This window comes from Tasmannia lanceolata, unplaced genomic scaffold (genome assembly GCF_043159265.1).
Source record: "Tasmannia lanceolata isolate RefF3 unplaced genomic scaffold, GAP_Taslan_0.1 ptg000020l, whole genome shotgun sequence".
In the NCBI taxonomy this organism is placed as follows: domain Eukaryota; kingdom Viridiplantae; phylum Streptophyta; class Magnoliopsida; order Canellales; family Winteraceae; genus Tasmannia; species Tasmannia lanceolata.
In genome coordinates, this window is record NW_027518697.1 from 7,388,032 (window position 1) to 7,509,927 (window position 121,896).

General features: G+C 39.0%; 3 protein-coding genes and 1 long non-coding RNA gene across 11 annotated transcripts; all 4 read left to right on the plus strand.

Moving 5' to 3' along the window:
* The first annotated feature begins 51,779 nt into the window (after positions 1-51,779).
* Positions 51,780-69,567, plus strand: RAN1 (copper-exporting ATPase / responsive-to-antagonist 1 / copper-transporting ATPase (RAN1)). The gene is made up of 9 exons (XM_077363752.1): positions 51,780-52,182; positions 58,389-59,003; positions 59,126-59,555; positions 60,451-60,776; positions 66,715-66,773; positions 66,866-67,208; positions 67,305-67,505; positions 67,604-67,861; positions 68,915-69,567. Exons 1-9 carry the CDS (start codon positions 51,871-51,873, stop codon positions 69,389-69,391), a joined length of 3,021 nt encoding a protein of 1,006 aa, XP_077219867.1. The 5' UTR covers positions 51,780-51,870; the 3' UTR covers positions 69,392-69,567.
* Positions 69,568-72,852: 3,285 nt separating this feature from the next.
* Positions 72,853-75,058, plus strand: LOC143854349 (uncharacterized). The gene is made up of 2 exons (XR_013237486.1): positions 72,853-73,083; positions 74,767-75,058. It is a non-coding gene; the product is annotated as an uncharacterized LOC143854349 (long non-coding RNA).
* A 5,213-nt stretch (positions 75,059-80,271) lies between these two features.
* On the plus strand, positions 80,272-90,222 carry LOC143854354 (glyceraldehyde-3-phosphate dehydrogenase GAPCP1, chloroplastic-like). Its single transcript, XM_077364251.1, has 14 exons — positions 80,272-80,527; positions 81,225-81,319; positions 81,427-81,494; positions 81,590-81,628; positions 82,796-82,896; positions 83,727-83,839; positions 84,833-84,932; positions 85,079-85,225; positions 85,549-85,609; positions 85,818-85,915; positions 85,995-86,137; positions 89,592-89,675; positions 89,766-89,855; positions 89,954-90,222. The coding sequence occupies exons 1-14, from the start codon at positions 80,423-80,425 to the stop codon at positions 90,012-90,014; spliced, it is 1,305 nt and encodes a 434-aa protein (XP_077220366.1). The 5' UTR covers positions 80,272-80,422; the 3' UTR covers positions 90,015-90,222.
* Positions 90,223-93,403: 3,181 nt separating this feature from the next.
* Positions 93,404-118,393, plus strand: LOC143854661 (transglycosylase). 8 transcript variants are annotated; one of them, XM_077364732.1, is made up of 14 exons: positions 93,404-93,538; positions 96,743-96,832; positions 96,966-97,220; positions 98,448-98,498; positions 101,539-101,669; positions 101,964-102,092; positions 102,267-102,386; positions 107,082-107,158; positions 110,596-110,765; positions 113,484-113,537; positions 117,022-117,131; positions 117,342-117,455; positions 117,558-117,687; positions 118,047-118,393. In XM_077364732.1, exons 3-14 carry the CDS (start codon positions 97,044-97,046, stop codon positions 118,098-118,100), a joined length of 1,317 nt encoding a protein of 438 aa, XP_077220847.1. In that variant the 5' UTR covers positions 93,404-93,538; positions 96,743-96,832; positions 96,966-97,043; the 3' UTR covers positions 118,101-118,393. The 8 variants fall into 8 exon arrangements, with proteins under 8 accessions (XP_077220847.1, XP_077220848.1, XP_077220852.1 ...); XM_077364733.1 differs by having other exon boundaries at positions 97,043-97,220; XM_077364730.1 differs by lacking the exon at positions 96,743-96,832 and having other exon boundaries at positions 93,520-93,538; positions 97,043-97,220; positions 118,047-118,108; positions 118,219-118,393.
* The last annotated feature ends 3,503 nt before the right edge of the window (positions 118,394-121,896 follow it).

The window sequence follows — 121,896 nt, forward strand, 5'->3', positions numbered from 1 at the left end:
CTCTTAGAAGACTCACCTATAAATACATGAATCCATTAATGATCACCTTTAATGGGTGTCTTTTGGGTTGCTACTTGAACTTTATAAATAGAGCCATCATTCTAGCATCCAGAGACACCAAGAAATGAAACTACTCTAGAGCCTCTAAAGATAATAGAAAGTGTGATTCATTAGAGAGCTTGCCTGATCGGATTGTTGAGCGGTGCATTACAACAATTTATTCTTCTGCTGTTTCTGGAGGTGGTTCGATCGTGTGATTCTTGCACTGGAGTTGGGCCGAATAACACTTTAAGGTGGGTATTCGAGGACGTACGGTAGTATCGCAATCCATATTGCTTATCATCCTTCATTCAAGTCAGTAAAATTTTATATTTCTGCATTGCTTTTCTTAGTTAGATCCATTGTTTTCAACTGCTTGCTCCAACAGAAAATAAGATCCGGAAAAAAAATGCTGTTTGTGATTTTTATTAGGTTTTTAAATATGATGAAAATACCCCTAAAAATAGACATATATGAACGAAATATGGAGAGTATTTTCATACATTGTGCCCTCCATTCGGATCGAGGATGTTCCATCAGATTTTGTGACACTATGTTTGGGCAACGATCCCTACTGGCCTCATAGGATCCCAAAATTGTCTTTTATTAAAAGTGACTTCCTGTACAGTCATTTTAGACACCGTTAAAATTACTCATGGCACCCACTTAGGTTTGTCCTATTGGTTAGAAGAAAGACCCAACCAACTACGACAAAGCCTGAATTTATGGGTGTAAGTGTTTATCAAAAGAACATCTCTCTCTCTCTCTCTAAATTTACTAGAAAGAACATCCTTGCTAATTTCTTAATGATGTTTATGCTTACTCACTTACTACACATGTTAAAGTTATTTTTAAGCAAAATTCTTGACCAAATATGGCAAACCTCATTATCCATAATGGTTGGACCAAGAAACAAGAAAGAAAGAAAAGAAGTCAGGCATAATGACGAATAGGGGTGCAAGTTTGGCCCTGTCAGCCCTGGTTAGATTTTCCAACCCTGAGAGCGGGTCAGGGTTCATTTTTTTAGACCTTGACCCAGGTCGGGTCGGGTTCTAGGTTAATGCCTCGGGTACCCTTACCCGGCCCGACCGTAAGTTTTCTATTATAGAATTGAACCATATGTGCATGTTTCTTTTGCTAATGTTTTCTATTATCTTGGATTGATGTTTTTTTAGATTATTATTATTAATTGTCTCTGTTGCCTGTCATGTTGTTGAATTCATATTGTCTTATTTTGTCCCCTTTCTTTGTTTATTGATCATTTTGTTCTATATGATACGTGGTTGCTCTATTTTTGGCACTCTTGACCATGGTTTTAAATTTCGACTGAAATCCGAAATTTTGGACCGAAGTGACTGACACCGAAACGGTCATTTATTTCGGCCGAAATTTCAGAATTTCCGAAATTTGCCCCAAAATATCTGTTTTTTTAATATTAATTTAATATTTCACCGAAATTTCGGTTGAATAAAATATTAGTTTAGGGTTTTGTACCAGATTTTGACCAAAATTTCAAGGTCCGAAACCGGTACCGAAACCAAAAATTTAAACCTTGCTCTTAACAGGTATTTACACTAGGGTCAATTAGGGCCGGGCCGGCCCTGCCCAATCAGGGCCAATCAGGGCGGGCCAGGGTCAGCACTGAGCCCTGTAGGGTGGGCAATGAGTTGAGGTTTTTCGGCCCTGACTCAAGGTCAGGGTGGGTCAGGGCCGAGATAATGGGATCCAGGGTTGGGCTAGGGTTTTGAAAAACCCGACCCTGTTGCAACTCTAATGACGAATATAAAAAGAAGAGCAATGATAGATACGAGGGAGCCCTTGCATAAAGAGCCGCAGAAGCACACTTCATTGGATCCACGTCATTTTCAGTTACATTTTAAAAGCAGTTGAAAATGCAAAATCAGTTACGTTTCATGACGTGGATCCAATCAAGAGCCTTTCTGCGGCTCTTTATGCAAGGGCTCCCTTGTATCTATCATTCCTCTAAAAAGAATGAATAGAAAGGGTGATGATATTTTCACTCCCCCTGCAGTACATGCACGCTCCCCTTTTTAAGAAGGGCCCTGTTTGGCAACCATAACTGTGAGTTAGGAGCTAAGGAGTGGGAAGAATTGAATATTAGGAGTAGAGATGGCATAAAAAAAAAAAACTAGGATAGCTTAGGGGCTCGGTTGTAAAGCAAGCTGTTTGATTCCGCCTTTGAAAAAGAACCTCCGCCTTTTTATTAGTTGAAAACCTTTTATGAAGTCGCCCTTTTTCCTTTCGTTTGTGCGTCCCTCTCGCTCTTCTTCGGCCGTGAGTAGTGGTGCAAATAGTCAACAAGAGACAAGCATTGGATTCATATATGATGGGCGGAAGTGTGCGAAAAGAAGGCGAAGGTCATCGTCAACTAAATTAGTTTATTCAACGAAAGATCTCTCCACAGATATCGGCGCCTCGTTATAGATTCTCATTGTTCCTTCTCCCTAATCTACTCAAACTAATATGCTACTCATAATACAACTTCTATGAGCGATATGATTTTCTAAGGAAACTCTCAACTTCTAAACAAAAAACAAGGCTCCTAAACAAATAATAATAATTCCCAAGTATTAGAAATACTAAGAAATTGTGGTACATCAACCAAGAGCTCAACTCTTAGAATAGTGGTAAGTAGTGTTTGGTTGTGAACCTCAAAGAGTAGTGGTAGGAGTCTCATTGAAGAGAGAAAGAAAGAAAGAAAAGACATTATTCCCAAGAAATCCAAGCAAAAAACATTTTTTTTTGTAATTGTTGGCTTGGATGTAATAGGGAATAGACAAGTGTGACACATCAGCAGCTATATTAGTAATGATTAACCAGAAGTCATCCCAAGGTTAGTCTCCAAGGATCTCAATGCTATATTAGTAACAAAACAAGGAATTTTGCTGATGTGGCACATAAATGCCAAGCAGAAGCCCCAAGCCATCCCTGCCCATTTAAAATTGGTTTTCGGTTCTCTGGATTTTTATTAGCTTTTCATGCTCCCTCACTCTCACGCTCTCATGTCTCTCCCTCTCCCACCCATCTCTCACAACCATGGTATTAAATTTCGATTTTGGTACCGGCATGAACCGAAATTTTGGCCAAAATTCGGTAGAAAGTCCCGAAATTTCAATTTTTTGAGCCGAAATTACTGAAATTTCACCTGTAATTGAATTTCAGTTTCGGTACTTTTCAGTTTCGGATTTGACTGAAATCCAAAATTTTAGATTTTGGCCGAAATTTAAAACCATGCTCACAACTAGCCACACTGATATTCCGAAATTTCGGATTTCGGGTGAAATTTAAAACCATGCTCACAACTAGCCCCACTAATATTCCATGGAATTTTTTTTTTGCTGTGGCCAAACATGACCTTAGTAGTTTCTCCTTACCCATATACAACTTGAAAATTCAGGAGGTGGGGGCCATAACTTAGTTTTTGTAAGTTCCCCAATGATTGATATATGCCCTTAAATTCAAAGCATATAAGAACCAGAATCTGACGTGGAAGTACCATCCATCCCTATCAACCCATGTCAGCTTTTCCACTTCACATGACATATCTCATTTACATTTGGCGGCTTCTTGTTTGCTCCCCTACTTTTTGACCGTTGTGTTTGAAAATGAAAGCTCTTTTGAAATTACTATTATTACTGAGTTATTGATGTACGTCGGCGTGTCTGCCTTTCTACATGCATTTATTTATGTGAGTATGATGAAAAGACAGTGTTTTTTTCTTTTTCTTTTGCTATTTCTTTGCAATTGGGTTTGGAAAAACAGAGGGAAATCTCGGTCTGTTTTCAATGGATCTTCATAAATTGACGTTTCTATCACTCCTTGTGTCCTCTTCTTGCATAAGGACACAAGATTGGCTAATTCAAGTCTCTTTCACAGGGATTTGCTTTGACCAGTGAATAGTGAATAGTGATCCTCTCTCTCTCTCTCTCTCTCTGATAATGACACTCCCCCTCACCTTATTGAAGATTATTATAGACTTTTTATAACTAAATTGAAAGAGTGCAAGTGTGGTTGTGAGTTGTGAGTGACATCATAAAATCCACGAGTAAGGATATCCCTTTACCATTCTTTCTTTTCTGGAATTCTACAATAACTATAAGATAAGGCTACTGATGTTGACACTACCATGTTCTGATCATTGCACAAATTCATCTTGTTTTGTGATTTTTAATTGGCTTGTGAGAGCTTTTTGGGAAATGCAAGGTATGCTAAAATGAAGGGCGCGCCCTTTTTTTAAAGGGTGCCCCTGAGTTTAGCATTCTTCTAACTTTTGATATCTGTTTAAATAATAAAAAAACAAGATGAGTAAGTGCAATTATCAAAACATGTAATGGATATGTAAACTATGCACGCCATTAGCTTAATCTAAACCGGTATAACTGCTCTCAATCGATTTTTTTTTTATTTTTCTTGAATTAAATATCCTTGTTTTTTTTTTTTTAATGAAATCTACCAACGCCTTTTCAGAATTGATTTTAAGTCCTAAACTGATGACTCGACATTAAACATGATTTTGAGATCAATAATCAGTTGTGGACTAAAAATCAGTTCTCAAAACCCAAAACGAACAGGGCCTAATTTTTCCAATTCAATTGTTCAATCTACGATTAACTTATTTTTCATGGACGGGGACACATTCCTTCGTACAGTTAATATAGCACTCCCACTATTTAAATAGTAGGCGACTTAGATTGTTCACCATGTATCTCTAGTCACCCAAAATTTACGCTAATCAAATAACTTAGCCGACCCCAACTAGTTTGGGACAAAGGCTTAGTTGAGTTGAGTTGAGTTGAGTTGCCAATGTGGAATTTCGCCTTTTGCGCAATTTCTTATAATTTCTTACCGGGTCTCTTATATATGATGGATATGTAAGATCTTATGTAGGCAACCATTGATATAAGATCGACAATCTGGATTGAAGAGTAAGATTGTGTGAAATTGCTGAATTTACCTATTGACAATGTAATCAATAACAGGTATAAGGGTAATTAGTGCATCTTATCGTAATTAGACATGAATATTTTAGTGTTGTCCTAAATTAACTATTTGAAGATTTGCAGTAAATTAAATAGATAGAGTTCTTTCGTGAGCAGAACACAGACAATTATTTTACTGTAAATAAAGAGATCAAATCATCCACAGAAGCAATAGAAGATCCTACCCAAATCGATCATCATCGGCCATGGCCAATCAAAGTATGTTCTTAGTCCTCCTTGAATTCTATATTGATTGCATGGTTTAGACTAGAAATTTTTTTAAATATACTGTACATGTTATCGTGACATTCTAAATTAATAAAACAATGAATTTGGAAGTTGATTGAATGGCATGATCTTTGACATACAGGATGCACATATTTTTTCCAAGGAAAAATATGAGCCAACAGAAGTACAAGTAGGGGCAACTTGCTCGATGATCCAAACTATTTATTTTGGGCAGTGAAAAATCGACCCCCTGTGTCTCTCTCTCCTCTTTCTGGAGAGAGAGATAGACATGCAGGGGTCGATTTAAGATATATGGGGGTCGATTTATCACTCCCCTATGTAGAAGGTCCATGGAGACTTAATTATATAGAAAAATCTGTTTTAAATCTCTGTCTTAAGAATAACAGGTTGTAAAATACATGGTTTTAAATTTCGACTGAAATTCAGATTTCGGCCGGCACAGAAACTGAAATTGGCAATAACCAAAATGGTACCGGATTTGAGCCGAAATTTTGACCAAAATTTAAGGAAATTCAACCCAAAAATCTCGATTTTTTTAATTATATAATTTTTCCCAAAATTCTGGCCGAAATTTGGTATTAAATAAAGGGAAATGTTATCAGCACCACTGTATTTTGATGAGGGCACTCCTCACTTTATTAAAAGTATGGTATGGCCCTCACCACAGGATGATCCAAACCGTCCATTAGATGGGCCACAGCCTAAATAGGTTGTGCCCTAAAAATCATTTCCATAGGTTGATCCTAACCCTCCGATCTGAATGTTAGAGTGTTGATCCTAACCCTTTATAGATCGGAGGGTTGCGATTAACCTATGGAAATAATTTTCGGGGCACAACCTATTTAGGCTGTGGCCCATCTAATGGACGGTTTGGATCATCCTATGGTGCAGGCCGTACCGTACTTTTAATAAAGTGAGAAGTGCCCTCATCAAAATACAGTAGTGCTGATAACATTTTCCTAAATAAATATTATTTTTTAATAGTGTACCGGATTTCGGCTGAAACTTCAGTTTCGGTAAGGGCCGAAACGCATACCGAAACCGAAATTTAAAACCACGGTCAAGTAACAAATTTACTGATATCCACACTGCCGTATTTTGATAATGGCAGACCCAGGTTCTTTATTTACCAAATGCCGAGTTACAATATTTCCATCCAAAGGAAAAAATGAGGAAGAAAGGATTTGCAGTAAGCTGGTAATAGCAGTCAGCATCCAAATATCAATTCTGGCAGAAGCTCTCCACCCCTCAATTAGGATTTCGAGAATCTAAACTTCCAGTCTGCCAAACAGGAACACCCACCACAGAGCAGAAAAAGAAGAGAATCACATGCTAACCAGGGGGTTCACATGTACAACTTTCCCTCCTTCAACAGAGAGGCCTTTTCAAATAGCCCACAAATTTCACAAGGCCATTCTGAAATCTGAATTGACTCCTCTTCCTTTTAGAGGCCCCATGGCACATGCTGCATATATTTCCTTTCTGGCATGTTCAAATTCTCTACATAATGAAATTGTTACATTAACATTAGACCTAAATGACTTCCCTTGATTTCTCTGCTTCCTCTGAAAAGACTTGGGCCCTGTTTGTTTTGGATTTTGAGAACCAATTGTGAGACCAAACTGATTATTGGACCCAAATTTATGTTTATTTTGTAGCCCACTAATCAATTTTGTACCCAAATTTACGTTTAATTTTGAGTCCACTAATCAGTGTTTGACTAAATCGGTTCTCAGAATCCAAAACTAACAGGACCCAAATTTATGTTTAATTTTGAGTCCAATAATCAGTTTTTTAACCCAAATTTACGTTTAATTTTGAGTCCACTAATTAGTTTCGGTTCTCAGAATCCAAAACGAACAGGGCAAATAAAATCAATCAGATAAATGTTGGCTTTGTTTATTAACGACAGAATGTTAACATGAATAAGAACATGGTAGAAGAAATACAAAGTAGTTTCAAAAAAGCCCTGACTGCATCTGACCTCTATAAATTATTGAACGCATTGCCAAGTTGAGATTGTATTGACTGAACTTTGAAAAGATACCTAACAAAAAAAAAAGTTTGAAAAGATCATTGAGTCAACCAAAGACATAATGACCAAGATGGAGGACAGAAAGGGTACCCTAAAGGGGCTGAAAATTTTGTTAAGGCTGCACCTGGTCAGTTGGGCCCAGAGGAACACACTACCTGTCCTCAACTGCTGTCCCACAATAATTGTCCTTTGCCTTCATTACAATATAGAAAATTAAACATGCCAATCAGCTTTCTTCCCCCAAACTCCTTGGTTTAGTCCTGCCTGCAAAATAGAAACAGACCCAGATTTTAGTCCTACAGTTTATGTCGCATAGGTACTTCAGAATTGTGTAATGTATATGTTTCTGGAAATAAAACAGTTATATCTTGCAGGTGAATTGATTAAGTTTTTAGAGACATTGTTAGAAACATGTTAAAACTGACTGATTTACAACTAGTAAAGATTTTCCATGGTGTCCCTCAGGCGTGCAAGGTTAGCACTGAACACTTCAGAATCCTATTTTGGAAGAAGTGGAGTGTTGGCTGCGAAAAGACCCACATCAGACCAGACTGGGAAAATAAACTACGTTACATTGTACTCCATAATTAACTGTTGTATAAACATTAAAGTAGAAGGGAATGGAAATAAACTAGTTGAATAACAGAACCACTACACAAATCATTTCGACAAGATCATCTATAGAATTGTGGGGCAAGTATTAGGATATAAGAGAGATTTAGATCATCTATAAAACTGTAGGGCAAGTATTAGGATATAAGAGAGGGACTCTATGTAAGTCAGTGTGAAGAAAGGAAGGCCACAACATTGAATAGTTTCACTGTAACATGAGACAAATACTGAAATCATTGTTTAAGTGATGGTTCTGTAACATCTTAGGTGAGTCAGAATCTTCTAACCATGGTTTCAAATTTTGACCGAAATTTAAACATTTTAGCCGAAATTATATGTTTTTTACCGAATTTTCCGTTTTCAGCTGGGGCTGCAACCGAAACCGAAATTTCAAACCTTGCTTCTAACCACAGCCAAAATTTATAACAAACACACTAAATGTGGCTAGCAATGATAACCGAGATGCTGAAAATTTGATGTATCTACAACAAAATAATTGAAAAAGTCATAAGGAGATTCGTAGTGTTATAAATATACTTGGGAAATGATCGCCCCCCCAATGGTTTCTGTGAGAATGGTTCACTGCTTGAGGATAAATTCACCCCTTTAAAACTTAACGAATAACATTTTGGGGGGGGGATTGATTTTATCCATCAGAGGGGGGGAAATATCATTTCCCTAATTCAATTCATCTCAAAAGATGAATGAGTGGAGTTAATCAGACAGGTCCAGTTGCCTCTAGGAGCAACAACAGTGTCTCCAAAGGTAATAACAACCCTAGTCAGGCAGTTAGCACCAGTAAGAATAGGGTACCCGTGCCTACTAATTCACATCAATCCCAATCAGGTCCAAAGTGCTTAAACTTCCATGGTAAGGGTCATATACTGTCTCGTTGCCCACACCTTACCTTGGCCATCGATGAGGAACAAGTTGATCAATTTGAAGGGCAAGATAACAACCAATACATCGAGCCGTTTGATCCCGTAGATTTAGCAAAAGAAGATGATGTCGAGGGTACATGGAATCCTTATACGATTGAAGGCTTCTATGACTTAATAGTTTGTTGAATCTCACTTGGATTTCTGATATATTCATGGCTGAATTCTAGTAAAGTTCCTGGGTATCTTGAAATCTAAAAATTGGTCATCAGGTAAGTATTTCGGCTCTAGTCTTTGATCTTAATTGTTCTATGAGCTTAGAAGTCTTCAGGATTCCGAAATACTATGGTCAAGGCAATCTAGAAATTTTCCAATTCTTTAGAAATTGCTATAATGTCTAGAAATTATTATGATTTTCAAGATTTGATGTGCCTTTCTATAGATGTTGCTTCCATTTCGAAAAAAGATTACTTAATGAAGAAAAGGAAAAGTTTATGATATATGGTACCCGCGCCTACTAATTCACATCAATCCCAATCAGGTCCAAAGTGCTTAAACTTCCATGGTAAGGGTCATATACTGTCTCGTTGCCCACACCTTACCTTGGCCATCGATGAGGAACAAGTTGATCAATTTGAAGGGCAAGATAACAACCAATACATCGAGCCGTTTGATCCCGTAGATTTAGCAAAAGAAGATGATGTCGAGGGTACATGGAATCCTTATACGATTGAAAGCTTCTATGACTTAATAGTTTGTTGAATCTCACTTGGATTTCTGATAAATTCATGGCTGAATTCTAGTAAAGTACCTGGGTATCTTGAAATCTAAAAATTGGTCATCAGGTAAGTATTTTGGCTCTAGTCTTTGATCTTAATTGTTCTATGAGCTTAGAAGTCTTCAGGATTCCGAAATACTATGGTCAAGGCAATCTAGAAATTTTCCAATTCTATAGAAATTGCTATAATGTCTAGAAATTATTATGATTTTCAAGATTTGATGTGCCTTTCTATAGATGTTGCTTCCATTTCGAAAAAAGATTACTTAATGAAGAAAAGGAAAAGTTTATGATATATGGTCAGGCGGGCTCGGTGCCTAACACCTTCCGTCCCCATAACCAATCTGCTTACCTAGATCCAGTGAGCAGATCATTCTAATTAAGAGTTCAGAGCCATTGACGAGTCCTAGATCCCAAAACTCTAGGTGGTGACTCTTTTATATGATAGAATGTGGATCGTCCATTCAGCGGACAGTCCATGTGCTTAAATCTTTCGGAGGGACCATTCCCTCACCTTGAAGATGGATCACAGTCACCATCGGACGGATGCGGGTCCACACCTGTATAATAGTAAATTATTGTGATGACTAATTTTGAAAGTTATTGAGAATTTTCAAAGAATTATCCTAAAATTGAGAATTTAAACTACTTTGCATCCTTTTATTATATCTTATATTATTAATGTAATTTGAAGCACATCAATACCAAAACTTCGCACCTGGCATCCTTTTATTAGATCTTATAACATTTATGTAATTTGAAGCACATAAATACCAAATACTTCGCACCGTGTTCAAAGTATACTCGGGAGATTCTCAGGTCTTCCCTTCCCTTTCCCTTAGTTTGAACAAAATCACCAAATCTTTCATTCAGAAATCCTCAATTGATTAGCAATCAATGCTAACTAAAGAAAAGGGGCAAGGGGGGTGCCCGGGGCACCTCATCTTATCATTTCGTTGTTGCTCATTCCCATCAGGCCGAAGTGTTTGGCTTTCCTTCTTCGCTGGCCTATCGCGAGGTAAAGAGGAGAGTACGCACGGTAAGATTTTGGTGTGAGGGTTGGTGTTCCTCGTTACCTCTAAAAGAAATCTTCCCTAGCTTATTTGAAGTGGCGGCGCATAAGGAGGCTCTAGTGAAAGACTGTTTCCAGAGAAGTGAGGAAAGAATGGTTTGGAAGCCGGGCTTTAGAAGGAATTTCTTTGATAGGGAATTGAAATTGGTGTCTAGGTCCCTCGAGATGTTAGAAGGGCGCTATATCAAATTGACTGGGGTGGACAAGAGGGTATGGATCTGAGATTCTTCTAGGGTGTTTTCTGTCAAGTCATTCTATAACCAGCTTTTCCCTTGTTCTGTGTCTTCCATTGCGGCTAAAGTGTGGAGGATCCAAGCTCCTCCTAAAGTTTGTTGTTTCGGATAGGTAGCTTGCCATGGTCAAATTCATACAATTAATTTCCTTCGGAAGCAGGGGATGTGGCTAGTGGACCACTACTCTTTGTGCTAGAAGCTGGGGAATCGATACACCATATTTTTCTTCCTTGCATAGTAGACAGAGAGGCTTGGAGTAGCATCTTATCCAAGTTTGGTATATCTTGGGTTTTTCCTTCCAATCTATCTGATCTTCTGATAGGTTGATCAGTAGCCCCTTGGAAGAAAAAAGGTAAGGTGATTTGGAATGTGTACCTTTTAGCCACTGTAGGTGCTTTGGAAGAAAAGAAATTGTAAAGGTTTTTATGGTAGTGCTAAATCTCCTCATTTATTATTTATCAAAGTGATAGTATTGACTATAGCCTGGGTGAGAATTCTTCTCTGCTTTCGATTTGTTTCGGCCTTTGATCTTTGGGAGGGCTGGAAGGAGATGTGCTTCAGTGTTGAAAGGCACCCTCAAATCATTCAAGAACGGAAGGCTCTCCAGTGTCTCTTGCTCAAGTTAAACTTTGATGGATCAAGTTTGGGTAATCCCGGCCCTGCAGGTGTTGGAGGTGTTCTTAGAGACTACAACTAAAATGTCATCAAAATAAACTACAACAAACTTCCCAATATAAGGTCTAAAGATATTATTCATAAGATGCATAAAGGTACTAGGAGCATTAGAGAGCCCAAAAGGCATAACCAACCATTCATAGAGGCCATCCTTTTGAGCGCGGTTTTCCATTCATCTCCAGGTCTCATTCGGATTTGATGGTGTTGAGAGGAGGAGAAAGAAAGAAAATGAGAGAGTTTGGGCAGTGCTCCCCTCAATTATGTATTTATATATAAAAAGAAAAGGGTACAATGACTATAGTGCCCTTAGGCACATATACACTTGTAAACACCCCATTTTGACCGAACCTCAAATAAACCTGTTTGAACAAATCTCCTTAAAACAATTGAATCTGTGTCCCAAAATCAGTTATAGGGTAGTTCCAGATCCTATGTAGGCCTCAGCAAGGTTTCAAGTGGATCGGGCGAAGCATGGTAATCAAAAGGACAAGCCGAGGTTGTGCCATTAGTATTAGCTTCATATTACGGAAAAGAAGGGTGCCATTACCATCTAATCACCTATCCGGCAAGAGAGTAGTCACCATGCAATAGGGGGGCTGTCCTGGAAAAGGAGGGGTCGAATACTTTTTTAGTTTTGCTTAGATTCATCTTACCCGAGGCCCCCCATGGAGCAAAGGATTAGCCTCAAATACACTGCATGGGGTGGTCCAGTAAGCAATTGGGGGGGGTCGAATTTACATTTTTTTCTTCACTTTATAAAGCCCCAAACGAATTAGGGTTAGAGAGAGGATCTCGATTTTTTTTTTTCGTGAAGCAGAAAGCAGAGAGGGAGAGAAAAGGGGAGGAGCCGCCATCTTCACAGCCTCGTCCCCATCTTCATCATCATCTCCCCATCCTCCCTAGCAACCACCACCTTCTCCTCACAGCCACCTTCTCCGGCAAGCCACCCACCGGCCATTGCTGCCTCTTTCACCCACCACAATCTTCTCCTAAACCCTCCCCCATTAATTCCGGCAACCTCCATCATCCACCTCTCATCTCCATCCTTGCCTCTCATCTCCAAAACCAACCCCCATTTTCATCTCTGCAACTCCGGCCGGCCGGCCACCGCCTCCATCAACCCCCCTCTCTCAGCCATCTCCCTCCGACCGCCATTAAATCCGACCCAAACCCACTCCTTCCATCTCCACCACCACCGCTACCCTCCACCACTACCACAGCCACTTCCAAAACCATCTCCAAAACCCATTCTTATCTCTGCCATTCCTTCTCCACCGAACCCCCTTTTTCTAAGAGCCACCTCCATCATCTTCTCCGACCGTTCGAGACTCCACCCCCAATTGGAAATCCGAAACCCCAAAAAACCCATTTCACCGCCACCATCAAACCCAAAACCCATTTCTGGAAAAAAACAGAGAGAAGGGTTTACCAGATCCGCCAGAACTCCGATCGGCCGCGACCACGTTCTTCCTTTTCTTCATATATATTTTCGCCATCTTCCAAGCCACCATCATCATCGTCTTCATTCTCCTCTACCCCACATCCACCATCGTCAAATCCATCTCCATTTTGCCCAAACCCACATCAGCCGCCACTAATCCCATTCAATTTCAACCTCCATTTTCACCCTCACCCCCAATTGCCACCACATCACCACCCCAGCCATCACCAATTTCAGCCGCACCCCAAACCCACTTCATTTCCTCTAACCCCATTTCCGGCCGGAATCCGATCTGCGGTCTCCCCATTGCCGCCGGCTAGTACCGCCATCTTCCTTGATCTTTGTCGGGAATCCCGCCATTGCTCGCGAATTTTCTAAGGGATCAGGGATTTGCTGTCCAATAGTTTAATTCACTGTAAGTGTGGATACTTCTCTTAAATCCTTGTGCCTTATTCATTATCTATGATGTTTGAGTATGCAAGTTGTTGCTTCTATGATGATGCCATAATTTTCACTGTTTTGTGCTGAATTGAAGGATTCTCGATCAGAAAGAAATTGCTGAATCTCTTTACTATCATTTTCTCTTGATAAATAACAATTTTTCTTTGATCAAGTTGATTGTGTAGGTATCTTTGAGGTCTGTTGTTAGCATTGTCATATTCTCTGAAATTCTAAAAAAAATAAAAATGAATGCTAGCATCTGAAAAATGTTTTGGACAATTTTGTTCTTTTGATTTTTATTCTTAGCATTCCGAATTTAGAAAAAATCAGAGGATTACAATCTGTTCCTCAAATTCTATATTTGGTTTTGTGCTCTTTGATCATTGGAATGCATAAGATTTTAGTTCCTTGGTTGCTAAAGCAGGTGCCCATCATCTTAGTGAGAGCATGTTTAATGGTAGGTCATTGGAAAATCAGGAAATTCTGTTTGTGTAGGGGCTATACAAAAATTCATTGGTCGCATTTGATTAACAGGTGCATGTATGGGCTCGGATCATCTTTTCATCCTACTCTAGCAGAATTCATTCCTTGTAGAACAGGCCGATCGGGATAGTTGATCCCTCTTAGTCGAGTTGAATTCGTTTCCTATGGAACGAGTCAATCAAGGCGGCAAGCCCCTCGCCTTTTCCTCTTCGACTCTCTTTCAGGCCTTGCCTCGGTGTTTGGGGTTATTATAAGGTTCTTGTAATCTCCTCGGATTCATGGTTTCTTAGGATCTTTAGGATCATCCTTGTCTTTTTCAATCTACCTCAGTTCTTTAGGATCATTCTTTGTGCGTTTTCAGGTTTCATTGATCAAGGGATTCCATCGATTTCTTAGAACGTTTCTCTCGAGTTTAGGCGATGACGGAATGTTTCTTGAGCCAGCCCCTTGCCCTTCCTATCATTTTCCCCATCTTAGAGTCTTCACAGGGTTTGAGGGGTTTTCTTTCTTTTTCGGGACTATTCTTTGCGCGTTCATCGGGATCCTTTTCGAGTTTCGGGATTTCATCGATTTTGGGAACACCTCTCTTAGGTTTGGCAACGATGGAACGTTTCTTGAGCCAGCCTCTTCCCTTCCTGCCTTAGAGTTTTCGCAGGTTAAGGGATTCTCTCCTCTTGGAGTGTTTAGCCAGTTAGAACCCTTCTCAGGGCAATGATAAGGTTACTTGGAGCCCGTCTTTATGTTTTGTGGCTCACCGCTTTGCACTTGGATCTGCACAAGTTGACGTCCACTGTATGCACTGAAATTTTTACTAATTGGGATTATCATAATCTTTTGATATTTCTAATACTCTTCTTATCTTAAGCATTGAGTTAGGTTGTGAAGACAATAATGAATGGACTGTTCAGGTGAGATTATCTTGAAGCTTATCATATTTGTTTAATTTTATTTAAATAAATTGTTTTAGGAAAGAAGGAGATCAGATGACTACTCTATTCGATATTATCGACATGAGTACTGTCTGATTTCAAGGCGGGATTAGAAATATTATCTTGTGTATTATGATATCAGATGATTACTTTAGTATCATCTGATTTCATCCCCATATTGGGGTGGTGTTTGTGGTTGGGCATAGAAGTGTTTGATATTGTTTTTGCTTTATTAGGCTATCCAGCGGGTGGTCTGGACTAATTTATGTTGTTTATCATTTTATGATTGCTATAGGTTGTGCATTTTTTAATTGAAAATTCTTCTTTGCTTACCACTTGATTTATTTTTATAATAACTGAATGGAAATCTGAGTTTACTTGATAACCTTTTTCTTCACTTTGATTCAAGACTAACTCAGTCTTATTGGAGCCTTCCCTGCTTGGGATCTTAGATCATTTTCTCTGTTCTTGGGACGCTATCTTTCTTGTTGTGGTCTGTCTCTTTGAGACGCTAGTTGCTTATTTGGGGTTTCCCCTTTAGATCTAGGGCTTTGCCCTTGTTTGTGGTTGTTCTTCCGTGTTCCCTTTAAGATTGAAAACATTTAAAGGTTTAGAGCATTGGAAAAGCTTTAAAATCTAAAAAAAAATCAGAAATTCGAAACTAAAAAAAACATTTGAAAACTTTAAAAATATCAAAAATATTTGAAAAACATAAAAAACCTTTAAAAAAATCTAAAGTGTTGAGTGTTTCTTTTAGAAGCGTAGTTTGAGAGTTCGTTTCGAACTACGTTGGCTTGATCCTCTTCTACGAGGTACGTAGTGCAGCTTGGGATCTTCATCCCAAGTGCAGCCAAACTTTGTAAATAAAAATGCTTTAACCCTTCAACTTTAAAACCTTGTTTTTAACAAAAATCTTTCTCTAGAGTTAGGAGTTTGTCCTAGATAGAGAGTTTTAGAGTTAGGAGTTCGTCTTTGATTTGTTGTGTGCTTGTTTGTGTTTGTTTTAGAGTTAGGGGTTTGTCCTAGCTAGGAGTGCCTCCGTCCGGTTAGTTGGCGATTCACATCGCCGACTGATGACTAGGTCTTGGATACGTTAGCAATCATATTGTTTTCCTTAGGGCACACAGCCTAGTTACACATAGGTTGTAGGAACCACCTGCATTAGCTTAGGGCTAACCTGCATTTAGTTAGGGCATATAGGGTGTCCTAAAATCTACAATCCACTGGAATTTAAATAATCGTTCAAGAAGCTTTAATAATTAGTCCGGTCTTTTAGATCGAGTCTAAGATAGAGGTCTAGGTGTCTTAGGCATCCTAGCTTAGAATAGGTGTGAAGAACTACGTTGCCTTGATTCTCGTGGAAGCGGGGATACGTAGGCTTCTTTGGATGAATATCAGACCATCCGAGGACTCGGGCTAAATCGTTTTAGAGTCTTAGGATTTGTGGTGTTGTTATATTGTATATTTTGTTGTGTTTTCTTACTTTCTTGTACTGACCTTATACCTTTAGTTATAGCTTCCATGTGTTTGCACATCAGAACTTAGACACCAGTTAAGTATGTCACTCATAATCTAGTTATCATTAGGTGGCATTTATTTCGGTTCTCTTGTGTGTGCTTATTTTCATCTCCGAGACATGCATGATTAGATAGACGTTTTCTCGGAGATGCGTGTTCCCATTTTACATGATTTTCGCTTGAAACTCTTCGAGGTTAATAATAAATGGCATAAAAGACCAAGTGTTCGCACTCGGGCGAATTGGGGGCGCTCTTCGGACCTTCTCCATTCGTCATCAGGCACGGACCTTCTGTATCTCTGGTTATCCATTGCAAACAGAGCATTTGTTTTGGTTCCATGGCGTGTCCATGGATGGCGACTCTGAGTTATTTTTAGGTACATCTTGGTTTCGAGCCCTGGCTCCTGATCAGGATGTATCTCATTCGTTTTGTATCGCCACTCATGCTATGCTGTGAGGGTGGCATCCGTTTCGAGAGTTCCTTGGCAGAGCTCTCCTTCACTTTGTGGAGATCTTAGAGGATTGCAGGAGGGATCTCGCGTCCCTCGGCACTCGTCCTCGGATCGGTGTCCACAGGCTGGCGACTCTGCTGGGGAGTTCTTAAAACATTGCCTAACTCTATAAAAATGCCATTTTTACTAATTTCGGAGAAATTTGAGCTAAAATCATTTTAAATGGGAATTCTATCGTTAGAATCCAGGGGCACCAGACAGGTGCGTAATTAAAACAAGGGATTCACACACTACACATCATGCATTATCATATTTGTTATTTCTTTCATTATTTTTCATTATTTTTTATTATTGGCTCCACGGGATAGATTTAATGCGTGCCCGACTGGGATGTCATTACACCCTGATGGTACTGTTGAATCTATTTCCAAGCTATGCGCCAGCGCTGTAGCCGTAAACACTCGGTGCACTTGTGTTTACAGCAGCCGATGAGCAATGAAGCATACTATGTATAACACTCGGTGCACTTGAGTTATACATATTAAGTATGGTTCATACGCATAGTACCCATTAGATTGAGTCCGGAGCCCTACTTTGTTTTATATATTATGTATGTACGTACTGACTTAGTGAAATCCAACTAGGAAGTACCCGTGTTTATATATGTATATTTTGCATTCATATGGGGTCGAACATGTGTTGCTCACACATGTGGAGCCTAGAGTTAGGAGCCTTGTCCCATTTGTAGACTAGGGTAGCTCATTTTATATGGCTACAACACGGTCCTAGTACACTCATCAGTCTGTCTTGAGGCGAGATTTTCTTGACTCCGTTAGATTAGATTTGAGCTGGTGCCCCTGGTTAGGATTTGTGTGTATGTGTGTGTGTGTGTATATATATATTTATATATATATATATACTGATTATGTGTAATAGGGTTCTCCTCTTAGTTAGAGTTCCTTATTCATTTCAATTGGTTATATCCATTCTCTGTTCAGATCTAGATCTAGTCAGTGGCTTTTGCTTGCCATTACCTTGGCCATGATCTGTCCTTCGATCTGTTGTTCATAGGATCTAACCCGTTGTTACATGTTCCCATCTATGGTTAGTCCTTCTTTTGATTAACTCTTTTCGGTAGTCAGGAGTTGTTTATTGGTCGTGAGCTTTTCCTGCCACTGTTATTTGAGCATCAATATTTTTGCTAGGAGTCCTGTTCTATTTTTTTTTATTCATATACCCTTTTGTTGAGCCGTGGGGATCCCCTGTATAGCCGTTATGCTGCCGGATTTTATCCAGAGCATTTGTTTTTAGCATGACCGCTATTTCATAGAGTTAGGAGAACCATGAGTTTACCTTACCTCGACTTTCTTGTCTAGTCGTTATGCTGCCGATTTTTTCGCAGAATATTTTGAGCATGACGGCTATCCTTTAGAGTTAGTTAAACCATGAGTTTACCTTACGTCGACCTTCTTGTATAGCTGTTATGCTGCCGGATTTTACCTGGAACATTTTGAACATGACTACTATTCTTCAAAGTCAGGGATAGACCATGAGTTTGTTGTATCGTGATCTTTTTGTTTATTCCTATTTATCCATTTGTGGATTATCATCAGATTCTTGACTTTGGTCATAATCTTTTTTTTGATCTTTTGTGCATATAATTGATTCATATTTTCCATCATGGATTTACCTTTATTATATCATGATCATTGATGGATTAGCTAAATCTCGCCTATCTGTCACGAGTGCATGATTGTTGCTGAGGTCTAAACTCATTTAGATGAGGGGTGTTATCATTCTTAACTTTTTCATACCCCAAAAGAGAGCAGTCATATCCCAAAAAGACTTAAAGAGATAAATTGAAGATTCCTTGAGATCCTGTTGGTGTAGGTCATGTTGTCAATGCATACCTTTCTTTGACCTTCGTAGGTTGACTTCCCTATTTTGTAATTCAAACATGTTCAGGACTGTTTTTGTCTCTATTTGTACAAGATATTTTATCTCCGTTATCATCTATTTAACTTAGTGTTTTAACCTCAATTTTAGGATTCTTAAGGTGAGCAATTGTCGCTATCACCCTCAAAAGAGATAACTAAGCAAAACCTGCTTGGTCTAGACCATCTTTGGTATCTAGACTTAGTTAATCCTCCCATTACATCAAGAATACCTTTGCTCTCTTTGTCTGAGTTGTCTGAATTACCAGAGGTTCATCCAATGGCTGACCCAGTTGATCCTATGATAGCCATTCAGGAGATGCTGAAAAATCTCACTCGCGACATGGCGAGCATGAAGGAAGAGATGACCCATATGAAAATTCAGAATACTGACAAGGCCCCCAATTCTAGAGAGCCAATACCCCAATCTCCTCGAGTTGCGTCTCCAAATTCGAACAGACCAACTGTTTCGCCATTTGAAGTCAATTTAGAAGATGAGCAATATGCTGAGGAATATGGTGTACCTGTGGTCAGTAAAGAGAAGGAGATGTATGACAAGTTAGAGAAGGAGATGTACGATAAGTTCAGAAGGTTGGCTCAAGATGTAGAGAATATGAAAGTTCAGGGGCCAAAGAAGTTTGACATTTCTGAGTTTATGATACCTCCTGAGGCTATTCTGCCACCCAAATTCAAAACCCCTAACTATGATAAATATGATGGAACTGGGTGTCCTCAGGGTCATGTAGGATGGTTCATAAAGCTTTCCCAACAACATGGACTCAACCCCGAGCAGATGGCACAGCTATTCCCTGTGTCCCTTGTGGGAATCGCAAAACAGTGGTTCTTACGCCTGAAACCAGAAGAAGTCAGAACTATGGAGGCCATAGCAAACAAACTGGTCGAACAATTTTCGATGGAGGACGGGATAGAGGTTATGAAGAGGGACTTGAAGCAGTTGAAACAAGGGCCGCAGGAGACCTTTACCTCTTTTATCCGGCGATGGAAAAGAAAGTTAGCGCAATTGAGTCAAGCACTCTCAGAGGCAGATCAAATCAAGCTGGTAGTAAAGAGCCTATCCTCCGAATATTTTCATTTCATGGCACCTCAGCACTACCCAAGTTTTGATCATCTGATAAAGACGGGAACTCAAATTGAAGATGCTTTGGTAAAAGGCCTGAGGTCCAAGACTTTATCTGATATCAAAGAGGGGAAAAGACCTATGGTCGAGCCAAATGAGGTGCATAATGTCAATTCTGTTAGGACTCTAGTCAAAACAGTATTGGAAGGGGAAGAATCAGCAGAAAAGAAAACAAGAAAATTTACTCCGCTTCCTTGCTCGTTATCCTACATTCTCAGGAGATTGATCAAGGACAACAAGATTGAATTGCCTGAACAAAGGGTCCTACCTAATCCTCTGCCTAAGAATTGGAGAAAGGATTTATTTTGTGCATATCATCGTGGCTCGGGTCATACGACTGATAAATGTTATACTCTGAAGCATAAAGTGCAATATATGATCGATGGAGACAAGCTCACTATTGAAGAGCCTTTCGATGCTCATGATGTCTCGCCGCTAGCTTCGATAAATGTCATTTCTACTGAAGGAGCAATCTTGGATCCTGCATCTCTCATTCACCCTATTTCTGAGACCCAACTTGTCCCATCAAACACCCGATCTGTAAAAAAATCTGTTGAGAAGACTACACTTGTCAGAATGGAAAACTGGATGGTCAAGCTCTTTGGTCAGATGGCTATGCTAACTGAAGAGGTGAGGGAGATGAAAATTCAGATGCAGCACTTGTCCATTAGATGTGACTCTGTTCCGAAGCAGCTTGTTGATATGGGTACTATGACAGAAGAGGCCTCTGTTCAGAGTTTAATCCTTGATAGATATGTTGATTTGCATAATGGGGAAAAGCCTTACATTGCTCCAAAGGAAGTTAAAAGCGTTGGACCTTCTCGCCAACCTCTTAAGAAGCCTCTCATTGCTCCTAGAGAGGTTAAGAATGTTGAACCTTCTCGCCAACCTTTAAAGAAGCCAGTGGTAGAGGAAGAAAAGATGGGTCAGAAATGGGAAAGAGAATTCACTCAAATGCCTTGTTCTCTTATAGCCATCATGAAGAAATGGGTCAGTGAAGGTTGTTTGAGACTTCCAGATATTAAACCTGTGCCTGAACCATTCCCCAACAATTGGAGGATGGATCAATACTGTGAGTATCATAGAGGCCCAGGTCACCTGACAGAGAATTGTTTAGCTTTGAAGCATGCAATCCAGAACCGGATAGAGAAAGACTTTTCTGCTCTTGCTGAAATCTATGCTTTTGCGAATCAGACACTTGAAAGAACAATTCAACCTCGCAGAGATCCCGTCACTTATGTCACTCCAGAGCCAGAGAATAAGTTGAAGGGAAAAGAAAAAATGTCAGAGTTTGAATATCTTGAGAATGTTCAGGCAGAGAAGGTGATGTCATCAGCCGGTTTTCAAAGACAATTTGGGCCAAGTCAACAGGACTTCAGAGGACCACCCTTTCTAAGGTTTCTGAACCAGGGTCGAACTCCTTAGCCAGCATTATCATGGAGGAAGGCGTGCTACTTGTGATCTTCAGTGCCAATTCCTTGCCTATGTTCAACTGTTATGTTTCAAGAGTCATATGTCAAGTATCTTGTTTCAAGATTTGTATTTTGTTAAGTTTTTGAAAGTTGGTGAGTCGTGTAGTGTCAATGTCAAAGAAAAAAAAAGAATTGTCATGTGTGTCAGTCTTTCTTATATAGAGTCAGTGTTTTGTTTTTTATCAGAACCGATGAAGAGCTCATAGAGGCATGTCTGTGAGTCATCTATGTACTTCAAAGTTTTCAATTCAATATAGCATTTGGTTCTGCATCTTCAATGTTTTGATTCACTCTTGGATTTAATGTTTAAAACAACTAAAGATGCTCCCTTCTCGGATGAGAATGCAGACGAAATTCACCTCGAGATCTGAAAGATAGTCAAACGAGAGGAAGAGCGTCGAGCGTAGCCACTTGAAGAAGAAATCGAAGCCATTGATAGTGGTATCGAAATTCGAAACTCGAGAAAGATGGAATGGCAAACTTTATCTCCCGAGGAACGCAAAGAATTGATAAACCTGTTTAGAGGGGTTTGAGGTAGTCTTGCTTGATCCTATAAGGATAAACCAAGGGAATGCCCTGTCGTTGAGCAAAGCAAGACTTCATCGGCTTTAGACATCCAGTTGAAGAATAAAATTTTAAGGAGATGAGCATCAGGCATCCTGTGGAGCTGATGAGATATTGAGAGAAGACTTTCAGGCAAGGAAGTTGTATGATAAATTTAAGTCTTCCTAAAAAAAAAAAAAAAGAGAGACAAGGAGTTGTGGAACCTTAAAGCATAAATTCAAGATCTTCGAGATGGGAGTGGAGCACAATGGTTGCAGTTTTGCCTGACATGCCGTCAGACTCCTAGAAAAAAATTTTAAGTCTTTGAATCTTAAGCAAAAGAGCTTGTACATCAAATACATCAGGAGGCCATCCTTGGACGTCTGAACTTTTATGGCCAAAATCCCAACGTTTAAAAATTCTTCTATAAACCCTTTGGGCTAACAGCAAAATTAAACAATTTCTTTTCAAACACATTATAAACCCGGGGCATTTATGCGCCCGAACTACGTCGGACCTGATCCCCAACTCTTCAGGGGTACGTAGGCAACTTGATTAATTCAGGTTCGGTCAAACCTTGGAATAAAATTCCTTTCAAAATTTGAAGCTAAATGCTAAACCATTCTTTGAAAAATCCCAAAGCGAACTACGCGGATCTGATCCTCCATTTTTGGGGTACGTAGGTAGTCTGGCTAGACCAGATTCGGTCCAAATCGTTTGAACTTTAAATATCCCACCCTTTTGATCCCAAGCCTTCCTAGAAAGTTTTTCTGGTGAAACAAGCAAAAGTTGAGACAAGTGGTCTTTTAGACCGAAAATTGGAAGGCATAAGTTGTGACTTCTTTTGAAGAGAGAAATCAGGGAGACGGAGAAACAACCTCTGCACAGGGCAGGATCCCGGAATCCGAGTAGTGTCGATAAGATTTACTTTGATACCTTTCTAAACTAGGGGCATTAAAACCGAGCAACCCAAAGGGGGTAATAACTATGACGGATGTCCCGATGGAGGAAACTAGAGCCTCATGACATGATTTTCGAGAGCACTCTAAGAGTGGCTAGCCTTACCATAATAAGATAACACATTTTATCTAAGGGTGAATCAAAAGTAAGTCAAGTCCCTTGAGTAATTTGAGTCTTCTTCGTTTGAGTCTTTAGAAGTCTTTTTCTTATTTTTATCATTTTCTCTCTCAATGTCCGAAGTGTTTGGCACTGGAAGAGCGAGAGTACACCTTCTGAAATGCGAAAAAAAAAAATTCAGAGTAGATCCTGGTTTAGAAATCAAGGAAAGGGCAAGAGACATTTTGTTCAAACTTGCCAGAGACATCAAAGCCTCAAGTAGTGAGCAATGAAAGAAAAAAATTCTCAGACTCATCCATTGTGGATATCCTTTTACCCATATACCAAAGAAAGAGCACATGCAAGCTTAAACTTTTCTTACCTATCCTGGTTTTACTCTCTTATGAATCCTGTCATGGAAGTACATCATACTAGGGGCATCTTTTATGACTCGCGTCATAAAAGATATCAAATACAAGATAATTTAGATAAATATTTTCAGCAAATAGAAGCAAGAGAAGCTTGAACGCTCTTTTGAATCAAATTCAGAAATTGAACTCATTCTTTGAAAGAGTCAATGTTTCAGAAAATCTAGTACTCAACGGAGTCTAGAATTCACTTTTGCAATCTTCAAATCTTAGCAGAATGCGTTTCCTCTCTTTAAAAGTGTCAATACTCAAAAATTCCATCAAGTTTTTCGAGTCTGGTCTTCAGCAATGATCATGCACTCCCATTTATTCTCGGCAGGAGATAGCTATGCTATCATTGAACTCGATATAATATCGATAAACCCATCAATCATGTTTGCAAGCCCTTTGGGCCTAAAAAAATCTTTTTCTTTGTTAAACCCAAACAAGGGGCATTTTTTTTTCAGAAAAAAAATGAAATCTTTTGATGTTTGGTGAGGTGCCAAGTAGTGGCATGTTTATTTTTTGTTTGGTGAGGTGCCAAGTAGTGGCCTGTTTTTTTTTTGTTTGGGCGAGAAGTAGTTTCCCCATGATTTGAAAGTTTGGGCAAAAAGTAGTTTCCCCGTTGATTGAAAGTTTGGGCGAGAAGTAGTTTCCCCGTTGTTTGGAAGATTGGGCGAAAAGTAGTTTCCCCGTTGATTGAAGTTCGGGCGAGAAGTAGTTTCCCCGTTATTTGGAAGATCGGGCGAGAAGTAGTTTCCCCGTGGATTTGAAAATCGGGCGAGAAGTAGTTTCCCCGTTGTTTGGAAGATCGGGCGAGAAGTAGTTTCCCCGTGGATTTGAAGTTCGGGCGAGAAGTAGTTTCCCCGTTATTTGGAAGATCGGGCGAGAAGTAGTTTCCCCGTGGATTTGAAGATCGGGCGAGAAGTAGTTTCCCCGTTGTTTGGAAGATCGGGCGAGAAGTAGTTTCCCCGTGGATTTTAAGATCGGGCGAGAAGTAGTTTCCCCGTTGTTTGGAAGATTGGGTGAAAAGTAGTTTCACCGTTCATTTTGAGATTGGGCGAGAAGTAGTTTCCCCTTTGATTGGAAGGTTTTGAAGAGAAAAGTAGTTTCTCGATTATTTGAAGATTTTTAGAAGAGAAAGGTAGTTTCTCAATTATTTGAGGTTTTTGAAGAGAAAAGTAGTTTCTCGAAAATAGAGTTTTGAGGAGAAAAGTAGTTTCTCAGTTATTTGAAGTTTTTGGAGAGAAAAGTAGTTTCTCAATTATTTGAAGATTTTGGAAGAGAAAAGTAGTTTCTCAAAGGCAGAGTTTTGGAGAGAAAAGTAGTTTCTCATTGGATAGAGTTTTTGGAGAAAAGTAGTTTCTCGTGTTTTTTATGTTTGTCGGAAAAGTAGTTTCCTTTTGATTTTGTTTGTTCGAGAGAAAGGTAGTTTCTTTTCATTTAGAATGCTTGTTTGAAAGCAGTTTCCCCATTGTTTTGATTGCTTGAGGTGAAAAGTAGTTTCACCAATATGATGTGTATTGTCGAGTTAAGAGTTTCAAGAGAGGCCATCTCATTGAGATGTAATGTTTGCCGAGTCAAGAGTCGGAGAGATGTTATCTCCCCTTTGCTTTCAGTCTTTGAGACTCGTAGTGTTAGTTTGTTATTTTACCTTTGTGAATATCTTTTTAGTCAAAACTTAAAAATTTGCTTTGTTTTCGGGCCGGCCAAAATGTGTTGTCTGTTCAGCTTTGCCATTCGTGTGACAAGCACACTCTGCCAAAGAGGGGCATCTGTAGACACCCCATTTTGACCGAACCTCAAATAAACCTGTTTGAACAAATCTCCTTAAAACAATTGAATCTGTGTCCCAAAATCAGTTATAGGGTAGTTCCAGATCCTATGTAGGCCTCAGCAAGGTTTCAAGTGGATCGGGCGAAGCATGGTAATCAAAAGGACAAGCCGAGGTTGTGCCATTAGTATTAGCTTCATATTACGGAAAAGAAGGGTGCCATTACCATCTAATCACCTATCCGGCAAGAGAGTAGTCACCATGCAATAGGGGGGCTGTCCTGGAAAAGGAGGGGTCGAATACTTTTTTAGTTTTGCTTAGATTCATCTTACCCGAGGCCCCCCCATGGAGCAAAGGATTAGCCTCAAATACACTGCATGGGGTGGTCCAGTAAGCAATTGGGGGGGGGGTCGAATTTACATTTTTTTCTTCACTTTATAAAGCCCCAAACGAATTAGGGTTAGAGAGAGGATCTCGATTTTTTTTTTCGTGAAGCAGAAAGCAGAGAGGGAGAGAAAAGGGGAGGAGCCGCCATCTTCACAGCCTCGTCCCCATCTTCATCATCATCTCCCCATCCTCCCTAGCAACCACCACCTTCTCCTCACAGCCACCTTCTCCGGCAAGCCACCCACCGGCCATTGCTGCCTCTTTCACCCACCACAATCTTCTCCTAAACCCTCCCCCATTAATTCCGGCAACCTCCATCATCCACCTCTCATCTCCATCCTTGCCTCTCATCTCCAAAACCAACCCCCATTTTCATCTCTGCAACTCCGGCCGGCCGGCCACCGCCTCCATCAACCCCCCTCTCTCAGCCATCTCCCTCCGACCGCCATTAAATCCGACCCAAACCCACTCCTTCCATCTCCACCACCACCGCTACCCTCCACCACTACCACAGCCACTTCCAAAACCATCTCCAAAACCCATTCTCATCTCTGCCATTCCTTCTCCACCGAACCCCCTTTTTCTAAGAGCCACCTCCATCATCTTCTCCGACCGTTCGAGACTCCACCCCCAATTGGAAATCCGAAACCCCAAAAAACCCATTTCACCGCCACCATCAAACCCAAAACCCATTTCTGGAAAAAAACAGAGAGAAGGGTTTACCAGATCTGCCAGAACTCCGATCGGCCGCGACCACGTTCTTCCTTTTCTTCATATATATTTTCGCCATCATCCAAGCCACCATCATCATCGTCTTCATTCTCCTCTACCCCACATCCACCATCGTCAAACACATCTCCATTTTGCCCAAACCCACATCAGCCGCCACTAATCCCATTCAATTTCAACCTCCATTTTCACCCTCACCCCCAATTGCCACCACATCACCACCCCAGCCATCACCAATTTCAGCCGCACCCCAAACCCACTTCATTTCCTCTAACCCCATTTCCGGCCGGAATCCGATCTGCGGTCTCCCCATTGCCGCCGGCTAGTACCGCCATCTTCCTTGATCTTTGTCGGGAATCCCGCCATTGCTCGCGAATTTTCTAAGGGATCGGGGATTTGCTGTCCAATAGTTTAATTCACTGTAAGTGTGGATACTTCTCTTAAATCCTTGTGCCTTATTCATTATCTATGATGTTTGAGTATGCAAGTTGTTGCTTCTATGATGATGCCATAATTTTCACTGTTTTGTGCTGAATTGAAGGATTCTCGATCAGAAAGAAATTGCTGAATCTCTTTACTATCATTTTCTCTTGATAAATAACATTTTTTCTTTGATCAAGTTGATTGTGTAGGTATCTTTGAGGTCTGTTGTTAGCATTGTCATATTCTCTGAAATTCTAAAAAAAATAAAAATGAATGCTAGCATCTGAAAAATGTTTTGGACAATTTTGTTCTTTTGATATTTATTCTTAGCATTCCGAATTTAGAAAAAATCAGAGGATTACAATCTGTTCCTCAAATTCTATATTTGGTTTTGTGCTCTTTGATCATTGGAATGCATAAGATTTTAGTTCCTTGGTTGCTAAAGCAGGTGCCCATCATCTTAGTGAGAGCATGTTTAATGGTAGGTCATTGGAAAATCAGGAAATTCTGTTTGTGTAGGGGCTATACAAAAATTCATTGGTCGCATTTGATTAACAGGTGCATGTATGGGCTCGGATCATCTTTTCATCCTACTCTAGCAGAATTCATTCCTTGTAGAACAGGCCGATCGGGATAGTTGATCCCTCTTAGTCGAGTTGAATTCATTTCCTATGGAACGAGTCAATCAAGGCGGCAAGCCCCTCGCCTTTTCCTCTTCGACTCTCTTTCAGGCCTTGCCTCGGTGTTTGGGGTTATTATAAGGTTCTTGTAATCTCCTCGGATTCATGGTTTCTTAGGATCTTTAGGATCATCCTTGTCTTTTTCAATCTACCTCAGTTCTTTAGGATCATTCTTTGTGCGTTTTCAGGTTTCATTGATCAAGGGATTCCATCGATTTCTTAGAACGTTTCTCTCGAGTTTAGGCGATGACGGAATGTTTCTTGAGCCAGCCCCTTGCCCTTCCTATCATTTTCCCCATCTTAGAGTCTTCACAGGGTTTGAGGGGTTTTCTTTCTTTTTCGGGACTATTCTTTGCGCGTTCATCGGGATCCTTTTCGAGTTTCGGGATTTCATCGATTTTGGGAACACCTCTCTTAGGTTTGGCAACGATGGAACGTTTCTTGAGCCAGCCTCTTCCCTTCCTGCCTTAGAGTTTTTGCAGGTTAAGGGATTCTCTCCTCTTGGAGTGTTTAGCCAGTTAGAACCCTTCTCAGGGCAATGATAAGGTTACTTGGAGCCCGTCTTTATGTTTTGTGGCTCACCGCTTTGCACTTGGATCTGCACAAGTTGACGTCCACTGTATGCACTGAAATTTTTACTAATTGGGATTATCATAATCTTTTGATATTTCTAATACTCTTCTTATCTTAAGCATTGAGTTAGGTTGTGAAGACAATAATGAATGGACTGTTCAGGTGAGATTATCTTGAAGCTTATCATATTTGTTTAATTTTATTTAAATAAATTGTTTTAGGAAAGAAGGAGATCAGATGACTACTCTATTCGATATTATCGACGTGAGTACTGTCTGATTTCAAGGTGGGATTAGAAATATTATCTTGTGTATTATGATATCAGATGATTACTTTAGCATCATCTGATTTCATCCCCATATTGGGGTGGTGTTTGTGGTTGGGCATAGAAGTGTTTGATATTGTTTTTGCTTTATTAGGCTATCCAGCGGCTGGTCTGGACTAATTTATGTTGTTTATCATTTTATGATTGCTATAGGTTGTGCATTTTTTAATTGAAAATTCTTCTTTGCTTACCACTTGATTTATTTTTATAATAACTGAATGGAAATCTGAGTTTACTTGATAACCTTTTTCTTCACTTTGATTCAAGACTAACTCAGTCTTATTGGAGCCTTTCCTGCTTGGGATCTTAGATCGTTTTCTCTGTTCTTGGGACGCTATCTTTCTTGTTGTGGTCTATCTCTTTGAGACGCTAGTTGCTTATTTGGGGTTTCCCCTTTAGATCTAGGGCTTTGCCCTAGTTTGTGGTTGTTCTTGCGTGTTCCCTTTAAGATTGAAAACATTTAAAGGTTTAGAGCATTGGAAAAGCTTTAAAATCCAAAAAAAATCAGAAATTCGAAACTAAAAAAAACATTTGAAAACTTTAAAAATATCAAAAATATTTGAAAAACATAAAAAACCTTTAAAAAAATCTAAAGTGTTGAGTGTTTCTTTTAGAAGCGTAGTTTGAGAGTTCGTTTCGAACTACGTTGGCTTGATCCTCTTCCACGAGGTACGTAGTGCAGCTTGGGATCTTCATCCCAAGTCCAGCCAAACTTTGTAAATAAAAATGCTTTAACCCTTCAACTTTAAAACCTTGTTTTTAACAAAAATCTTTCTCTAGAGTTAGGAGTTTGTCCTAGATAGAGAGTTTTAGAGTTAGGAGTTCGTCTTTGATTTGTTGTGTGCTTGTTTGTGTTTGTTTTAGAGTTAGGGGTTTGTCCTAGCTAGGAGTGCCTCCGTCCGGTTAGTTGGCGATTCACATCGCCGACTGATGACTAGGTCTTGGATACGTTAGCAATCCTATTGTTTTCCTTAGGGCACACAGCCTAGTTACACATAGGTTGTAGGAACCACCTGCATTAGCTTAGGGCTAACCTACATTTAGTTATGGCATATAGGGTGTCCTAAAATCTACAATCCACTGGAATTTAAATAATCGTTCAAGAAGCTTTAATAATTAGTCCGGTCTTTTAGATCGAGTCTAAGATAGAGGTCTAGGTGTCTTAGGCATCCTAGCTTAGAATAGGTGCGAAGAACTACGTTGCCTTGATTCTCGTGGAGGCGGGGATACGTAGGCTTCTTTGGATGAATATCAGACCATCCGAGGACTCGGGCTAAATCGTTTTAGAGTCTTAGGATTTGTGGTGTTGTTATATTGTATATTTTGTTGTGTTTTCTTACTTTCTTGTACTGACCTTATACCTTTAGTTATAGCTTGCATGTGTTTGCACATCAGAACTTAGACACCAGTTAAGTATGTCACTCATAATCTAGTTATCATTAGGTGGCATTTATTTCGGTTATCTTGTGTGTGCTTATTTTCATCTCCGAGACATGCATGATTAGATAGACGTTTTCTCGGAGATGCGTGTTCCCATTTCACATGATTTTCGCTTGAAACTCTTCGAGGTTAATAATAAATGGCATAAGAGACCAAGTGTTCGCACTCAGGCGAATTTGGGGCGCTCTTCGGACCTTCTCCATTCGTCATCAGGCACGGACCTTCTGTATCTCTGGTTATCCATTGCAAACAGAGCATTTGTTTTGGTTCCATGGCGTGTCCATGGATGGCGACTCTGAGTTATTTTTAGGTACATCTTGGTTTCGAGCCCTGGCTCCTGATCAGGATGTATCTCATTCGTTTTGTATCGCCACTCATGCTATGCTGTGAGGGTGGCATCCGTTTCGAGAGTTCCTTGGCAGAGCTCTCCTTCACTTTGTGGAGATCTTAGAGGATTGCAGGAGGGATCTCGCGTCCCTCGGCACTCGTCCTCGATCGGTGTCCACAACACTTCTAACACCCACCCACCCCTCAAGCTGGAATGTATATATCATACATTCCTAGCTTGTTACAAATATCGTTTAGCTTTGCTTTACTCAATGACTTAGTAAACGCATCAGCTAGCTAATCCACAGATCGAGTGAAGGTAAGGGATATCTCGCCCTTTTGTAGTCTCTGACGTATGAAATGGCAGTCCACCTCTATGTGGTTGATTCTCTCATGAAAGACAAGATTGGTAGCAATGTGAATAGCAGCCTTATTGTCACAAAAGCTGAGCTGGGGATGATGAAAAGAAACCAATCTCATATAGGAGGGAGCGAAACCAGATAAACTCTCCACTCGTATGTGACATGGCTCGATATTCTGCTTCTGCACTTAACTTGGATGCTATGTCATATTTCTTACTTCGCCATGACACTAAGTTACCCCCAACAAAAGTACAATATCCAATAGTGGATCTCTTATCTGCTGGTGACCCTGCCTAATCTACATCACAAAATCCTTCCAGCTTCTCATGCCCATGTCTCTTGAATAGCAAGCCTTTCCCTGGAGCACCTTTAAATACCTGATAATTTGAAGTAATAGTGAGAGGTACGTGGTGAGCTCATAAATTGGCTGACTACCCCTATAACAAATGAGATGGCTAGGTGAGTGACTGTGAGATATATAAGTTTGCCAACCAACCACTTGTACCTGCGAGGATCATTGTTCGGAACAAATTTCGCATGCATGGAAAAGAGGATCACACACATTAAATAAATTGAGATCAAATTTCCCTCATGCAAGAAGAGGTTTTATTAATTTTGGTAGGGATCGTACACTTCCGGCTTTCTTGGCCGTTAATTACATTGCTTGAAGAAGAAAACGCCTCTGATTATCCATCAAGATGTTCCCCATCTAAATACAACTTTTGAGTATCATCCCAAAAAAAAGGTCCTGGAGAGAGAGAATTTGACTATGATGATTTGTATCATTGAGTTATTTTACTCTTTTGTAACAGATTCTTCTGGAAGAGAGAAACATTTGAGTCATCTCAGATGATTTAATTTAGACTCTTTTGTAAGAGAGTCCTCCTAGCAAGGAACTCCCTTGGGTCATTTCATCTTTCTCCCAGATCCCGGAAGAGAAAGGTCTTCTGTCATCTTTTTTCCGGATCCCGGCAAAGAAAAGTCTTCTGTCATCTTTCTCCCGGATCCCGGTAGAGAAAGGTCTTCTGTCATCTTTTCATCTAACCTTCTAGAAGAGACTTAAAAGATTTTCTTTCTTTTCATCTTTCTCCCCGGACCCCGATAAAGAAAGGTCTTCAAATTTCTTTATCATCTTTCTCCCCAGACCCCTGTAGAGAAAGATCTTCAAGTTTCTTTATCATCTTTCTCCCCGGACCCCTGTAGAGAAAGATCTTTGAGTTTCTTCATCATCTTTCTCCCATGGTTTTAAATTTTGGCCGAAAAATTTTGGTTTCGGCCGCGACCGAAACGAAATTTACATGAAGTCGTTTCTTTACAAGATTTCGACGAAATTTCGGTTGAAATTTCTTTTCTAGCCTTTTTTACAATTAAAAAAGTCCACCGAAATGTTATAATTCCCACCGAAATTTATGAAATATTCACCGAAATAGCCAAAATTTCCACTGAAATCACCGAAATTTTAGACATTTCGGTCAAAAAAAAAACGAAATCATAATCATATTTTTACATGATTTCGGCCAAAATTTTGGCACGAAACCGAAACCCAAACCGAAATTTAAAACCTTACTTTCTCCCTGAACCCCGGTAGAGAAAGCCTTCGAGTTTTTTTTATCATCTTCTTCCCCGGACCCCGATAAAGAAAGGTCTTCGAGTTTCTTTATCATCTTCCTCTCCGGTCCCTGGTAGAGAAAGGTCTCCGAGTTTCTTTATCATCTTTATCCCTGGACCCCGGTAGAGAAATGTCTTCTTCGCCTTTTGAGTCTCCTAGAAGAGACACAAAAGGACTTCTCTACTTTTTAGAAGAAGTCTGCAAAATGGAAAAAGAACTGTTAGTTCTGCAAATCTTTATATTTCCTTTATTTCTCTGCTTCCTTCTTTTGCTCTTACTTTGCGTAACCTCTTTTCTCTAAAGGATGCGATCCCTTTTCTCAAAGATCGAATATCTATTTATAAACTCTCTTGAAGTGGTTGGCAACTGCCACCTCACCCCTTATCCCTCAACTTCACGATCTCCACTTCCCCTTTTGTGGGGAGTTACGTAACTTCTTTTTTTTTTGAACAGTGAACGACTTACTTCTTCCTTCGCGAAAGTTGCTTTATTCCCTATAGTTTGGGGATACCCTTAGTCGTAGGCTCCCCTTTTTCACTTTATTAAAGTAATTTGACTTTATACTTATCATTTTTCACTTTAGGGAATAAATTAACTTGTAGTCACCCCTTTCTCTCTCTTCTTGATTTACTAAGGGATTTTATTATATTTCATATTTTATAAAATTTCAAATCCAACAATCATCTAACAATTCTCCCTCTTCTGGAAGAAGTTTGATATTCGGGTCCATAAGCATGGTAGCAGATTTTACGCCAAGAGAACCTGTCTCATCTAATAAGTCCAATACATACTTTCTCTATGAAAGAAAAAGACCACTGAGAGAATAGGCTACCTCAATTCCAAGAAAGTATCTCATGCGACCTAGATCCTTGGTGGATAACTTTCTGCAGAAAAGTCTTCAACTTTTGTATGCCCACTGAATCACTCCCAGTAATGATAATATCATCCACGAAAACTATGAGAAGAATATAGTCGGCATTAGACTAATGGCTAAAGAAGAAGTGATCAATCGCACATTACTTCATGCCAAAGTGGATAATAGCATCACTGAATCTCCCAAACCATGCTCAAACCATGCTCCAGGTGATTACTTTAGGCCATAAAGAGATTTTCGCAATTGGCAAACTGAGGAGGACATCTCCCCCTAAGCAACATACCCAGAGGTTGCTCCATATAAACCTCCTCAGGTAGGTCTCCATGCATAAAGGCATTCTTGACATCAAGCTGATGTAAGGGCCACCCTCGGTTGACAGCTAGAGAGATCAACACTCGAACGGAGGGAATTTTAGCGTCCGGGGAGAATTTCTCAATGTAGTCAACCCCAAAGGTCTGTGTAGCCCTTGGCAACCAAGCACGCCTTAAGGCGCTCATCTATGCCGTCGGGTAAGTATTTGATGGCATAGACCCAACGACAGCCCACTGGCCGAGCATCATGACATAGAGGGACCAAATCTCAAGTCTGATTGACTTGAAAAGCGGCCATCTCAAAATCCATAGCAACGCGCCAACCAGGATGAGCAAGGGCCTCGAGCATCTCTCAAGAGTGCAATCATATCTTTGATGCCTACAATTTTGTTGTACCAAGGCTAAAGAAATCAAGACCTTTAGAAGCAAAAGCAGCATGCATTCAGATTGCTCATTTTTACTCAACAGACTTGCATTGGGATCCTCTTGGAACAGAGCAAACGTAATTGCATGTAAAAATTCATGATCCCAAAAATGTGTCAAAAGACAATGCTTGGACTACAAGTGTCCAAATAACAGTACCAGAAATTTCATTAGTGACTATTCCTCAATGTAAATGTCCTAACCATGGTTTAAAATTTCGGTTTCGGTACCGGTTTCGGACCCTTGGAATTTCAAAATTTCGGCCGAAATTTCAAATCCGGTACCACAAAGAAAAGGGTATTTTATTTAATATTAAATTTTGGTAATTTCGGCAGAAATTTCGGTAATTTCGGTAAAATATTAAAATAATAATATAAAAAAAGTTTTTTGGTTTAAATTTCGGGCAAAAACAAAATTTCGACCAAAATAAATGACCCTTTCGGGGAAAGGCCATTTAGGTGTCGGTCTCCACCGGATTTCGGTTGAAATTTAAAAGATATCCCCAATTATAAATTAACCATAAAAGATACTTCAATCGTTATAAAGAATTCGCAGGAATACTAAAGTTGAAAAATAGTACATAATTCACAGAGATTCTACAATTGTTCATATTGAATACAAATTACCCAACTTAATAGACGTGAATTCAACAAAATTCTATGAAATTCAAAACTTGTGAGGTTGTTGGCATCAAAATCTACCTAAAAATACAGATTTCAAATCAATGCAATAAATTTAATAAAGAAAAAGGAGGGGATTTGGAAAAGGAGAATACCTGACGAAAAGGTCGAAATCGTCCGGAGAGCGGAGACGAGAAGCGAGGAGAGTAAAATGGGAGGGAATTTGGGGGTTTGGGGTTTTGAGGGGGCTTTGAGTAACCTTTGGCAAGAGAGTAGCCACCACTTGATATGTTCAAGTCGCTGAGAGCCCAAGCAAAAAAGGCCATAGTGAGCGTCTCTAAGTAAGTAGGTATGGAATAAGTTTAACTCGCCTAGCCTAACACATTCCATCAACTCTAGCTTTTAGCTTATTGGCTGGTCACCACCAGCCAAAGGACCCTTAATGACTTATGGAGAGGACTATCTAGAAAGGCTACATGGTAAAAAGCCTGAGAGCATGGTTTAAAATTTTGGTTTCGGTAACCGTTTCGGACCCCACCGAAAACCGAAATTTCGGTCCGAAATTTTGTAACACTTTTTTTTTTAATAATAATGGTATTTAATTGAAATTTTGAATGGCGAAAAATGGAATTTCGGGAAATTTCGATTTCGGTCTCCACCGAAATCCGAAATTTCGATCGAAATTTAAAACCATGCCTGAGAGTTGCAAGAGTGGAGATATGTTACGTGGTTAGATGATGGGTCTCATTTACGTAGAATAAATCATTTTATATTTTGTGGAATTTTATCTCACAGTTTGTTGGTATGGATATGAGTCTTAGAGACTAGAGTTATCTAGATTTGCTTCGGTAGGAGTTTTAGAAGAACTAGAAAGTCAGCTATTTTTTTATAAATAACATGTAAGCCCTTTGTTGGGAAGTTGCCTTGTTTCCCAAGTTAAGTGGGAAACGGTAATTAGAAAGTTTCTTTCTTGGACAACACTTGCGTGGGAAGGTAGAACCCAAAACGGAAGTGTTTCTTTATTTTGGGTTTTGGAATAACATAAGTAAAAGAAGGGGAAACGGCAAGAGAGGAGTAGCGAAAGGCTTGGGGTGTGACGGCTATCCTAAGAGAGAAAGAGAAAAAAGAGAGATAAGAAGAAGGAAGAAAAGGGTTTTTCTTGGGTTTCTTCTTGGGTTCCTCTTGGGTTTTTCTTTCGAGTTTTCTTGGGTTTCTCTCGGTGTACGGTCTTGGGTTTGAGAAGCAAGAAAAGGGTTGCGGGTTTGTGATTAATCCATTGTAATCCTTGAATTTTGTTTTTCTCATAGTGGAATATCGTGTTTCTTGCCCGTGGAGTAGGCTTTGCGGAACCACGTAAAATCTTGGTGTTCATCTTGTGGCTTGCTTGTTTATTTTATTTTCCGTTTAATCTGTGCACGATCGGATTGGATTTGCCTTGCGGATTTTCTCAACAAGTGGTATCAAAGCTCAGGCAGAGCGATCGTCGAAGGCGGGCAAAGTGATCGTGGGTGTTGTGGCTGGATAGCAGTTAGATTGATCTTTGGTGTAGAATGATTGTCCTAGAAAGATTCTTGTCCAAGGTGGAGCGCTACACTGTGAAGTACAGTGTAATCTCAGATGGCAGTAAAATCAAGTTCTACTCAGTTCAACATCGACAGATTTGACGGAAAGGGTAGTTTCAGCCTATGGCAGATGAGGGTCAAGGATACCCTAGTTCAACAGGGATTAGCTAAGGCGTTGAAGGGAAAATGATGGGAAGCCAGAGAAGATGATGGGTGCCGAGTGGGAAGACATAGAGTCGAAGGCGGTCAGCACGATTCGACTATGTCTTGCAGATAACGTTATGTTTAACATTATGGAAGAAGAAGATGCGCCTAAATTATGGGAGAAGTTGGAAAAGCTTTATATGTCAAAAAGCTTGGCCAACAGGTTGTATCTGAAGCGGCAATTGGACGGGCTGAAGATCCATGAAGGTGGGGATCTTTTGGAACACATTACAGTGTTCAACGGGCTTGTGGATCAACTCCACATGGTTGACGAAAAGTTGAAGGAAGAAGACAAGCCCTTTGCTTCTTACTTCTCTTCCTGATTCGTATGACAACCTGGTGACAACTTTATTGTATGGTAAAGATACAATAAAGTTAGAGGAAGTCACGGCGTCACTCTTATAGAATGAGATGTGGAAGAACCTGTTATTGGTATAAGTGAAGAACAAGGGTTTGTTGTTCATGGTGGAAATCAAAGAGGAAGGTCGTTTGACAGAGGATCAGGAAAAGGAAGGTCAAAATCCAGGGTCAGTGGAAAGGGTGTGCAATGTTACCTTTGCAAGGAATATTGCCACATCAAGCGGGATTGTCCAAAGCGAGCTGACCAGGTGGACAATGGTACTACGAATGCTGTGGTGGTGGATGAACAGAGCGAAGGGTTTGGAGACGTTCTCACAGTCTCCACAGGTAATCACACTTCTCCTCATGATGAGTGGATTTTAGATTTAGGGTGCTATGTTCATGTATGCTCTAGGAGGGAATATTTTGATGTGTTCCAGGAGACAAGGGCGAGTGTAGTATCCTTGGGTGACGGGTCTACTTGTGACGTCACGGGAGTTGGAACAGTGAAGATCAAAATGTTTGATGGAGTGGTTCGTACTTTGGGTGGTGTGGCGTATGTCCCAAAGCTATAGGAGAATCCAGTATCTCTTAGTCGGTTGGACTCCAGGGGTTGCAGGTTTTCAGCTGTAGGTGGAGCCATGAAAATCACACGCGGCTGTATGGTTCTGATGAAAGGAGAGAAGCGTGGCAGATTGTATCGTCTGGTCGGGGACACGGTGACTAGTGTTCCTAAAATCTTGATGACTAGTTGGAGACAGAGTGGTAGTGCGTGCACGGGTAGGATCTCTTTCGCAGTTGGTGCAGAGACAAGTTTCCAAGTTGCAGATGATTGTGAGAGGATGACAGTACCTGCGTTGAGGATGATGGATCGAGATCCCTCTCAAAGGTTGACTGGGTGAGTCAAAACCAAGGTGATTCGAAGGTGTGTAGCTGGTACTTCGGAAGGCTAATAGTGGTTTGCGGTGATAGCGGACTGGTAATAACATCAACAAAAAATCTTCAGGTGGCTGGGAAACAAGCCAAGGTGGAGATTGTTGGGAAGTTGCCTTGTTTTTCAAGATAAGTGGGAAACGATAATTATAAAATTTCTTTCTTGGACAACACTTGCGTGGTAAGGTAGAACCCAAAACGGAAGTGTTTCTTTATTTTGGGTTTTGGAATAACGTAACTAAAAGAAGGGGAAACAGTAAGAGAGAAGTAGCGAGAGGCTTGGGGTGTGACGGCTACCCTCAGGGAGAAAGAGAAAAATGAGAGATAAGAAGAAGGAAGAAAAGGGTTTTTCTTGGGTTTCTTCTTGGGTTCCTCTTGGGTTTTCTTTCGGGTTTTCTTGGGTTTCTCTCGGTGTATGGTCTTGGGTTTGAGAAGCAAGGAAAGGGTTGCAGGTTTGTGGGTTTGTGATTAATCCATTGTAATCCTTGTAATTTGTTTTTCTCATAGTGGAAGATCGTGTTTCTTGCCCGTGGAGTAGGCTTTGCCGAACCACGTAAAATCTTGGTGTTCATCTTGTGACTTGTTTGTTTATTTTATTTTCTGTTTAATTTGTGCACGATTGGATTGGATTTGCCTGGCGGATTTTCTCAACACCCTTTTTAGAAATTAATGATGAATTTTATCCTGAAGATTATGGGAGCGCAAAGGAGGACTGATCCTTCCCTCGAAGTGGACCAAGAGGTCAATCTTCCCTCTAGGAAGATCAATTCCGTTACAAAGCAGATCAAGTTTGTAACAGGATACCATAGAGTGAGGCACCAAGGACGAAGAATGCGAAAGTGTGGTGGAATGTTACGGTCCTAAGTGGGGCGTGCCCAAATATGGGGAGTAGGTGTGACCCAACCTAGTATGGGACACATTTAAAGGGCCTAACCTAATGCATTCCATCAGCTGGACCCCTCTAGCGTACCTCTTCCTTCGCACATATCGCGAAGTCTAAGATACAACCACTCCATGCCTTCCAATGCATCTGAAGCTTTTTGGCGACGAACTTTACGATGACTTTCACTCATGCCTTTTTTTCTAATTAGCCCTTTCCACATGCCGTCCCTTCATGGTTGTCCACTACGGCGTACCTCTTCTTTCGCACATATCGCCAAGTCTAAGATACAATCACTGCCTTCTCGTGTGCCGCCCATGCCTTCCAATGCATCTGAAGCTTTTTGGCGATGAACTTGACGATGACTTTCACTCTGGCCTTTTTTCTAGTTAGCCCTTTCCACATGATGTCCCTTCGTGGTTGTCCACTTTGGCGTACCTCTTCTTTCGCACATATCGCGAAGTCTAAGATCCAACATGCCTTCCAATGCATCTGAAGCTTTTTGGCGACGAACTTTACGATGACTTTCACTCTGGCCTTTTTCTAGTTAGCCCTTTCCACATGCCATCCCTTCGTGGTTGTCCACTTTGGCGTACCTCTTTTTTCGCACATATCGTGAAGTCTAAGATACAATCACTACCTTCTTGTGTGCCGCCTATGCCTTCCAGTGCATCTGAAGCTTTTTCGTGACCAACTTTACGATGACTTTCACTCTGGCCTTTTTTTTCTAGTTAACCCTTTTCACATGGCGTCCCTTTGTGGTTGTCCACTCTGGTAACTCCACTTTATCTTTTTCCCTAGTAGCTCTTTTCAATTAGTCATCTCCACAAGTTGCCCCTTCCGTGACTCAAACATATACCGTGGCGGCTTCTCTGATGCTAAATGTTAAGTAACTAGACCAAGAACTCCAAGCTAATGGAACACGTAAGGTTAGGCTCGTTAAACATGTCGCCAGGCGAGGTTCCGTCTAGTCTCATACCTGGACAAGCCCACACTTAAGACAGTAACAGAAATATGGCTAAAACATTGAAAATCCTTTTGAGTTGAAGGAGGCAAAAGTTGATTATTAGATTTTAATGTTAAACTAGTTGCAGGCCCGTGCGATGCACAGGGCGAGAAAAAAAATGCTTTAAAACTGTTTTAAATAAAGATGCATTTTAAAAGAGATCCATGAGGATAAATGTTGATAACCCTATAAAAAAAAAAAAAAAAAGCTAAATGTACAAACAAATTAGGAATTAATGGGCGAGAAAAATTATAAATCAATTTTTATAAAGTCGTAGAAGCATAAACCAATATATAAATTAATTGCAAAAAAATGCCTTTTCTTTAAGGAATAAGACATAGCACAATAAAAAAGAGTACCTGGTGTCTGATATAATGGTGGATTTTGAGTAGAAGATATAGGGAAAATTGCATAAATTGGATGGATGAAGGGTAGAGGCAAGGAAACTATATTTAAATAGGTGGAGTTTAGGAGGCATTTCTGAAAAGACATAACGTATGGGTGGGTATTTAGAAATTATGGATGGAAGGGTTGTGGTCCTTCATAGGGTTTTTATTAGAGAGAGAGAGAGTAAGAGAGAGAGTGAATAAAACTGTTAGAAAAGCTTTGCGAATAGACGCGTTAAAAAAAGGGCTGAAATTATGGATTGAAGGGTTGTGATCCTTCATAGGGTTTGATTGGAGAGAGAGAGAGAGAGAGAGAGAGAGGGAGAGAGAGAGAGAGAATAAAACGGTTAGAAATGCCTTGTGAATAGATGCGTTAAAAAAAAGGGCTGAAGTTATAAAAAAAAAGGTTGAATGCGGTATGCAGAGGGGGTGCCACGTGGCACACCCTCAGCGTACCACATCCAGCTTTATATATATATATATATAGAGAGAGAGAGAGAGAGAGAAAAAACGGTTCCTACACATATGTGTAGATAAGTTATCTACACACTACCTTAAAATACAGTGGGGGCCACATTATTTGGGTGATCCAAACCATTCATTTTTAAGGCCCTCACATAGATAGGGTGTCCACAAAAAATCAGATCCATAGGATCATCCTAACCATTCGAACTGTGGAGGCAAAAAATGGACTAATTTGTGAAGGTTTAAAGACATCCATTTTACCTCCACAAATCGTAGGGTTGGGATGATCCTATGGATCTGATTTTTTGTAGACACCCTATCTATGTGAGGGCCTTTAAAATGGATGGCTTGGATCACCCAAACAATGTGGGCCCCCACTGTATTTTAAGGTAGTGTGTAGAGAACTCTCTACACATATGTGTAGGAACCGTTTTCTACACACTACCTTAAAATACAGTGGGGGCCCACATTGTTTGGGTGATCCAAGCCATCCATTTTAAAGGCCCTCACATAGATAGGGTGTCTACAAAAAATCAGATCCATAGGATCATCCCAACCCTACGATTTGTGGAGGTAAAATGGATGTCTTTAAACCTTCACAAATTAGTCCATTTTTTGCCTCCACAGTTCGAATGGTTAGGATGATCCTATGGATCTGATTTTTTGTGGACACCCTATCTATATGAGGGCCTTAAAAATGAATGGTTTGGATCACCCAAATAATGTGGCCCCCACTGTATTTAAGCTAGTGTGTAGATAACTTATCTACACATATGTGTAGGAACCGTTCTATATATATATATATATATTGAGAGAGAGAGAGAGAGAGAGTTCCTGAGGGTGCCCCCATATAAGCTTATATGAGGTGGCTCTCACAAAACATAAGGGGCCCACATTATTAGGATGATCCGAAGCATTCATTTGAAAGGCCCCATCATAGATAGGGTGTGTACAAAAAATCAGCTCCATTGGATCATCCTAACCCCTCCAAAAGTGGGGGCAAGAATGGGCAGATTCGTAGACAAAACGTGTCTATCCATTTTTGCCCCCACTTTTGGAGGGGTTAGGATGATCCAATGGAGCTGATTTTTTGTACACACCCTATCTATGATGGAGCCTTTCAAATGAATGCTTCGGATCATCCTAACAATGTGGGCCCCTTATGTTTTGTGAGAGCCACCTCATATAAGCTATATGAGGGCACCCTCAGGAACTCTATATATATATATATATATATATATATATATATATATATATATAATAGATAATTGAAAGTAAAATGACACCTTTTGAATCAAGTAAGCATGATTAAACTGTGATTGCCCGGTGGAAATCCACTGAAGCTATGTGAAAATCAAACGATTGATTTGGGAGTACGTCAAGAGGTCCAAACAAGATTTAAGTGAACTTTCAAAGCCATGTATCAAATTGATTTTGCTTTTCTCCCCTCAAGTGGCAGACATGTAAGAAAAGCTACTGGCTTTTTGCGTCCTATTCTCTTTTGCGTCAAGGGACTTTCCCATATAGGGTTTACACCGATGATTCCATATAATATCTTGGTGCACTCTGATATGGCTTTGGTGGGGTGTTGCATCACCGGGGAAGATGAAAAATCATGGAATAGCTTGTGTAGTGGAACTTCTTACGCATGGCCTCAATGTTTTTTGCTTGGAAGTACAGCTAAATGGTATCTATGCTAATGGCACTCCTTTCTTTATTCTGAGAGTTTATCTTATGTGGACACGTAGAGTCCAGTACTTTCCAGAAAAAAACAGTGGAGCCCACTTCTTATAATGATCCAAACCATCTCCATAGGATGACCATAACCATCTGTAATGGGACTGAACATTATAGAAATCTCAATAGATTGGAGGGTTAGGACATCCTATCGAGATGTGATATAGGAGGTAGAGCCTATTTACATTGTGACCCACCAAATGAACGGTTTGGATCTTCGTTAAAAGTGGACCCCGCTTTACTTTCTTAAAAAGACTTGACTTCACATGCACACATCCTATAAAATCTCATTCATTTTATGAAATCTCCTTTATTTTATACCTTTATATAGAGAGTTGTTTAAGGTTTTTAAAGTTTTCCAAAAAGCTACAAACAACCGATTAGAAGTGTTTAATAAAATAGGAAGTGTCATCGTCAAAACAAGAGAGTTTATATATCATTTCCGGGGGCACTTCTCTTCTTTGTAACTTATTTCTCATATGCGAGGCCCTACCAGATGAATGGCTCGGATCTCGAACAGACACATATGAATAGCAGGTCTATACAAGGATAAAATGTAAACCTACTTTGGTATTGTTTAAGAAGAAACACACTATTAGAATTAACAAGAGAGAGAAATATGCTATGGGAATATGTGAGATACACAAGAAATTTTTGGAACGTCAATTCACAGTGCAAAACGTGAAAGCAACACTCTAAATTTATTCATGTTTCCATCTCTTTATATACATAAACTTGTTGCTCGCGCGGTTGGATAAACACAACCAATTTCTAGGTAAAAATAACTCCCTATTTTAATGCTTCCCAACTCTATCTCTACTAACCATCTAGAATCCAAATAGATAGAAACTCTATCTATTACATATCCAACATATCTTTTAAAAAGACTAAAACAGCCATATAAAAATCAAACACTTAAAATAAAGGACTCTATTAGAGTCGGTGTTGAAAGACATGTTCACAATTCTCCCCCTTGACACCGACTCGCCAAACTACTCAAACCCGTTATGAATCAATCCCGTCGGTCTGACCCCTCCGATGCCGTGCATGAATCAGTGATGACTCTAGCACTTCACTTCAGCGTTAACTCTCCACTAGCAATGCTAAGTTCCTTCCGAGCACTGACTAATGCTCATCAAACCAAGCTCTTCACGAAACTTTCTGAATTTGTCGATCGATAGCCCCTTCGTGAAAATATCTGCAACCTGCTCATTGGTTTCAATCGGTGTTAGTGAAATTTCGCCACACAAAACCTTTTCTCAAATGTAATGATGATGAACTTCGATGTGTTTGGTTCTTGTGTGGAACACCGGATTCTCCGCAAGTCGAATTGCACTTTCATTATCACAATACAATCCAACCCCATAATCAGTATCTTGCCCAACATCCCACAACAGCTAAAGTAACCATGTACATTCTTGAGCTGCCATCGTTGCTGCTCGATATTCCGCTTCAGTTGTTGACAACACAACCGTTGATTGTCGCTTGCTACACCAAGATACTGCTCCAGATCTGCCACTGAATATGTATCAAGTTGTTGATCTGCGTGTAGAATGGTCATCTGCATAACTAGCATCACAACAACTATAAATCTCAAATGGAACCCCTTTTTCATAAACGATACCATAATCAATCGTGCCTGCAAGATATCGCAATATCCAACGAACTGCATCCAGATGTTGCTTTCTTGGTTTCTCCATGAATCGGCTTACAACACTGACTGCATGAGTTATGTCAGGCCGTGTAAGTGATAAATATATAAGACTCCCAACTAGCCGTCTATACATTGTAGTATCCTTCAAAATCTCCCCATCTTCTTTCCGTAGCCGTTCATTCACCGCAATCAGAGTTGAGATCGACTTGCAGTTTGTCATACCAAACTTCTCTAAGATGTCAGATGTGTATTTCTTCTAACACAAAAATAGACCCTGAGATCTATAGATTACCTCCAAACCAAGGAGGTGGTTGAGCTCCCCAAGCTCCTTCATCTCAAATCTTACGGTAAGATATTTATGGATGGCCTTTACTTCTTCTATGGCATCTCCTGTGATGACAAGATCATCAACATAAACAAGAACAATAGCCACATGTCTTCCTATCTTCTTCACAAACAAGCCGGAATCCGCTGGTGCTACGGTATACCCACTGAATACCAAGAACTCTGCAATTTTCCCATACCAAGCACGTGGTGCTTGCTTTAAGCCATACAACGCCTTCCTTAGCTTACACACATAACTAAGATTTTTTCAACATTCAAATCCTTGTGGTTGGACCATATAGATCTCCTTATCAAGTTCCCTAGAGGAACGCATATTTCACGTCCATCTGCAACAACCGCCATCCTTTACTTGCTGCCAATGCAATCAACATACGAACTGTTGTAATCTTCGCTACCGGACTAAATGTCTCATCAAAGTCAATCCCATATTGTTGGGAAAAACCTCGTGCCACTAGCCTCACCTTGTATCGATCAATCGAACCATCCGCCTTTTGCTTCACCTTAAATACCCATCTACAAGAAATAGGCTTTATGTTTGGTGGAGGTGGGACAAGATCCCACCTTTCATTCTTCCTCAAGGCATTGATCTCCTCGCCCATAGCAATTTGCCACTCCTTGATGTCTTTGCCTCTTCAAAAGAAGTCGGCTCTGCCACCTAACGATTTTCTGAGACATTACAATCTACCGTAAGTGGCTCCTCCACCTCATGATCTTCTGAGACATTACACTCTTCCGTAAGTGTCTCTTGATCGCCAACCAAATTTGTTTCACAATCATGACTATTCACAATAGGAGATTCCGCAACATTCAGTGCAAAACAAACCTCCCCCTCAAAGTCATATTCCGTAGCTGTCTCTTTCATTGCCACATCACATGCAAAAGAAGCTTGCATATCCCATTTACCATCGTCATCATCCTCCTTGTCTTTGGATTCGACGATAAAATTTCCATCATCGGTCTCAATCCTAACCTAACAATTTCTTCTAATATGATCAGGCTTCCCACATCCATAACAATAAAAAACATGTTTTTCTTGTGAATTTTCATTGTTATTAGCCCGATCATCTCTCTTATAGCCATCCTTTGGCTTCTTATTTTTCTTCCACTTCCACTTACTATTCACCGCAAGCGCTTCCTCACTTTCTTTCACAGACAATCCGGCCATCTGCCTTGCCAACATCTCTTGATTAATCAAGAGATTCTCCAACTCCAGGAGAGACGGTTGGGGTGGCCAACCACAAACAGCAGTGATAAAACCACTAAAGTCAGGCCTCAAACTGCGGATAATCATTCTCCGCATCCGGCTTTCACTAATCTTAGACTCTTCGTCTGATTGAGATATCTCATTATACAAGTTTTTAGCTTTCATAAAATAATCAGAAACAGATAAATTACCTTGTGTTAATGAGCCGATCTCGTTCTCCAAGAACTACAACCGTGCATCGTTCGCCCGTGAAAAGAGAGATGAGAGTGCCTCCCACGCTTCTTTCGGAGTTTTTGCATCTCTAATATGCTCAATCAACTCCTTCTGTATTGACGCCTTCAATATGTACAATGCTTTTCCGACACAGATCTTCCACTTCCGTAGAGTATCCGCTCCCTCTTCTGGTACCTCGGTGTCGTTGCCATTTACTATCTCCCATAGATCCTGTCCTTGAAGATACGACTCCAAGCACGACTTCCAATAGATGTAATTGATATTGTTGAGCTTTTCGATCCCCGCCAACATACCAACACTTTCCACCATCTCTTCTTCCAACCTCGATATCACCTCGAAGCAACCAAAGAACAAACCGGTATTCCCACTTCGATATCTCTACTAACCGATAAAAATAACTCCCTATCTTAATGCTTCCCAACTGTATCTCTACTAACCATCCAGAATCCAAATAGATAGAAACTCTATCTATTACCTATCCAAGAGATCTTTTAGAAAGACTAAAACAGCCATATAAAAATCAAACACTTGAAATAAAGGAGTCTATTCGGTGTTGAAAGACACATTCACATAAAATAAACCCGGTCTTGCTATACCCATGATCTTTCTATCCCCATTGGAGTGCCAGGCAGGATAGCAAGTCAATTATTTTTCCCATTTCTTTTTCCTCTGCTCAGATCATCGAATCCTACCTAATATTTACTCAAAGCATCAATCATTATATCCTAGACATGAAAGTACCTCTTCAACGTGCCTTTAATTTATTTCTACTTTTGTACTAAACAAGCATAAACAAGCCATTTGTTTTTATAAGGTGAATGGCCTAGCATGTAATTTCAGCAAAAAAAAAAAGGAAAAAAAAGAAAAAGCAGGGCCCACATTATTTTGTGATCTAAACCATTCATTTTCCGGGTCCAATATAAATACGCTGCACCCAGAAAAATCTTCTCCCTAGGAAGAACTTAACCCTCGGGTTTCTATAATGTGCATTCCATTTTAAACTTCAGAATATAGGACGGTCAGGATCATCCTATGAAGAAGATTTTTAGGGCACCACCTATCTATGTTGGGGCCCAACAAATGAATGTTTAGATCGCGGGATAATAAGCCCCCACTTTATTTCTTTTCGCTGCACTTACCATATAAAAACTCCAAATTATAATCTATAGAACATACACCATTATTCGGTGTATCTGAGCATTTATGCAAACATTCAGTCTCAGATGATAGATACAAGGGAGCCCTTGCATAAAGAGCCACAAAAGGGCTTTTCATTGGATCAACGTCATTTTCAGTTACATTTTAAAATCGGTTGAAAAAGTAAAATCAGTTACATAGTTACATTTGATGATGTGGATCCAATGAAGAGCCCTTTTCAGGCTCTTTATGCAAGGGCTCCCTTGTATCTATCATTCCTCATTACCTTTGATTTGAGTGTAATGGTTCCGATTTGTTTAATGACGTTAGTGGCGTTGCCTCTACGAAATTTCAATATAGAAAACTTTGTGCTATATTATAAAGTCACGTGGCTATGGTTGAAGGACTATTGTTGGATGACCAACTCTAAAAAAATGAAACATTTTTCTTCATTTCTTGGTTTGTAATAACTGTTTAGTTGTTGACGTTGTACCCAACTCCTCTGTTTTCCACGCAACTGCGATCAAAGACCAAATTACGTAGCTAACCTCATGAGTAACGTGGTTCGGCTTTATAAAGATTTTAAATGGAGTGTGGTCGTATAGTCCAGTATTTTTCAAAAAATAGTGTCCGGCCCATTCCATTGGATGATCTAAACTGTCCATTTTTGGGCAACAACGTAAATATGTTCTGCCCCATAAATCATTTCCATCTAGAGAGAGAAAAGTACGGAATGCGTGGGGAAATTACGGATTGTGGGCACCTTTTTAAAACAAGAACAAAACATGGGCTAATCTTCAAAATCGGGTGGTCAAAAACCTTGATACCCTTCTGACATTGACAGAGTCCTTTTTCATTATTGCCTATTAAATTGGCAAGCTTCACGAGGATTCTTTTGATTTGTTTGAATAGGTATTTGAACCGAAAGAACCTTGGGTTCGTTTCTATCTTGGTCGTCGGAAATAACTAGATATGGATGGATGCTTGACACGTGTTGGAAAACTTAAACTTCTTGAAACGCTAGCATTATTGAATACTTTAGTGAGCAGCGCTATCTTTTCTCACTTCTCTTTTGAACACATCTCTTTTGGCTTATAATCTTTTTCCTTCTCTATTGGTCTCCATTATTTATGCTGGCGTACCGCATTATTTCTGCCGATGTGCCCATTATTTCTCTTTTGGCTTAGAATTTTTTCCTTCTCTGTTGGTCTCCATTATTTACGCCAGCATACCCCATTATTTACTCTGGCATACCCATAAATTCCACCGGCGTACCCATTATTTCTCTTTTGGTTTAGAATCTTGTCCCTTCTCTTTTGGTTCTCATTATTTGGTTCTCATTATTTACACCGGCTTACCCCATTATTTACGCTTTTCGCAGGCGTTCCCCATTATTTCTCCAGCGTACCAATTATTTCTCTCTTTTGGTTTAGAATATTTTCCCTTCTCTGCTGGTCTTAATTATTTACGCGAGCGTACCTCATGAATTCCGCCGGTGTACCATTGAATTCTACCAGCGTACCCCTTATTTTTGCCGGCGTACCCATTATTTCTCTTTTGGCTTAGAATCTTTTTCTTTCTCTTTTGGTCCTCATTATTTACGCCGGCTTATCCCATTATTTACGCTTTCCGCCGGCGTACCCATTATTTCTCTTTTGGCTTAGAATTTTTTCCCTTCTATGTTGGTCCCCATTATTTCTGCCGGCGTGCACCTTATTTCCGCCGGCGTACCCCATTATTTATACCGACGTACCCATTATTTCTCTTTTGGCTTAGAATCTTTTTCCTTCTCTTTTGGTCCTCATTATTTACGCCGGCTTACCCCATTATTTACTCTTTCCACCGGCGTACACCCTATTTCCGCTTACACCTTATTTTCGTCGGCGTACCCCTTAATATTCCGGCGGCATTCTCAGCCAAAAGAGACGTGAGAAATAATAAAATATTCAATAACGTTGCCGTTCTAAGCCAAAAGAGGCGTATTCACTAACGTTATCATTATAAACCAAAACAGAAGTGGGGACTAAAAGAGAAGTGAAAAGATAGAAACGAACCCAAAGCCAAAAGAGACGTATTCAATAACGTTACCGTTCTAAGCCAAATGAGAAGTGAGAAAAGATAGTGATTGACTTTGGGTTGTCAGCGTTCCAAAAAGTTTTCAACACGTGTCAAGCATCCATCCGTCTCTAGTTATTTCCGACGGACAAGATAGAAACGAACCCAAGGTTCTTTCAGTTCAAATACGCATTCAAACGAACCAAAAGAAGCATCGTGAAGCGCGCCAATTTAATAAGCAGTAATGAAAAAAGAAGTTGAATGACGTTTATGTCGATGTCAGAAGGGTATCAGGGTCTTTTTCCAACCCGATTTTGATGATTAGCCCGTTTTTTGTTCTTGTTTTAAAAGGTGCCCGCAATCCGTAATTACTCCAAACATCAGCCCCTATTCCATACTTTTCTCCTCTAGAGATTTCCATGTCTTCTTCCTCAATCTTGACATGAATTTTGCTAAGTTGATCCAAGATCTTGTTGATCATGTTCTCATATTCAAAAGATTTCTTATCTTTTTGCATCTTTGTCAATCTCTTCGCTATGTATAGATTCTTCAATCCCCATATACACCGGTTGAATCTTCTTGCACAATGTTAAAAATAACATTACCCACCCGATACAGTTTAATTACGTTGAGAGATCTCGACTTGATGTCCTTCCATTTCGTATCTTTCATCTTCTCCAGCATCCCATCCTTTTCTTTTTCAACGCCTAAATCATGCCATGTTAAACCCAACCATCCCTGTTACAAACTAAAATTCTTCTTTCCATCAAACCTTTCAACATTAAACATCGAGTTTGATTCCTTTGATGTATTATAGTTCACCTGCACCTATAAATGACTCTTTGTAAATTTTGTGGCCCTATATAGAAGGTGGTCGTCGTATTGAGTGGTCGGTACTGACATAAACCAAAAAAGCCCAAGAAAGACTAGAAAAATGCAGAATGATTCATTATTAGACCTGTAGGGAATTAACCGGGAAGAACTCACCCCTAAAAGCTAACTGTTAGAGGGAGGGTGCCCATTCCCTTATAACCCATCCCCATCCATTCCACTTATCCGATGTGGGATTATTTTGCTTTTGCGTGGAACCCCAACAATCTCTCCCTCCACGCAGAAGCAACGTGGACAATCTCCCCCTCCATGCAGTGGCAACGTGGACAATCTCACCCCTCCATGAGGTGGCAACGTGGGAACCACGAGACACTACACTGGAGTTTCCGATATCTTCTCCGAGGGACATTCCCGCCCTCGGAGGCAAACCGAGTTTCCGAGATCTTCCTCGAGGGACATTCCCACCCTCAGAGGCAAACCGGGTTTACCACGCCCTATCTTTGATACCAATTGTAGGGAATTAACCAGGTAGAACTCACCCCTAAAAGCTAGTTGTTAGAGGGAGGGTGCCCATTCCCATATAACCCATCCCCATCCATTCCACTTATCCGATGTGGGACTATTTTGCTTTTGTGTGGAACCTCAACAAGACCATGATATGTTTTGATTCGAAACCAATGGTTGGACAAGTAATTCACCCAATCTTTGTTTTGTTACTTTCTCGAGCTAATCAATCTACACCACTGTACATCGATTAGAAAACCTCTCAAGATCATAGTATGGGGTTTGCTAGGGACCCTCGCAGAAGGCATTTTGGCTGTTGCATACTTCCACGAGAAAGAAGCCACATGTGCTCAGATTCTGTCTCATTCATTTAATTCATCTGAGGTGGCTGCTTTCTCATGCAACAACCGGTCTGTGAAATGCTTTCTGCGATGGTCCCTACCAAATACCTCATAGTATATATACATTTAATTAGTATTTACCTCATTGAGAAATCCCACCTCCGATGAGAATCTTCAAACCAATTCCGTCATTCCTACAACTCTGATACGACTTTGTAAAGATCAAAGGACCAAAATCAAAGGACACACAAAAATTTTGCTAATTCAAAGTAAAAGCCTACTTATAGGACGAGATCACAATCTTTCACTATGTGTGAAAATCAACACAAAGAATACAAGAGCTTAATAGACGCCATCAATTTCAGGTGGCTACAAGAGGGGTGTATGGCTTGGTGATGGCTTTCTTCTTAAAAAAGAAAGAAAAGAAAAGAAAAGAAGGTGGCAGGTCAAATTTCAATCAGAAGGGCCCACATAACCAACCCTACTAATGGGAAGGCTGACCATTGAACCGTGTTCTTATGACCAACACCGTGTCTCCCACTAAGTGAGAACACGCATCTTACTCAGGAAGCACTCCATCGCCCATCAAGCTCCCTAACAGTAACAAATTTCACTATTAATTGAGGAGTTTTTATATGGAGGCTCGTGCAGCCCAAAAAAGGACAGTGGGTCACACATGAAACAATCTTAACCGTCCAATTGGATATTTAAAATAAAATGATTAACTATTCACATTAAATGCGGAAATATCAATTGTTTAACGGTTTGGATCGTTTGGTGCGTGTCTATATCATAACTTTTTTTTGGTAGGTAAGTTGGGATTTATCTTCAGACCTCAAGGTTGAAGGACAAAGCCTTGAACAATTGAGCTCGAGGCTCAAATATCATAGTTTTTAATACGAACTCAAGAATATAACCCAACTTGATATAGATCCAAGTCTTTCAAGAATTGGGTCCTGTTCGTTTTGGATTTTGGACTCATAATCGGATGCAATTTTAAGTCTAATAATCATGGCCCACACAGGGACATGTTAGTACAATCAAGACCGTTGAACCTGTAATACATCGTGATCTTCAAATCCCACATGTAAGATAAAGGACTACAATCTTTTGGCGGAGCCCAAAATTTGGCTTGAGGGATCAAGGGCGTAGGATTGTCCGATCCAGATCATCACAATGGAATTTGGATAGAATTTTGGTCTAAGGTTGGATTAACAGACCCGATTAAGTACAAGTGGACCCAGAAAATGTATCTTAGAAAGGAGCCTAAGCCTAACAAGTAACAACCACCATCATTTTAGCATTTGTTTTTTCCTTCCTGTAGAACTTATTCAATTCACCGAGTCAAACATTAGGTAATTTCCACCGCCCGAGCCCACAACAAAGCCAAACTCAAATAGGAAACTACCTGATAAACTCAGGCCTGTTCGTTCTAGATTTTGAACATTTTGACAATCGATTGTGGGGCCTGTAGCTTATTTTTTCACACCCCCTGTAGGATTATGCACCCCCCTTTTCAACGTGAATTGTGAACTTGTTAACTCCTTTTGACGTCAAATCACGTTATTAGGGGAGCGCTAATCGTACAGAGGGGGTGAAAAATTCGTCTCCCAAAAGAAAAAACTAGAAAGAAAGAATCGAGGACTAATGAGTCATTTAAATAGTTTCCAAGGATAAAATTGACCAGAGGGTGGAAAGTCTCCCCCACCTGCAGCCACCAACTCCAACAGGTCTTTCTTAGAAAAATGCCCTCCTCACCATTCCTCTTGCAAAACATTTCTCCCTTCCCTTTCTCTCTCTCTTGGCTCCTTCCATGGCGCCAAATCTCAGAGACCTCCAACTCACCACGATCTCCGGCCGGCGGCCGGAACCGATCGCGGCGAGGGACGATTCCGATGACCTAGAAGACGTTCGTCTTTTAGATTCCTACAAAGATGAAGGAGGAGAAGAGAGGGAAATTCATAACGAGATGAGGAGAATTCAGGTCAAGATCACCGGAATGACTTGCGCCGCGTGCTCTAATTCCGTGGAATCGGCACTTCTTGGAATCGATGGCGTGGTTAGGGCATCGGTGGCTTTGTTGCAGAACAAAGCTGATGTGGTTTTTGATCCGAGGCGGGTTAAGGTCAGTTGCTAATTTAATGTTTTAATTTTAGTGCCTTCATTGAGGGGGTTTATGTTTTAGATTGTTTGGATAATTATTGTTGGTGTTGGATCATGTGAATTTTGATAATTATTTCTTGTTTTGTGGGTATTTGACTTTTTGATCTTTGGCATTTCTGATTTTGATTTTGATTTTTTTTTTGTTTGGATTTAGGGATTGCAGGTTAATTTAGTCTATTTCACCCATATATAATGTTTTTAGTTTTTGAGTTGGGATTTGAATTGTGTTTGGTTCTTGTTTTGAAAAATTCAGTGGTTTACCTAGGTCTATTGTTAAAGTCCTGAGTGGGTGCCTGCTTAGGTATGGGATTGGGTGGGACTTAGCCTGGTATGGGACAGGTTTAAAGGGTGTAGCCTTACTCCTTCCATCAGCTCTGGAGCTTTTGGTATATCGGTTAGGTACCTAACATTTGGTATTAGAGCAGATACCACGTCCGTGTTCAAGTCACGGAAGGGGCAACCTGTGGAGAGGACTACCCAAAAAGGGCTACCTGGTAAAAAGCCAAAGTGAAAGCCACCAGAGTGAAGTTTCCACAGAGTGGGCCTCCACGGAAGGTTGTGGAATGTTACGATAGGAGTGAAAACCGTCACAGAGTGGGCCACCAAGGATGGCGGATGCGGAAGCGTGGTGGAATGTCACGGTCCTAAGTGGGCGTCTGCATAGGTATGTGATTAGATGGGACCCCGCTTGGTATGAAACATGTGTTTAAAGGGCCTACCCGAACGTGTTCCATCAGCTCTGGAGCTTTTGGCATATTTGGTTAGGTACCTAAAAATTTTCTTTAGGAATTGGGACCATGGGAAGTTGATTTATGTAGTACTGAGTACTTTCTCTTTTATTTTTCTTCTTTTACGTGTGGAATCTGTACCTTTTCTTTCTTTCTCTGCATTGTGTCTCTGAATTAGGTAGTTTGTTGTTGGGTCTTTGCAATCTATAGTAGTATGTCACAAATGAATGCTAGACTATGTCGTCATGGAGAAAAAAAAGAAGTTTCTAGTCATTATTTATAGACTTGTGATTGTGAAAAGCTTTGGGCTCTCATTTTGATTGGTTGAATGTTTTTTGTTTTTTGAATTACACATGGTTGGATAGTTTTGAGAAGATTAAAAGAAATACAATCAGTATAAAGCAGATAGCATCCTAGACTGGCAAACAATGCATGCATATATTTCTTTGGTTGGTTTTCTCCACTAACTCTATATCTGACGTGTCCATTTTTTAAACTTTTACTCATACAAACCCTCAAGTTAGTGGTTGTTTCATCTTTACTTTGATTTGCTTTTCTCAACTCTGTGAAGGAGGTTACTGGCCGGACCATCTCTCATAATCATTTTTGTCCCTAGATTTCTGATGATAGCAGTCCTACATCCTTTGCTGATATTCGGAACTATTAACCTTTGCCAAGGGTGTTGGGTTTCAAGTGGTTGGCCATGAGAGAAAAGGTAGCCTGGTTTAAGATCTTGTAGAAATCGAACTGAAACTACCATGCAAGTCAAAAAGGGGGTTCAACTTGCAATATCTTTTTTTTTGAATCTTTCAACTTGCAATATCTAGTTGGTGTTGGATGGAGCACCACTACTTTGTTTAGTTGAAATAACACATATTTTGTGTTACTCATTTGAAATAATAGAGGATTGTCCATGCTAGATGGAGGATGAAATTCGTTTAATTAGGTAGCAAGCAGTGAGGACAAACTATGATAACGCTAATTTGAAAACACCCAAACTTCAACAAGCAAATGGTTGACCGTTTCCACTAATGAATTCCAAACTAAAGCAAGAAATCTGTGAATGGGACATAAAAAGCTTAAATAGATTGCAATGTTACGGTAAATGAGACAAAATGCAGATTCAAAAATACTTGGAACAACTCTCCCATAATAAACAGTTCAAATATGCAAAACCTGATGCACTCTGTGGAAATTGCAAAACCTGATGCACGCTGGAAATGCTCAATGGATCATCCCTTGAAAGAACCCCATCAAGAGCAAGGATCAGCATTGTCTCTTGAGTGTGGGGGGTGGTCGAAGGAGAAGGGACCAACTCTCACTCACACTCGTGCCCAATTGAGAGAAAACCCAATTTTTTCTTATATGATATTCCCTTCAAACCTTATAAAAACATAAGTAGGTCCCACCTTCCTCACTTAAAGCTCTTTTGAACATATAAAAATCCTCCCATATTTTTCTAAAAGACATGAGCGCAAAGACCCACTACGTGTCTCACCTGTGACTATACTTTACAAAAAGGGACATGACAACTACTACACTTGCAAGGTTGCTTGTCCTTGAGCAATTCAGTCAAACTGACGGATGGAGGCAAATTCTGCTGCTGCTCCAAAATGCTCAAAATGGGATCTAAATGTCTTCCGTACTCATCCCCTTTGAGTATCCCTTTCAATCTCTTGGACGTCACCTCTTGGGTCCCACCTTTGATCCCACACAAGATAACTCCATGCCCCGTAGACTTGAATTTCAGCTCCAATGTCTGATGGTTTGTGGTGTTTACTCCAAGCACCATATGATGAACCATCTCATGGAAAACACGACGAAGTCATCCACTACCGATTAGTTTTCAACCTTTATCCTCACGTGCATCATAAGTTTGTTTCATGCTATAATACTTCCATTTCCCTTGGCAACACTGAAAACTTTTCATATTTCACTCCGCCACCCCCCCCCCCCCCCCCCCCCCCTCTCCAACTCTCTTCTCTCCCCCCTTTAATAGTGGTATATTACTATATTTGTTTGCATTGTTCAAAATGTAGCTAACGTCCTTAAGTTTGGGATTCCTTGAGTTTCTTGTGGTTGTTCCCCCTCATCATGCTCTTCCCCACGCTCATACTCATTGTCGGAGTCTTCTTTACATTGTAATGAATTTGGCTCTTGCTTTGACATCGGTGGCCTACGTCCTATGGCATATTACAGTGGAAACATAATTTCTTTCGTCTCAACTCATTACGTTCCTTGTTGTTGCTATTTCCCGATGATGTAATTCTTAACGATCTTTGTGAAGATAATGTTGGTTTGGGGGACCGATTTCTCTTTGGTGGGGATGGTTCCTTTCTCTGAATAGGAGCTTCTCCATGAAGTGGCTTTGCTTGGCTAGATTTTGATGGTGGCGAAGTTCAAAATCTTGTCCTGGGTTTGCCGAGGTTCCAAGTTCAAAGCCCTTCTAATGGCATCTTGAAAACTTGGGAGGCTCGAAAGCTTTTACTAAACCTCTCGAGGGTTCTATCAAACCTTCAATAAAGAGGAATGTGATTCTCCTCTTTGAAATTTTGAACGCCATAACTTTTTTTTTTGATATTCCTCTACATATGCTCCCACCATTGTCCCTTGCTTGAGAGTGGCCATATCTTTGAAGAATTCTTCATAACTTCTCCTCTCGAATCTGTTTAAGACTATTTCAGTGAATCCATCGAAGGTGCAAATCTTTCCATGACCTTGTGTGATTAACTCATGGAACCACCAATCATATGCAAAACCCTCCAAATACAAGGTTGCAAACTGAACTGTATCCCTCTTCTTCTATGGGGCTAAGAGTGAAATAGGTCTGCAATTTATATGGGAATGCTCTCCGACATGTCATCTCTTCGTCGAACATCGGCACATTCATTATCTTCAGCAAATTTCCTTTTTCATCATACTCAGTACCCCTTCCAACCTTTTTTCCCAAGAATATCCAAGTGGCTGTAGAAGTTAACCGCATTTCTTTTCTTCAAAAAAAAAGTTAACTATATTTCTGAAGTCTTTGGACTTGCCTTGGTATTCTGTGATTAAGGTATCTAATTCCTCAGACACCTGGTGTTTACTAGAGGTCTGACTTTGCAGGAACATGGGCTTTGCAGGTCTAGGCAATGGAGAATGGTTGTTCCTGACTGGCCTTTCACTCTTTTGCGGAAGCTGACTTATTCGAAGGTTCCCCTTGGTTGTGTGGTGGCTGTGGATTTCCCCCTGATCAAGCTTTTCTGCAATCTTAGCAAATAACTCAAGCATGGCGTCAAACTTTTCTTTACCAAAATTTCTGTTGCATTTTTGCCAATAACTGGGTCAAAATTTCTCCCAATTGTGCCTCAGAACTAGGGTTGGATTTATTCCTCGTGCTGTACATGTGATTCAAATGTGGCATCAAAGTTCCTCACATGATGATAGGAACAAAGCCCTGACACCACTGTAATAACTAATAACACTGATCTAAAACACCCAAACTTCATCAAGCAAATGGTGGACTGTTTCCACTAATGAATTCCAAACCAAAGCAAGAACTCTGTGAATGGGACATAAAAAGCTTAAATAGATTGCAATGAAACTATAAGGCCAAGTTTGGATACCCACAAGATTAAGATTTGGATTTAGTTCATATTTTGAACTAGATAAGATCCTTTAGATTTCCAAATCAGCTACAACAGTGCAAAAAATTCCGATTTTGAAATCTGTTCTGCGAGACATTATTTGGAAATCAATATTTGGGGCAACTTCCTTGACCTTCGCTGCTCCTCGACGTTGCTCCGGCAGCAGCGAGACATCCCTCCCTCCCTCCCTCCCCCCCCCTCTCTCTCTCTCTCTCTCTTTCTCTCTCTCCTAAAACATGATCATGAAGATGATTGATGTAGTTTGTATTCAAAACTCAAATCCAAATCAAAATACAAATGCATGAGGTATCCAAACGGGCCCTAAATGAAACAAAAGTACAAATTCGGAATACTTGGAACAACTCTCTAATAAACAATTCATATATGCAAAACCTGATGCACTTTGTGGTGATTCCCAAAATGGAAGATGAGAGATGAATCCAGAATTGGTCCACATTTGAAATGCTCAATGGATCATCCCTTGAAAGAACCCCAGCAAGAGCAAGGATCAGCCTTGTCTCTCAGGCAAGGGGTGGGTGGGTGGGGTGGACGAAGTAGAAGGGAGCAACCCTCACTTGCATTCGTGTGCAAGCCAAAGAGGAAACCCGATTTTTTTCATCTTTGGCATTCCCTTCTTCAAAACCTTATAAAATATAAGTGGAGCCCACCTCTCTCACCTAAAGCTCTTTTGAACACATAAAAATCCTCCCATATACTTCTATAGGGCATGACGGCAACAACCCACAATCCTGGCCCACTTGTGGCCTTCACAAAAATAGGGGCATTACAACATCTCCCCAATATGGTTTCTTTCTCAGAATATTCATATTGGTTTAACAAGGTGAGATCTGCTTCCATGAGATATTGATTTTTATGTCCAGCCACACCTTTTTTCTGTGGAGCATGTGCATAAGAGTTTTGCTGTCTCCTACAATGCATCCGTATGTTGCACTCCTTAATCCAATAGGTTTCACAGAAATTGAAATGTGTGACCCTTTTCTTTTCGTTTTTGAGTGATAACAACTTTATTGAACATTTGAATTGGTGGATCAACCTTTCGTTGCAGATAAGTCAAAATCTACCATTGTTTGTTCCTATAGTGATGTTCAATTAATAATGTTCTGCATGAATTTGCCAAATCTACAAGCTATATCTCCTAAAAACGAATTATGAAGGACTCCCTCTCTGTTGAAATCTACCACTCTTCAGAGTGCAAGTGTTAATCTTGGTTTTTTTATGACTGCACCATGTCTGAATTTGCCCATCACAGAAAGGAAATTCTAGTCTAATAGTTTATTTTTAGGATTTTTTTTTCTTACAAACTATGTATCTGAAGCTCTATAACCAACAATTTTTGTTTGATTATTAAGGTGTTAATGATTTCAAACTGAGTTATTTCAGTTAAAGAGGTTATCTTGGATTTTTTTCTTCTTCCCCACAATGAAGCTTTGCTAAATGCAGTTATGTTCAAGGATTTAAATTTCAGTTTCGGTTTCGGTTTTGGACATAGCTGAAACCAAAATTTCGGCCGAAATACCGAAGTTTTGGCTGAAATTCGGTAAAAAAAAAAGCAAATTTCATGAATGTACCGAAATTTCGGTAATTTCGGTTGAAATTTAAAAAAAAAAAAACCTTAAAAAATCACATTTTCGAAAAATACCAAAATTTCGGACCCTGGTCGAAATTTCGGTATTTCGGCCGAAATTTAAAACCATGGTTATGTTATGAATTTCTTTGCAGCTGGAGATATGTAAGGTGAAACAATTCTTTTTACCTCGATGAAAGCTTATTGCAATTGCATTGGTTTGCTGCAGGATGAAGACATTAAGGTTGCTATTGAAGATGCAGGTTTTGATGCAGAAATTCTCCCAGAATCAAATGTTAGTCAATCAAAATCACAAGGGTTCATGTCAGGGCAATTCAGAATAGGAGGTATGACATGTGCAGCCTGTGTAAACTCTGTCGAGGGTATTTTGATAAAGCTACCTGGTGTCAAACGGGCAGTTGTTGCCTTGGCAACCTCATTAGGGGAAGTTGAGTATGACTCCTCACTCATTACTAAGGATGAAATAGTTCAAGCAATTGAAGATGCTGGCTTTGATGCCGCATTTCTACAAAGTAGTGAGCAAGATAAAATTTTGTTAGGGGTGTCTGGGATGTCCACTGAAATGGATTTACAGCTTTTAGAGGGCATAATTAGAAATTTGAAAGGTGTGAAGCAGTTTATTTTCAACAGAACACTCACAGAATTAGAAATTATTTTTGACCCAGAAGTCGTGGGTTTGAGATTTATAGTTGATGGTATTGAGAGAGGAAGTAATGGAAAGTTTAAGGCACATATCCGGAATCCATACATGACAATGACATCAAATAATGTTGAAGAATCCTCAAACATGTTTCGTCTTTTCACATCGAGTTTTTTTCTCAGTGTGAGTATGATTCTACCTTGCTTTAAAATAAGATTTTGGCTCATATTTGTTTTATTGCTACTTAGTTTATAAATTTATGCTGTTTCTTTTTTAAACTGGTGATACTCATTAATATGTTACAGGTCCCTGTCTTTCTCATACGGGTAGTCTGTCCCCGCATACCTCTTGTTTATTCTTTACTGCTATGGCGCTGTGGGCCCTTTCAAATGGGTGATTGGTTGAAGTGGGCATTGGTGACACTTGTTCAATTTGTTGTTGGGAAGCGCTTCTATGTGGCAGCCTATAGGGCACTGAGAAATGGGTCAACCAACATGGATGTTTTGGTTGCATTAGGGACTTCAGCCTCATATTTCTACTCTATTGGTGCACTTTTATATGGTGCAGTCACTGGATTCTGGTCTCCAACGTACTTTGAGACAAGTGCCATGCTCATAACTTTTGTGTTGCTTGGAAAGTATCTGGAAGTTCTTGCTAAAGGGAAGACGTCAGATGCTATCAAGAAGCTGATAGAGCTTGCACCAGCGACGGCTCTTTTGCTTGTCAAAGATGAAGGTTCTTTTTTTTACCATTGCAGGAAAATGCATTAATTTGTTCAGAATTTCATATGTAGTCATGATTTCCCGTAAAGAAGTCCATTCTTATATGTGATGCTAAATTTCTTGAAAAGCTACAAATAAAGTACAAAAGGCTGACTGAGGTGGTCATAGAAAGATACAAGACTAACTACCTTCATCGTTTGCTCTTTCACAATGAACATATTTTTTTTAACAATATTGGAAGAGCTTTTAATTATTGAATTTAATCTATATTCATAATTCCCAATCAAGAATTCATCTTCTTTTTTTTGTGATGCTGAATTCGTTAGAAATAAAGTACAAAAGGATGACTAAAGTGGTCACAGAAAGAAATGAACATGTCATTACCCCATCTACAATAGGAATTCTAGTATTAACTAGTAGCTCCAATCTACCAGTTCCATCTTTATCTAAAGTGTCTACATATGGATTTGCCTCCTGTTGAATATGATGAAATGTAATATGCTTCTCCAAGACAGTGTCCAAATCTCAGTCTATAGAGTCAAATAATTGTTGAGGTAACTCCAGCCAATTGTTCATCCACTTGATTATGTTGATGAGTTCCCATCCACCATGAAAGTGTTTTGGAAATTTTCAATGAATAGCCTTATTTCTTATCTTAGAGGTAAACCTTTTCTGCCCCATTTGAGTCGTTAACCTCTAGCCTTGGATATCACCAGTATAGCCTCACCTCTGTGGTCTCTAATAACGCCACCAATCTTTCTCAAAATCTCTTTTGCCTATTTAGTTATTAACTTATGTAGGCATGGCGAATTTTAAATGCAAATATGCCTGATTAACATGACTATATTCTTATCCTTTTCTGCTATCTTTTGCTACCAAATTGATGGTTTATTTATGTTCGATTCCAGGGGAAAGTTACATTCGAGAAAGAGAGATAGATGCATTGCTAATTCAGCCAGGGGACTTATTAAAAGTTCTCCCTGGTTCAAAGGTTCCTGCTGATGGTGTGGTAGTATGGGGTTCAAGTTATGTTGACGAGAGTATGGTAACTGGTGAATCTGTACCTGTTTTAAAGGAGGTTTCTTCTTCAGTTATAGGAGGTACCATCAATTTACATGGTGCTCTTCACATTCAAGCCACCAAAGTGGGGTCCAATACTGTTTTGAGCCAGATAATTTGCCTGGTTGAGACAGCCCAGATGTCCAAAGCTCCAATTCAAAAGTTTGCTGATTATGTAAGTATCACCAGTGATATTTATTTGGAGCATATTCTATGCTGGCCTCCAATTTATTGCCAACTCAACTCTATGGGATGATAATTGACCTGGGTGCCTTTTAACGTTATATAATTACTGTAGCCAATAGCCATCTCAACCTCCACATTTTGTTTCTCCTTCTTTCGTATGTACTTTTGCTATTGGGTTTCATATTCATACCTGGATGAGCTTTCTTATCTCTTTAGTATATCACTCCCTCAATTAGACCCTTCCTGACACTATTTTGGTTTTTTTATCGAATCCTCAGCGTGTGAATGCCAGATGGTATTTGTAAACTGATTCAGTGACATTCATTTAGATTTAGTTAATTTAAAAAGACCAATGTCTGAGGACTTCCGTAATTTTTTTATGGGCCCTTCCGTAAGTTTATACTATACTAATACAATATTATTGCTGCTCGTTGCAATGTGAAAACGCCTATACATTTCATGTCAGAATCAAATAAGTCCAATTGATAATTTCTGTTCTTTCTTCTTGGACCAGATGGAGTTGTTTACATGTAAAATCCGTACTAGCATGCCATAAGTGCATGAATTATATGCCTATTATCTTTCTAAACATCCATCTGATATACTCAGGAATATTTTCATTTACAATACAAGCCCGCCCTTCCTGAAATGCATAATTTAGAGAATTTCCATGCTTTAATTACCTTTTGATCCCTTATTAGAGTTTCTTCGGTGACAAGCTTTTACATTTTCACTTTATAGTTACCATTTTTTTCTTTTGAAAAATTCAAAAAATATTCACTTATTTTCAAATTGATGAAATATTCCTGAATTTTTTCAATGAATTGGGTAAAGTTTTTTCAATGAATTTTTTCAAATTATTGAAATATTCACTTAGTTTCTTAAGGTTTATTAAAATATCAAAATAAATTTGTAGAACCCTTTAAACTGGGTAGAGTGGGAATTGAAAACACAAACTTTAGAAGCCAAAGTGTCTCGACCAACTTCCATGGCCTTAACTAATGTTTTTTCTAACCATTCAAAAAAAAAAACTAATGTTTTTTCTTAAGAAATATGTGTATATATTTGTTGTTTGGGAATTTCTAGGGTCCATCGCAAAAGGCATTTCGCGGCTGGTCTGTCGCACGTCAGACCAGCCACCTTGTGAATGAAGACAACAGCTTTTGTCTCCGTTCAAGAGGTGGCTGGTCTAACGTGCGACAGACCAGCCGCGAAATGCCTTTTGCAATGGACCCTAGCAAATCCCTTATTCTTTACATACAATATATGTAATTTAAGTAAAAGCCCAAATTTCCAGATGGTTTCCCTAACTTTTTTGAGCAATTGAAGCCCCAAATTATACTCAGGTCCAAACTTTGTAACTATGTTTCCATTGTTGCTTTTAACCTGGGCAATATTAAATTTATGTACCTAATAGATCCGAGCCCAATAAAATTCATACTTTGAATTTGCACTTGGTTCACCCCAGTTCTTTATATTTGCTATTTTTCCTATTTCATACTTTGGTCAAATATATAATTGCCCGCAAAAGCGTTGGATACCATTCTTGTCTTTCCTTAAACGGTTTCAACTTTCAAGTAAGTTTATGTTTCTTAAACACCAAATGTATATACTAAAACTGTCAAATCCATGCATGGGGAAACCACACGAACTGTTTTGACTATACACAAATTACTCAGCATAAATTTTAGTCAAAACGTTTCTTTTCGGTCAAAATATTTTGGTTTCAGCACAAACCGAAACGAAATTCACATGAAGTCGTTTCTTTACAAGATTTCGCCGAAATTGACCCCGAAATTTTAGACTTTTCGGTTTAAATTAAAAAAAAATAAACGAAATTATAATCATATTTTTACATGATTTCGGCTGAAATTTCGGCCCGAAACCGAAACATTTCAATTTCGGTCCGAAACCAAACGGCTAAACCGACACCGAAACCGAAATTTAAAACCTTGCTTAGGTACTCATACACATGTATACAGGTCATATAACATATAAAATGATTTCTAATATTAATAAAAGTCTCTGACTGATGGACACCATACAATGGCGTATACAAGTCATATACACGAGCTACTCTTCACATTCCTCTCAAATTGATGCACTACATCATAAAACATCAATATGTGAATCAAAAAATCATCCTGTGATCGAGTCATCAACGAAGTGAATATTTCCGCTAAGGCAACCTTCAAATAGATCAAGCTTCCCACTAGGTGACCTTAAAATGTTCAATTGATGCACTACATCATAAAGTGTCATCTTCAAATAGATCAAGCTTCCCACTAGGTGACCTTAAAATGTTCAATTGATGCACTACATCATAAAGTGTCATCTTCAAATAGATCAAGCTTCCCACTAGGTGACCTTAAATATTGGGATTCGGATATGGAATACCAATAGTCTGGCGATACTTTAGATTAAGCTCAAGAGTGTCAATTGTCTTGTATCTGTGAGATTTGCAAGAGAGATCACATCCTTGATATATTTATTATGACTCACTAATATACCTAGTTTGGACAGGATACCTCCAATTCAAGAAAGTATGTCAATGACCTCAATCCTTGTTCCTAATCATGCACTGAACAAAGGAGTCCACCTGTTGATGCCTGTCAAATCATCCCCTAAAATGATGATATCATCAATATAGATAAAAAGGATAGTTATCCCTGTTTGACTATGTCTGAAAAAGAGATAATAACCGAAGGCAATTTGCTGAAAGCATATGCTCACTATAGCTCTCATGAACTTATGAAACTAAGCTCGAGGGTTTGTTTCAGTTCATTAAGAGAATTCTGAAGCCGACACACTAATGATGAGCACGAAGGAAAAGGAAGACCAAGAGGAGTCGTATTATACGCCTGAATTGATCGATAATATCAGAATCTAATCTGATGAATCATCTCGGACCTACTTACTAATGGGATGCTTTGATGAGTTATAATATTTTGTTTTAGCCTATGATCCAATTAGGCGAATACATTAACAAGTATTCCCTCACCCGAAACCCTTTCCCTTATACCCTCTCTCCACCCTTCTCCCTTAATGCCACGACTTCTCCTCCTTCCCACTTCATCCGCAACCCTCCACGCTCCAACCACACCACTTCTAACCAAGGTTTTAAATTTTGGTTTCGGTACCGATTTCAGACCCCACCGAAATCCGAAATTTCGGCCGAAATTTTGTAACACTTTTTTTTTTTTTTTTAATGGCATTTTCTCGAAATTTTGGACCGAAACTACCAAAATTTGAAATTTCGCCAAATTTCGGTTTCGGTCGAAATTTAAAACCATGCTTCTAACCCTTCTCCCTCAACTAACGACCACCACTCCCTTCTTGAGATAAAGCGCACATCTCTGGATTCTACAGGATAATGATTTCATCAAATACTTACTTGAGTATGCACGTCTCTTTTCCATATGGTGAGGTTGCTTTATTTTTGTTGAGTATATCCGACGAACAGTAACATGCAACACGTCTCTATTGCATGTTTAGCAAACCCAAAAAGAAGACAACTCCTCACGTTTCCGTTTTAGGCTTAACTACGAATGGGATAAGTCGTAGATGAAGTAGCTATTAGTTAGATGACTAGTATTAGTAGTTAGTTTAAATCAAAGGTCTAGATTGAGTCCTAGTTAGAGAAGAGAGTTAAGTTGTTAATATATACCTATGTGCAAGGGATGTTTGCACGTCTTTGACAATTTGTTTTCTTAAATAAAATTTCCAGACTTTTCCAAGAGAGAGTGCTGGTTTTATCACTTTCTACGTGGATTCGTTGAACACCCTTCTTGGATTCGAAGGTTTATTCGATCGGAGGTCGACGGTAATCAACTCCCGACTCGTTCTTCCCGCTTCCGGCTACGCCACTTCTCTCCACCAACACCTTTCTTTCTTCTCCTAACCGCACAACCCCTGCCCTCTCCTAATCCTTCCCTCACCGAAACTGCTTTCATCTCTCCACCAACATCTTTCTTTCAAGCTTCCACATAACGTAAGGTTGATATAAAAAAAATTTTCTCCCAATCAATGCATTTGAAGGAAACTGAACCAATCCCATGAATCATTCTCATGTAGAGCTTGAAGCTCTTCATACATTTCCCTTTAATCATCTTTTTTGTCGTTTATGGGTAGAAGAAAATAAATAGAGCTTGAAGAGGAAAAACAAATTGATTGGGAGGATTAGGAAGATGGCTAAAACGATGTAAGGTGCACGATTCAGATGAAGCATAACCTAAATTAGAGAAAGAGGAAGCAGTACCTTGCAATAATAAGGATCGGAAGTAGTACCTAGTAGTGATAAATGATCAAAAGTAGTACCTTGCTGTGATAAAGGATCTGGTGTAGAAGTTGACATGACTTCTCCCTTTCTATAATGGCGTTCATTTCAGAGTGGCTAAGGGAGTTAGAGTCAAGTTCTGGCAAGACAATTGGTGCTGATCTAATCCTTTGTGCACCGATTTTCCTTCTCCTTTTTGTGTCGCCTCCACATAAGAGATTAGTTTCGATCCTCATTTATTTTTCAAGATGGAAGAGTGTGTTGTAAGGTTCACTTAGGAGAGCTTTCCGACTGGGAGATCAACTTAGTTGCTTCATTTTTTATCAGATTTGTTTCTGCCTTTATCTGTAGAGAGGAGGAAGATCTTAGGATTTGGACGGGGACTTCTGATGGTGTTGTTTATGAGTTCTTTCTATGTTCAGCTTGCCTCATATTTTGCGTGCTCAGGAGGGTTTGGGGAGTGCTTCCTCCGCAAAGGGTGATTGATTTTTGTTGGACCATGTGTTTGGATACAATCTTGATGGTTGATCATCTTTGTAGTCACGAGAAGATCATTGTCAGCCACTGTGCCATCTATCTCGCTTTGGAGGAGAATGTTCATTTGTTATCCTATTGTCACTTTGCCCATTAAAGTTGGGACTGCATTAGGGTTTTCAAGGGTCTATCAATCTAAGTCCGAGCCATTAGGCATCATATTTTCTCAGAAGTGGTGCATTGGACAATGGTTCTTCCCATTTTTAGAGGACTCGTCGTGTCTGCATTTCGCCAATCCTAAGAGATTAGACTAAAGTCAATTTCGTGCGGAGCATCCCGCTCCCAGATGGGCGCGTCCTCCCGTAGGATTTCTTAAAATGAACTTAGATGGATTCGAGTTTAGAAAATTGTGGACTAACATGTGTGGCGGTCTTCGTCGTGGTTCGAAGGCTGAGATTGTTCGGGCCTTTGAGGGTTGCTCTAAGTTACTAATTCTACTAAAGCAGAGGCCCATACTCTGTTCAATGGGATCAAGATCGTGGAAAATTAATTTAGACTTGCTTATTGTGGAAGGGGACTCCCTCAATGTGATATGTTGGGTTGGAGATGGCGCTACTTATCCCTAGAGGTTTTGCTAATGCTATTAAGGAGATTTTGGACATGGTTTAAAACCACGCCACAGTTTTTCAGCATTTGTTTCGATCAGTCAATTGAGAGGTGGATCATCTTGTTCGCTCCTGAGTGTCTAACACGGTGTTTAATAACTCCTTGACTCGACGAGGAACTCGCCAGAGTCGACTCCTTTTTGCCTTGGCCGTATTCCATGCTGCACCACATCCGCATTCCGCGTTTTGCCCTACATAGTCAATAAACTCCTTTGACTCTCCCGAGTTATGACCACGTCAACAACGTTATTGGCCGAGTCGAAAAAGGATTTTTCTTGGCCGCATTCCGCAGCCGCATTTTTAAACCACTGCTAACACGTCTTTGGGGATGTTTGACATCTTCCTCCTTTATATGAAAATACCTTACAAGTTATTTGTTTACAGGTTGCATGTGTCTGTATATCAACACCAACCATAAGTTTCAGCTTTATAAGTTATCTTTATTATTTATGGTTTTCCAGCACCTTTGTATGAACTGTAACAATAAACTCTTCTATCTATATCATTTACAGGTTGCGAGCATTTTTGTTCCCACAGTTGTTGCCATGGCAACATTGACATTGTTAGGATGGTGAGTATACTGTTAGTCTGTTACCTATTTGACCTAGGTAGTGGTTATATTATTTGGACTCAATTTTTATAGTGTGTTCTGATTCTCTCTAGGTACATTTGTGGTGCATTAGGTGCATACCCTGAGGAATGGCTACCTGAAAATAGCAATTATTTTGTTTTTGCCCTTATGTTTTCAATATCGGTTGTGGTGATTGCATGCCCTTGTGCCCTTGGGTTAGCAACACCAACTGCAATAATGGTAGCGACAGGTGTAGGGGCTAAGCATGGAGTCCTAATAAAAGGAGGAGATGCTTTGGAAAGGGCTCAGAAAATTCAGTATGTTGTTTTTGACAAAACGGGTACCCTTACTCAGGGGAAAGCGAAAGTAACAGCCGCTAAACTTTTCACAGGAATGGATTTGGGAGACTTCCTCACTATAGTAGCTTCTGCAGAGGTGATTTGAGACTGTCACTACTTTCTGAGATAAGTATTTGTCTTCAGTTAATGCGATTTTTAACAATGACCCTTTTGTTTTTTCCTCGTCTTTTAGGCCAGCAGTGAACATCCTGTGGCGCAAGCAATTATAGACTATGCATACCACTTTCATTTTTTTGGTGAGCTGCCTAAAGCGAAGGATGGCCAGAACCACACCAAAGATGCTAAATTCTCTGGATGGCTTTTAGATGTCTTGGATTTTTCTGCTTTGCCTGGGAAGGGAGTGCAGTGCTTGATACAAGGGAAAAGGGTTTTGGTGGGTTTTAAGCGAAGACTTTGGCAGATGTTTTATCCTTTGAAAAGAAGGCACTTTAACAATTTATCTTTCTCATTTAAGTTATTGTGTCCTGACAGGTTGGTAACCGCAGACTAATGGCCGAAAGTGGAGTTACTATTCCTTCAGAGGTTGAAATTTTTTTAGTAGAGTTGGAAGAAAATGCTAAGACAGGGATACTTGTGGCAAGTAATGACATCCTTATTGGGGTTTTGGGAGTCGCGGATCCTTTAAAGCGAGAGGCAGCTGTTGTTATAGAAGGCCTGAAGAAAATGGGCATCCAGCCAGTCATGGTAACAGGGGATAATTGGCGGACAGCACGGGCTGTGGCTAAGGAGGTTAGTCAATCTTTTGTTTACTTTTTCTGTAGTTTTTCAAATATCTGGGCAGAAAAGATAGATAATTACTCTTTCTTTGCGTTCAAATATAGTTAACTTTGGCCATTTGGCCATCTTCATAGTATCATTTGTAGCAATTACTGGTATGTCCAGGAAAGATACCAAATTTAACAGACCCCAGCACCTTGGAAGAAGCATGGAAAAAAAATTCCTGGACCAATGGAAACCTATACACTTCACTGGAAACCCATATTTAGGACCACTGTCAAAAAAATGCAAAACCGAAATCACCTGTGAAAGAATCCTCAACTTGTGGTGCAACAGGGCTGATATTTTGAGTATGAAATCCGAAGCTTCACTTGTAACATTTACATAACAGTGAAAGCAGCGCATGCACAGTAACTGGATAGTTTATTTCTTATTGAAGTATGCTAACTTATGTTTATCCTCCCAAGTGTAATGTTAATTACAAATAAAACACTCCATTTAAATGGATTATGATGTTATATGGCTTTGAAACTATTTAAAATTTTAAACATTTCCATGAAACAAGAAACTTGAAGATAGACTATTGCATGCCAATCGGCAATTTTCCTTGACCAAGTTGTTTTGATGAATATAATTCTATGTATGCTTAAGCTTATCCTCATTTTGGCTTGCTTGCTAGAGAGGATGTTTGCAAACGGGAGATATGTAATAGACAATCTCTGCCCCATATTTAAGGCGGGTTCTTTGTTTCGACTCCGAAGTCCTGACTACCAAAATGTTCTATATTAAAACATAGAAAAAAACTAAGTATATTCTAAGCTTCCATCAAACGTTATTCAGTTATTATACTTAATTTTCAGTCACAGGCCAGTTTATTTACATTGATGTGATGTGATTGACACCATGTATCTTAGCTACTAGAATGGGTGTTTGTTCTTATTCAAGCTATTGGTTTCATAAAGACCCAGCCTAATCTACTTTTTTTTTTCTTTTGAATGGCAACCCTATTCTGCTATTTTACTTATCAAAAGTGACTAATCCGTGTCTTCTATCTATTACGTACAGGTTGACATTCAAGATGTGAGAGCAGAAGTGATGCCAGCAGGAAAAGCCGATGTCATACATTCACTTCAAAAAGAAGGAATCGTGGTCGCAATGGTTGGTGATGGTATCAATGATTCTCCTGCTCTTGCAGCTGCCGACATTGGGATGGCGATTGGAGCAGGAACAGACATTGCCATAGAAGCTGCAGATTATGTATTGATGAGAAATAGCCTTGAAGATGTCATAACAGCCATTGATCTTTCGAGGAAAACCGTCTCTCGTATACGTTGGAATTACGTTTTTGCCATGGCTTATAACATTATCGCCATTCCAGTTGCCGCCGGCGTGTTTTTCCCCTTCACAGGAATCAGATTGCCACCTTGGGTTGCTGGGGCCTGCATGGCCTTCTCATCTGTAAGTGTTGTATGCTCTTCTTTGCTTTTAAGAAGATACAAAAAACCCAGATTGACAACCATACTGGAGATCACTGTAGAATAGTTTATTACTTCACAGGAAGGAAACAGAATAGGTGCAGTATTTCATATGCCATTTGTGGCTTCCCCTAGTTGTTGGCATGTTTGATGGGGAGATATCTGCATCTATTCAATGTAAATTTATGTGCTTTATTTTTGTTTTCTTGAGTGAAATAAATTTATAAGTTGTCTCTTTTTATATATTCTTTTGTTCTAAGGCCCTGTTTTGTTTGGTTGGCTGGGAGAGTAGTGGAAGAAGCAGTCAAAAGGGTAGTGACAAGCATGGAAGATGTGTAGAGTTGTCTAGGGAGAATAGAGGAAGAGTGGTAGAGTAGTGTTTGGTTGTTCGTAGAAGGCGTGTGGAAAATGTAGGGGTGCCATTATCAAAATATAGAGTGGAAGAGAGAGAGGAGAGAAAGAGAATAAGACATGACCATTGTACTTTCCTTCCACCCAAAAACCTACTTTTTGGAGAAATTTGCTTGGGAGATGAGAGGAGGGAACAATTGAAAAAGTAGGGTGCCACTGCCACCTAGGAAAAAAGCTCATGACTATGGAGCTTCCACTAAAATTTGGCAACCAAACAGCATCCCGCATTTCATATTCCACAAATTTCCCAGCCGTCTTCCGCGGTTTTGGCAACCAAACCTGTGCGTCATCAGCTCGCCAAAGTGGACTAGGGTTTACCATAAGGTCCGTGTTACATGGATTCTTCTGAATGGGTGAAGTACGTGTGTTGTGTCAAACATGTGTCAGATTCTAATAATGATTCGTGATGACACTTTTAGATCTCTTTTTATCATTTTTTAATACTAATACCACAAATACAACATGTGTTTGAGTTTTTATGAGTCCGTCATTTTTCAAAAAAAAAAAAAAAAAAATTTTTTTGAGTCCTGAATCCGATACTTAGCTTTTTACATAAAATAGGGAAATGATATCAGCACAGCCATGTTTTTATAGTCGCACGGTACTAGCTTTTTGGGAACTGTAACAACCTTTTGACCGCCCTTTAAATACTATAAGACAAGAAGCTTTAGCGGAGATATCAAAACATGGTAGTGAAGATATCATTTCCCGATATTTATTTAACCTATTAAAAGTTTCCATATATATTACTTGTTATTACTGTATTATTACGAAAAAATTAAATTTTGAGAATTGATTAAAATATTTTAGCAAATCTACTGTGTGTGAAGACTTATGTTGAGATCAAGTAGAAACTATCAAACTACTTGTGTTATCAGAGAAATTACATGGTTTCTTTACCCTGAAGTCCAGTACGATATAAGTATCGCCGTTGATATTTGATCCAACAGCACTCTTAAAAAATGGTCTGCCCTTAATCAAATATCAAGGGTGGTGCCGCCCACACTAGACTTTAATGCCGGCCACCATATAAAATCTCATTTTAAGCCCTTATAGTTCCTTATTTTTCAAAAAGTACTGTACGAACCACACTATAGGATGATCCAAACCGTCCCTATGATGGGCCATAACGTAAATAGGCTGTGCCCCAAAAATCATTTCCATAGGATGATCCCAACCCTCCGATCTATAGATGAACTGCATATTGTGGAGACCTCTATAGATGGATCATCCTGTGGAACAGAGTTTTTGGGCACAACCTATTTATGTTATGGCGCGTCATATAGACGGTTTGGATCATCTGATAGTTTGGTCCGTACGGTGCGTTTTGAAAAATAAGGGACTATAAGGGCTTACACCGTATAAAATCTCAGCAAACCACATGATCTTAGTTTTGTACTTATTGGAAATGCCACTTGCAAGCTAATAAATACAAAAATCAATGGTTTATTTTTTGTTCTGCGAAACCCTAAAAGAGATTTGATGGCTCAAGTAGGGGTGCAACTCGGGTCGGGTTGAACCTGAACCCGACGGGTTCAACCCGAATTTGGGTTGGGTCGGGTTAAGCTTTTCGCAAATCGGGTTGGGTTAGGGTTGGGAAAAATCAACCCAAATTGAAAATCGGGTTGGGGTGTCGGGCAACCCGACCCGACCCGACCCGAATTGGAAATTTCAAAATCCCATTTAGTAGTGATGTTAATTCCAACATATACATATGATCCTAGTTTATTGTTTTTCTTTTTCAACATTGAAATAGTCTCCAGACTCCACAATGGACAGTTTGGATAATCCTATGGTGCGGGCGAGACCTTACTTTAGTAAAGTGAGGAGTGTGATCATCAAAATATAGTAGTGCGGATAACATTTTTCTTTGTTAATTGGATTTTGAAAACCGATTGTGAGTCAAAACTGATTATTGGTGACTCACTATTGGCTCTCAAAATCCAAAACAACCTGGCTTGAGTTGAGGTGGTCAACTGTTGGTACCGTATCAAATCGAGTCAACCCGACCCAACCCAACCCGAATTGGAAATCGGGTTGGGTCGGGTTGGGTTGGAAAAATGGGCTCCTCGGGTTGGGTTGGGTCAGGGCCTCAACCGACCCGAGTTGCACCCCTAGGCTCAAGGAACTAAAAACATCCCATCAAGGTATTCTCAATGCCATTTTTCCGGACTTTGGTTGCCCTAATCGGTTTGGGCCTCACAATTGGTTGTCACAATCTAGCAAGATTTTTCCATGCTTCCTGTGTTTGAAGTCCATTATTTTTTAAAAATTACATTAGGGCCCACTTCATAGGATGATCCAAACCGTTCATTTGTTGTGCCACAAAGCAAATAGGCAGCTATACCCTGAAAATCATTTATAGGGAATGATCCTAACCCTCCAATCTGTAGAGGTTTATATAATCTGCCCTTCATTTTCAGATCGGAGGGTTAGGATCATCCTATGGAGAAAATTTAAGTTTATGGCTTATATACATTGTGGCCAAGCAAATAAACCGTTTGGATCATCCTAAGAAGTACTGGACTTCAAGCGCACACATCATATAAAATCTCATATTGAGGGTCAATGATCCAAAGTTCCAAACCCTCCATTTGATTACATGATAGGATGATCCAAACCGTCCACTTGATGGGCCACCACGTAAGTAGGTGGTGCCCTAAAAATCATATCCATAGGATGATCCTAGCCCTCCTATCTATAGAGGAACTACATATTATGGAAACCTCTATAGATCGGAGGGTTGGAATCATCCTAAGGAAATGATTTTGAAGGTCCATCAAATGGACGGTTTGGATCATCCAATGTTGTAAGCCATACAGTACTTTGAAAAAACACTAGACTGTACGCCAAGAACTGAAATAGTGAAATCCCTACATCTCTGGATCACGAACCAAGTCATACTTCAACCCAAAGTTTCCTACGTGGCACCGGTCAAAATTCTATCCATCCAACGTGGCATCATACACGTGTAAGTCCAAACCCAAGCTAGCCCTACACGTAACTCTCAATCTCCCCAAGTCGCAAATCCAACCTCCATCCATCGTACACGTGTAAGATTATCATAAGAAATATATACCCCCGATAAGACCCCCTTCATCTTATCTTATCCAAACCTCTCTCTCTCTCTCTCTCTCTCTAATGGCTCTTCGAATCGTATACTCTCTCGTATTTCTCTCCTTCTCTTGTGCCTGCTTTAAATTCTTGGGTTTTGTTCTCCATCCCGTTTTACGTCTCACCAAGTAAAGAGAAAAGCGGGGGGGAAAAATCCGATTTTCCGGCGAAAAGAAGCGGGAAATCAGGTCGAAGCTTATCTGGGTTTTTCTCGGATATCATATCCAGAACATGGTATTTCTTTTCTTCCTCTTGTGATTCTGAAAATAGAATGCGAAATGTTATTGCGGCTGCGATTTGTTTTTAGGTTTTGGACCTTTTGGTAATTATGTGAACTCGGCCAGTCAACCTTGTGAACTTGGCCGAGTTGTAGACTGGGTTTTCCTATCCCATTTTTAAGGCAGGAAAATTGTATTTGGCATTTTGTGGTGGTATTACTTATTTAAGAACGCTAATATCATGTTTTTTTAAGGGTAATGTTGTGCTGATATCATTTCCCTTTTTCTTTTTCTTTTTTCTAAATAATCGGGAAGTAGGCGTTGTTTGGATCTCAAGACCGAGTGGTGTGCAATTATGAAAATATGGTTGTGCTGGTATCATTTCCCCTTTTTTTACTGAACTTCTACTTCTTTCTTTTGTTCTATTTATAGTTGTTGTAAAATTAGATAATGGATCTAGTCTATGGTTTATTCGAACCCAAAAAATCTTCAACTTGAAATGAAAAAACTCTTTCTGTTTGGAAATAAGAAATAAAATAGAACTTATCTGTTTGGTTGAAAACCCTTTGGAAATTGGAATGAAAAGAATAAGGCTGGGTCGTGCCACTGGTCACTCTCCTTAAGAATTGTATCCGCCCCTACCGATGCAACCGGGATTTGCGAACCGACGCTCCAAGATAAAACAGCCGAAATTGGCCCCAGTCCACGTGCACTCTCGCTGACCGGTCCACCCAGAATCACCAACGGAACTGTGCTCAGAATGAACGGAACGAAGGAGGACGAGGAACAGAACAGAAAGCCTTGAGTTATAAATTTCAGAATGTGCAAAAACGTCTGTGTGATTTCTGTTTTTAAAACAATCTGTCTCGTCCCCTTTTATAGACATGAAAGTGTCTGTTGGGGAGAGCCACCATTAAAACACACCCTTAAAGGCCAGTAACGTTTTTTCTCCCAACAGTCATTTTTGTGACCGTTGAGATTTTAAACGGTTCTTTGCAATTAAGGTGGTGTGTCCATATCAAAATCAAAGGGTAAAAATCAAAACGGTTTTTTACAATAAAAATAACCTTTTCATCCAAACTCAAACCCGAACCACGGGCCGGCCCGGTGAGGTGAGGCGCGCACGTGTATGTTTTTTACACATGGGCTTGTGCTCTTCTAAAAGCCCAAGATCCAACAAATTCTAAAGCCCCTTGAAGGCTCAAGCCTTTCTTCAACTCTCCATCTTATATGGATGAAAAAAAATTTCTCAAGCTCCTATGTGGGATTATTTATTTTGCCTTGGTTTAGATAGCACAACGTCTACACACACATCAAGGTCTTGGGTTCAAATCCCCATTCATGCAATTGATTCTAGCTTTCAAAGAAAGGGGGAGAACTTTAATTTGAATCTTCCCTCCAAATTTTAAACACAAAGCAAAAGCATCTTTGACTTTTATATTTTAAATATTTGAAATTGTCCAACAATAGTATTTTGCTAAACTGGTAAACTGCACCACTAATGTGACGGGAGCTTAACCTGCCCCATTACACCTTGATTTGCGGGTCTTCCGTTTCTGCGCGCGCTTCTCGCTGTTTTTCAATGTGACGTTGATAAATTGAGCTGATATATGGCGGTAAATAAAAGTATATATGCTTTTGCCTGTGTTGATAATGACACTCTTCTCTCTGTTTTACACTCTTTTTTCACCGGCTTTAGGTGGCTTTTTGGGGAATCTCACAAACAACTTAACCAAGGAGAGGAGTCGGCTGCGATCCTTAAAATAAGGGAGTGCACATATCATTTCCCCGGGTAAAAAGCCGAAGCTAATTTAGTAGATAGCATGATCCACATGTTATGTCTTTTGGTCGTTAATTTGTAGATCATTGATCGGACGGTTAGGATCATGTGCAATAATAAAATCTAAAGATGAATTATGTACAACATAAGTGAGGACAATCTGATGAATGGTTCGATTTAAAACGGCATATTGATTGCTTGCTCGCTCCTACTATTTGATAGCTGGCGGAGACGGAAAATGATATGCACACACCTCTGTTTTAATCATGGCACTACTCTGTATTTTATTATTTTTTGTTTCATAGATAGAGAAGATGGTTACAAGAAAATAATACGGTTTATGGAAATGGAACGGTTAATGAGAAAACATAAAATTAAGTGAAGTGATAGATTCGCTCAATTTTCTTCACTGTCTACCCCCTCGAGTGTATTTATGAATTACGACCATGGTTTCAAATTTCGGTTTTGGAATGCGTTTTGCCTCACCGGAACTGAAATTTCGGCTTAAATCCGCCAAATTCAATTAAAATAACCGTTTTCGGTCTCGTTGATTTTCGGTCTCGTTGATTTTCGGTCTCAAAAGCTGAAATTTCGGATTTGGGTCGAAATTTAAAACCATGAGTTTATCATTTCCCCATAATAAAGGGGTGGCAGTACCAAAAGAAGAGTGAAGCTACACCGCAGACAAGATGCCTAGAGAGATGGAGAAATAATTGACTAAGCTTCTCAATTCTCTTTGTATAAATCGAAGGATAATGACAACACAAGGCGGGGTTCCCATGTTATGTCAACCAAGTCCCATCCGAAGTGACTAAAATAATTAGAAGGGAATGACATTTCCACCTTCTCCGGTTTGGTTTTTTTCTTATATTATATTTTCACTTGTTTGCTCCCCTTTTTCTTCGTTTTCAAGAACAAGACAACCAAAAGGGGTGTAAACACTGAGGAAATGTCACTTTCCACGGAAAATTTGTAAAATAAAAATTATGAAAGAAAGTCAAAGGTCAAAATAAAAATAGACACCCAGTTATACACGAGACTTTGTCCACCTTCAAAAAAAATATAATAGTGATGTCTTAGCCCTTAGGTGTGGTGGGTGTGGGACTCATTGATGGTCACCTCTTTTATACGTTTATTAGAACTAATAAATGGTTTTTATATGGTGTCCTCGCATATGTGCATGTATTTTTCAAAAAAACAAAATACAACCTGCTCCATAGGTTGATCCAAACTGTTCATTTATTGGGCCCCAGGGAAGATATATGGGGCACCGTCTATTTAAGTTGGGGCCAACAAATGAATAGTTTGGATCATCATTAGAGCGGACCCTATTATAACTTTTTTTAAAATGTACATATATATATATATATATATATATATATATATATATATATATGTGCAAATACCATGTAAGAACTCCAAAGTACTAATATAGTAAAAGGAAAGTGCTAAGAAGAAATTTGGGGTGTCAATGGACCATCCAAATCCCAACATAAACACACCAGATTTAGACACATTGCTAGGGTCTATCCAGAGACACATTCTGGATCACTGTCATAAGATCCGAAATTATCTCAAATTGGATACAAATAACTAAACAAATATATGGGACAGTACTAAATTCGATTTTATTATACCATTTTACCAAACACCCTCAAATTTTATATATTTATACATTATTTTATGGGTATTTTCTTTAAAAAAAAGCTATATGCATCTTTTTTTAAACGATTCTGTTAAACTATAAAAGATAAATAACGTCTTTTCTCCAACGACTTAAGCTTTTGGAGAAGTTGGTAAGTTAACATGGTATCAGAGCCAAAGGTCTCTAGTTCAAACCTCCCGGATAGCAAAAATCCACATGCGATCGGCCCAAAGTGGGACCACATGTGCCACGTGTTTGCCAAGTGGGCCACACATGCAGAGGAGTGTTAAAGTATAAAAGATAAATAACGCCTTTCTCCAACAACTTAAGCTTTTGGAGAAGTTGGTAAGTTAACATGGTATCATCTCTATAACTATTAACCCTCTCTTGAGTCACCCTCTTTTTTTCCTCTGATGATTAACCCCAAGTCCCTAACCCATTGCACCTTCGCTGTCATCGTCCTGCTCTGCTCTTGCTAGGTTTCTTGTATTTAATTTAGATTAGTTTTAGGGTAGTGATAAATCAACACCCTAATATCTTAAATCGACCCCCATATCTCTCTCCCTCTCTCTAAGCACTGCCCTATATGGGCTTGATTTATCACTGCCCTAGTTTTATTGTTTACAAGTATTAGTTTACTTAAGTTTAGATCAGTGATAATGTGAACACCTGAAATTTTGATGTCCAAAATACCCTTACTCCAAATTTTGTTTACCCTTGAAAGGGGAGGGCGTTTTTGTCCTTGGAAACCTATTAGGGTTAGGACTCTTAATTGAAAACTATAAATATATCATTTAGGGATTCTGCAGAACATAAGTCAACCCTAATTGTTTTTGCAGCCTTAGAAGAGAGAGATACGTACGATCGGCCACAGATGATCGATTTCGTCGCCTTCGTCTGCGAATTCGGGTAAGGACCTTTAATATTATTTGTTTATGTGATTAGAAAGAACTAAAACAAGATTGATGGATTTTGATAGAGTTTAAATCGAATAGAACTTGGTGTATGATTGATCTAAGGGATGAATTCATGGATCCATAAGAGAACTTTGATTTTTAGAACTATGATTAGGGTTTAGATCGATCCCTAAAAAGATTTGATTAATTTTTGATAATTAGATCTGATGATTTTCGAGCGTGAAATTGGATTAGATGAATTCCTCTCATCGATACAAATCAAACCACGCTTGATTTGGATGTCAAACGAATTAGTTATGGGCGTTTTAGTGTAAAAAACGGTGAAAATCACATTTCGGAAAAAAACTGGGCCTGCGCGGGGACGAATGACCGTCACAAATGGAGGACGTTTGACTAAAAGTAGTCGGGCAAACTAAAAGTTTCTCGGACGTCCGGTGCAACAGTTTTTCACCCGACAGCTTAAACTTCGAGAATTCATAACTTATTCGTTTCTCATTCGTTTTCGACACTCTCGTACTCTACGAATATGCCATAAAAGTGTTCTTTCTATTAAAAATAGTTTCAAGAAGTTTTGAAAACTTTATAACAATGATAATTCCAAAATACTAAAAAGAACCATGTGACGGTTTACCGATTATTTTCCGATCGAGCACCAAAAGGTGTCTTGTGTCGGTGGAATGATATATATATGCTTTATATGACTGATATTAATACTAGAACTTATGGGGAATGTTGATAATATTGATTGTGGGTGACCAAGGTGTACTATGAAAATAATTTCAAACTTCAATTGAGGTGAGTAATAAGGGACTATACTGATGGGTTATCCCAAACCCTTTTTGATAATATTCTTATTATTCACATGCTTTACTATGTGAAAACCAGTTCAAATTATTGATTACTGCATTCTATTGAATATTAAAAACCAAGATACCTTATAGATTAAGACTGTACACCCATTATGAACCTTTTTTAACCACATACTATTGAATACCTAACTCTTCTGAACATCGCATCGGTTTTTCTTGAGATACTAGTTTATTTCTGGACTCTTAGCCAATGGGGGAATGCATAATACTTTTGGCACTTAGATATCACTAGCCAGTGTAATTACTGTCATATAGTAGACAGATATCGAATCAATAAACATAGCACTATCGATGTCTCAAGAAAATCTGACCTATCAAATTTGACACCCATATCGAATATTGAAATTGAATGATGCCTTATTTCTGAAATTGATGCCCATCGAACTACCAATTACTGTTATCATTGAATGCCTTACCGTATTTTGATTGCTTTTGCTTCTGATGGCATATCTGTTAGTGTAGTTTCTCATTACATCACATGAGCGCATTTTGCTCACTCTTATTTAACAATTTCAGATCATGAGGTATGATTCCAGCTTGACGTTGGAGCAACGAGGGAGGATTATATGAAGATTTCGTTATTTGCTTTCTTAGGTTACTAGTGAATATTAGAGAGCTTTAGACTCATTTACTTTTTTTTCTTTAGCAAGGGGATGAGAGAAATTCAATATAGATTGTAATGGAATAAACCATTCTTAATTGAATAAGAATTATTTGGATTTGGATTTAGTTATTTTGAACATGGTTCTGTATAGTGCTTGCTTTGTATGCTTGTGAAGGTAACTTTACAGGTATGTGACCCTGTTATGTTCTAAGCCATGGCAGGTGGTTTGGGGTGTGACAGATAGATACAACACCCCCATTTTATCTACAGTGCTTGGTGTCCCAAGTATTGAAAAGGTGCGCATTTATCATTTTCCATTTGAAACTGAAATACTTTTCGAGGGAAGAGACAAACGGAAGGGTTGCCGGGCGATAAATTCCGAAGAAGGGCGTTCGATACAACTTTTTATGTTGTTTTTTGACCCCGTATGAAGCACGCCAAAGCAAAAGAGAGGGCCACAAAAATCTTAAAAAGTGGAAATGCCGGCGTGGGTCCGGCCGAATCAGATGCAGTTAGAAAGCTCCACTTCCGACGTGTCTACCAAGACTCTTTTGCCAAACTTCTTCCAGCTCAGCAACATGCCAACATAAAGACACGTTTCCTTACCAGTGCTACCTAACCTCAAATATTACCTACTCGGAGTATACGAGTTTTAATTTTGGACAAAAGACTACAGCGGGGCCCACATGAATGAATAATCTAAACCCTTCATCTTATAGTTCCCACCAGGGATGCACAAATGAACGGTTAGGATCATCCTATAGCTCCCATTTTTTGGGCACGACCTGGCCTATCTATGGTGGGGAACAAAATTTGAATGGCTTAGATCATCCATTAGTGTAGGGCCCAGTGTACTTTTGGGCAGCACCCATGTCCAACGTATAAATATTTACTCGAGATTTTATACGATGTAAGCCCGTGTAGTCCAGTATTTTTCAAAAATATTCTACGAGCTTACACCATATGATGACTGTACAGCTTACCCCATCCAAACCGTCTATTTAATGGGCCACAACATAAATAGGCTGTGTCGAAAAAATCATTTCCATAGGATGATCCTAGCCCTACAATCTATTGAGGAACTGCATATTATGAAAACCTCTATAGATCTAACGGTGGGGATCATCCTATGAAAATGATTCTTGGGCTCAATGTATTTACTAAAACGGGCTTACACCATATGAAAACTCATAAATACTCATCAAAGTAATAAGCAGGTTATTAATCCTGAAAGTGGTGGGCCACAGACAAAGATCTCATAATTGGGGCATTGATAAAAATTTCAGAGCGGGGGCCACAAACAAACAAAAATAGACGGTTGAGTCTAAGAATGATTAACAATGGGTCCCACACTGACTCCCACCGAACAATAAACATTCGTATCTCCGCCTGCCAGAGGACACCGCCAAAACGCAGTCTCTTTCTCACTCTCATTTTAAAACACAGCTTTCGAGACCTTCTTTTCACACCGTCACTTTCCCCCATTCTCCATTTCTAGGGTTTCGCAGAGAGAGGGAGAGATCTGCAAAAAGCTCTTCACATGGCGTTCTCTACTCTCATCAGATCTGCATCTCCTCTGATAGAAGGATCTCATAACTATGCTCCGTCGGATTTCGTTGGAGCTCGAGCTCCTGATCGTTTTAAGGTTATTTTCATGGCGATTTCTGAGATATTTATGTAGAAATTTGATGTTTCTTTTTCAGATTTGTTGAAAAATCTTCTTATCTCTAATTCTCACAATAAATGCGTTCTTAGGCGCAGCGATTTTGCTAATTTTCTGTCTGAACACGTAGCTTGAGCTCTGGATCAGTCTATCTCGACTTTTCGAGATATTTATAAAGAGATTTGATGTTTCTTTTCGGTTTTGTTGAAAAATCTTGTCTGTAATTCTCAAAATAAGTGCGTCTTTAGGCTTAGCGTTTTTGTTAATTTTCTGTCTGATTACATAGCTTGAGCTCTGGATCGGTTTATCTCGAGTTTCTATTTGATTGCTGAAAATTTTATGGCGTTTCATACGGTGACTTCATCTCTCATGAATTCCTGCTCTATTGATACGTTGCTCGAGCTCAGGATCTGTTTAACGCGCTTTTCTGATGAATGTTTAGATTTTGAGGAACAATTTGATGCTTATTTTTTATTTTATAGATTCTTCATTTTTTATTTATTACCTGTAATTCCTTGCAACATGTCCTACTCCTTTTTTCTCTTTTTTTTTCTAAATGTTTTTTACTTGTTGGTTGAGAATCATAGGATAATGATACACGACTTTGATCGGATCTATTTTTATGATTTCTCTCTTTCTTTCTTTTTTTATGTTTTTGTTTGGATTTTGGTCTTCATAGGTATCTTGTGCTGGTAGCCGTAGTCTAAGTTCTGGTAGGATCCACACCAACATTTTTGGTTCCCCAGTTCACTCTGTGGAAGTATCTCCCTTACAGTTAAGTGTTCTGTTCAGCTCTTTCAATTTTTTTTATCTTAATACTACCATGGTTTTATTTGTAGACTGATGATAGGAGTATATCTTCCTTTCTGATTTTTTTTCAGGAAACGTGATGCCAGAAATTTTCAGCCCATAAAAGCCACAGCTACTGAGATCCCCCCTAAAGTTCAGAGTAAGCCAGCTTGGATGCATATCCCGTACTTATCTTTTTAATTCAGGAAAGAAAATGAATTTTCTAATATTTCCTTTCCATTTTATTTTATTTAGAATCATCAAGCAGTAGGAAGACAAAGATTGGAATCAACGGTGGGTTGTTTTCTCCTTGTTCTCTGTTATGTTGTTTTTGGTATTATTAATTTTTTTTCTTTTGTGAAACTGGCCTGTTTCTTGAGGCAGTGCTTGAGACGCATCGTGTGAATCGGGATGTATTTGTTTGTTTCCGCTGTGTTTTGGCGAATCTTCTCAAGTATGCCCTTTTTTTGGGAATGTGATCATGGATATTTGTTATATGGACATTGCTTTATGTCAAGCTGTTATGTTCATGTGTTTAATCAAATAAATCAAGAAACAAAGTATGTTTCATGTATTCTCTATTGATGACCGTGCTTTCAGTTATTCAAATTTCAGTCTGTCTTGCATGTGACTGTAACTGTTGTGTTGTGATCAGGAGGTATATTTGAAATTATATTATAGCATGGGTAACCTGTTGAACACTGACATCCTTGGTGTCTTTGTGTCATGGTTATGGTACTCAACAAGATGTTTTTTAGTACCATAAGCTTTAGGAATGATGGTGTTAATGAAGTATCTGAAAAATATGTGGGTTTGATATTAGTGGTTATATGCTGATGGGTGTAATTTTTATGGATTAGTCTGTTTCGCGTAGAATGTTAGAAGTTAGCATTTTCCTTTCTATTTTACCATGCCCATGCCCTTTTGTTTCTTGTTGCCCTTAATGTGGTGGCCTGTCTCGGGGTCTTGTTTAGTGTTTTCAGACGATGGTTGTGATTTGTCAATGTAGTTTCTTTGTTTCGTGTAGGCTGTTGGAATTAGGCTTCTTATGTACATGCTATTTTACAAAAAACCATTTATTTATTTTAATCTTAATTCATTGTCCCTGTCTTCGGGCATTGCCGAATGTGTAGTGAATTTGTGCTTATCAATATTGTCCAGTCCCTCTGTGAGTATTGTAGGAGAAATTTAGAATGTGGTCTTCTGGGGAAGTGTTGTTGCATTCTGAAAGTTTTGTGAAGCCGATATATGTGGTTTACTATGTGTTCTCCCTTCTAGCCTATTTTTATAACAATTTCTCTATTGATCTTTTAAATTGTTTCTTGGTTCTTTGATTCATGGATCTTTAAACTGGAATATACATTCTTCACTTGGGAAGTGGCTATTAAATGCACTTTTACATAAAAATTCCGAAGTATAAACTAGTTCTTTTAAGTTTCTGAGGTTCTTTGTGTTATGCAGGTTTTGGCCGGATTGGAAGGCTAGTCTTGCGTATAGCTGCAGCTAGAGACGATATTGAGGTTGTAGCAGTCAATGATCCTTTTGTTGATGCTAAGTACATGGTAAGGGGCCACAGTTCTTGCATTTCCCTTGCTTTTTTCTGGTGCTAATTAATCTTAACTATTTATGCAAGTTAACATATTGAAGACAAATCTTCTGACTTAGATCAGTGCAAAAGATGCTGCATCGTCGTGACTTATGGCTTAATTGTGGCTGAGATCTAATGTGGCTTCCACCTGACTAAACCTCTCCGATTGGTGCTATGGGATAATTTCTTTTCTCCAGCAATATTATAATATCTAAATATGATGTAACGTTGGGGAATACAATAAGGGCTTTCCCAGTGTCATTCATAAATGAGCCGAATTCTATGTATCTACCTTGAGTGAGCATGACATTGTTTGCTAAAAAGGAAGGTAGTCCATGCAGCTTTAGATGAAATGATATGAGATACCCAGTGAATTGGCATGGGTCCTTCATTATTGCACCTATTAGTAATTTTGAATGAAATTTCTGAAGTCTTCGGAGACTACTGAAATTCCCCCCTTGTTCTGTTCTCACTTCTCAGTAGCATAACAATGTTAGCGAAAATGTCAGGTAGTCCGTGCAGATTTATCTGAAATTATATGGGATCCCCAGTGAATTGGCATTGGTCCTTCATTGTTGCACATATTGTTAATTTGGTATGAAGCATTCGAAGTCTTAGGAGACAACTGGGGTGGCCCCCTTTGTTCTTTTCTCATGAGGGTTTCTGGATTTGCTTGGACACTGTTCATTCAATATTTAATTAACTGACAATTATTTATGGCCTTTTCCCGTCATTCCTTTTTCTCAGGGTCCTTAGTTTTAGAAGTAAAAGTGATGATGGATACTTTCTCTGTCTTATGTCCAGGCTTACATGTTTAAGTATGATTCAACTCACGGAAACTTCAAGGGGACCATTAAGGTTGTGGGTGACAACACTTTGGAAATTGATGGGAAGCGGATAGTAGTTACATGCAAAAGGTACTAAAGAAGTCTTGTATAGTATTTTAAGCTAACTGTGTTTGACACTTGATTGTGCATATCATCTTATCATTTATTTGTTGTCCGACATAAAATGTTTTGGAAATGGGAAAATTGCTGTATCCTAATTGATTTCATGGATTTTTTATTTGGGTATAATGGGTTTGTGTTTTTTATTTTATGGGTTGAAACTGAGAATAAATATGTTACTAATATTGACTTTTATATTAAAAATCAACCCTATGGTTCTCTCATGTTACCATTTCACTATCGATCACTCAAGACTATTTAACCTTGCAAGGCGGTCCTTGCTGATTCACATGGTGATATTGCAGTAATTCTGTAACCCTACTGTTTCACATTCATTATCTCAGGTTCAAGGAGTTTAAGTGATGAGTCATTTGCGTCTGCAATCAGTATATATTATTCATATGTCTATTACTTAATCTTTTCTCAATACGTAATGTTACATGTTCAATTCAGTACAATCACATCACAATTAGTGGGTGAAAATGCAATGCGAATCGGTTAGGGGCTCGCCATTGGCAGCAGGAAATGGGGTCCGTGCTAATGAATAAGGCACATGGCAAAATTAGTAACAGGGTGTTTGTTTGTAGCTTGTACTGTGTATTATTGCACTGGGGGCATATCTGTATATCTTTACGGATGAGAAATTCATGAAATGGTTATGCCGGGGGACTTGAAGAATGTTCAAACCATCTAATGTAATTGATTTTAATTGTGAAAGAGTGTATATGCTTTCATGTAAGAATTGTTATGTCTGACCTTAGACCAGAAAACTTGGTATTGAATACTTGTAAAGTTCATCTGTGCTTGGCTAAAAAAAGAGAGGGTTGATCGCTATGCCGATGATTTTTTATGTTGGTATACTGGTGGAAAGGTTTTATTCTGACATGCTAAGTTGTATGCTGAACATTAGTAATCAGAATTTTGACTTTTGAATAAAAAAACTACAACTTAATCCTATTTCAGGGACCCATCTGAGATCACTTGGGGTGACTATGGGGCAGAATATGTTGTTGAATCTTCTGGCGTTTTTACAACACTGGAGAAAGCATCGGCTCATATGAAGGTGGGTATCAAGTGTATGGGGTTGGCTCATCTAGTTTTATACAACTCTTCCCACAATCTTACGACTCTCCTTTCTCTAGTAAAAGATATGGGTTAAAGGGAAAAGCTAGAACTTCTGTTCTGACAAACTTTGCTTTGTTTCTGTAGAGTGGTGCCAAAAAGGTGGTAATATCAGCTCCTTCGGCTGATGCACCTATGTTTGTAGTAGGAGTAAATGAGAGGATGTACAAGCCTAGCATGGATATTGTTTCTAATGCGAGCTGTACTACCAATTGCCTTGCTCCCCTTGCCAAGGTCTGGTTACATTCTAAAACCTAATGGTTCTTTAATTTGTGCAGCTTCTGAGGTGCACAATAATATTTGAAATGACTGATCATTTAAAAAAACAGTGGTTAATTAATTAATTAATCAATGAGCTAATTGGCTTGATATGTTGTGTGCACAATCATATGCACAATCATATCTGATTCTAAAGATTTTAAGTTATTTTTATAACTTTTTCCACTTAATGATTATCGAGTTATGTTTATTCTCTTAATCTTTATCCCTTGGGCTTCGGGTGACCCAAGATCATCACGACTATTGATGCAAACTTGCAACTTGATTATATTTTTCAGGTGGTCCATGAGGAGTTTGGTATTGCTGAAGCTCTGATGACTACAGTACATGCTACAACTGGTCTCTCTCTCTCTCTCTCTCTCTCTCTCTCTCTCTCTCTCTCTCTCTCTCTCTCTCTCTCTCTCTCTCTCACACACACACACACACACACACACACACACACACACACGCGCGCGCGCGCGTGCATTCTTATGCACTATGCACAATTACAACTGCGCACTTGTGAACACATGAGTTTGCTGATGTTGCTTGGCCGTTTCATTTTCAGCAACACAAAAGACTGTTGATGGGCCTTCAATGAAGGATTGGCGAGGAGGTCGTGGAGCTGGCCAAAATATCATCCCCAGTTCAACAGGGGCAGCCAAGGTAAGAAAGGGAATTGTGATCAGCCAACCCAATCTTGATTGAAACTTCTGTGGGTATATGATTTTCTTTTGGAATTCAGGCTGTTGGAAAAGTTCTTCCAGAGCTCAATGGGAAGCTCACTGGGATGGCTTTTCGTGTTCCAACACCAAATGTTTCGGTTGTGGATTTGACATGCCGGCTTGAGAAAAGCGCGTCATATGAAGATGTCAAAGCAGCCATAAAGTATGCTAGCTCCTTTTGTCTTTGTTACCTAAGTTTGCATATGAAATTCATTTCATATTTATACATGCATACATATTGAATTTGCCCTTGGAGTGTCCTGAAAAGCAAACTTGACATTTCCTTCTTGTCTGATATTTTTGCTCTGCATTTTGATCATAGCACTTGATTCCTTTCCTCTTTACAACCGATAAATGTGGGTTGGGTTGGCACAGTTTTATCTTCACTGCTTCTGTTTTTATGTTCTCATTTCTATTTCGTCATTTCCGTTACATCTATATTAAATAAAAGAATGCTGGTGCTTTATTTGTTTTTTTTTTTTTTTTTTAAATTCTGTGTCTTTGTGATCCTTTTTTTTTGCGTTTCTTTTTCTTCTTAGAATTCCTTGGGGTCAGTTTGGTTACACTTAGTTGCCTTGTAGAGTGGTGGAAGTAGTCAACATAATGTAATAGCAGTAAAGTAGCCTCCTCGCAGGGTAGTGGTAAGTAGTCAACTGAAATCGTTTTATGGTGTGGAGTGTCATTACTGATATATAGAGAGAAGCGAGGGAAGAGAGAAAGAGAGAAGAGTTCTAAATACCAAGACTTTACTAGTAAACAACCTTCTTTTTTCAAGTAATTTGATATAATTACTTTATGTGGGTATGGAAAACAGAAGAACCCTACATTCATTTGCTATTTGATATTGAGAGTGAGAATTTCTTGGAGAAAAATGCTTCATCTTCTTGTTCGGTGAGATGCTAAAAAAACTCATGGCGTGGAGCCTTGAGATAAGTAGATTACTTCTTATAACCTGCCATTTATTGTTTCTACTAATCTTCTTTCATCTTTTTTTTGTTATTTTTTTTTCAATAAACCACCTTCTCCAGAGCCCCAAACCTTCATTAACCTCACCAAAAACCTCTGTTGCATTATTTTTTTTTGAATGATGCCTCTCTTGAATTATTTTTCACCTATCTTCTTCCCAAAACTCTTAAAATATCCATTAATTTTTTCCAACCTGGAAACATCATTCAACCCCATATATATCCCACGCCCTCTAGGTTGTCCCGAAACTAATTTTACACCTAGGTATCATTCTGCAGCTTCCAGGTATATGTCTGCACCCCTCCAAAACATATCATAAACCTTGTGAAAATATTTTCCCAATCTAATACCTATTTTAGAACCAAAACCTTTAATTTTCATCCATTTGTTTCCCTCATATTCCTTACCGCAACAGTCTACACCACCCCGACATAAATTTCCAATTTCTCGGCTCGTGTCTGCACACCTCTAAACCTATCAAAAAACCCTCTTTAAAGCAAGGTATGAAATTTCGGCAATTTTGTTGGAAATTTCGGTGTAAATCTTAAAATTCTGGTTTCGGTCCCGGCTGAAATTTCAAACCATGCTTTGAGGTCCAGAATCTTCCTCATAGAGATATTGTTATTGTTTTGAGACCTTGTGAGATTTTGTATGCTGGATTGGAATAAATTCTTTTTCGGGTTGCTGAAATTTCTTGATTGTGAGAATTATAACTTCTTGATATTCTTGCTACTTGCATGCTAATGTGTAGATCGATTATAGAATTAAATTTACTTGTGGATAATTTTAAAATCTATTGTTTAATCATATTTTCGTTGTTGAATCATAGGGCTTGCATGCTACCCATATTTACGATACTTTTGTTACTATTCATCCTATGGGGATGGACCATGTCAAAATTCATTATATGGGGATGCGCCATTTCAAAATTTACAGTGTCACTCTTTGGCTAATGGAGATCTCCCAGCTGATTTTTATTGTTGGCTTTCATTTTTGTAGTTGTGTATTCCTTGCCATTAATCAAAGGGTTGATATATATCATTCAAAAAAGGAAAAAAGAAAAGAAAATCAAAGGGTTGATATAATCTGAAGGGGAGGATTTTTGGTGCAGAGTCTATCCTGCATGGGACTAGCAAATGAATGGTGTGGGCTAGCAAGCATGTTGTCCCCCCGACTCATACTAATGCCAACTATCTGCCACTTCAGTGCGTCCTATTTCAGAATTCAGAAACAAAAGTTTTTGAGCTTTAGTAAGTGGGATACAATTGTGGTTGGATGGATTCCCTCCTCTATTGTGATCACTTGGGTCTTGAGATTGGGTGAATGGTTTTTTTTTTATCTAGGAAGGGAGCTTACTCATAGGTCTCTCATTTTTTAGCTTGGGGCCTGGTAGAGAGTATTTCTTTTCTATAGGACCAAGCACCCCAGATCTTTCTTCTACTTTATTCTGTTGTAATCCAGGAAACTAAATAAATTGGTAATATAGGAACTAATCGTAGATGAAACACACCACCTCTGATTTGGAGGAGGCACACACACTGACACACTAATCTAAAATCACTGCTTTGCTTATAGGGCCTGTTGGAGCAAATCAGTATACTTCTGTGACAATCTTTGCTTTAATTTCCTTCTCGAACACACATTCAGACCTGAATCACACGTAACTCTTTAATCTTTTGATTTATCAGAAGAGGAACATGATATGTCGGAACAGCATTGGATGATACAGCCAACTATTAAGGCGGCCACACCAATCAAAATTGAAAAACCCTAGAGTAGCATTTTATAATTCGAGAACTCAAACTCAAAGTTAGGATTTCAACATTTTAGAGAGAGAGAGAGAGAGAGAGAGAGAGAGAGAGAGAGAGAGAGAGAGAGACTTTAAAAGCTGGATCAGATTGGATCTGATACTATGCATGGTTTTAAATTTCGGCCGAGATACTGAAATTTCGGATTTCGTCCGGGACCAAAATTTAAAACTGAAACCGAATTTTCAAAATTTCGGACGAAATTATAAGATTTTCACTGAAATTTCCTCCGAAACCGAAATTGCCACTGAAATTTCGTTTTCCTCTGAGGAAATCGAAACCGAAACCGAAGTATCAATTCTTGATACTATGTTAGAAAAGCATGAAATAGAAGAAGAGGGAGTAGATGAGAATGATATGCTCATTAATGATAGTCCCCTCTTGTATAAACATACACATCACTTTAACTCTTTAAATGATGGGTCATATCATATTTACAATTATTTCGTAGCACCTCATCACTTCAACATACAGAAAACTTGGTTTTTGTGATTCCAGATTGTGACATCTGAATAAGGAACTCTTTGAATATGATTTTGCTCAAAATTTTGAAGCTGTAATAATTGCTCTAAAGATTGGTTGAGGGTTGAAAACGTTGTCTGTACAGTAAGCTCTAATACTAAACTCAGTTCGATAAACATGTTGACGGTTGCAAGTCACATGCCATAAATGTAGTTATGCCACACTATCATGGATGATTATTGCGTCACCATTATGGTTATGCTCTTCAAAAGTATTAATGCCTTAAATTCTCCATATATTCTTACCCTCATTTTGAAGTGTCATCATTTACGCATGTGAGCCTACAAACTGCATTTTCAAAAAACTGACCTGTTGATTCAGGTTTGCATCAGAGGGATCAATGAAAGGCATACTTGGATACACCGACGAGGATGTCGTTTCCAATGATTTCGTTGGTGACCCCAGGTAGAAAAATTCTTTCTAAGGTATTCAATCTCAACAAACATGGGATTATAAAGTATAATTTTTACTTAATTTTGTTTTATTTTTGTCCAGGTCAAGTATTTTTGATGCCAAGGCCGGTATAGGGTTGAGTTCTTCCTTCATGAAGCTCGTCTCATGGTACGACAACGAGTGGGGTTACAGGTAAAATTCAAGCACTTCTATTAGCACCTCCTATTTGTTGTTAGTTTTTTTTTTTTGATGCATCATATTCTAATATCAATTTCCTTGACTCTGTTTAGCAACCGAGTGTTGGACCTGATCGAGCACATGGCATTGGTCGCTGCAACAGCACACAATTGAAGTGCTATTTTTTCACGGCAATAGTTAGATTTGCTGGGGCTGTGGTTTTGATGGGGTGGCTGGTTTTTGTTATCAGTATTAAAGAATAAACGTAGCAGATGAGATCTGTATGTAATTTCTTAAATAATAAGACTTTACGAATGACGAATTTTTTGGGTTTCATCTTCTTTGAGGTTTTATGGTAACATAAGATAGCATTTTGTCTTCCCACTCCTCTTTCATGCAGCTCAACAATGTTAGCATTTTGTCTTCCCTCTCCCTTTTCATGCAGGTCAACAATGTTGGCATTTTGTCTTCCCTCTCCTTTTTCATGCAGGTCTACAATATTAGCCTTGTTTTCCTGAAGGGTACTCAGATTAAAAGTTTGGCACATATTCGAATTGCCCAAATGTTCTAGTTCATACGGTGATCTTTCTGAGCCCTGTTCGTTTTGGATTTTGAGAATTGATTATTGGACTCAAAATTGAACAGGGCCGGACTATTGTAAAATGACAAAATCCCTTTGTTGTGTTGTTTATTTCATTAGGCAGACTTTGTGGAGGTTGAAGGAGCAGCTGGGGAGATGAGTTTGTGTTGGTAATTTCCTGACAAATACAGGTTTCCTATCATTATAAAACGGATTTGGAATTTTTGGTCTCCAGACTCTGAATTTCAGAAGAGGTTGATTCCAACATCTCTCTCTCTCTCTCTCTCTCTCTCATATCTATTAAGGCCTTATTTGTTTTTGATTTCTTAGAACTGATTATGAGTTCAAAACTGATCTTTGGACTAAAAATTACTTGCAATTTTGAGTCCAATAATCAATTCTCAAAATCTAAAGCAAATCTGGCCTTTCGAAATATTGGAATATGAAATCTTCCATTGAATGGTAAAAAAGTGACCCAAAGATCTGAGATGTTGAGGGTAATATCATCTTTTGAATAGAAGATGAAATATATATTTTCATTTTCATTGATCATTTCTCTTTTATTTCCTTTTAAGTTCAAAGTTTTCTGGAAGGTAATAAGCACAAGCTTGAGGGCAAGTTTGGTAGCCATGAAAAAAAATAAAAAATTCCACGGAATATTTCTGGGGCCAGTTGTGACTTGTGAGAGGGACGAGAGGTGAGAGGTGAGAGGTGAGAGGTGAGAGGTGAGAGGTGCCTAGATAGAGGTATGCTTGCCATTTCTTTAAAGAAGGTTTCTAGACATCAATTATGATGTTAGCCCCTTCCTTCTTAGGCCACCAAAACCAAAACCCCTAATTTCTCCTCTTTACCCTCATGACCCCTTCCCCAAGTGCCCTACAACACTCAGATTCCTCCACCTCTCTCCTGCCAAGCTTGTTGTCTCCTCCTCTTGGCCCTCTTCTCTTGCCTTCAATCTGAATAACTTATCAATGGATTTCTATACCTAGGGGTGCAAGTTTGGCCCTGTGAGCCCTGACACGCCCTGAGCTCAAATAGGGTTTGGGTTGGATTTTCCAACCCTAAGGGCGGGCATGGGTTCATTTTTTAGGCTCTAACTCATGGTCGGGTCGGACTAAGGGTTGATACCTCGAGCCAACCCGGCCCGGTCCTGTTTACACTTTACCCTGACCCACCTTGACCGGACCCAATTTGACCCAATTTACACTTTACAGTCACAATGGGTCCAACCCATGGTAATATAATGCGGCACTCCCACTACTTAATAGTGGGTCCGACATTGATTGATCTAAACTGTTCATTTGATAGCCCTTGTCAAGATCTGAACTGTTGATTAATAATGTGGGCCCACTTGTGTTTATTTTTTGCTGGCAAATGAACAATTCAGATCTTGGCAAGGTCAAGGCTATCAAATGAACTGATTTTAGATATTAATATTTACAAAAGATAAAACAAATGGGCCCCACATGGTTAATGAGCTAAGTCAACGGCTTTGTGAAGGCAACCTAATAAACTAATATTAGATGCTACTACCAGGGACATCCACTTTTGTGGGGTCCACTTGTTCAATAATCCAGAGTCCATTAGGCCTTTCATTGGATGAGCCATAAAAAAAAATCCGATCTCATCCAATAATTCTAAGTCTCTAATTTGTAGAGCATAAATCTGAACCGTTGATTTAAAATCTATTTATTCCCCACTTAACGGCCAAAACACTGAACTGGTATAATCATTCAATGAAGATGAGTCTGGGTATATGGCCTTACCCAATCAGGGCCGGGCCCGGCCCTGCCCGGCCCGACCCAATCAAGGCCAATCAGGGCGGGCAAGAGCAGGGCCGAACCCGCATTGGGTTTGAGGTTTTTCGGCCGTAACTCAGGGTCAGGGAGGGTCAAGCACAAGATAATGGGATCTAGTGTTGGGCTAGGGTTTTGAAAAACCCGGCACAACCCGACCGTGCTGCAGCCCTAGCTATACCCCATGTCAAAGAGTCCCTTTGGCAAACACAAACAAATGTTACAGAAATATATATTAGCTATAAAGATAGGTGAACTAAAAGGGTTAGACAGCTCTTATCACACATTGACATATGATAGGACCTACAAGCAACCAAAGAAAATTTAAGAAATATCATTGGAATCAGAACAATTATAATTTGCAAATGATTTTGAAGCTAAATGTGATTATTTATAATTAACAGTTTTAATAGCTTTAGAAATGATATAGTTAATGGCTTCCTAATAGTTTTAATGTCCAATTTGTAAATAAGATTCAATCAAAATAATTTTGGGCTCAAAATCATTTCTTAAAATCCAAAAGTAAGAGGTCCTATGTCTTGTCCAAGGTCCTACAAACCCCAATATCAAACCTTGAGGAATACCCTTCTTTTAAGTGAAGCTTACCATATGTATAAAGCTCCCTAGTCACATCACTACTCCAACCGGATTGCCACGTGTCACCTCGAGACAACCTTGCAAGTTGCAACTAACTGTCCCATTTTAAGTTGGTTCCAGCTAGACTTTTCCATTGGGCAATGGTAAATTCGCACCCATTGTAGGATAATTCGCACCACTGTAAAGGCCGGCAGACTTTAACGCTTTTTTTAAACTGGCAGGGATGCGAATTATCCTAAAGAGGGCGAATTTACCATAGCTCTTTCCATTTGCTTATAGAATAAAAATGGTAAATTCGCACCCATTGAAGGATAATTCGCACCCCTTAAAGGAGGGGATGTGGCAGACTTTAACACTTGACAGGGATGCGAATTATCCTACAAGGGGCGAATTTATCATAGCCCTTTCATTTGCTTATAGAATAAAATGGTAAATCCGCACCCATTGTGGGATAATTCGCACCCCTTTAAAGGAGGAGATGTGGCAGACTTTAACGCTTTTTTAACGTGAAAGTGATGCGAATTATCCTACAAGGGGCGAATTTCTCATCGCCCTTTCTATTTGCTTATAGAATAAAAAACAAAAAAACCGTTTCTCCTTCCCACAAATCCATTTTTTACAGGCATTTACCGAACCAAAAACGAATTCGAGATTTTGCCCTAGAAAAGGCTCGAGCCCTTTGTTTTCTCATTGAAATTTCTCATGGATTCATCTCAGTTCTTCTGGTAAAATAATCTTGCAATTATCTTTCAGCCCTCTCTCTGTTTCGAATTTTCGCATTTATTTGGTTAACAAGCTAGGGTTCTGACACAGAGCCAACGATTTCCTCTCGTGAAAAGGGATCTCATTAGGTTTATGGGATTTTAATATGTTTTTGCTGTTGATTTTATGTTAAATTTTCGATATTTAAACGTAGTATGAAGCTAAGCATAACGGGTGATTATTCCTTCTCCAATTAGAACACATCTATAGTTTAATCTAACCCTAGTTTTGGTTCACATTTTCCAAATTAAATCCTTAAAATGTATATACCTTTGATCAGTGGTTTAATGAACGATTGATGTATGCATCCTATTCAGATTGGAGTCAATGTATTAGAGAGCTGAACTGTTCAATTGTTCATTCGGAACCATTTGCGGGAAAATATAAATTGCTGTATGGTCGTTATGGGAACAAGTTAAGTGGATTGATGTTGTGGGCATTCTCTTTATTGATGCGATAATGATGAAACTTGGAGTGCTTAATCCTTGCATGTATTGCATGAATTTTTCATTTTATATACTGATCCCCCAGTGTATATCTTGCCCATTAGCCTTCTCGATTTGTGACAACCATGGGCATTCTTGTTTTGTGATCATTTTTTTGGGAAATGTTATCAGCACAACCATATTTTGATATTTGCACAAACCCAGCTGCTATGATTTGGCCGGCATTTTGAATTTATTGCTGACGCACTTGTCGACTCTCCTTTAGACACTTTTAAGTGTATTGCTAGAAGTGTCAGTAACTTTATATGTATGTATGTGTATGAGTGTGCCACTATTTCTAGATTTTTAAGGGATTCCATGTCAGATAACGCATATCCATGTCGAAACTCGGCACATGAATTTGTGTCCACAAATCATGATAATATGTACTTTCCATTTTAGCCGTGTCCTCGTTTCTAAAATTTGGGAGTTTGCCGTGTCCGACACTCCTTGTCCGTGTTGTCACGCGACACTCGTGTCCGTGTCCACAAATCATAGCCCAGCTGTCTTTTCTTCTTTAATTGGCTCATGAGCATTTTTTGGGAAATGTAATAACCTTTTGACAGCCATTTAAATACTAAAAGACAAGATGGGTTAGTGAAAATATCAAAATATGGTTGCGCTGATATCATTTCCCTTTTTTTTTACTTGTATTGAATCTGTCATTGGCAAAGCTAAAAGACTTAGTTAATTGTTTCTTTTTGCATTAAGAGAGTAACTAGTTAATTATTGCTTGTCGCATTAAGAGCGTAACTTCAGGTCGTGCAATGGATTGTGTACATGGTGATATGTGTTTGTGGAAAATGGATATCTGCTTCAATGCACATCAAGAAATGCCATACTTCAATGGAACTGCTTCGTAATGGAACTGCACTTGGGGTCATACCCTTTCTGACCACATCCCTAGGCAACAAATCATCTACTTGCCTCTAAAACTCTTCGTGCTCATTCCTTGAGACTCATCCTATATGCTGGTTTGTTTGGTAAGCTTGAGGCTGATCTCTAGTAGTGTTGTTGCATCCACATTCCTGCATCAACAGTAGTAGTCTATGGGAATATAGTAGTAGCTTCTTGGGCCTCTTTAACCACTAGCAAATTAATAACTCCACTGTTGGGATTTCTCTGTGAAATATACCATCGAAAGTAAGTTTTTGTTTCCTTATCCTTTCGTATGCTTTTCATCACTTTCTTTGATGGCCCCAGAATAACCTCGACACCAAATCTTTGTAGAATGCATACATGGTCAAGTATCCATCGTGGACAATGTCATGATCGCATGAGACAGGTGTCCATAGGCACTACCATACCGCATCCTTATAGGATATACCAATGAAAATGAAACTAAACAATGCTTCCTGTCTTGAACCTTGCAATCTTGTACGACCTAGGGTTCGTCTTTGTCTTGAGTTGGAGTTTTTCAACTGTGATCTGAGACATGATGTTCTCACATCTGCCCCATTCAATAATTAAGTTTCACACTTTCCCATCTGTTGTGCATTCATTGAGAGTGGAAGATGTCCATGTCCTACCAGTCTTCTTCAACCTTAGAGGAAATCATACTCTTTTGGATGACTAATGTCCCACCATAATCACTCCATATGATGTCCTCATTTTCTGCCACATATGGTTCGCTATCATAGACTAGATGACCAATGTCTTCCTCCTCTTCAACTAGATTTATGAATTTTCCATGTAGACTAGACAATAATATGTTATGAAATCCAGACATTTGAAGCAATGTATGGTACAAACTATACAGTTCCTTGGACAGATCGGGACTGCCACTATCTCTCCTCCATCACTTGGGCTCTCCTTTGCGCTATTCGAGGTTGAGGCACACGCCATCATGTGAGACCTGTCGTATTTCATCTTTGTTCCTTTCACTGACCAGATCTTGCTGCCATTATCATTTTTTAGCCATTTACTCACCCTCAGACCCTTATATTGACCTTACCCTAAATATCGTTTGGTGATTCTAGACCCTAGTATTTATCATTTCATATAGTGTCAGATTGAGACGGACTTTTGCGACGTGCTGTCATGATTTTATAGATCTCATATTATTTGATTTGAGCTATTCTTGCATGTTTTATTTAGGACGAATTAAGCTTGATGGTGAATTATCTTTAAGATTAACGTATGTGTGAAAACCCTAGCTAAGATTTGATTAATTCACATTTTCAAAAGGAAAAAAAAATTGATCAATTCTCTCTGTGTGTCGAAAGTTTAGATTCTTTATGCTCCTAAAAGTTCTCTAAAGAATCCGCGAGCCCTAGGTTTGCGCCACCCCTCCCTTAAGTGGCCCCCACTTTAACATAAACTATGCACATTTTTTTGTCCAACTAGAATAACCTTTAAATAAGGGAAAATACTAACTAAACTTAAGAAAAAGCAATCTCTCTAAGATTACTCAAGGGTCATTTGGGTCCATAAGCAGCTCATGGCCTCCACTCATGCCAATCATTGGTGGGCCATGGCTGACACATGCATCACAAGTTTTTCAAGTGTCTGTAATATATTGTTTTGATGGCTATGAGACCATGTTATATTTATCAAGTCCCTTGGCTCTGATTAAATAAGCCGAGTTGGTTAGATATATGAATCTATGGATGGAAGTGGAAATATTGTGCACTTTATTTTTATGTCTTTTCTTCTCTACTTATTACACTGATCCAAATGCAGTTAGTGGGCTCTGTATTGGTAGCGGCAAGCTTCAGAGAAGACCATAATACAAATTTCTAGTGAATGCCATGTTATCTGGCCATAAAACTCGTGTGAGACCTTTTACTTTCTGATACTTGGTTTCAATAATCTACACAGCCAGAGTGTGTTTGCTATATGGCTGTATAAATTCTTACTACATATGATTAAGTAAATTCTTATGATTCATGATCATTACTGTTAGGCCTTCTCCGGGGGGGCACTCCATTGCTCATTGATGTTGGCCTTCTAATGGTGTAAGGAACATCATATTTCTCATAGGATGGCTGTCAACTTCAAATATTGGGATGATTGTATGGATATTGATGACATGGAAGCAATGTGGGTGGATCCTGAAGTGAGCAAGGAATGGATAGATGTTGGAGAAACTAAAGGACAGAAGGTTCACCTCTCACGAGATCCCGATGGACAGCTTTTTCTGACACAGACTGAAATGAAGGTAAAACAATGAAATTCTTATACCTCTAATATTGGATGCATTTTTAGAAACTGCAATTGGCCATAATAATATTAGTTTTTGTCAGTCCTCTTAATGGGATGATTAGCTAGGGCCCTTCTAATAGACTTCCTTTCTGAGAATTTTCGTCGTACTCTTTTTACTTCGTTGGTGACCTCTGGTCAGGACAGTTAGAATTTATTCACTTGGACATGTTAGAGATGATATTTAGACGCTTATCATCAAGGTACAATGGAGCCTATACAGAAATAATCATCAACTATTTTAAACTTGCGGTTACACCCACTTTTTCAGAAACTAATATGGTTTTACTTTTACCTAAAAGCATCTGTAAGTGCTCAATTTTGTAGCTTGGATTTACCTCACTTTCCCAACTATTGCTGCATATGGCATGCCATGTTCGTCCCTGGATCAACAATTTCAACATCCAAGCTCAATTCGTTTTTATAATAATTGCTTAAAAGCTATGATTTGTGGACACGAACACGAGTGTCGCGTGTTGACACGGACACGGAGTGTCGGAAACCGCAAACTCCCAAAATTTAAAAACGGGGACACGGCTAAAGTAGAAAGTACGTATAATCATGATTTGTGTAGACAGATTAGTGTGCCGAGTTTCTACATTGATACGCGATATCTGACATGGAATCCCTTAAAAATCTAGAAATAGTGGCCTACTCGTACACATGCATACATATAAAGTTACTGACGCTTCTAGCAATATACTTAAAAGTGTCTAAAGGAGTGTCGACACGTGTGGACACGGGTATCGTGTTGGACACGACATGCAACGTGTGTCAGCAATAAATTCAAAGTGTCAAATCATAGCTTAAAAGTTACGATTGAATGGTAGCGCATTTTCTGAAGTTAGAATCCTGGGATTTGAATTGGCAGAAAAAACGAAACCAAGTATGTAATTATAGTTTTGTCAGTGTTCAGTGCAAGTTTGATTAATATACCGAAGTTTGAGTGGCTGTGAAGTTCTGAAGACGACTTGTAGCTGTTGTCTTTTTTACCCAATGTTTTATATTTAATAACTTATATAAGGGAAAAGTAATGAATTAACTTTTGAACTTCATAATATTCATCAACAGCAATTATCAATTAAAGAAAAAAAAAAAAAAAAAAAAGGGAAAGAAACATCTATGCCTATATTCACCTTCAGATTCTGACATCACTTCTATGTATTTTCTTGTCATATATTTTCAGGCTGTGGCTGGGATCATTGTCCACAGACACTTCAAACTGCAAATAGACCCGGTACCTGCTATTATGATTATTGTTTTGCCTATATAGTATTGCCATTTGTTTTTTTTGTTTCCTTTACTCATAGAATGTAGAAGTTTATCTTACTTTTCAGTGTTCTCTAGTTACTTTGTAATCCATAAAAGAATGCATTCTGCAAACATTTTATCTGTTAACTGTTCAAAATTTCCAAAATGCAATTGGATGAATTTCATTTATTTTATAATTTTCCATGAGTGCGTATTGCGATTCCTCAAACTTTTAATATAACCTTGCAGTGCACTGTCCTTTCTTGAAGGAATCAAGAAACCAGGACTTTGTCTAGAAAATGCCATGCATTAAATTTTTGTCTCTTCGTTGTGAAAATCATTCCTGCTCTGTCTGTATAGATAGATTTTGACACTGACAATACTTTAAAAGAAATAAAATCTCCTAAAATTGTTCGGCAGACAGAAAAATGAAAAGAAATTCATATGTAATTACTGAAACAGTTCTCGTATATTCATAATAACCTTGATTATGGCCATTTTAGTTCCCACATGTTCCATCTTTTCCCTCTATAAAGGCCATTTAGAGATTTACAGATTGCAATGCATACTTCTTTAAAACTCAATTTAGGAGAAATGCTTTCCACATCACTGCCGCACAATACTTCTTGAGGGTGGGTGGCGTAGTTTTAATTTTGATCTGATCTATACCTTGTAGTCATATTTGTTTTGGGAATTTCTTGGGAAGGGCACATCTGGGAATTTTTTTGGGTTAATTTCCGGCTTATATCTTGAGAATATGAAAGATGAAGTTTGTCGAGTGAGCCCTTTTTTCTTTAGATTTCCTTTTCTTCTTATTTATTTATTAGGATATGTATTGTAGACTAAAATAAAGCCTTATAAGATGTTGGGGAGATCCCATATCTAGACGGTTTAATGGCGAGGGCCCAAAAGGACGTGTGCTCAAAGAGTAACATAGGAAGGTAGTTTATTTTGGAATCCTGAAGAAAATGTAATGGATCTTTATAGTCTTAGAAAATGTAGAAACTTCCTAGGGTATTTGATAAGCCCTTTTTCTTTTTTGTAATTTTGGTATTCACATTTTCCCTCTTTGTTGCGTGCTGTATATGGCAACAACAAAGAATTACACGAATGAATTGGGTTGTGAGGGGTGGCGGCTCGTACATGACACATATGAGAAGTGAGAATGTGGTAACCAATAAGATAGTCACAAGAATTCATAAAATAGATATTTAAAAGAAAGTGTTAGTGGAGAATTGGGGCAAAGAAAATGAAAGAAGTCATGAGAACCTGCAATAGACTTGGAGCCCTATGATGGGGCCTACGACTCACATCCGCTTCAACAGAGACTAAACAAGAGAGAAGGCTTTTTGGTAAAATTTGCAAGTTTTCTGCTTTTTAGCTGAATTTTTTCACTCGCTGTAGGTAGTAAGTCTCTACCACATCTGTTATCACACACATTGCTGTAGGGTGGGCTAGGAAAGCTTGTCTAATGGTCCCTCTATGTAGGATAAGCTCTTATTGAATCATTTGGGTCGTCTGACTTATCACTGTCTTTTCAGGTTGGCTCATAAATGGGAAAATAGTGTCATTCTAATCCATTGAAAAATCCATTGAAAAATTAGACAGGCTTATCACCTAAGGGTGATTGGTCTTCTTCTGCTCATCAAGGCTCAGTCCAGTTGCAAGCAACGTGTTCTCATTTCAAAGATTGTTGGTTAATTTTATGATTAGCTAATTAAGAATCCTAGCTCCATTGTCATCATATGCAGAAAATTATGTGCATTAATAACATATAATTGATAAAGCCAGTTACATCAGAAAAGTAACATCTTATTATATTGTGCATGCAAAAATCAAGGTAAAGATGAGTAAAAGGCCACACGAATGTTAACACAAGATCTGTTGCATTTTTCAATAAGGGATCAGTAAGAACCAATTTTCTATGTCTTTTTCCAAATTATTTTATTGATGTTGTAAATATAAACCATGGTGTAGGTGCAATTTTTTTAGCCTACTCTTTTTTTTGGCTTGTAGGAATCATGAGTTAAAAGCTCAACTCTTCTTGTTTCATGGATTCAATACACTAGCTGGTGTGCTTGCTTCTTTAATTTTTTAAATATCACATGCCATGCCCACCTTTTCTGGTTTCTGGCTTTGCTCCGTCTCTTGGTTCAAGGTGGATTAGTATGGTTGTGTCATGTATTCTTCTGAATTCCAACTTGTGTATAGGTAATTAATAGTAAGCAAACTCCAAGGCATCCGTAGTATCTTCATATTTTTAACTGCCTATGGTTTGTCTTCTCAAGCTTGTTCTTGCTGTCTTACGCTTGAAATCCTACACACACACACACACACACACACACACACACACACACACACACACACACACACACATATATATATATATATATATATATATATATATATATATATATATATATATATATGAGGAAAAGGATTGTACGCTCGAGCGTACCAAGCTTATTGTACGCTCGAGTGCCCAATCACATGTGGGCCCACTTTTTTAGGATGATCCAAAGCATTCATTTGAGAGGCCCTTACATAGATGGGGTGTGTACCAAAAATCAGCTCCATAGGATCATCCTAACCCATCCATTTGTGGAGGGCAAAATGGACAGACCACAAATCTGCCCACTTTTGGAGTGGTTAGGATGATTGAATGGAGCTGATTTTTGCTACACACCCTATCTATGATAGGGCCTTGCAAATGAATGCTTTGGTTCACCACAAAAAATGTGGGACCCATGTGATTTGGGCACTCGAGGGTACCATAAGCTTGGTACACTCGAGCGTACAATCCTTTTCCTCTATATATATATATATATATATATATATATATATAATAATAATAATAATAATAACTAAAGCATTAATAACTTTACCATGAATTTTTTATCCCAAATTTTAATAATACAACATATCTTGCTGTTTAAATATTCAGAAATTCATAATTAAGCTAAAAGAATCACATTCATTTTGATCCTTAATCTTTCCAAGTTTGGCATCCTTACCCTGTTGTGCAGGACATGATTTGTGCTATTGCTGAAATTGAAAGTGACAGACAACCCACTGCACAGTGTTATAATAAGAAAACCAAAGAGATTACTGTGGGGTTGATGCAAATGATTCCAACAAAAGCAGAATGGCTTGTAAGGTATGACACACATAATTATCACACTCATTTATTAGATGTTAGTGACAAGAACTTGGAAAACGTGGCATTTTTTCAAAGGGAAATGACTTTAGCACTCCAATGTTTTGATATGTGACGCAAGTGTTTAAAGGGCTGCCAAAAGGTTATTTACAGTTCCCAAAAAGCTATGACAACGCCAATTAAAAACAAAAAAAGATGCTAATTTCACGACATATCAAAACATTGGAGTGCTAAAATCATTTCCCTTTTTCAAATCTATATTTCTCAAAAGTTAATGATGTAGTTCCCTTGTAGGGAGATGGGTTATCGGGCATACGAGGCACACGGGAATATAGAAGGGAATCCAGAACTGCTGTACAGGCCTTTCATAAATGTATACTTTGGTGCTGCTTATATAAAATGGCTATCAGGCTATGATGGAAAGTATGCTAACGATTATAGTGCATTTCCTAATAGCTGTAAACAATACCTTTAATGCTGTAATAGGTGGCTTTTTGTTGTATCATTGTTCAAATGTAGGTTTTTCATATGAATTATATGATATAATGGATTGATTTTGCTTGATTGGATTGTTAACATTATAGCTTATGTTTGCAGACAAAGAAGTGACGAGTTTGTTGTTAGAGCTTACAAAGGTGGCATAAAAAAGGCAACTCACAAGTCGACAATGAACTATTGGCTTCGTTATCTTTCTGTTAAACAGAGTCTACCATCGAGGTTGTTATGACCGACTAAATTTAGCAATTAATTTGGAAATTCCCTTATATTTCTGCAAATAATGTTCTAGACATGCATAAAACAAGTTGGAAGCAGTATAAAGCTAAATTTTTGCAATTCTTCTCTCATTTGAATTTGGTTTTTCTACTAAACAAGGAATGAAGTTCCCTTCTGGAATTTTTAAACTCATTCTCTGCCTTAGAAGTTGAAAGTAAACCTGCAAGAAGTTAAGGTTTGTAGGAGATAGGGAAGACAGAATAAAGAAGAAAAGAAGAAGAGAAGATGGGGATTAGTCTTTGGTGTTTGAAAACCCAACCCCACAAACTCCTTTTATTATTCATCACTTAGGAAAACCCAAGTGGGCTCTCCCACATCCAACATAAGTCACTTAACTGACTTAAAGCCAATAATACAATATTATCCCTACATCTCAACACTCCCCCTCAAGTTGGAGCAAAAATATCAAGAATGCCCAACTTGTTTGAGATCTCAGGCAGCCTAGACCTTGCAAATACCCTTAGTGAGTATATATGCTAGTTGTGATTTAGTTCTGATGTATGTAGTACAAATCAATCCATCTCTAACTTCTCCTTTATAAAATTTTGATCCACCTCAATGTGCTTCGTTCAGTCATATTGGACCTCGTGTGTCAAACCCCAACTGTGACAGTAAAAACTTAAGTCACATCATTAACTCATGTACTCCATGGATTTGTAGTCCGTCTCTGCACTCAATCTAGGCACCGAAGACTTTTTTACTCCGCCAAATATCCAGGTTACCCCCAACTAATACGAAACTAATATGAAATGACAGGAAGTAGAGCATTGTTTGTATTTGTGTCAATCAAGGTTTTAAACTTTGGTTTCGATCGGGCATGGAAACATTTCAGTTTCGGCTGAAATCTTGTAAAATCACAGAAGCATATGCAAACATATGATGAAATTTTTTCGATGAAACTTTGGGAAAAGCTAGAATAAGCATAAATACATACTTAGAAACCATCATATAAGCAAGAAAGCCATCCATAATGGCTTAATCACATCAACCACCTAGTGAAATGTGTTGTCGCACATGTCTGGAACAATAAAGTCAATGAAGAAGTACAATGCAATGAAATATAAGAAATTACAATGACCAGTCTCCCCTCCAAAGATCCCAATTCTATGTCAATACCACATAGAATTATGATGTATTATCGGTCCATTCCGACCGACATCTCATGCGTAAGATACAATTACTTTACTGTGCAATTCAATGATGTTGCCTACCAAATATCATTTTCTACTTTAATGAAGTGAAATGAAATACAAATCATAACATCTTTCTTTTTTTGTCGTTCCAATCATTTTGGTTGAATTTCAGGAATTTCAGTCGAATTTCAGGAATTTTGGTAAAATCTGGGAAATTTCGGTCAGAAATAATGACGTGGAAGGAATTCATTGAGATTTCGTTTCGGTGGGATGGAAACAGAAACATTTCTGTCATTTCGGGGAAATTTAAAAGTTAAAACCATGGTGTCAATATAAGAACCAATTCTCAAATAACCGTGACTAGCAAACAATATTTACAGTGGCATTAACGACTGATATGTTTATGGATCGCTGGGAGCATCATTAATCAGTTCACAAATAGTTTTCAGGATGTCTGAGAAGTGTTCGGAATGTATTGTTAACATCCAAGTGGGTCCACATGCCTCTGTTTCAAATAGTTGTAATAATTTATGCAAATTTTTATTTACTTTTTGAGTAAATTTTCAGTAAGTTTTGGTAGGCCTTATATAGAGAAAATGTGAATTGTATTTTTAGAACAACATGTAATACATTTTATATTTTTATTTTGGGCTGTTCTAAAATAGAAGTTTGGTTTTATTTACGTTTATCTAAGAGCTGAATTGATACTATAACAATGAGAAATTATACGATGAAGGGCCTTATAAGCACGTACTCATCATCCCATCCTTGATATTTGATCCAACAGCAGCTCACTTTTTGTGGAGCTGCTGTTGGATCAAATATCAAGGGTGGTACTTCTATCGTACCACCTTTACATGTTTATACGGCCTTTCATAATATAATTTCTCCTATAACAATGGTTAGGATTCAACCAAGGTTTTAAATTTCGATTTCGGTCTCAATTTCGATCACCATAGAAAAGTTAATATTTCAGTTTTGGTTGAAAATTTTGGTGGAACTGTGAAATCATAGAAACATATGGAAGCATATGAAAATGATAGAATTTTAAGATAAAATTTCAGGAAATGCTAGACTAGGCACAAATACACACGTAGAAACCATCACACAAGCAAGATAGCTATCTATGATGGTTTAACAACATTGAACACCTAGTGACATGCATTATTACGCATGTCTGGGGAGGGCTGCTTACATCTAACCCTCCCCAGACCCTGCAATGGTGGGAGCCTCGTGCACTGGGCCGCCCTTTTTTAATACTGATATAATATACTACTAATGCACTTACGATTTTTATTTTAGCATATGTGTTAGTTTCGCTATGTGTATCGGTAGGGATGGAAGCGAAAACATTTCGGTCGTTTCGTGTCAGTTTCAACGGAAATTTAAAATCATGGACTGATCTAGGGTTTTAAGATATTTTAAAAATATAAGCATGAAGTTTTGATGCACTTTTCTAGAGGCAAATTAATAGTTACTAGTTTTCTCTTTTGGTTTTGGGTTTTATCCTATTTTTATCATAATTTGATCAAATATATTTTCATTATGATCAAATCTGTTTTCGTTTTATCCCTCTCTAGAACTCTTTGTGAAGATCTATTGGATTATTCGTGTGATTGTTCTATTCTCCTAATAATTTTCTACTTTTGGTGGATTTCTTGTTGTTTACTTGCATCAATTGAAATCAAAGGAAGTTTTATACAAGAAATCGTTTGAGGATTTGCAATGGAAATGAAGAAGGCTATTAATCCACATAAAAGGCTTGATCAACTGAAGAGGATTCCCCATAAGGTGAAAGAAATACTAGATTGATTCACATTAGTTGTGGTTTCATCGCATGGACGGAATTCAGGGAATGAAGATGATGCTGACAGGGACTTGAATGATGGAGGACACACCGGCATCAACCCTTAATCATTGACACAGGGCTCCGACATGTAAAATTCGAGGTTGAGATCATGATGATAGAAGTCAAGGACGAAATTATGATGAAGATTGAGTTTTTTGAGCTCAAGAACAGAACTAAGACTTGGGAATAAAGGCAATAATACCTGAACTACATGATAAATTTTGTATAAAAATTTCTCTACACAGTATTCCTTTTACAAGATGATTTTATTACCAAAGATCAAAATGGAGAGTGTTCATTGGTTCAAAAGCAATCTATCACCTCCAAAGATCATCAAGCATGAGGTATGGCCTGATGGGCCGTATGGCAGCGATCGAACATCTTCCGGCCAAGGTTTACCTTAGGAAGAAACATTGTGTAAGCTTATTATCTATGGGGGATGCAATAAAAACATCGTTTCAAGGGAGATGTTGGAAAAATTATATCTGAAAGAAGAAAAACATCTCCAACTGTACAAGATACAATTTTTCATGAAGGGAACGTGAGGTACTTATTTCTACTCGTTTTTTTTCTTTTTCTATTGGACCAAAGTACAAAGAATAAATGTGGTGTGATATTCCCAATGAATGCATGTCACTTGTAGCTAGGGGGACCATGATGATATGTCCAAGATGCAACTTATAAAGAAAAGAAAAACACATTCTTTTGTAAAGGTTGCTTATCTAAATTTGCAAAAGATCGATGAAGTAAAGAATCGACAATTGAGGATACATTGAATGGTAAGGATGATATTCAATCAACATCAATTCTCAGTCCTAAAGTGTCTCAAAATGATGAGTAACATGTAGACGAGCTCTGTAAAATCAAAGTTAGCCACATCTAGGATATTGATTGAAAAGAATATATAGAAGATCGAATGGATGCAATGAAAGAATGAAGCTAAACTCGATTTTCGGTGCTATTTTTTAACTTGGAATAAAAATTATTCGTAAATCGAGTATGATTTTGGAAGAAAAGGTATCTGATGAAGGAAACATTCAGAAATCCTCTTTTTTAGTCTGTTTCCTTTGTGCTTTAGCCCAAAATGTCACTCTGGAAATCTTGCTAGTGCATTTTCTATTTTCTCCTTTGGCCGTTTTCTTTGCTCTTGTTTAATGATTGATGATGTCAACCTGCACCATTTTGCACTGGTTAGCAATAAAAAAAAGGAAAAGTGTATAATATTGACTGCTATTAATTGTTTCATTGTTGCCTTCATATATCATATGAGTTGTGAGATATATTCAATGCCTTTACTTACAACTCTCATGCTCTACTTACATGAATGGTTTGTATAGATCGTGAAATTAGTAAGCAAGATAAATGCGTAGTATTTATAGCGGTCTTTGGAAAGGCGTACAAGTTCAGTTGTTTGTAAGGCTTAATGTTGCCATCTGTTGAACAGGTTGAATTATTTGTATATACTAGTTCAGCACTAACTGGTATTGGTTAGTAGTTTATGTTAAGGCTGTATGTTTTGAGTATGCCTATTAAGTTTAGTATAAAGTTATGAAATATGCATCTTTAATTCTTTTAAAGCACCTCAAAGAGTTGCAATCCAAAGAAAAAGAAAATTTAAGTTCTGAAATCAGTTGCTCTTTTCTGATTGTTATGCAGAGAACCACAGATCTCTGAAAATAATTCTTTGGTTCCTGATGCGCATGGTTCTGTTGTATCTGCTTCATCAAAGGCAGGTAGTCACTTCTTTAACCTAGGCATGCTTACAGGAACATTCTGAAACTACTTTCTGGATTTGCATAATGACATTTCAAATGATTTCTGCACCAATTAATTGCTCTATTGTCACCAAGTCAAGGAATCAATTGAGGCCTTCCACCATTTAAAAGATGACTTGCCTAGTAATTCTATTAAGATTAGGATTCTTGGTTATGGTTGCACACTTTCCAATTTATGTCATTCTTTAGGCGTGTGCTACATGTGAAGTTTCTTATTCATGATCAAATCATGGTGCTATGAATCTAGAACATAAATTAAGATGACTTAGAACTAATCAGAAGAGGCAAGATTTGAGAGGGGAAGATGAGATGGAAGGAAGAGAAAAGAAGAATACAGAGGGAGAGCGGGGGTCGGAAAACCTATCTCATGAACACTATATTTCTTCACTTTCAAAAATCCAAAAGGATGTGCGCTCTACTTATCACTTTAAGTGACGTAAAACTAATATATAAATACCCGTAAAGTAAAACCTTTTGTAAATGTGCTGGGCCCTATTTGTATTCTTCTACACTCCCCCTCAAGCTGTGCCTAAATGTCAATGACATAGGATGATCTATCAGAGAGATTTTCAGAAAACTGCAGGAGCTGAATTGGGAAAAAAAAAGACAGACGCTAGGTAATTAACTAGATAGAATCCAAGTTAAGTTTGTAGGAGACTTATGGTTATGCTCAATCTTGGTTGGTTATTGTTCTTGGAATCTCTTTTTGAAGGTTGGAAGCACCCAGAATCACCAACTAGATCTATAGTCCAGAACTGTTAATAAAATTCCCAGACCAGCATTTCCCAGAGATCATCAACTAGATCTATAGTCCAGAGCTGTTAATAAAATTCCCAGACCAGCATTTCTAATTTGAGCAGGAAGTAAAACAGAAGTAGCCAAAATTCAGCACATAATCTTTTTGTGAGGGTGGTTCATGGGTTTGCAAAACATTCAAAAAAATCCCAATATTGCTAGGAAATTGAAAACTGGAAATCAATTAGGAATTGTAGATAGGAAGAAAAGAGGGATAAGAACTAAATTTTGCACAGATTCCAATACCTTTTGATATAAGAACAAAATGGATAAATAGTTGGAGTCGCACCAACCAAACCAAGGTATTACACTGAGGGCCTTCATAGGGCGTCACATCATTGGGTTGCCAAGATATAACACCAAGACAAAGATGACATCACATCCACACATTGTAAAGAGCAAACATAAACTTTTATTCATAATTCATCATAATGATTTTGGCCAAATGCCTACATTATATATGGTGAACCCCATGGATTGCATCAGTAGTCTCCAAACAAAATTGGAAACTCACAATCTAAGCATCCTAGAGTTTATTTTGGCCAAATGCCCACATTATATATGGTGAACCCCACGAATTGCATCAGTAGTCTCCAAACAAAATTGGAAACTCACAATCTAAGCAGCCTAGAGTTTCAAAAAGAATTATAAGGTTCATAACTCTGACTTTCCAAAAAAGGACAATACAAAATAGGAAACTATAATTAATTTACTCAACTGAAACTGGAAACATCTCCAAATTTGAATAAACTTTTCTAAAATAACTCTAAAGGTTCTTAACCAAAATAGAAACTAACCCAACTCTCCTCGATTCATCAGATGCAAAAATGCATTACTGAGATATAGACCAATGCAAGGAAACAAATATAGATAAAATGACTTGGATGGAATTGAGGTACGCAGCAGGAGAGAATGTTTCAAAGGAGTGAACACCAAAGGTCTATGTGCACCCCTTTACCACTGAATGAGCTTTCAACCACTCAATAGAGGCATCATGATGATATTTAACATCGTAGTCCCGACAATACCCAACTACATGCTTTCCTGGAGGCAAAGTAGTCAACTCCCAGTCTGATTCTAATGTAACACACTTGTGTCTTCCTCCATGCCTTTTCCAACTGGGAGAGAATACGAAGTCAGCAATAGAATGGGCACCTTTATGCAAAGTGATGGGAAGACCTGAAGGATGACCTGCTGAGGAAGATGGCGGTTTGTAGAGTCTGAACTCTTGGAGGTATTTCATTCATGTAATAAACATCTTTTGGTCCTCACTAATATACCTGGAGACTGGAGTAGCCCTGTAGTCTGAACTAAAGATTCTGGTAGGGCATCCGGGTCATCAGAAACAACAGGAAGAGTTATGGAGGTAGACAAATGCTCCCCCTAAGAACAATCAGAGGAAGCAGGATCAAGTTCCTACCAGACACAGGGAATAATGATGTGCTCTCAATGAATATGACACCGCACAGACTACATAACGACGAGACACCGGATTCCAACACTTGTACGGAATGTGAGAATAGCCCATGTCAACGTGAGAAACGTGAGAGGAGAGAAGAAGTTCAGAGAGAAATGTCATTGTTTTCTATTATGGTATAGAAGAGGCATAAATATGCCTATTGCATAAAGAAGAAAAAGACCAAAATACCTCTAACTAAGCTATTACATGAATTCTCTCAACAATACCATTTTGTTTGTGTGAGAGACTAACAAAAGAGTTTATTGAGCATAAACTCGCACATGCTGTTAGGGATTTACTTATTAATGATGTGCAAATGGCATGTATATGTAAGTGTAGCTAATATAGTTACAAGAAAATGAAAAGTGACCAATCTGCTTGGAATAACATACATAATTACACGCAATATTAACTGTAGATAACATTATATAGGAAAAACCGGAAATGCGCGTTGGCTGTTGATGAACCATTTAGTTCATTTTTAAGACTGATGTCCATCCATTTTTTTACCATTTCTAATGGATAGGAGCTAAGACAAGCGTGTTCAACATGGAAATTGAATGAAGATTCTTTTGTAGGCTACTTATGGAACCTAACTCTGCCAGTTTACTACCTGAAAGTACAAGGGTATAACTATCTAGGTCGAAGATGCACTACCTCAGCTTTTGTAGACCAAATAATTCAATTGTGGTTGCTCATGTCTTCCAATTAACACACAAGACTTAAACATCCTCACATTAATAAGCAAGAGAATCCTTTACTAACCCAGCAGTGCCACCAGCAATAGGCTGATGTGCAGCAAGAACATGATAACAGTTCAACTGTTTACATTGATGGTGATTGAAAAGGAGATTCTATTGGCAGAAATCCCCTTTTTGATGGAAAACCAATCTCTTGGAGTAACATGGTAAGACATGAAGAATTGCTTCTAGATAAAGGATTAAATAAGTGTTGAGTATAATAGTAGTTGCTTTTATAGTAGTTTTCGTAGCCACTATTGCCTCAAGCATATGAATTTTTTCAAGTCCCACTGTTTTATAGTAAAATCTTAATGCATCTGTCAGAAGAATAAGTTTCTTTATCTCATCTTAATGTGTGGACTGTGGACTTCCTTCTAATTGTGTTATGCATGTGCGAGCAGGTGATACATGGATATATTGGGACTCGAGAGTTTCCCAAGAAGACATGGATGAGTTGTGGCGGCATCCTGATGTCCTCAAAGAATGGACAGAGTCCGGAGAGAGACGAGGAAAAGTACGCTTTTCCCAAGATGCAGAGAAGCGACCATACCTTTCTCGAGGAGAACTAACGGTAAGATTAGGCATAAGAAAAGGATTCTTATAATTATTTTAGTAGCTATATTTGAATGTTATGATAACATCGCACACTGCATCTGTTAATCAATCATTTTATAATTTAAAAAATGACTTACAACGAATTTCTTCCCGCCTGCATTTTGAAAGATACTTTGCCTCCAAAGCCCTCCAAAGTGCACCCGCCAATTGCATACTTTGATACATGTTGAAAAGTCGTTGGTTATGGCGTTGAGGATGTGACCTTTGCACATGTAGTTGTCTTGATCCAACTTTCTTCTCCAACGGGCTTGGGCAAGCGTCTCATTTTCACCTTCCACCGGTTTTGGAGTAGTGAGAACATAGACCACTTTGAGTGTGGTTAGGATGAAGTGAACATTCTTTTGCTATCACTTGAAGTTGCCTTTGTTGAACTGCTCCAATTTGACAAAGTCTTGGGTCATTTTGCTTGACGGATTATAGCGCCATGAAGATCTCCTAATATCGTCTTAAGATTGTTGGAGAAAATGGATGGTGGAGATGATAGAATATGGAAATGAGATGATACAAGGCGCATACTCGCTTTCCTTAAGACGACATTCGCCCCCACGAATTGTGTGCAAGGGGAATCACGAATTCGCCTCCAAGAAACAATGAAGCCCGGTGATTTCTTCACCAAAAGTTTGACGACGTTTTGCACTAAACGAAAACAAACCCCGAATCACCTTTGGATGAACAAGTATGCGAGACCTTAGTGATTGTTTCTGCATAATAACAATACGCTAGAACAAAAACCTTCTAAAAGAATGTAAATAACAGATTTAGAAAGGCTTTCAAGAGAGTCTAAGGCTTTGAAAATTCTCAATTTATAAGTCTCCACAAAGGAATTCCGAATTCTTCTATAAATGGGTGGTTTCTGCTCTTTTAATAGAGATTCTGGCGTCTTGTCTCTTTGAAAAACAACCCGTACAAGGCACCTTTTTAAATCAGTTTGAAATTTGACCGTTAGATCTTGCCCATCCACGATTCTACGGTCTTGAAATATCCTAGAATGACTGTTGGTTTGTGTAAACCTTCGCCCTCCCCCACTGTCGATAGATCACGAATGATTACCAGTCCACGACCCGGATCACACCCGATCGACTTGTGATCGTTGGGACATGACTGGTCACTATCTGACGGACCAAATTGCACCCGATCGGATGCTAGCCATTACCCATGATCTGACACACCAGATCAAACCCTATCTAGCACTAGCCGTTGGACACAACCAAGCGCGACCCTAACCCGCCCGAGATTAACTGGTCTTGATCCAACAGCTAGGATCATATCTGGAAAAATTTAAGCGCTCCAATCGCTCCTCGCGTCAATGTGTCGTGCGAAGTGCAAAGTGCAAAGTAGGCCCAAAAAGCGCCACTAGCGCCCTACAGCCCAGGCTACGCGTGCGCAGATGGTGCGTTGCACCGTCCTGCGGGTCCACCCTTTGCCAATACCCATTTGTGCAACAAAGCAAGACAGATAAGTAGGAGAAGTTTTATATACCCCTCTCCAACTTATCTAGTTTCCAATGTGAGACTATGTTTTGGTCTCCCAAAAGCACTTTTCCTTCTCTTTCAAAAAGCACCCATTTTCTAGCATTAAAAAAAATATTTTCTTTATAAAAACTTTTCAAAACCGTTTTTTTATTTTGAAAATTCTCTTAACAGAAGATGTGGGGTTTCCCACGATTTGTGCTAGAGCAAACAAACTCAAACTCTTATTTCATTTTACATTTCTTCACTAGCCCTAAGGCTTACATTATATATTCTCCCCTGAGAACGTTTTATGAAACTCTTTGACCCCCGAATAGAAACTTGTGCTAATAAAACTGTAACACATAGACCCTCAATGACTTAAACAACTAACATCCTAATCTCTAGAAGTTTCTCACTTAAACCTCAAAAAAATAAAACTAGTAACAAAACGCTAACATGTGTGTGAATAGTGACGTGAATAGTAAACCTTAATTAAAACAAACTACCAAAACCTCCTAATTCCATTAAAAATGAAAAACTCCAATATGATAAAGATACACCTACAAAATAATAAAAAACCCTAATTCTCTTCAAATGTGCGCCACTCTTGTATTTGGTCCTTTTTTCTATTCTTTTGTGAAGGTTGGTCCCCCATTAATAGGGGTCTGGTTACGATGTTTAGGCCTTTCACTATTTTTCATCTCTTGATAAGTCTATTATCTCTTAACAAATTTAGGGCAACAAGAAAAGATTCATTAATTTTTTACCCTAATCATTCAAATGTCTCCTCGGTCTTTCTATTTACTCCTCCACCTTCCATTGCCTTGACCCACATTTCAGAAGACCCTGTTAAGGCCTATTGCCTTACATTGCAATTTTATCCATCTATACATATCTTGGTTTGTCACTGCGGGAGTAGCATCTTGTGAAACTCAACGGAAACACGCCTACTTATCTCTTTCTAATACTTAAAGATAATCCCTCTAGTCATGTTCCTAATATTCGCAGGGACCCCAAGGGAAATTGTGGGATTCATATCCTGCTGCTCACACACCTTCCACATACATGCAAATGCAAAGACACACATGTTACCTTCCACTATGTCAATCAGTATTCTTCATTCTGTATTTATATATTAATTTACCAACTTTTTTATATACACCATATCCATTCATTTTCTGAATTTGATTGTTATTGTCAACTTATAGTTGCATCCTTAACAGGCTATTTCTGAAATCATTGTCTCGAGACACTTCAACACAAAAGGAATACGACCTGTAAGTGTATTTTGATTATATGAAGAGTCGGACCTTATGAATGCCCAGAAATCTTAATGTTGATGTTTACTTGAGAAAATGTTTTTTTTTCTAGAAAAAATTATTTATTTATGATTGATAATTCGTTGTCACTAGCAAGTTATTGCAAGTGGATTTTATTAGAATTTTGCATGTGACCAGCTTCTGGTTGGTGCTCAATAGCACTAGCTCCTGACAGCAAATTTGTGCTACAAATGTCAAGTTTCTTGGAGATTCTTTTAGTTTTAAATTTCTAATCCCATGAGTCCTTTCCTTAGCTGTTTTCACCGCTGCAATGACTCTTTTTCCATTTCGTTTCCCTTAGTGACCTCCCTTTTGTGGTTTGATTTAACAACTATTTTCATCATCCTAAAGTTCTTTTGTTTTCTTTTCCTCTTTTTGTTAATTTTTGCAGATTTTAGAACGATTTTTTTGTTTACTTTGCTTCTATTGTTAAATGTCATTCAGCTACAAATTTGTATTAAATCACGGGTATTCTAGCTATAAATCCCTAATTTGTAAATTATCTTCCAATTGATCATCGATAATCAAGATTTAGCCAAAATATGTACCCGCCCCCGCCCTCACACCCGCTTCGTGCTTCTAAGAGCCTACTCCACGGCGAGAAACACGATCTTCCACTATGAGAAAAACATGATACAAGGATTACAATGGATTAATCACAAACCCACAAACCCGCAACCCTTTCCTTGCTTCTCAAACCCAAGACCGTACACCGAGACTAACCCGAGAGAAAACCCCAAGAGAAACCCAAGAGAATAACCCAAGAAGAAAGCCCAAATAGAAAACCCTCTATTCTTCTTCTCCCTTTTTTCTCTTTTTCCTTCTCTCTCTCTTTCTCTCTCCTTTGGCAGCCGACACACCAAAGACTCCGTGTGTTGTCATTCTCTACAACACAAAAGAGAAAACTATCTCTTTTGAAACCTAAAGAATAAAGCATGTTTCTATTTCTTACTTATGCCTTCCCACCCAAGCAACACTTTGGTGGGAGGGAAATAAGGCAACTTTCCCGACAATCTCCACCTTGGCATATTTCCCAGCCACCTGAAGATTTCCCGTTGATGTCGCCACCGGTCCGCTATTACCGCAAACCACCATTGGCCTTCTAAAGTACCAGCTACACACCCTCGAATCACCTTGGTTCTGACTCCACCTGATTCGATCAACACGGCCAATGCACATGTGTAGCTGCAAACCCGTTGACTCACCTAGTCAACCTTGGAGAGGGATCTCGATCCATCCTCCCCAACGCAGGTACTGTTATCCTCTCACCATCGTCTGCAACCTGGAAAAATGTCTCTGCACCAACTGCGAAAGAGACCCTACGCGTGCACGCGCTACCACTCCGTGTCCATCTAACCATCGAGATCTTAGGAACACTAGCCACCGTATCCCCAACCAGATGATATAATCCGCCACACTTCTCACCTTTCATCAGAATCATACAGCCGCGTGTGATTTTCATGGCTCCACCTGCAGCTGAAATTTTACAACCTCTAGAGTCCAACCGGCCAAGTGATACTAGATTCATTCGTATCTTTGGGACATACGCCACACCACCCAAAGTACGAACCACTCCATCAAACATCTTGATCTTCACCGTTCCAACTCCCGTGACGTCATAAGTAGACCCGTCACCCAAGGACACTACACCAGCCCTTGTCTTTTGGAACGTATCAAAATATTCTCTCCTTGAGTATACATGAACATAGCACCCTGAATCTAAAATCCACTCATCATGAGGAGAAGTGTGATTACCTGTGGAGACTGTGAGAACGTCTCCAAACTCTTCGCTCTGTTCATCCGTTACCGCCACCACAGTATTCGTAGTACCATTGTCCACCTGGTCAGCTTGCTTTGGACAATCCTACTTGATGTGGCCATATTCCTTGCAATGGTAATATTGCACGCCCTTTCCGCTAACCCTGGATCGTTACTTGCCTTTACCAGATCCCCTGTCAGACGACCTTCCTCTTTGATTCCCACCATGAACAACCAACCCCTGCTCTTCATTTGCACTAAGAATAGGTTTCTTTCGCATCTCATTCCATAAGAGCGATGCCGTGACTTCCTCTAACTTTATTGTATCCTTACCATACAACAAAGTCGTCACCAAGTTGTCATACGAATCAGGAAGAGACTTAAGAAGCAAAAGGGCCTTGTCTTCTTCCTTCAACTTTTCATCAACCTTGTGGAGCTGATCCACAAGCCCGTTGAACACCGTGATGTGTTTCAGAAGATCACCGCCTTCCTGCATCTTCAGCCCGTACAATTGCCGCTTAAGATACAGCCGGTTGGCCAAGCTTTTTGACATATAAAGCTTTTCCAACTTCTCCCATAATTTAGGCGTGTCTTCCTCTTCCATAACGTTAAACATAACGCTATCTGCCAGACATAGTTGAATCGTGCTGACCGCCTTCGACTCGATGTCCTCCCACTCGGCACCCGTCATCTTCTCCGACTTCCCATCATTTCCCTTCAACGCCTTAGCCAAGCCCTGTTGAACTAGGATGTCCTTCACCCTCATCTGCCATAGGGTGAAACTCCCCTTTCCGTCAAATCTGTCGATGTTGACTGGGTAGAACTAGATTTTACCGCCATCTCAGATTATTTCGCACTTCTCGGTGTTGCGCTCCACCTCGAACAAGAATCTTCTTTAGCAATCTTTCCACCCAAAAAAATCGCTAACCGCGATCCAACCACAACACCCACGATCACTCCACCCGGCCTCGACGATCGCTCCACCTGAGCTCTGATACCGCTTGTTGAGAAAATCCGCCGGGCAAAACAATTCGATCATGCACAAATTAAACGGAAAAGATAAAATAAACAAACAAGCCACATGATGAACACCAAGATTTTACGTGGTTAGGCCAAGCCTACTCCACGGGCGAGAAACACGATCTTCCACTATGAGAAAAACAAAATACAAGGATTACAATGGATTAATCACAAACCCGCAACCCTTTCCTTGCTTCTCAAACCCAAGACCGTACACCGAGACTAACCCGAGGGAAACCCAAGAGAATAACCCAAGAAAAAAGCCCAAATAGAAAACCCTCTATTCTTCTTCTTCTCCCTTTTTTCTCTTTTTCCTTCTCTCTTTCTTTCTCTCTCCTTTGGCAGCCGACACACCAAAGACTCCATGTGTTGTCATTCTCTACAACACAAAAGAGAAAACTATCTCTTTTGAAACCTAAAGAATAAAGCATCTTTCTATTTCTTACTTATGCCCTCCACCCAAGCAACACATTGGTGGGAGGGAAATAAGGCAACTATCAGTTTTGTGAACTTGGCTAAATAAGGATATTTGAGTCTGGGACATTATCTTATTCTATCCTTTCAAAATTATCCAATATCACATTTTTGTGGAAGTTTGCATTTTTTTAAGCTCTTTCGTGCTTAACTATCTTTCAGTTGGTTTCTAAGACTCATCTCTCCACAGACAGTTTTATCTGCCCTTGCTGAGCTTAGTAGCATGCGGTTCGTGAATGGGGTGGGTCCATGTAGTGGAATAATGGGAATAGACTATCCCACTGCTTTCTGGCTTTACAAGTAAGTAAATGGTATACTTAAACCAACAGTCCATTTTATGCATGAGAGAGAGAGAGAGATGGGTTACTGCAACCAACGGTTCATGTTATGCATAAGAGAGAGAATGTGTGTGAGAGATTACTCGAGTTCTAATTTATTCTCTAAAATATTATCATTTTCAATTTCAATTCCAACGCTGAAATGAGCCTGAATTTTTCCATTTATTTTAAGGGATGTGGGCTATAAGGCTTACAAAGTCAACTCTGTAGAGGATTTTTACAATCCATTTCTGTCAATGTACTTTGGTGCAGCCTACTTGGCCTGGCTATCAGAATACAAAGGGAGGTAAGTATCTCATTATATCAATATTCATCACTTTCTAACTGAATTGAGCACTATGAACTGAATAGCAATCTCACTTTCATGCCATGCCTTTCTGAAAAGCAGAGAAAGAACTCATGAGTTCATCGTTCAAGCTTATCTCAGAGGACCAGAGAATGTTAATCTTCAGGAGACTGGTCCACTTTGGCTTAAATTTCAGGAAACCTTAGGCTATTATGAAGATCCAAAGAAGTTGGTATTTCCACTAATAATCATTAAGAGGCCGTTTGGATACGCAGATTTTAGAATCTTGGATTTCCTCAAAATCCTGAATGGGAGACAATAAAAGAAGGAGACCGTCCGTTGTTTTCTGATTTCTCGCCCTTCTTTCCGTCGAGCGAGAGAGTTGGACAGGTTTTAGAAATCTCAGGATGGGGGAGAGATTTATAAAACCTGGATTTCTTACTTAAAATCCAGGCTAATTGATTGTAAAATCCAGAATTTTTCACCGCTTTCAAACTAAAACCCGGATTCTAAAACCCACGTATCCAAACAGCCTCTAAATTCCTGGATATTCTATGTTGTCACCTAACTACTTGAGAAACATTCTTGCAGGGAACATGGGAACTGCTCCATTTTATAAACCGTCTATCATCTATCTTACTGTAAGCCCCAAGGTTAGTCACCTGAGTCTGTTGAAACTTTCCATGTGCATAGTCTCCATGTAAGTAGGAGATGTCTACATTGGTTTTGCGGTTGCATTTATTTTTCGATGTTTGAACTGAAGGGCAGAAGAAACAAGAGCCTGAGTAAGAGGGCAGATTTGAGTTGTTTCTTTGGAGAAACAGACTACGTGGCTTTAAAACGTAATGCATAAAATTCATGTAAACTGGTATTGAGCTTTTTGAATTCCCGAAACGTTGTAATCAGAAATCTTGTGTTAATCCATGCTTACTTCTGTATACTTTGTCTAATACTTGGGAGTATGTACTGGTTTAAGTCTAAGAAGTATGATGACTTTTGAGTCTCATGGATTCTTTGTCCAGAAAACCCTGCAGTGGTTAGGTGTCACATTGACTGACATAAATATGCAAATGAATTGTAATGTAGAACCTGGATTTATCTGAAAGCCCTTCTCCTTGGTTCTCGTCGGTGATGAATATGCCCCAAATTCAAGCTTTCGGTCTAGCAGGTTAGAGATAATTTTATACTGTAACCAGAATCTCTTTCGTATATATCACTATGTTTCTTGTTATCCTAGATTGACCCCTCTTCCTAATGCTCAAGAGAACCACAATTATCCGCCTGCTCTGTTCGAGTCAATCCGTTCTTTCCATCCTTAAACTGCTCTTACCTATCTCCTTCCAAATTGAAACTTTTTATTTTCTCTATAATTTTATCTATTGTACCCAGGAACTTGTATAAGCCTAATATATGCATTCAATATGACACTGATAGTAGTACTTTATACTGCATGGGTACTTCCATTTGTTGATTTAAAAATCATGGGTCAGAAACATGGTGCTCTTGTCCAGTCAGCTATCATATTCATTATTTGTTAGGATTGTACAATGCACATTTCCAATTTAAACTTCAAGAATGAGTCTACTGTATGTCCTAGATTTTAGAAAATATTAAGTTCTATCTCCAATCACATTTCCGTTTGCATATCCTCATATCATAGCATTTTATGATCTTTATCAGCTTTCCTTTTTTATCTCACTTCTCAGAGACAACCCTTGTAAGCAAGCCAGTTATGTGAATTTAAAACAAGTTCTGTTTGGATATCGGTGTTGCCATCAGTTCAAGATTGCTTCATCCTTCAAATTCAAGAATCATTTCATCATTCTTCTTTGAATGTTTCACCTAAAATGAATCTTGGAAAGTATGCGCCCACTCCTCCTCTCCAGTCTCCACACTCCACGTCCACAAGTAGACCTGGTTAGACTTCATGGCAGTTGACACCAAAACTGGGTTTGCCAATTGACAGCAACTCTAGAATGAAATTATGAATTTACTTGAGTTGTTTATTCATAGGGACTTAAGATTTTGCCTCTTACTATGTTAAGTTAGAGGATGTCTCCCCAAATTGTGGCAATTTCTAAATTTCTCGAAGCCTGTGGGCTAGTGATTCATTGATATAGGATAAATTAGCCCAAAAATAATGGATCTAATCTTCAAAGGAGAATTAAGTGGCTATGGAACTGGCCTTGTGGTGGAGAATTTCTTGGATTTGTCCTTTCCCTTTACAGGCAGGACACCCCTTTAGATTCCAGCAATTTTGGATCAAAAGCTGTCGTTTGCTCTCATTTATTGTTCGTATTTGGGAGTATGACATAACGCGGTCGAGCTTCACTACATTCCTCTTCTGTAGAGTATCTTTTCCCTTCCTCCTTGTTGGGCCGCTTGGATACGTGGATTTTAGAATCCAGGTTTTTAGTTTGAAAACAGTGTAAAAGATGGTTCATGATCAAGCTGCTCCATGCTGTCTTGGCAGCGTTTCTTGGATTCTTAGTAAGAAAACCAAGTTTTAGAAATCTCTCTTGCATCCTGCGATTTCTAAAACATGGAAACGTGGGACGATCGCCAGCTCTCTTGATGTCGGAAAGAAGGGTTAGAAATCAGAAAATGACGGCTGCTCTCTTTCTTCTCTTGTCTCCCAACTACAATTTTGAGGAAATCCATAATTCTAAAATACGCGCATCCAAACGGACCGTTTGGCCACTGAAATCATGTTTCCCTAGGAAAAGTGTGGAAAATGCCTCAGTGGGACGTTTGGTTGTCGTAAACTGTTCCTTCGACATTCCTTGTCTTCAAGGAATTTTCTAATCATGAGGAAAGGGAAAAGTAATGTGTATTTTTACTCTTACTTTATGTTTACTTGGCAAATGAAGTCATTTTACATTCCTTCTACTTCTAAACAACGTGCATCCTAATGGATACTAGGGGTGTCTAAGGGCGGATTTGAGTCTGTGACAGTGCTTGCTCATACCCACCTCGCAACATGTGCCCTTGACCCTAACGTTATTTCAATTTCCTATACTCAAACCCTTATTCATCCCTAGAACATGGTCTTGGACCAGAATATTGGACAATTTTTTTGGCTTTAGGTTCCCTGTATTTTGATTTCTTGGGTATATTTAAATAAGTGAAGAATCTCATATATTCTTGTTATTAAATAACATTAATAATAATAGGCAGTGATAAATCGACCCCATATAGTACAGTGCTGAGAGAGAGAGAGAGAGAGAGAGAGAGAGAGAGATGGTGGTCGATTTAAGATATGTGGGTAGTAGTAGTAGTAGATCCAAAACACTTCTCAATCTACCCATTGGAACTTGTTTATGTGATGGGATGTGATGAAGAAAGAAATAGTATATTAGATAACCTTAAACATGTCAACAATATCAAAGTCCATGAACATGCACCCTAAATTTCTAATGTTGTCATCTTGTTGGTCAATAACACCATTTCTTTAAGCATTCTTAAAATGAGTGTTCACACACACTCACTCTCTCTCTCTCTCTCTCTCTCTCTCTCTCTCTCTCTCTCTCTCTCTCTCTCTCTCTCTCTATATATATATATATATATATATATATATATATATATATAAGGGCTGCAAGAATGGTGTAACTTCCTAAGTATGGCCCAACCCAAGAGGTGATCCATGGACAGAGTCCTTCAAAATCAAGGGGTGTCTGCAGCAAGAGAACAATAGGTGGTTTTTACACACCAAGTTGCTGTGTGTAAATTATGCAAAAAGATCAATTGTTTTGCTAATTTGGTATTTTGATGGTAATGGAAGATTATGAGAGAGGTGTTAAATTTCTAAATTCACATGTTGATGCCTGATGCATCACATGGTAGTGTCAATAAAATATAGGATCCAAGTCCACCCATTTTCAACTATTCAAACCATTAGCATTGTGAAATGTGTAGAAATCCTTTTGTCACTTTGTTAGGTACAGTAGGGGCAGATGCTTTGCACATGAGAAAGAGAGAGAGAGTAGTTAGGCTTGCTCACATCCCCATTTCTAGCATTTATATTCGCCACAAAAAGATTGTGCCTAGCATGTAGAGTAGCCTAACGAAGCTGCTTTAATTCTAGGGGTGCAAGTTGGGTCGGGCTCAATCGAACCCGACGGGTTCGGTCCGATTTTGGCTTGGGTTGGGTGGCCATTCTATCGGGTTGGATCAGGAAAAGCCAACCCAATTTAATTTCAGGTTGGGTTAGGGTTGAGGCCTTAGGCAACTTGACATGACCTAAACCGGACCTCATCCTCTAATTTTTATCCTAATTTTCAATCCTACGGCCTCAGGCCTTAGGATTATGTTCTTTTTTGTATTTCTCTGTTTTTCCCATGGGCCAACGCAAGACCTAACCAGACTCAACCCTACAGATTTGGACAAAAACGGATTGGAAAAATACAGGTTAGACGTGTTGGGTTACGGTTGAGAGGTTTAG

Bases quoted from the DNA above. Each gene is read 5' to 3' on its own strand.
- RAN1 (XM_077363752.1), top strand. From the start codon at position 51,871: ATGGCGCCAAATCTCAGAGACCTCCAACTCACCACGATCTCCGGCCGG. The intron at 60,777-66,714 runs GTAAGTATCACC...TATCATTTACAG, and splicing joins TTCAAAAGTTTGCTGATTAT to GTTGCGAGCATTTTTGTTCC. The intron at 67,209-67,304 runs GTGATTTGAGAC...CTCGTCTTTTAG, and splicing joins CTATAGTAGCTTCTGCAGAG to GCCAGCAGTGAACATCCTGT.
- LOC143854354 (XM_077364251.1), top strand. From the start codon at position 80,423: ATGGCGTTCTCTACTCTCATCAGATCTGCATCTCCTCTGATAGAAGGA. The intron at 81,495-81,589 runs GTAAGCCAGCTT...TATTTTATTTAG, and splicing joins GATCCCCCCTAAAGTTCAGA to AATCATCAAGCAGTAGGAAG. The intron at 85,226-85,548 runs GTCTGGTTACAT...TATATTTTTCAG, and splicing joins GCCTTGCTCCCCTTGCCAAG to GTGGTCCATGAGGAGTTTGG.
- LOC143854661 (XM_077364732.1), top strand. From the start codon at position 97,044: ATGGCTGTCAACTTCAAATATTGGGATGATTGTATGGATATTGATGAC. The intron at 113,538-117,021 runs GTAAGTGTATTT...ATCTCTCCACAG, and splicing joins ACACAAAAGGAATACGACCT to ACAGTTTTATCTGCCCTTGC. The intron at 117,132-117,341 runs GTAAGTAAATGG...ATTTATTTTAAG, and splicing joins ACTGCTTTCTGGCTTTACAA to GGATGTGGGCTATAAGGCTT.